At 40.9% G+C, this 105005-nt stretch overlaps 2 protein-coding genes, 1 long non-coding RNA gene and 1 pseudogene across 5 annotated transcripts; 2 read left to right on the top strand and 2 right to left on the bottom strand.

The window, feature by feature from the left end:
- Positions 1-5884: 5884 nt before the first annotated feature.
- On the top strand, positions 5885-38306 carry LOC106822972 (small ribosomal subunit protein uS2B-like; annotated as a pseudogene).
- On the top strand, positions 37686-54192 carry LOC106823027 (putative F-box/LRR-repeat protein 21). 3 transcript variants are annotated; one of them, XM_014828471.3, is made up of 5 exons: positions 37686-37892; positions 43891-44257; positions 44714-44836; positions 48547-48718; positions 49066-54192. In XM_014828471.3, exons 2-5 carry the CDS (start codon positions 43892-43894, stop codon positions 49707-49709), a joined length of 1305 nt encoding a protein of 434 aa, XP_014683957.1. In that variant the 5' UTR covers positions 37686-37892; position 43891; the 3' UTR covers positions 49710-54192. The 3 variants fall into 3 exon arrangements, with proteins under 3 accessions (XP_014683957.1, XP_070373433.1, XP_070373434.1); XM_070517332.1 differs by having other exon boundaries at positions 37700-37892; positions 44714-44857; XM_070517333.1 differs by lacking the exon at positions 44714-44836 and having other exon boundaries at positions 37700-37892.
- LOC139046172 (uncharacterized) lies at positions 44111-49484 on the bottom strand. Its single transcript, XR_011505813.1, has 3 exons — positions 49359-49484; positions 46412-48002; positions 44111-44250 (listed from the first exon to the last, which is right to left on the bottom strand). It is a non-coding gene; the product is annotated as an uncharacterized lncRNA (long non-coding RNA).
- Positions 54193-54827: 635 nt separating the features above from the next.
- On the bottom strand, positions 54828-62821 carry LECT2 (leukocyte cell derived chemotaxin 2). The gene is made up of 4 exons (XM_014828473.3): positions 62542-62821; positions 60944-61040; positions 59365-59507; positions 54828-55280 (listed from the first exon to the last, which is right to left on the bottom strand). Exons 1-4 carry the CDS (start codon positions 62585-62587, stop codon positions 55114-55116), a joined length of 453 nt encoding a protein of 150 aa, XP_014683959.1. The 5' UTR covers positions 62588-62821; the 3' UTR covers positions 54828-55113.
- Between the last annotated feature and the right edge of the window lie 42184 nt (positions 62822-105005).

Raw genomic sequence — 105005 nt, 5'->3', positions numbered from 1 at the left:
TCTGTCTGTCAGAGTTTTTGCAACGTCAGTCTTTGCAAGCTCAGTCAGTCACTGCAACCTCAATCTTCCTGTACTTTATTTCCCAGTCTTAACAATGTCTTTCATGCCTGGGCCAGATTCTCCATGTCATACAAATGCATCTTTGTGCAAGTATTCCTTTGAACAGGTGTCCGAAGGAGGGACTCTTCAATTGTAAGCACAAGAATGCAGCAATAGCCCGGTAAAAATGGCCTCAAGGGTTCATTAACATTCTTAGGGAACTTACATAGAACTGTGCAACATCAAGTAAAAACTCAGTGATTGAGATAGGATAATAGCTAACATTTATTGAGCATCTGCTACACACCAGTCACAATTCAAAGCACTTTATGAGAATTAAACCATGTAATACGTACTACCACCAAATGAGGTAGGTACTAATTTGTCATGCCCATTTTTTACCTTTTAAAATACCGTCTGTATCTTAGCTTCCCGGCCCTTTGATGGGTCTGTTCTTATCACTGTGAACCAGAAAGCAGTCTCATGTAGCCCTCTGAGGTAAGTACTGTGATTTTCCTCATTATTTTACAGATGAGGAAACTGAGGCACAGAGGGGCAAGTGATTTGGCCAAAGCCACACTGCCGGGAAGAAACAAAATTTGTATTCAAACCCAGAAGTCTGGCTGCTGGGTCCAGCTCCTAATCTTCCTGCTCTTCTGCTTCTCTGTGCTTTTTGTCTGCCTCTCCTACCGGGATACACGCCCCGGGGGCCTTGTGGGTCTAGTTTTTCCCTATATCCCCAGGGCTTGGGAAGGTGCCTGGGGAAAAGGGGGCTATCACTAAACGCATGTTGAATTAAAACATTAATTTGAAAAGTAGTTTTTATAGTAAGAAAGGTGCTCATAAACCGAGATTTTATAAGGTTTCAAATCTGGTTTCTAGAGTACACATTTGGAGGTGGGTGCACTTAAGAAGATATATCTTCTGTTCACTAGAAACTGAAAAGGGGGGGGCGGTTCTTCTGCTCAGCATTTTGAGCCATAGCAGCCAACAGGGACAATGCTGTAAGACTTTCCCACTACTGCTGCAAGAGTGTGTGGCAATGTTGGTGTTCCCAGTGCATGTTGCTCCTTAGGAGTGATGATGGGTCCTCGCTGTTTGGCTGCTCTAAGGGGAAGGGGAGCATCTTGGTGGCAAACAAGGTAAAAAGGAATCGGCTTTTTGCTAAAGTCCCCGAATTCCCCTGCAATTCTGACTTCATGCCTGTCCCTTGCAGGCCCTAAGGAGAAAGTTCGAAGGCCCCCCAGCCCACGGCAAACACTTTTATTATGGGGTCCAGTATCTATGCCCTTTTCTTGTTGATAGAACCCTAATTAGTTCAGGGCAGCACGGTGCCCAGTCAAACACCCACTTTTTCAGCCTGTCTTGCTGCTACAGGTGGCCATCTGATGTGTTCTGACCAATGCAATGTCTGTAGAGTTCCTTTGCTTTCCTGGTAATAGGAGACAAAGGTAGCTGAAACCTGCTCTTTCACCTTATTTCAATTTGGGCATAGGTGTGATAGCAGGAGCTTCAGCAGCAATCTTACAACTACGAAGGAATAGACAAGAGAATTGCAGCAATAGCGACACCAACACTTTGCATAAATAGAAAATAATCATAAAAGCAATAAAAATAAAGCTACGAAAGCAACAATAGAAAGTAACAATAAAAATACAATAGCGGTACTAAATTCTAGCTAGCTATTACTGTCTACTGAAGAGTCTGAGCCTTGAAGCTCAGGAAAAATGGAAAGCTCTGATAAAATGGAAATTAGCATGTGCTGGAGAGGTGTGAAAGATATGCTAGCATCAGACTGAACCTTTTCCCCTGACATCATTGGGAGACTTAAAAGAGACCTGAAAAGGCCATCATCTTCTCACGATGTGAGTCAATGTTAGTTAATGCTGTGTGAACCACGGAAAGCATTTCACGTACCACCAGGCATGCCTCCCCGACTGAGCGAAACATGATGCCACCCCTCTGACTGTCCAGAGGGGTCTCTACCCAGAAAGAGAACGGACCTGTTCAAAGCCATGTCTCTAGTCACTAGTGGGAGGTAGTATAGCGTAGTGGGTAAGACCAGTGACCCTGGAATCAGGCTGCCTGGGTTCAAATCTTGCTTCTATCACTTGTTAGCCACATGGCCTTGGGCGCCTTGCTCTCCCTACCCAAGCTTCAATGTCCAGACTGTAAGATAAGGATAAGGATGTGGAAAACGGGGAGAGGGGCGAGGTTGTGGTACAGGCCTCCCTCAGAGGTTTCTTGTAAAGATTAAAAGAAGTGTTTACTCAGTGCTTAAGTAGCCTCAATTTGAAGGGCGTCAGCGTAACGTCTAGTTTAGGGGTCAACAAACTATAAGCTACTTGGCCAGATCCAGTGTAAGGCCTACAAGCTAAGTACAGTTTTTAACCTTTTTGAAGTGTTGTTAAAAAAATAGTTAACAAAGAAAAATGTGTGACAGAGACTGCACGTAGCTGGTAAAGCCCAAATTATTTACAGTCTGGCCCTTTACAGAAAAAGTTTGCCACCCCGGTGTAGCTCACACACTGCATTCCTCATTTTCAGAAGACACCATCAACTATCTTCCCCTGTTGGGAAGGGTAGAACTAGGAGTTGGTGGCCCAAGTGTCTCTTCTCCCATTACCCTTCTGGCTATTCAGCGCAGGCCTCTGTACAGAGGGGTGGGGAATGGGGACCTGGAATCATCAGCTGCCAGGTTCTCTGAAGTGCTGGAGGCCCATCCTCTCTCCTGTGGCTGTCTGTGGAGTGAGCTTGATGGCCCCAGGAGCCAAAGGTCTTCTCTTGGTATAGCCAGGTGCCCGCCATAAACCATATCTCTGGTAGACCCTGCTTTACCAGGAAGAGCCCTATGTATTGAAGTCAGGAGAAAAGTGGGTGAATTAACATTCCTTTCTCCCTGGGCCAACTCCCGGCCTGACCAACTGGCCTTGGGTCACCCACCTGCCTACCCACCCCAAGAGTTGGTGCAGGGAAAGGTGACCAGTGGACACTGGTGCTCCGTGGGCTGGTTACCTAGCCTTTACAAGCATCAATGTACCATCAACACTCGCCCATACAGGAATCTGGGGCAGATCACCCAGTTTTATGTCATGGAAGCATAGGAGTGTTCCATTTGGGATGCTTCCTCAGGAATGAACCACATTCCCATTTGAAATGTGGCCTGTTCTGGTCCAGATTCCACTCATGCTCTGCTCTCCACCTTACCTACCACCCTGTAGTCACGTTGGTTTCTTTCTATTTCTAGCCTCCAGGCCTTTCCTTTTGCTAAACTCTGCCTGGAATATTCTTCCTCAGCTCTTCCATGTATGACCCATTCTCATCCTTCAGGCCTTAACGCAAATGCCACTTCCTCCAGGAGGCCCTCCCTGACCACAGTAATCATTGCAATCTGGATGACTCTGTCAGTGTCTATTCCTCCTAGTGGGATGTAAGTTTCGTGAGAACCAATATGACGACTGACTCTTGTTCACTCTTGTATTCCCAGGGCATGGTCTATATTAAGTGCTCAAGAATTACTGGTTAAATGAATGAATGATGAGTAAACCTAATTTTTAAAAAATTTATTAAATTTATATTATTTGGGAAATAACCAGTATTTGTTCCCAGTGAGTCATTACAAATACAGAGCAGATATAACTTTTAAAAACCTGAACCAGGAAAGCACTCGAAGAGTGATTAAGCAATGAAAGAAACCAACCCTCCTGTTCTATAGCCCCTTGAGAATTTGAAGTGCTTTTCAATCTCTTCTCACCTTCAATTCTCATAGTGACTGCATGGGGAAGGCGTGTCAGGTGTGGGAACTCCAGCTTTGTAAAGGATGAAAGAGAGAGAGAGAGGTGACTATTTTTTACAATTCTTTCCCATCTCCCCAACCACTCAGTTACAAAAAAAGAAAGACTTAAGAGTATTTAAATGGTAGCTCTGCAGTTCAAAACACTGTTTAAACAGCAGATGTTTATCTAGGCAAAGTCTACAGCTTTTGAGGGTTAGCTTCTAGGATTTCTTTCAGTATCGAAAGCTAAGTATGCAAATGATCTCCTACAGAGGAAATACACCAAGCTCAGAAATTAATTACTCACCTATTTTAAAAATTAAGAAGTTAGACAGTGGGACGCTTATCAAGATTTAGCATAGATAGTATATTTACAACGAATGATAAATGACAATACTCAACCATTTATTTTGTTCCAAAGAAAAAGTTTGACATTTTTATTTTGTGATAAAAACCCATGTGTCACAGATTATTTCTCTAGTAATAAAGCAAAATGATTATTTATTCTAGGAAACCACAGTGCCAAATGACATACCCCTAAAAAGGCACTAAATTTCTAAGTAAAACCCATTATGCCTTTTTTTCTAAACAGCCAAGAGATAACTAGTCATGAGAATCTTCATGCACTAATTTCTTAATCAAATAGTTACTTCTAGGTTAGTATTTCCCAACCAAGTGTGAGGGGCCAAGCCCTACTGAATGTGCTGTCATCCCTATAACGGCTTCCCCCCAGGGAGAGTGATTTCCAGCTGGGTGCCCTGCACCTCTCCCCTCGCATCCCTCCTAAACAAATTCTGGGTCCCATGAGCACAAGACTTCCTGCTCCCATGCAGCTTCCAGAGCTCCAGGACTTAGGATCCATTTCTCTCCACTCGCCCCTTCTACTCCTCCTCACCGCTGGTGAATCACAATCCATGTTATCCTTATAAATGGAATTTTACTTCCTCCCATCGACGCAGCCCATCGTTACCTGAAACCTGCCCCTATATTTGTTAGAGACTGTGGGACCCCCTTTGCTGGAGCCAATTTAGTAGTGTCCATCTAATTAAGAAAGGATGAGAATGCCTGTCCTGGATCACATCGGGGAAGGCACTAGAACTTGTTGAGCCCTTACTACACACAAGGTAACATATTACGCACTTTATGTACATTATCCGACTCAGCCCTCTCAGCAGTCTTTATTATCCTCATTATATAGATGTGGAAATGGAAGCTCAGAGAGGCTGCAAGTCACCTTGGTCACACAGCCGGCAACTTGAACTGGATTTATTGGACCCCAGAGCCTGTGCTCTTGTCTGCTATGTCATATGTCAATGCCCATTTCGGCCGACCCAACTATATAGCCCCAATCCTAAGTCTGCTTGATGCAAAGTGTGGTTCTGGGGCTGGGGGAGGTAGAACTAGCGATCAGCTGTATTGTTGTCCTAGGGCTGCCATAACAAAGTACCATGAACTGGGTGACTCAAGGCAGCAGAAATTCATTCTCTCAGAGTTCTGGAGGCCAGAAGTCTGAAATCAAGGTGTTGGCAGAGCTGGAATCAGCCTGACCGCTGCAGTCAGCTGGCTGTCGAGAAGAGCTGCCTCTTCCCAACTGGCTGAATAAGGCTCCCAGGATAAGCCTGGGAGGTTGGAAAGGTAGAGGACAGCCCTACGTCACCAAGGATGCTTTGGCCACAAATTGCAGAAACCCCAGCTAACGCTGGCTTAAACATTGCGGAAATTTACCATCTCACAAGATGCTGAATCTGTGGATGGAGTGGGCCCCAGGTAGGGGGACCAGGACTCGGGCATCTCTGTCTCTCTGGGGGTTGGCTTTGCCCTCAGGGTGCCTCCCCTCATGCCCAGAGGAGCCAATAGGCACAGAGCTCCATAGGCACAGCTCCCAAGGCACCTGCATTCAGGGGAGCCCAAGGCTGTGAGTCCCCATGAGGAAGTTATAGTTCACTCAGAGTCCTCCCAGTCCAGATAACCTTGCCAATCAAGCCTAGTTGATATTTTACATCATCTAGTTTTCAGGGCAACAGAACTAAAAAATTAATGGAAAGGCCAAATTCTCTTTCAGAAGGAGAAATGGTTGTGTTAACATACTACCTACCTCATAGACATCCGTAAGTGAGTTCATTCTTAATTTTCCCTTTTTTGTGCTTTTTTTTTTTCAAGTTTTGCTCAGGGTTATGCTATCCTCATCAAGCGCTTTAGGACACTTTCCATCCTTGTCCTTTGGAAGAGTTTAAATAGTATGAGAATTTTCAGTGTGCCCTCTCTCCTCCAGGGAAAACATGGGATTTTTCTTGTTCATTTCCACAAACCCAGTGACAAAACAGTGTCCAGGACACAACAGTTAGAATATTTGCTGTCTTTTCCATGCTACCCAGAGAGTGGTCCACGGCAATGCTCTGGGTTCCTCTCATAACTTAAAGGGAAACTTTCACAACGTCCGGGTCCCTTGATGTCCCATAAATGAAGGAGGAGGATGTCTTCAAATTCCTTGCAGCAAGAACCCACTTAGGTGGCACCCACCTTGACTTCCACGTGAAATACTACATTTACAAAAGGAAAAGTGACAGCATCTGCATCGTAAATCTGAAGAGAACCTGGGAGAAGCTTCTGCTGGCAGCTTGTGCCATTGTTGCCTTTGAAAATCTGGCTGATGTCAGTGTCATATCCTCCATGAAAACCTGCCAGCGGGCTATGCTGAAGTTTGCTGCTGCCGCTGGAGCCAGTCCGATAGCTGGCCACTTCACTCCTGGAGCCTTCACTAACCAGCTCCAGGCAGCCTTCTGGGAGCCAAAGCTTCCAGTGGTTACAGATCCCAGGGTCAACTACCTAGCCTCTCAGAAAGGTGTGTTATGTTAACCTGCTTACCATTGCTCTGTGTCACACAGACTCTCTGCACCACCTGGATGTTACCATCCATGCAGCAACAAGGGAGCTCGCCCAGTGGGTCTGATCTGCTGGATGCTGGCCTGGGAAGTTCTGCACATGCGTGGCACCGTCACCTGTCAACACCCACAGGAGGTCACCCCAGACGTTTACTTCTACAGTGACCCTGAAGAGATTGAAAAGGATGGGCAGGCCACTGCTGAAAAGGCGTTGACCCGAGGGGAACTTCAGGGCGGATGGATTGCTCCAGCTCCTGAATTACTGCTACTCACCCGGGGGTCGTGCACAGACTGGTCCAAAGGCATGCAGGTGCCCTCTGTGCCTGTGCAGTAGTTCTCTGCCAAAGACAGGAGCCCTCAGGCCGCCACTGAGGACTGGTCTGCAGCTAGCAGGTAGGAGCAACCACTCAGTGGCCTTAAGCTGTTCTTCTGGAGACTCTTAAACAGAAAATGGAGATAAGGTTGACAGAAAATAAACTGTCAGTTTCAAGAAAAGAAAATATTTGCTGAATGAAGTTCCGACAGAACTTGTCCATAAAATCTGGGTCAGATGACTTTTGGAGGTTAATTCTTTGTGATTTTCTGTTTTTTCTCTTTTTAGTGCTATATTATGTTTTCTACTTTTTAATTTCTTTTTTCCTAAGGAAGATTCGCCCTGAGCTAACACCCACTTCCAACCTTCCTCTTTTTTGTATGTGAGCTGCTGCCACAGCATGGCCACTGACAGACAAGTGGTGTAGGTCGACGACCGGGAACTGAACCTGGGCTGCCCAAGCAGAGTTTGCCTAACTTAACCACTAGGCAACTGAGGCTGGCCCTCTACTTTTTAATTTTTTATGTGAATTTTCCTAGAAAAAGATCTCAGATTTGTGCTATCAAAGTGGTGATATTGTGCATTCTGCCCACATTTTCTCTTTGATGAAATTTGTACGAAATTTGTATATTTGATTCTTTTTAGTGATTCAAGTTACACTTTCATTTATCAATTTTGTGTACAATTTTTCTTATCTTTTAATTTAGCACTTTATGCTTTTGCCTGTATTCTTTCTTCTTACTTGATTTGGATTCATCTTATTGTTCCTCTTCTAGCTCCTTGAGTTGTGTTTGCTTCATATTTGACACAAATAGTAGCTCCAATTGTTGAGCACACTAGATGGCAGGCCCAGCGCTCCGTATTCTGCTTGCATTGTCTCACCAAATCCTCACAACGCTCCAGAGGCTTCATAAGAAGGCTTTATAACATAGTGGTTATGAGTGCAGACCGGAGACAGTCGCTGCTGCTTATAACTTTGTGACCTCGTGCAAGTGACTTCTCCATGCTTTGGCTTCCTCATCTGTAAAATGGGCTAATCCTATAATCTACATCATAAGGCTATTGTAGAGGATAAATTAGTTCATACACATAAAGCTCTAGAACAGTGCCTGGCATACAATTGGCACCATGGAAGTAGCTGATATTATTATTTAAAGATAAGGGGCTGGCGCTGTGGCCGAGTGGTTAAGTTCACACGCTCTGCTTTGGTGGCCCAGGGTTTCATGGGTTCGGATCCTGGGTGCGGACCTAGCACCGCTCATCAAGCCATGCTGAGATGGCATCCCACATAGCAAAACTAGAAGGATCTACATAGAATATATAACCACGTAGTGGGGGGCTTTGGGGAGAGGAAGAAAGCAAAAAGATTGGCAACAGATGTTAGCTCAGGGCCAATCTTTAAAAAAAGAACTCAGAAGACAGCTTAATTTACAACATTATATTAAAAAAAAAAGTAAAGTAACTTGCCCAGAATCACACAGCAGTTGCTAGATAAGGAGCCGTCTCCTTTTGAACACAGCCTGGACAGCATCACATGGATTTTAGTACGCAGTTTGCTCAATCTCATTAATTTCTTAATAGTCTATAATTTCAATTTTGGTTTCTTCTTTGATGAAGTTCCTCTGTTTTTTTCCTCTATAGGAAACTTTTTTGTTTCTTCCCATCTCCATGATCTTCATCCTTGGAACTCAGAAATTTCAGCAGGATGTATTAAGTTGTGGCTATTTTTTAATTATTCCTGACTGGCACATAGTCCGTTTGATCTTAAGATCATAATCTTTCTCCAGTAAAATTATTTTCTATTAGTTCTTTGATCTACAATCTTTTTTCTCCTTTTATAATTCCTATTATACATATATTGAAATCTCCTAAACTTTTTTTCATATCTTTTTTTTCCCCTGAAATTTCTTATCAGTATTTTTAGTTCTGATTCCTGGGGAATCTTCTGGATGAGGTCTTTTAATTCTCCATTCAAATATCTGCAGAATCCAATCTGCTTTTTAACTGCTCTGTTGACATGTTTTTTCCACCAATGAATATATTAATTTTAATATTTTAAAATTTCAGTATGCATTCCAAAAACTGTGTTAACAAGCTCATGAAGCCAACCTGCCACCATCTTTATAAAAATGAGGAAGAAATGAAAAGCAAGAGACAAAACCACATAAAATGGCCTTTAAATTTTCCACTAAAATTAAATTGATTAAAAATTCCACTAAAACTTTCATTTCCACTAGTGTTCGTCCTTGGATACAGCCATCCAACTTCTCTTTCTCCAAAATCTGATGCCCACTGCCAGACTCTAAAAGCAGTTTTTTAGTTTCAGCCTACTCTCCCCCAAACCTTACCTCAGCCTCTTTCCATCTTCTTTTTTGATCTTTCGTAAAGTTTTCATTTTAGAACGGTTTAAGATTTACGAAACAATTGTAAATGTACTAGAGAAGGTTCTCATATACTCCGCATCTAGTTTCCCTTATTATTAACATCTTACGTTTGTTACAAAAGTACATGGTACATTTGTTACAATTAATGAACCAATATTGATACATTATTATTAACTAAAGTCTATACTTTATTCAGATTTCCTTAGTTTTTACTTAATGTTCTTTTTCTGTCCTGGGATTCCCCCCAGGACACCGCATTACATTTAGTCATTATGTCTCTTTAGGCTCCTGTTGGCTGCGACAATTTCTCGCACTTTCCTTGTTTTGATGACCTTGACCGTTTTGAGGAGTACTGGTCAGGCATTTTGCAAAATGTTCTTCAACTGGAATTTGCCATGTTTTTCTCGTGATTAGACTGGAGTTAAGTGTTTGGGGAGGAAGACTGCACAAGTAAGGTGATGTTTTCCTCACAAAATGTCAAAGATACATGTATCGACATGACTTATCCCTGTTGATGTTGACTCGATCATCTGCCTGAGGTGGTGTGTGTCGAGTTTCTCCACTGTAACATTACTCTTCTCCCCCCTTCCATCCTGCACTCTTTGGAAGAGTCACCCTACACAGCCCACACATAAGGAGTGGGCAGTTGTGTTCCATTTCCTCGAGGGCTGAGTATCTACACAAATTAATTTGAATTTTTCTGTATGGGGGGATTTGCCTCCTCATTTATTTATTTATTTATATCAATATGGACTCACGGATATTTATTTTACACTTTGGGTGACAATCGAATACTGCTTTATTTATTTTCTTGCTCACATTGTTCCAGCTTTAGCCATTTGGGAGCTGTTTCAGTTGTCTCCTGTGCCTCCTTTGACCCCATCATTGTGGCTATTTTTGTTTTTTGAGCATTGTATTATTTTCTGGCACTACAAGATGCTCCCAGCTCATCTTGTCTATTTCCGGCCCTAGTCCTAGACTCAGCAATTTCTCCAAAGAGTGCTAGTCCCTTTTATTGGAGAATGGCATCGGAAAGCAAGATGGAAGCTGGCTGTGTTCATTGCTGCTGGGGTTCTATTATTTTGTCAGTTGTGCAATTATATTTTTTATCTTCAAGAATTATTAAATATTGCTTCCTTTCCCTAACAGCCTGCTCTTACTTTATCGATGCAATGTAAGAACAAGAATTATAAAAAAATATATACACAGGAAACAGGGGAGGGAGAAGCTTTTTGTTAAGTGCTTTTTCACTCAGGGTTATTTACTCTGAATGCTCCATTTAAACTGCTGAGTGTTTTTATATATCTGGTAATTTTTTGCTCCGTTGATGCATATGAATAGTGGTTTAGAAAGATAATCAAAATTGGTGGCTGAGATGGGTCTCAACAGAGACTGTGTGAGCCAATGTAATTTCTTCCAGTCCTTAACAAAAATAGAAGACAAATTTAGATGTTTACCTTTTTTATTTTAGAAGCTTAGAGATCTAATGGTTTGCTGAGCACAGGGATGGTGCTGTAAACATACAGAGAGCTACTTGGATGGAATTTCCCCTTAGCTCAAGAGCAAAGTATCCGTCTTGTCTCGGAAACTGGACATCAGCTGACATAGAGTCTCTCTCTAGGGGACATCTCAGCCACTGCTGACCTCACAGGGTCTTCCTCTACCCAGAAGACTGGCACTGCCCTATGCAGCCTCAAGGATGCAGATTCTAAGCAAGGTTACTGCTTGCTTCCACTCCCCTCAGTCTCTGGAAACTGCTCTAGGTACTTTAGGAGGAAGACTTCAACAAAGCTGAGCTCGTCTCTGCTCACTCCTTTTCTTGTAACCTGCTCTATCTCTGGTTCCCTGGAGGGGATACAGCGCGGATCCCTTCAGTTACCCCAGGTGAACTCCCTCTCATGATATGGTGGCTGAACAGCCCTCCCCTCCTCTGCTCCTGTCTGAGCCACTCCAGACTGAAACCTCCTAAAATGACAAGGTTGGTTTATTAGTTATTTATTGCTGAGTAACAAATTACTCCAAAATGTAGCAGCTTAAAGCAACACATATTTATTATCTCATGGTTTCTGTCTGTCAGAAAACTTAGCTGGGTCCTCTGCTTCAAGGTCTCTTACAAGGCTGCAGCTGGGATGCCAACAAAGGGTGTGTGGTCTCATCTGAAGGCTCATTTGGGGGAAGGATTGGCTTCTAAGCCCACATAGTTTTGGCAGGACAGTTCCTCATGTTGGACTGTTGGACTGAGGACCTTGGCTCCTTCCAGGCTGGAGGCTACTGTCAGTTCCTCGTCACATGGGTCTCTCCAATATGGCAGCTGGCTTCATCGAAGTGTGCAGACTGAGAAGCCAACAGACAGCATCTGCTAACAAAACAGAAGTCACAGTCTTTTATAACCTAGTCAGAGAAATGACATTATATAACTAGGTCCAGCTCATACTCAAGGGAAAAGGATTATGCTAGAACATGAATACCAGATGGGCATCTTTAGGGGCCATATTAGAAGCTGGCCTGCCACAAGCAAGGATAAGACTCTATTCCAGTCCCCAGTTGGGATACATAATTTTTCATCTGGTATTGGTTGGGTTGTTTCTGTGGGATATTGGGAAAGAATGCACATAAAACCAGTAGGCTTAAAACACTATCTTAGTCCTGGATACCATGAACTTGATTTTTAATATACTGAGTTTGAAATTATGGAAAGAGCTTTAGGTTAAAACGTTCAGTCAGTTGTTGCTCAATAATAATTATTTTAACATTTTTTATGAGCCAGCTCTTGAGTTAGAGATTTCATATGTGTTATCTCATTTTAAACCTCACACCAATTCTATGAGGAAAGCATTATTACCTGAGAGGTTTGGATGAGGAAGTTGAGCTATAGGAAGTGAGGTAACTTTCCAATGTCTGAGCATCCTGGTTCCCTAAGCAGCTCTCTCACATCCCCAGGACTGCTTGACTCATCCAGTTGCAGTCACCATCTCGAAGGGGACAGGGCTGTATGAATCAGCACTTTGGGACGGTAGTAGGATCCACTTCCTACGCTCTCCCTCAGACCTGCTAACTCTGTCTAGTTGACCCCAAATACAAACTACTGACCTCTGTCTTAGTTTCCACCTCTGTATCTTGCTCCCTCGGATGGAATGCATCATAATGACTCTCTCCTTGAGTCCTGACACCAGTCTTTCTCTCCATAACCATGGCAAGCCCTGCTCTTCTTCCATGACTAGTGACAGGTCCTAGAAGACCAGCCCAACTTGGAGGGCAGATTTCTCATCCCCGCCTCGCCCCCCCCCCCCCACCAAATTACTTAGACCTCTGAGGTCCCTCAGTTAGTGAGAGGCAGAGTCAGAATTCAACCCATGCTCTTTGTATTATCTCATTCTACCTCCCAGGTTGACCATTAAAGTAAACAAATACTTCCACTCAAACACTATTTTGGGATTATTCTTTCCCTAGTCCAGATAGTACCAATTTGATTAAATAGGTAAAATGGAAAAGAAGAAATGGGTAAAATTCCTACTATGGCCACAGTCACAGCTGCGAGTGAAGGTCAGGGTAGGGGTGGTAGGCACATGAAATTAAAGCGATGGTGGGGAGAGGCAGCAGGACACAAGCATGATGCACATTCCCAGGGTTTATTTCATGGTTCCTTTAGGTGAAAAAGGAGGCTGCATCTCTGGTTGCATGTCTACCATCTCCAGAACACCTGGGGCACCAAGCATAGGACCCAGCGGAGGCCTCAGCCACAAAACCGTGCGCTTTAGTGTCTGCCTGAAAGAATGAAAGTCTAATGTGATTTCTTCATTGATTTCAGAAAAAGATAAGCAAAGAAAAGAAAGGAACAGTCACCCAGCTCCTCATGGTACTTCATAAGAGGCAGACTGGCAGACCCTGTGGAATGCCTCTAAAGTTCTCAGTAACGGTGGGGATCTCCCGCGGCCAGTGTTCATTACTTCAGTCATGCCCATGGGGTTTCAGTTTGGCTCAGAGTACAGCATTCACCGAATAGGGTATTGATTTTAAGAAGTTTTATTACTAATGGATCTTTTAGATAAGGTATTGTTTTATTCATTCCAATTCATCCTCATCATCCTGCTAAGGAAGAACCGAGGGTCTGGGTCAGGGTCAGGGTCAGAGCGTGGGTAGGATCCTTTTACAAGCTTGACCTCCCGAACCTTTGATTGAGTTGGACACTCCTTTCCTCTAGAAATGTGCTCTTCTCATGGCCGCAGTGACACCACATGCTCTTAACTTTCTTCCTATCTCATCCACTCCCTCTCAGCATCCTGTGCAGGCTCCTTCCCCCCTTTCCAGCTTCTCCATACTGGCTTGTCACAGTACTCAGTTCTCTGCTCTCCATTCTTCTCTGCCACGACTTAGATGTTCTCATTCAGTCCTGGCCTTACTCCATCCACGTGCTGAAGGCTCTCAATTATGCCTCCAGCACTGACAGCTTCGCTGAGCTACAAACTCATGTTACAAGCGTAATGTGTTTAAATATGTCCAGATTTTGTTTCCCCTTGGAATAATTATATCACTATTCCCTACACTCTTTCAGCCATCAAGGTGTAGCAGTGAGACTGGAAAGAATTTTTATATCCTTCAATATATTAGGATTCAATATATAAAGGAAAGATTGCCTCTTGACCCTGGTGGCTGGGCTGTGATGCTTGCTGCACCAGGTCAGGAGAAGAATGGACCAGGAGGAGTAGAAGTTGGAAGCCCACCTCTTCTGGCACCAAGGGATTATAGGGGACAAAAGGTGGGGTAGAAGAGGCAGCAGGAGACACGTGGGTGCTTACCTTCCATCTCAGTACTTCTGTCCAGGCAGTGGCAGGTGTGTCATAGCTCTTGAAGGCAATGCTGAGAGTGTTTGCCCACTTTACCTTGGAGGCTGTGAATGGAGTACATCACCCAGCTGGCCCTTATATCAGCCTTGGTAGTGGGGAGCAGTTGGTGGGCGAACGAATCAGAGTACAATCAGTGGTACGGCGAGGTCAGGCAGAGACAGCGCTGGATGGTAGCTCTCTAAAGCTCTCCCCAGTCCCCATGTGGTGAGGATGGAACTCATAAATGTGTTCGCAAAGTGGATCTTGGCTGCGTAGAGAGCTAGTCAACATCCACGTGGCCAAGGTGGGCGTTTGGGCCAGGAGCTGGGTGAGAATATGGCAGAGGCTGTGTGAATAGGGTGCATTGCTGTAGTGCCCAGAGAAGGTAGAGGACACAAAAAGGCACAAAGAGTCCTTCCAGGCTGGGAGGGTACCATGGGCTCCCACCATCCTGGGGGAGAGAAGAGTGATAGGGTGGGAAGATGAGGGACTGAACCTATTTAAATTCTTCCCTCTGATGAAGAATACCAGACTGGACTAACTGTGGTTCCCTCCCTCCACCTGCTCCCATCCCCCAGTGGGTCAGGAATGGTGGGGGAGATCTGAGAAGAGGCTCTGATTTCTTTGCCCTTCTGAGTTATACTTAACGGAATCAGATTTCCTCAACTCGTGACTGATTATTTGACATCTAACACGTTATCTTAGACTAAAACTAGCCCAAATTGAATTCTTGACCTCCAACCTAAAAACACCCTAGTCCACTCCCCATTTTCCCTGTATCAGTCAGCGACAACACCATAACCCATGGGTTTAAGGCTCACCGTTGACTTCTCCTTTCCCCTCACCCCTCACATCTAATCCATCAGTAAGTCTTGCCAGCTCTACCTCCACACATGTCCTAAACTCACTTCTCTCTCCACCATGAATATTATCCTCGCAAAGCTTATTGCGATATCCTCCCCTCTGTTCTCGTTCCTGAGGCTGCTTCCTGCCCATATGGCGCATTGTGTATGAAAGAAAAAGATACCCCTTTCCACAGGTGAATGTAGCCCCATGTTGGACACGGGGCCTGGTGAGTGGCACAAAGGCTGGGTTTCAACACCCGCTCACCTGCTCTGCCTGTCCCCCTCGTGTAGGATCCAGCCTGCAAAAACACAAACAGCAGCCTTCCCGCTGACGCTTCCCCCTATGATCCATTATCTACCAGCAGCGGAGTGATCTTTTCAAAACATGAATCAGATATCGCTGCTCTGCTTGAAGACCCTTAATGTCTTCCCCAAACCCTGAGAACAGTTTCCTGCATGCAGGGACCCTGCTTCCTTCTTCAGCCTTGTCACGCTCGCTTACAGTCACTTTTTCTCTTTTCTTCTCCACAACGCCAGGCCATTCTTTGTGTTCCTGCTGTTCTCTCAGACTGGAAAATGTGGGCTGGCTCCTTCTTGTCTTCCAGGTTTGGGCTCAAATGTCACCTCTTCAGTAAGGATTTTCCTAAACGACTTTATTCATATTGCCCTCCTCCCACACCCTCTATCATATTACCTGTTTTGTTTTCTTGATGACATTTATCAACCTCTAAAATCTTATTTTTCATTTATTTGCTTATTTGTTCCTTATCTCCTCTCTCTCTCTCACAAGAATAAAAGTCCCCAGAGCAGGGAACATTTCTGTCTGGTCCACTTCTACTTTCAGAGTCTTGAACGGTGAATGGCACCTATTTGTTGAATGAACACGTGAACTAAAGAGTCAATGGGGAAAATTGCATGTGGTGCTATTGTAGGCGTTTCACAAAAAGACTGTAAATGTCTGACCGGAAGAGCCGAGACTTTAGAATTCCTCCAAAAGACAGTGACATGGCCCTAGAGACGCACAGATAGAAGAATAACACGGGAAACCAAGGAACAATTTGCCAGACAGTGAACCACGTAGCTGTGTTATAAATGTTTCAATAATAAATGGCATCACAAGTTGACGTCAGGGCCATCAGTGAATCTTAACAAAATTCATACTCAAGTAAAGTTTTATAAATATTTCAAAAGTTCAAAAATAGTTACTATAATGTATTCTACTTGGAATATAAAACTACTGATGGAAACATCAATAAAACCCATTTATAACAGAAACCAGGGCTCCTAGATTACCGTATGAGTTAGGCCGAAGATTTCTTACCTAAAGAAAACCTTATTTTAATAAATAATTCACATAGTAGACTCTATTTTGCTAATTTGATGAGGGTGATAGTGAAATATCTCCCCCTTTCCTTTCTAGAATGTCTAAATTTTAACGAGACATAGCATGGTAAAAGATGCCCTTCCATTGTGTGATTATGGTATGAAGGAATCTCGTGGAGTGTTGCCTTTCATTACTGAATTTAAAACTAGAAGAGAGCAAGTTTTGAAGTGGTTGAGTACTTTTACAAAGCCATGCAAAACAAAGTCTTCTGATGACCATCTTATTTTCTGACTATGAAATTTTTTTCACCATTTGTCTACATCCTGTTTGCGGTTTAAAAATTCTGATCACAAAGAATGATATAACACATGCTAAACAATAATTCACCTAGGATAATCTTAGCATCTATTCATCATCGAGAGTTCAAGTTTTCTATAACATCACCCATTGTGTTTCTAAATCCAGGAACTGCCTGCTTTCACATGGTTTATTCTGATCCCCAGCCCTTGTAAATGAATATACTGATCATGACTGAGCACCGTTGTAACCAGTTCACAGAACTACTACAATTAAGGCATTTATCAAGTGTCATCATCTTCTCTTACCTCCTTTGCTCCTAATCTTTAGTCCTACCAAGACGCGTTTGTGGTCGGAGGCTCCAGCTCGAGGTTTCTCTTCTCACAGTTTCTTTTGTTCAGTTTAAGAAAAGCAGTAAGGGCATAGCAGACTAGGTTTCGTGAACATTTTGTGAGATCATGATGAGATACTAGTTATTAAATATAAGCTCTGTTGAACAGTAGAAAATGCAATTTTTACTTGAAACCCACTCTACTTTTCTTCTCCTCTCTTTGTCTGCTTTCTTGTCTTCCTTCCTTATTTCAAATAGCTATTGAGTTTCAATTATGCATGAAGCCCAGAGTTGGGCAACAACACATGAACGTGTTTATGAAAGACCCTATTGCTGTGCCTAGAACATAGTAGCTTGTTCCATTTGGGCAAAAAAAATAAATAAATAAATAAAATCAAGCTCACGGTTTCTACCTTTGATCTTGACATGATTGAATCTTTTATTTGAACTTACCTCGACACAAATCAATTCGTCTAAGTTCTCTTCTCATATCATAGAATTCTTAACAAATGATTTTTCATCTTTTGTTTAAATGAATGAATAGATTTTGCCACGATGCAGTATGGTATGGAAAAAGACCTGTACCATCATTCAGAAAATGTTGAATAATTCACAAGATAGAATATATAAAACCTAGTGTAGTAGAAAATGCCTTGGAATGGAAATCAGGAGCTCTGATTTCAAATCCAAATTTTATCCCCAACATGCTATGTAACCATGGGTCAGTCACTCCCTCCTTATGAGCTTCATTTTCCTCATTTGAAAAATTAGAAGATTTGTTACTCAGGATTCTTTCAGTCAAAAATGATGGAAATCCAGCTAAAACAAGTTCAGGCAAAAAGGAGAACTTTTTTGACCCAAACATCTTCAGGCATGGCTGGATCCAGGAATCAGATAGCATCACTGGAAAATTGTTTTCTCTCAGCTCTGCTTATCTCTGTGTTGGTCCTATCTCCCCTCCTGTAAATGGGCTTCCACTATGGGCCCAAGGGAAGCAGCTATTGTAACTTTAAGCTTGCATCATCCCAGCTTATTGACTCTAAAGAAAAGGACTTGTATTTCCCAAGACCTATATACCAATCTGAGGGAAGAACTTAGATTGGGTCTGCTTTGGTCAAATATCTAACATTTGGACTGATTTCTGTTGCTAGGGGAGTAGGTACTATCATTGGCCAAGTATGGATCACATGTCTACCACTGAAATTGGGTTGGGAGAGAGATCTTCTTGGTTCCTGCCCTGGGGTTCATTCTCTGGCCATAGAAAGGAGCTAGAAAGACTTGGGAAAGACAAGCGTGGTCTTAGCCTTTCCAGACAATCTGTTTCCCCAAGACGCTGCTAGGAGATTAGGAGACACTGAACCAGAGAGGCATTTCACCTTTAAAGCAAAACTATTGCCCATTTGTGCTGCTCATCTGTCTGCCTGTCCCAGTGGATGATAATAAGTTTGGTTACTTACTAGAAGGGTTTCTATTTCCACCAAGAGATGAAGTACTTGCCCAACGTGAAATGGCTAGATTGTGATGAAGTCTGGGCTAAAACTCACACCTACCTTCTCCCATCCAGTGTTCTCTCCACACTACCATGTTTTCCTTTGGTCAACAGGCAATACTGATTTGCCACCTCAGGCCTGCAGTCATGGGGACTCTCTTGTTTAGAGGCAGACGACAAGTTAGTTCCTCTTGGGCCCAACTTGAAAAGTTCCTTATTAGTTTATATGATTTGTATTCCTAGATCATGGGCATTTTTAGAGCATCCTGGTTGACAAGCTCAGTAAAATATCACTGCGAGACTACGAGGATGTGCAGAATGACTGTGCAGAAATGCAGTCCAGTCATTTCCAAGCTCAAAAGCAAGATATGGAATGTGCACCAAGGAGCTCACAGACCAGCAGTTGACTTTTTGGAACCTCAATTTCCTCATCTATACAATGAGAGAGTTAGTCTAAATCAACTCAAAGGTGTCCTCCAGAGTCTGTGAATATATGCTTTAAGACCTTTCAGAGTTTCTTTCAGACTGTAGACCCATGCGGCATAGTTTATTTTATTTACTTATTTATGTTTTTGGTGAGAAAGATTGGCCCTGAGCTAACATCTGTCGCTATCTCTCTCTTTTCTCTTGAAGAAGATTATCACTGAGCTAACATCTCTGCCAATCTTCCTCTATTTTGTACGTGAGACACCTCCACAGCATGGCTTGATTAACAGTGTAGCTCCACGCCTGGGATCTGAATCTGCGAACCCCAGGCCACAGAAGAGGAGCACACAAACTTAACCTCTACACCATGGGGCCGGCTCCCAGAGTTTATTTTAATAAGTAGTGCAGTTATGAGCTTGGGGTGCAGGAGTTATGATGAATGTCTGTCCTACTCAACTTTATCTCCAGGGCAGTGGCAGATTACAGAGGCTGGACCTGGCTTGATTCGGAAACTTCACCGTTGGCACTTCATTCGTTTTGCTTCTGGGTTTGATCTCTCCAAAAGGACATATAACAGCTTGGGCAGAGGCAGATTGTTTAAGCTGTGATCCGAGGCTTTCCTGTGTGCTAGTTTTGAAAGGAAGAAGAGCGAGGGTTCTAGGCATCTGAAGGTGCTAGAAGACCAGGGCACCAAAGCCACACCCCAAACATCTGACAACTTTGTAGGGGCTCAGCCTCACAAAGAACACTTGTCTTTTCATTGTAAGCGTGGTCAACACACAGTACGTGTCGCTCACACTCTGACCTCAGGAAAACACTTTTGGTTAACCGCCGAGAGTGAGCCCCACTTCCTGCTTTGAGCCTTCCCTGACTAAGCTGTTCAACCATGATACGCCGACGTAGACAGGAAGAACCCAGTGAGGTAACCTGAGGTAACCGACTGGCCCGAGGTCACCATGGCACTCTGTTGATGGTCTACAAGTCAGCTCACTTTTTTCTTAGGCTAATCAGCCAGACAATAATAGACTTTGTAAAGCTTAAGTGACAGATTGTAAGTGTCGAACTCCTACTTGGGCTCGTCTTATGTTTTCTGTTCCAGTACAAAGATGTCAAAAGCCAGTGAGATCTTGAAGCCATTAAGCCTTCTGCTGCTACCCGATGTACGATAATGATGTAGAAGTACATGTAATTATGGTACCCTTTTTTTGGTAACACATTTTAAGATGTTCAAATGAAAGGTATTACATAATAGTTAATTTCTGACAAATATAAAATGTGTAATGATTATATGCTGTCCTTAGCCTAAAATGGGAGATTTTCATCTAATTCTGTGTTAGTACTTGTGCTGCTTTTCCTCGAGGGGGCACGGGGAGTGGTAGTGACAGGTTATACCAACCTATCCACAGGCTTGCCCTGCCTGTCTGTCTGTCTGTCTATCTATCTATCTATCCATCCATCCATCTACCTTCTGTCTACTGGAACAATTCTGTGAGATAACAAGACATTCATTTATTCATCCCCTGTACAATTATGCATCAAGTACCCACTGTGTGCCAGGCACTATTCTAAGTAGTGAGGATACAACAGTGAACAAAACAGACAAAAATCCCTGCCTACCTGGAGCTCACATTCTAGTGGGAGTGATAAATAAGCAAAACATATTATCTAGCGGTTAGTGCTAAGGATAAAATAAAGCAGGTGACACTTGAGTAAAGCCCTGAAGGAGAAGAGGGAGTTAGCCTTGTGGATATCTAGGAAAGAGCATCCTAGGTAGAGGGAAGAATGAGTACCAAGCCCTCAAGGCAGGAGAGTATCCAGAGGGTTTGAGGAGCCGGAGGAAGAGGCCCTGGTGACTGGAGCAGAGGGAGGGAGGAGGAGGTAGTAGAAGAGGAAGTCAAGGAGATGTGGTGGGAGGTTTCATAAGTCCTTATAAGGATTAGCTTTTACTCTGAGTTCAGGACACCACTGGAGCAGAAGACTGGCATGAGCTGACGCTGTAGCAGGACTACTCTGGCTAGTGCATTAAGACTGCATTGTAGAAGTAAGAAGTGGAGTGGAGGCGGGGAGGCCACCACACACGCCAGGTGAGAAATGATGGTGGCTTGGACCAGGATGGTGGTAATTGGGGTGGTGAGAAGTATTCAGATTCTGGACATGTTTTGAAGGTAGAGTTGAGAGAATTTGCTGACAAATGGTATGTAGAATGAGGAAGAAAATCAAGGAGTGAAGGATGATTCCAAAGTTTTGGGTCTGAGCAACTGAAAACATGATATGGCTATTTACTGAGATAGGAAAACAGCAAGTAAAGCAGATTTTGAAAAAGAAGATCTGGAAGTCAGAACTGGAGATAAATATTTGGGAGTCAATAACGTATAGATTGAGATAACGCCATGAGAAAAGATGACATCACAAAGAGAATCAGCATAGAGAGGAGAAAAGCTCCGAGAACTGAGCCGTGGGCACTCTAGTATTGAGAGGTTGAGGAGATGAGGGGGAACCAGCCAAGGAGAGGAGTGGTCAGAGCAACTGGGGAAAAACTAGAGACTGCATTCATAGTCTTTGCCATGGAATAGGACATAATGAAATAGTGTACTCGAAAAATCATTTTACGTTATTGTCCTAGGTTAGAAAAATGTCTGTGATTTGGGCTGGGAGTTGGACAAACCAAAGCTAGAAGAATAGGATAATACGATGTCATCTGGTCAAAAAAGTCTAATTGGGGATGCCTTCCTGTTATTTTTCCTACTTTACAAGAGACTGCACACCAAAGTTTAAAATTTGAAGCATTTTATTTTAAAACTATTTGGGGATGTTCTTCTGCATAATTCAGTATTATAGTCATTACATTATCAACATATTTCTATGGAATAATAGCAAAAAAAATCTAAATTAAAGTTTGTGAAAAAGACATTTTGCTCAAATCCATTACCTTAATGGTTGGATAATATTCTAACTCTATACTGAGAACAATTAGGAAAAATGCTAGGGATGCTATGAATGTTGTATAAGAAATGCTGTGATTTATTAATGAAAATTCTTAGCACAATTTTCTAGGGGGTTAATTCAAGGAGATGCAATTAAATTAGACTCAGGAGTCAATGAAGCAGTTGCACGTAATCACCACCACTCGTTAAAGGCAACCTATATGTGTCATTCTACAAGTTTAATATTAGTGAATTTTTCAGGAGTGAAAATGGAAACTCTGTTCCAAAGGGAAATACATCAATCTAATAAGAGTTTGACTGGGTTCTCTTCCGAAGCGCCCTTATAATTATCCTGCTAAAAGTAACGACTCAATTTCAGGATATGACTCAACAGTAATTTGCTCTTAATGAAACACACTTCATTCAATAGTAGATGGTATCATGATTTCCTTTCAAAGATTTGAAAAGTTCCCTAAAGGTGAGAAGGTGTGATCAATGTTGATAAAGCAAAATGAGTAACAAAATTTTCTCTGAAGGGAAAACCTCTAATCATAAGATCAAAAATGCTGCACAAGGATTTGGGGATCTAAAATACGCTGTTCTACTATGATTCAACCCAAACAGAATACACATGCTGGGAACCATCACTGTGGGAAGAAAACAGCTCCAACTCGCACACATGAGATCTGCTCCCTCCGCCTGGAGGAAAATCATTCCCCCTAAACCCAGAGCATTGCGCATTCTCAAAAGACTGGACTTTTCCTCAAGGTCCATCTCAGAGCCCACACCATGCCGAGTGCTGGTTGTGCATGTCAGGAAAGTGGTTTCACTTAGATTTTTATTTCTACGTGTTTTCATACCACAACCCATTTTTGTAAGGCTTAAATAAGAATACTTACGTGAAAGATTTGGAGGCGTAACTCTCCCTATAAATGTTGAGCTTTATAATTTTACTTGACACAGGGAGTCCATACAGGGAAATGTAAAAATCAGACATGCTGTGCTCTGTTTTAATTTCTACTGCTGTAATAACTTTAATTAACACCACCATCTAGGACCTCACAGCAGGTGTGTGTGCATTCAGCGTCAACGTGAGTAGTAGTGACCATTACTGTTGTGAGTACCTCGCTGTGCTGCACAGATGACAGTGTGGCTCAAGTTTGTTCTTCTGCACTGTTCTCTGTTCTGGACTGTATACCATCATCATTGATTGGCAAACCTTGTGCATGTTTGTGAGCCGGCTTTTTCAGTGTTTCCTTAATAACTTGGTAACAGAGCTGCCCTATTTCTGTTTGGGTACTTAGTTGGTGTGTTTGCTGGCAGTTGACTGCTATGCTGTGGCATTTTAAACATGACTTCCATGAAGTATCATAGCATTTTTTTCTGTTTCCTCTGACAATTGTTCTGCTTTATGATCTCAATGTAATCAACTGGCAATATAGTACATTCCTTATGTTAATGAGTAATAATCATTAAAAAAACCCTCACTTTAGAGGCCAGCCCAGTGGCATAGTGGTTAAGTTCGCATGCTGTGCTTTGGTGGCCTGGGGTTCGTGGGTTTAGATCCTGGGCACAGACCTACATACCACTTGTCAAGCCATGCTGTGGTGGTGACCCACATATAAAATAGAGGAAGACTGGCACAGATGCTAGCTCAGGGACAATCTTCCTCACCAAAAAAAACAAAAAACAAAAAACATCCACATTGGAGCATTGTCTTTATAAAACCAGTAAGTCAAATTAAACTACAGTGTACTTAATTTTCAATCTTAACATATGTCATTTTTCAAAGATTTTGAATTAACATAGGAAAACTTGCCATAAACAAGGCAATCCTAAATTTCATCCCATAAGCAAGGATTAAATTTAGTACCTTGAAAGAGTTTACTGTTCTTTATAAGGAAACTATGTCAGTGTTAAAATTTTCCTTTTGTTCAAAAAAAAGAAGAAATTTTCATTTTTGTTAATGACTATACTTTGAAATGCCCTTAAAAATGGCAGATCACCAGAATATCTGTAAAACATGACCTACTAACCTACTTTTATTAGATGATTTGGAATGACTGACCCTGTTTCTCTCAATAATCCTAGATTTGTGCTGACAATCAAAATAATAATACAAGTTTTCCCTTTTGTAAATACAATGATTGCAGAAAATTATACCCAGATTAACAATATATTTCTATGAAATGTTTAGCTCAACATGGCAATAAATTCACTTGTTTCTCTTTAAAACAAAGTGCATTTGCAGAATTTTTTACTTGAGTTACAGCTTTTCAAACCGGGTAATCTACAAAGCAGGAAAATATAATTGAATGTTAGATTTTATTCTAAAGGCTTTGCATTGTAAAGGCTTGACTTAGAAAAGCATTTGTGAAAAGCAACAGGTTAAAAACCATTTTTGTTCTCTGTTTTAGGAAATGATAAGTTCAGATCCATGAGATGGTACAAGACAAGGCCACGTTACATCAGCTGGAACACGGCATTAATGAAATCTTGAGCTCCATGCAATCCTCTTGATTTTACTCACTCTTCAAAACAGGGTAATGGTTGTGAACCAATGTTGTCAGTGATGACTAATCCTGACCCATTTAGAAATGCCTGTTTCATAATTCCCCTTGTTTACGGGGGCTTCATACTGTGTTTGAATACAGTGCAAACAGCAACAAGTTCTTCCACATTTAGAGGCACACTAGCTGGCATGTCTGATTTTAAGATGAATAGCCTTAATTTTTTAGTAAAGTTAAATAGTTCCTTTACTAATCTCTTTTGGGGAAAGTTTAACCTAAATGAATATGAAATGAAAGCTGAAGCTTAGGCAAAACATTTTAACCTATTTAGAAAATAGATTATATATCTTTTTAAATATTAAAAACCAAATTGTTAAAAGGAAGGCAGGGTAGATCTTCAGAGTGTAATTAAATTCATTGTAGGTTTCAGTTGGGACAAACTATAACAAAAGCAAATCTTAGAGTGTCTTTTTTTGTATGTAATGTGCTTGGCAATGTGCAAGTGGAAAAAAGTGGGAAATGTACCTGAATTTTTCTTTGGGAAGTGGACAGTTTATATATTGAGGCAAATATGATATTGTTTTTTTCCTATCATACTGCCAAAAATAAAGACTTATTAGGTAGCAAATATTACTGACACAATTCAAATATAATTTTCTTTCCAATAGGATACATAGACAATTTCATTGTAGAGTTCTGAAATGATGTTGAATCAAATATGATTTAACCCCTGTATAGTGAAGAATTATCCTTACCCAGAGAGAGGTCCGGTCTTTGCCCTCAGATCCTTTGATACAGTTTCTAAGTTCTTGAAATGTTCCACCTGATAAGAGTGTCTTTCTTTATCTGGGGCTTTGGGCCACACCAAACAGCCACCAATGTGATTTATGGTGAGGGCTTTGGGCCATGCAGTATTATCTCAGCCTCTGGAAGGGCTGGAGACTAAAGATCAGCCACACAGGCAGTCAACTACATCTATGTGAACAGGCCCTAATAAAAAATCTGGACATCAAAGCTCGGGTGAGTTTCCCTGGTTGGCAATACTCCATGCATACTGTTATGCATTGTTCCTAGGAGAATTTAGTGCTGTCTATGACTCCACTGGGAGATGACAACTGGTAGCCCATGTGAACTCTCTTGGACTCTGCCCCACACATCTCTTCCCTTGGCTGACTTTACTCTGTATCATTTCACTGAAATAAATCATAACTGTGAGTATAACAGCTTTCAGTGAGCTCTGTGAGTCCTTATAGTGAATTATCAATCTGAGGATGGCCTTGAGAACCCCCAAACTTACAATTGGTGTCAGAAGCGGGGTAGTCTTGGGGATTCTTGATATCTGTTGTTGGTGTCAGAAGTGATCCCGGTCTTGGGAACTACCTCTCCCCAAACTTTATAATCCCAAAAAGTGAGACATCATGCTTGAAAATATTTTTGGTGAAATTTTGGTTGCACAGTTTTACCAATGTGACAGTCATAATGGCTGTTCCCAAAAATTCCAGGATTTTCTTTCCAAGCATGGGATAGGATTGCATTTTCTCACTCACTTAAATTTGGGTGTGGCCATTGACTAGCATTGGGCAATGAAATGAGAATGGAGTTGACATGTGGTGAGAAGCATAAGATACAATATATGCACCATGCTGTCTCTTTCCCTCTATCACAGACTGACAACTTTCTAGATAGTAGCTGTTCCGTCATCCTTAGTCCCAGAATGAAGACAACAGGGACCAGAGCTCTCAGCTGAATTGTGAGAGAAATGTAGCATGACTAAGAAGTAAACCTTTGTTGTGCTAAATCACTGTGATTTTCAGTTGTTTGTTACTGCAGCATAACCTAGACTATGCTGATTCAAGCAAATAGAATCACTATTTGCTCAAAGCATGACAATGACACTTCCTGCAAAAGGGCTATACAGAGATACTCTTTTTAAAAATTATTGTTGGAGGCTGGCCTGGTGGTGTAGTGGTTAAGTTCATGTGCTCTGCTTCCATGGCCTGGGGTTTGCAGGTTCGGATGCTGGGAGTAGACCTAGCACTGCTCGTCAAGCCGTGCCGTGGTGGCATCCCACATAAAATAGAGGAAGATTGGCACAGATGTTAGCTCAGCAACAATCTTCCTCACTAAATAAATAAATAAATGAAAACAAAAATTATTATTGGCATAATTCTATGCTCCTTAGTTTGAAATGAAGTATATCCAAATTATCTGACCAACATTATTTTAAATATGGCCATATCTACCAAAACCTAAACTATCTGAATCAGTAATTCCATTTCTAGGAATAATGTTCAGTAAAATTCACAGAGGTGCACCAAGAAATATAATCTTCACAGCATACTTCATAGCAGTAAAAACTAAATGTCCAGCAATAAGAGACTAGCTAAAGGACTTGTGGTGTTTCCACATAAGGGGAACTTCTCATTCAGCCATTGCAAAGTATGAAGAGGAGACATCTCATTCCAACCAAGGCAGAGAAACAGGGACTGGATTTACCTTTTGTGGAAACAAACAAAGAAAAAAGGTGGCAAAATATAAGCAACAACAGCTTTCAAGATATGAAACATCAGAAGCCCTAAGAGTGCCCTGTTTTATTGCCTTGAGAGAGTTTCTAGGCTGCTATACAGGAAGGGGGAACTCAGGCTGAGTTTAGTGGCCTCTCTAAATTTAGGGACTGGTGACAGGCCACTAAAGCAGTACTAAGGGGGCTATTTATAGGACTAAATGCCTGTATTAGAATGTAAGAAAGGTCTCAAATCAATGAACTCCACTTCCACCTAAAGAAACAAGAAAAAGAATATTGAATTAAATACAAAGTAGACAAAAGAAAGGAAACAAAGATCAGAGCAGAAATCAATGAAATATAAAACAGAAGAACAATTCAGAAACTCAATTAAACCAAAAGCTGGTTCTTGGACAAGGTCAATTAAGTCGATAATCTTTTAACCAGATGGAACTAGTATAAAAATGCATAGACACAAATTATCAATATCAGGAATGAGAGAGGTGACATCATAACAGATACTACAGACTTTAAAAGGAAAATAAGAAAATATTATGAATAATATTATGCCAATCAATTTAACAACTTAGATGAAATGGACAAATTTCTTGTGAAAGACACAAACTTCCAAAGCTCATTTAAGACAAAATAGTCTGAGTAGCCCTATATCTACTAAAGTAATTGAATTTGTAGATAAAAACCTTCCCACAAAATAAACTTCAGGCCCAGACGGTTTCATTGGTGAACTCTACCAAATATTTAATGAATAAATAATCCATTGTTACACAAACTTTCCCAGAATATGGAAGAGGAAGAAGTACGTCTTAACTTGTTCTATGAGGCCAGCATTACTTGATATCAAAATTCAACAAACATATTATAAGAAAAGAAAATTGCAAACCAATATCTCCCATGAACATAGATGCAGAAATTCTAAAATTCTAAATTTTAGCAAATTGAATTTAATAATAGGGAAAAAGATAATAAGGTGGGTGACATCAGCAACATGGTGGAGTGAGCTGTTCCCTTTGTCTCTCCTGCTTTGAACCACAACTAAGTGGATATTCATTGATCAACGGAGGATACCCACACAGCACATCAGGACACCTGAGAGACCTGCGCAGCTATACATCTGAAGGTGGATGGGCTACCCTCTGGGGAGGTGGTGGAGATAGGTGAGCACTCTCCAGCCCTCAGGCAGCCCAGTACATACGTGCGACTGCTCTCCTGGCTGGAGTGCTTGTAGCACCGCTGCAGCCCCGAGGGTGAGAGTGTGCCTCGGTGTGACTGTGGAAACAAGTGATGGCATCCCCGAGACCCCACGTGATCTCTTTCCTGTCTGATGGGAGAGTCCAAGGGTGGCACAGCCCACCCTCAGATCCAATGGGGAGGCCCCGCGCATCAAGCACTACAGCTGGTGCAACCTAGGAGCAGACAGTGGTGTATCTGTGGCCCAGGTGAATGAGCCCCTGGTTGCCACAAATGTCCATAGTCCTGCTACAGCCCCAAAGGGGGGAGTGTGACCCAGCAAGACTGTGGGAGCAGGCAGCAGCTCTAAGCCCACATGTGATCACTCTCTTGTCCAGTGGGAGAGTCCACAGTCCCACCATGGTCCCAGTGAGTGGCTCTGGAACAGACCCAGTGGGGAGGCCCTGCCCAAACAAGCATAACAGCTAGTGTGAGCCAGGAGCAGATGGCGGCAGAGCTGCGAGTCTAGGTGAATAATCTTCTGACTGCTGTGAGTGCCCACAGTACTGCTGCAGCCCCAAAGTGGGGAGCATGTCTCGGTGGGACTATGGGAGCAGGTGGCAGCAGCCCTGAACTCCCGCATGATTGCTTTCCCATTTGGTGGGAGACCCCACAGGGCCACTGCAATTCCAAGGAGTTGCCCAGGCTTAGACAGCCATAGCTGACAGAGATTGTGATGGGCTCGGATTACACAGTCCCTACCCCCCCAGTGGCAGCAGGTGGAACCTGAGAGCAGATACTATCACTATATGACAGCACAAATCTGGTCCATCAAATGGTATGAAGAAATATATTAATACTCCAGACCAGAAGGAAAAAGACAAACAACCAGAAATCAATCCTGAAGGCGCAGAAATCTACAATCTAAATGACAGAGAATTCAAAACAGCCATCATAAAAAAAACTCAATGAGTTACAAGAGAGTTCAGAAAGATAGTTCAATGAAATCAGGAACCAAATTAACAGAGGAAATTCTTCACAAAAGAGATCGAAACTGTAAATAAAACCCAATGAGAAATGTTGGAGATGAAAACCACAATGGATGAGATAAGAAAAGTCTGGAGTCCTTAAATAACAGAGGTGATATTATGGAGGATAGAATTAGCAATCTGGAGGATAGGAATACAGAAATGCTTCAGATGGAGGAGAGAGAAATAAGACTAAAAAGAAATGAAGAAATTCTCTGAGAAATAGCTGATTCAATTAGAAAATGCAACATAAGGATTATAGGTATTCAAGAGGGAGAAGAGGGGAACAAAGGAGCAGAGAGCTGTTCAAAGAAATAATAGCTGAGAACTTCCCAAACCTGGAGAAGGAGCTGGAATTACACGTAAATGAAGCCAATAGAACTCCTAATTACATCAATGCAAAAAGACCTTCTCCAAGGCATATATTAGTAAAGCTGATGAAAGTCAATGACAAAGAAAAAATATTAAGGGCAGCAAGGCAGAAGAAAATAACCAAAGGAACCTCTATCAGGCTTTCAGCAGATTTCTCAGCAGAAAAGTTACAGGCTAGGAAAGAGTGGAATGACATATTCAAAATTCTGAAAGATAAAATCTTTCAGCCATGAATGCTATATCCAGTGAAAATATCCTTCAGATATGATAGAGAAATAAAAGCTTTCCCAGATAAACAAAAGCTGAGGGAGTTCATCGCTACAAACCACCTCCCCAAAAGATTTGATCAAGAAGGCCCTCATACCTGAAAAAAAAAAAGAAGAAAGGGTTTACAAAGCCTTGAGGAAGGAGATAAATAGGCAGACAAAACCAGAAAATTGCAACTGTCTATCAGAACAGATTAGCAAACACTTAATTATAACTCTAAAGATAAAGGGAAGGAAAACATCAAAAATAAATATAATTACTTCATTTTAATCACAAATTTACAACACATACTGGAATAAGTTGTGACACCAACAACTTAGAAGGGGAAGAGGAAAGAGATGAAAACTGCTTAGAGTAAGGGGATAAGAGGCTATCAGAGAATGAACTATCTCATCTATGAGATCTTTTATACAAACCTCACAGTAGCAACTAAACAAAAAATCAGAACAGGGACACACATGATAAATAAAGAGAAAACTGAGAAAACCATCATAGAGAACCACCAAACTGAATTGGCAGTACAAAATACAAGAAAAAAGGGAAATACAAAACAACTGGAAAACAAGCAATAAAATGGTAGCATTAAGCCCTGATATGTCAAAAATCACTCTAAATGTAAATGGATTGAATGCCCGAATCAAAAGACACAGAGTGGGGCTGGCCTGGTGGTGTAGTGGTTAAGTTCGCACATTCCACTTTGGTGGCCTGGGTTCCACAGTTTTGGATACCGGGCATGGACCTAGACACCACTCATCAAGCCATGCTGTGGCAGTGTCCCACATACAAAATAGAGGAAGATTGGCACAGATGTTAGCTCAGCGACCATCTTCCTCAAGCAAAAAGAGGAAGATTGGCACAGATGTTAGCTCAGGACCAATCTTCCTCACCAAAAAAAAAGGACACAGAGTGGCTGGATGGATTAAGAAACAAGACCTAACAATTTGCTGCCTCCAGGAAACACATCTCAGCTCTAAAGACAAACACAGGCTTAGAGTGAAGGGATGGAAGATTATACTCCAAGCTAATGGCAAACAAAAGAAAACAGGTGTTGCTATACTTATATTAGACAAAGTAGACTTCAAGATAAAAAAGACAATGAGAAACAAAGAGGGGCAGTATATAATGACAAAAGGAATACTCCATCAAGAGGACACAACTCTTATAAATATATATGCATCTAATACAGGAGCACCAAATTACATAAAGCAACTATTAATTGACCTAAAAGAAGACATTGACAGCAGCACAATAATAGTAGGAGACCACACTGTCATCAATGGATAGATCAACCAGACAGAAAGTCAACAAGGAAATAGTGGAACTAAGCAAAAAACTAGACCAGATGGACTTCATAGATATATATATAGAACACTCCATCCCAAATCAGCAGAATATACATTCTTCTCAAGTGCAAATGGAACATTCTCAAAGGTAGACTCTATGTTGGGAAACAAGGCAAGCCTCAATAAATTTAAGAAGATTGAAATCACATCAAGCATCTTTTCTGACCATAATGCTATGAAACTAGAAATCAACTACAAGAAAAAAAGCTGAGAAAGTGACAAACACGTGGAGACTAAACAACATGCTACTGAACAACTGGATCATGCTACTGGATCATTTAAAAAAATTAAAGGAGAAATCAAAGAATATGTGGAGACAAATGAAAATGAAAATACACCATACCAACTCATATGGGATGCAGTAAAAGTGGTCCAAAGAGGGAAATTCATAGCAATACAGGCCCACTTTAACAAACAAGAAAAAATCTCAAATAAGCACTCTTAAACTACAACTAATAGAACTAGAAAGAGAAGAAAAAACAAAGCCCAAAGTCAGCAGAAGGAGGAAATAATAAAAATTATTTCCAGACATAAATGAAATTGAAACAAACAAACAAAAACAATAGTAGAAAGGATCAATGAAACTAAGAGCCGGTTCTTTGAGAAGATGAACAAAAATTGACAAACCCTTAGCCAGACTCACTAAGAAAAAAGAGAGAAGGCTCAAATAAATAAAATTAGAGATGAAAGGGGAGAAATTACAATAGATACCACAGAAATACAAAAGATTATAAGATAATACTATGAAAGATGATATACCAACAAATTGGACAATCTAGAAGAAATGGATAAATTCTTAGACTCGTACAACCTCCCAAAATTGGACCAAGAAGAAACAGAGAATCTGTATAGACTAATTACAAGTAAAGAGATTGAAATAATCAAAAAACCCCCAAAAAATAAAAGTCCAGGACCAGATGGCTTCTCTGGAGAATTCTACCAAACATTCAAAGAAGATTTAGTACCTATCTTTCTCAAACTATTCCAAAAAATTGAAGAAGATGGAACACTTCCTAACACGGTTTATGAGGCCAACATCACCCTGATCTCAAAGCCAGACAAGGACAATACAAAGAAGGAGAACCACAGGCCAATATCACTGATGAACACAGATGCAAAAAATCCTCAAAAAAATATTGTCAAACCAAATACAGAAATACATCAAATGGATCATAAAACATGATCACGTGGGATTTATACCAGGGACACACGGATGGTTCAACATCCACAAATCAGACAATGTGATATACCATATTAACAAAATGAGGAAGAAAAACCACATGACCATCTCAATAAATGCTGAGAAAGCATTTCACAAGATCCAATGTCCATTTATGATTAAAACTCTCAATAAAATGGGTATAGAAGGAAAGTACCTCAACATATTAAAGGCCATATATAACAAACCCACAGCCAACATCATACTCAGTGAGGAAAAACTGAAAGCCATCCCTCTGACAACAGGAACAAGAAAAGTGTGCCCACTCTCACAACTCTTATTCAACACAGTACTGGAGGTTTTGGGCAGAGCAATTAGGCAAGAAAAGGACATAAAAGGTATCCAAATTGGCAAAGAGGAAGTGAAACTCTCTCTGTTTGCAGATGATATGCTTTTATATATAGAAAACCCTAAAGAATCCATTGGAAAACAATCAACAACTTCAGCAAAGTTGCAGGATATAAAATCAACTTAAAAAATTAGCTGCATTTCCATATTCTAATAACAAACTAACAGAAAGAGAACTCAAGAATACAATCCCATTTACAATTGCAACAAAAAGAATAAAATATCCAGGAAAAAATTTAACCAAGGAGGTCAAAGACCTATACAATGAAAATTGTAAGACATTATTGAAATAAATCTATGATGACATAAAGAAATGGAAAAATATTCCATGCACATGGATTGGAAGAATAAATATAGTTAAAATGTCCATACTACCTAAAGCATCTACAGATTCCTTGCAATCCCAATCAGAATCCCAATGACATTCTTCACAGAAATAGAACAAAGAATCCTAAAATTTTTATGTGGCAACAAAGGAGCCCAAATAGCTAATGCAATGTTGACGAAAAAAGAACAAAGTTGGAGGCATCACAACCCCTGACTTCAAAATATACTACAAAGTTATAGTAATCAAAACAGCATGGTACTGGTACAAAAACAGACAGACAGATCAACGGAACAGAACTGAAAGCCCAGAAATAAAACCACATATCTATGGACAGCTAATCTGCGACAAAGGAGTCAAGAACATACAACGGAGAAAGGAAAGCCTGTTCAATAAATGGTGTTGGGAAAACTGGACAGCCACATATAAAAGAATGAAGGTAGACCATTATCTTTCACCATACACAAAAATTAACTCAAAGTGGGTTAAAGACTTGAAGGTAAGATGTGAAACCATAAAACTAGAAGAAAATATAGGCGGTGCTCTCTTTGATATTGGTCTTAGAAGCATCTTTCTTAAATACCATGTCTACTAGGGCAAGGGAAACAAAAGAAAAAATAAACAAATGGGACTTCATCAGACTAAAGAGTTCTTCAAGGCAAAGGAAACCATGAACAAAATGAAAAGACAACCCACCAACTGGGAGACAATATTTGCAAATCACATATCTGACAAGGGGTTAATCTCCAAAATTTATAAAGAACTCATACAACTCAACAATGAAAAAACAAACAACCCGATCAAAAAATGGGCAGAGGATATGAACATTTTTCCAAAGAAGATATATGGATGGCCAACAGGCACATGAAAAGATGTTCAACATCACTAATCATCAGGGAAATTCAAATCAAAACTACAATGAGATAGCATCTTACACCTGTTGGAATGACTATAATTACCAAGACAAAAAATAACAAATGTTGGAGAGGATGTGGAGTAAAGGGAACCCTCATATACTGCTGGTGGGAATGCAAACTGGTGCAGCCACTGTGGAAAACAGTATGGAGATTTCTCAAAAAATTAAAAATTGAAATACCATACAATCCAGCTATTCCACTACTGGGTATTTATCGAAAGAATTTGAGACCAACAATTCAAAGAGACTTATGCACCCCTATGTTCAATACAGCATTATTCGCAATAGCCAAGACATAGAAGCAATCCAAGTGCCCATCGACTGATGATTGGATAAAGAAGATGTGGTATATACATATATATACACACACAATGGAATACTACTCAGCCATAAAAAAGACAAAATTGTCCTATTTGAAACAATGTGGTTGGAACTTGAGGGTATTATGTTAAGTGAGATAAGCCAGACAGAGAAAGACAAACGCCATATGATTTCACTCATATGTGTAAGATAAACAAAATACATGGACAAAGAGAACAGATTAGTGGTTACCAGAGGGGAAGGGGGCTGGGGGTGGGCATAAGGGATAAAGGAGCACATATATATGGTGACTGACAAATTATAATGTACAACTGAAATTTCACAATGTTATAAACTATTATGATATCAATAAAAAAACAATTAATTTCAAAAAGAGAATATGCAACCTTCAAAAAAAAAGATAAATTATGACAAAGTCAGGTTTATCCTAGGAATGCAAAGTTGGTTTAACATTTGAAAAGCAGTGTACTTTACCATTTAACAAACTAAAAAAGAAAACCATAAGACCATCTCAATAGGATACAGAAAAAGCATTTGACAAAATCTAAAGTCCTCTACTCATTAAAAAAAAAAAAGCCTCAGCAAAGTCAGAATAGAAAGGAGCTTCTACAACCTGATGAAGGACATCTCTGAAAAGCCTGTAGGTGACAACATACCTACTCATTAAAGATTGAATGCTTTCTCCCTAAGATCAGGAACAAGCCTAGGATGTTTGCTCTCATCAGTATTATTCAACATTGTACTGCAGGTACAGTGCAATCAGGCAAGGAAAAGAAATAAAAAGCATTTATACTGGAAAGGAAGAAGTAAAACTGTCTTTATTCACAGACAACATGATTATCTATGTAGAAAATCCAATGGAATGCACTAGATTCTGATGGAGGCTCATAAAATTAAAAAGTGATTTTAGCAAGGTTGCAAGATACAAGATTAATATACAAAAATCAATTGTATTTCTATATACTGGCAACAAACAATTAGAAATTAAAATTTAAAAGTGATATTATTTATAATAGCATTAAAAAACTATGAAATATGTAGGGAATATCTCTGACAAAATGTATGCAAGACCTATATGAAAATTACAAACATGGCTGAGAGATATTAAAGACCCAAATAAATGGAGAGATATATTGTGTTCACGGGTTTGAAGACTCAAATATTTTTAAGATATCAGTTCTCCCCAAATTGATCTCTAGATTCAAGGCAATCTCTAGCAAAATCCCAGAAAGAGTTTTTTTGGTAGATATTGATAAGAAGATTATAAAATTAATATGGAAATGCAAAGAATATAGAATAGCCAGAACAACTTTGAAAAATAGCAAGTTTGGAGGGCTAAAACTGATTTCAATAATTATTATAAAGTTACAGAAATCAAGACAGTGTGATATTGGCAAAAAGATGGCCAAATGTATTAATCGAACAGAATAGAGTCTGAAAATAGACACACACATACATGGACAAGTGATTTTCCACAAAAGTTAAAAGGCAATTCAGTGGAGAAGAATAATAGTCCCTTCAGCCAGTAATAGAATAATTGAATATACATATACAAAAAAGTGAAATTTGATTCATATCTTACACCATATACGAAAGTTAACTCAAATGAATCACACACCTAAATGTAAAATCTAAAATTATAAAACTTATAGAAGAAAACCTTTATGAACTTGGCTTAGGCAAAGATCCCTTATATTTGACATCACAACCCATAAAAGAACAAATTGATAAACTGAACTTCATCAAAACAAAAATTTCTGCTCTTCAAAAGGAGGGTATAAGGTCAAGCCATACACTGATAAAAAAAAAAAGTTATGTCATATATCTAATCAAGGATTTGTATCCAGAAAATATAAAGAATTCTCCAAACTCAATAATGAGAAAACAAACCACCCAATTAAAATTTGTCAAAAGATTTTAATAGACATTTCACCAAAAAAGATGTACAGATGGTAAATAAGCACATGAAAAATGCTCAACATCATTATTCATTAGAGAAATGTCTATTAAAACTGAAATATGAGGGGCTGGCTCCGTGGCTGAGTGGTTAAGTTCACGCGCTCCGCTGCAGGTGGCCCAGTGTTTCATTGGTTCGAATCTTGGGCGCGGACATGGCACTGCTCATCAAGCCACGCTGAGGCAGCGTCCCACATGCCACAGCTAGAAGGACCCACAACAAAGAATATACAACTATGTACCAGGGGGCTTTGCGGAGAAAAAGGAAAAAAATAAAATCTTAAAAAAAAAAACTGAAATATGATACCCCTAGACACCTATTAGATTAAAAAGTTTGGGTGAGGAGGAAATGGAGCTCTAACACACTGCTGGTGGTGATGTAGAATAGCTTCTTTGGAACACATTGGCAGTCTTTTTTCAGAAATTAAACATACACCTATTATAGAATGCAGTTATTCCATTCCTAGGTAGTTACCCAAAAGAAATGAAAGCATATGTCCATATAAAGATGTAGACAGTAATGTTCACAGCAGCTTTATTTATAATGGTCAAAAACTAGAAATAACCCAAATGTCCATCATCAGGTGGATGTATAAAAAAGCTGTGGTGTATCGCTATCCATACAATGAATACTCTTTAGTAATAAAAAGAAATGAACTATGATACATGCAACAACACAGACGAATCTCAAAACAACTATGCTGAGTGCCAACAGCCAAAGAAGAGGACATACAAAGAAGAGTATGATTCAATTCATATAAAATTCAAGAAAATGCAAACTAATCTAGCGTCAGAAAGCAGATAGGGGAAGAGTAAAGGAGGGAAAACAGAGGGGCATACAGAAACTTTTGGGAGATATGTATATGTTCACCATCTTGATTGCAGTGCTGGCTTCAAGGGTGTCGAAACTTATCAAATGGTACATTTTAAGCATGTGCATTTTATTTTGTCAATTATCCTCCAACGAAGCTCTTTGTAAAAAAAAAAAAGCATGAGGGGGATCTATGCGTGTCGATATGGAACTATGTCCACGATGTAGTAAGTAAAAGAGGAAGTTCCAGAACATTAGTATAGTTTGATCTGAGATTTTAAAAAACTAACAAAAAAGTAATAAAATCCTTTTCTCTCACTGTACACTTTTTGGCATACGTATTGAAGTTCTGGTACTTTACACGACGAACTATTGCAGTGGGTATCCCCAGGTAATGAGATGTGGCACAGGACAGGTAGGTGATTTATACACATTTAACATGGAGCTGTTATCATTTTTGATATTTCAAAAGTTTCAAGTATTTGCATATTAATAAAGGGGTGCACTTTCTGGGAGGTTAAGTTCTACAAACCGGGACTGTTAACTCACCGCCATTTGGTGAGGTTGGCTGTCAGTTTTAAGGCCCAGGCGGTCACAGCCATTCCGTCGAAGACCCTCAGGCAGAAAACCTCCCGCTCACCACCTAAGGGGGCGTGCCCTGGACCCCGCAGCGGGCGTGAGCGGGCGCACGCGGACCTCCTGCGGGAGGCGGTGCTGAGCGCATGCGCGGCGGCCTGGGGGCGGGGCCGGCCCAGGCGAGGCGAACCTGTGGGACGCCCTGGGGATGAGGGGTCTTCGCCCCCGGCCGGCCGAGCTCAGTCGCCTCCAGGACTGTGCCCCGTGCGCCTTCGTGGCCGCCCAGGTCCCGCCGCCGCAGCCCGGCCCGCGAACGCCGGGGTCCGCGCAGAGACACGCGCAGTTGCATGTTTAAAGGTAGCCGGTCCTTCTGGGGGGCGCAGTGGTCGCTCAGCGCCTTCGAGGGGGCGGCGGGCCGCAGCCCGGTCCCGCCTCAGGCGCGTGGTGACTCGGGGACAGGGAGGCACCCGAGGTCCTCGCGCTCTCCCAGGCAAGGAAAGGCGTGACTGGCATCCTCAGCCGGCCGCCTGGGGCGGGGTGGGGGACCCTAAGCAAAGAGCCTACCCCCGGCCGAGACCCCCCGCCGCGCCGCCCCGCCCAGGCTCTGCCCCGGTCGGCCGCCTGGCTGGTGTCCAGCTTGCGTCGGTCGAGTCACCGCGCTTGGTTTCCGCAGGGGGTGAGTTTCGGCGGGGTCAGACCCCTCCCAGCCCTCCCTGCCGCGGGCGCCCGGTGGCGTTCCCAGCACGTGGAGCTGCTGGAAATGCTCAGTGATGGCTGGTACGCGGGCGCGCTTTTGCACGGCCACTGGAAGGGTCGTCGTTTACAGGAGGGTAGTGCCAGAGAGGGTATACTTGGCACGAAGAAATGTCCGCGAACGTGGCCTCCGGCCTCTCCTGGGAGTGGGAAGCCTCTGTCCTCTTTAAGTGGACTGGTTTTGTCTTTAGCACGTGTGCCCAGAAACTTCTCCCAAAACATGAAGTTGAATAAATTATGATGATTTTCTCCTAGAAAAATGTTGCAGAATGCCGTCTCGAATCCTTTGTATTAACTGACAGCTCCCTTAGTGTGTCTAACACGCAGGCGGGACTCTCCCCATTTCGCAAGGCTTCCCTGGGGAGGCCTGGCTTTCCTCTCCCAAAGTCGGGGAGGAGAGCAGGGGGGCGAGGACAGGAAGCAGATGCCTGAAGTGCCCCCCATTTAGGGACCAAAAAAGATTGCTCAATTCTAGTTCTGTGTAACCCTCTCCTTGCATCTCAAAAGGTGTTTTGCATCCACATGTATTTTGAAAACTTCCGTTTTCATATGAGTCATTTAAAAACAAACATACCTATTCTGAAATTAGAAACTTTTTGGGGAAAAAAAATGTATCTTAATACTGCAGCGAGACTTTCGAGAGTGTGGAAAATTGCTAAATCAATGATAAAATGTGAGAACACCAAAAAGCTGGCAATCACTGCTTTAGGAAAGATGCATTTGACATAACTACTTCTTATCTATTGTCCTGTTGAAACCTTGATGATACTGTAATTTGATTTTCATGCTTTTAAAAAAATTATAGATTTTAGATTTAGAAGGGAATTTAGAGGTCATGTGGGCTACAATGAGCATAAATATTTTTGACAACGTGCCTAAAAAATTATAGTGTCCTCTGCTTGAGTTAGATTTAGTGGAGGAGGTATGGCCCCTTAGCACAATTCACTCTTTTATTAGAAAGTTATGTGCTTTAAAGCTGTATTTTGGAACAAATCTTCAGCTGTCCTGTCCAGGCCACACCTCCCTTGTCATTGCACAGATGGATGACTGGAACTTCAGACGCCTTATCAGAGGCCATCGGCCTGTGGTGGCAACAATCTGATTTCTCAGTGCCACCTTAGAAAGTTGCTTAAATAAAGGACATTTGCTAATTATTTCTGTTCGTTTTCATCTTGCTGCTGCCAGCAAATTTGTCTAGCCGTTTAGTTTTGAATCTTTGTTCTGTTATCTGGAGTGTTTACACAATATTTCTGGTGTTGTGACGATTGCAAACTTGAAACTTTTAAAAGTACTTTCTGTGTGTTCATTTAACCAATCTGGAAGAAGCTAGTGATGGTGCGGAAGATAGTTGCTTCCATTGCTGCCGCAAGGTTGGCTTGGGATGTTCAGTCTTTTGTCTAATCCGACTTGCTTGATCTTTCCCTCAAGAATACTGTGGGAGATTTCTTAGAATAGTTTTAGACGGTCCGATTCATACGGTCACCTGGTGCACCTGATAAATTAATAAACATATCAAAAGAGGAAATTGGGTTAGGCTGGTTAGTAAAGCCACTAAGTGGACTTTGAGTCATCATTACATTCTTTCCTAAATGCTAATACACCTGTTTTGTACTCTAGAATTGTGCTGAAAATCAGTGCCAAGCTTGCTTAATTCTCCCTTTATGGAAGTATGGCTTATCACTTGATGGGGCCGTGTATTCTGGTGTTGTCTTCTGCCAGCCCGCACCGTTCCAGAGAGTGACTCTGAAACAGTAGTCGAGTTCCTTCAGCAACCAGGGAAGTAATTCATCTGATCCTGAAGACTCCTGTGACCTGATCTGCGATGGGTACTTGCCCACCGTCTTCTTATGGGTCTTAGGTAGTGATCCCCTATTTATAGACCCTTACCAGATTACTTCAGTGTTCTCTAGCATAAAGAATGGCCTGCAAACACAGAATTAGCCATGTTGATAACTCAGTAGAAAAGTTTCTGCAGTAAAAAACTGTGCAGTAAAAAATTCTGATTAGGGGAATACAATAGCCACTTGACTTATCTGTCTTTTATTTGTGGTGTTCCTCCGAAAGTGTGCCTGATAGCTCTTTGCTACCTACTTCTGGAGTGGAATGTGACGGAGAGAGCGCCAGCCTTGCCGTTTTCTGGAAAATGGTGGTTTGAATAGTAGAACAGGTGGCAGTGGGGGAATCAAATTGTAGATGTTTGCTGTAATACTGTCTTCTTGTTTGTCCTCCAAAGCTCTATTTTAGGAGTAAGATTCAGAGAGAAAGTGAGAGCTGGCAGGTGGCAGGCACTAGAGGTTTAAGAGAAGTTTTTAGTGGATTAATAGGTTGCCGCCTCCACTTCCTGTGTGTAGTTGAGTTTGGCTTATAAAAGTAATAGAATGTATTTATTTCTTTATTTTTACTTTATGAAATTTATTTATGATGCCAAAACAACAAGTGTTATCCTGGTGTGGACCTGTTATTATTGCCTTTTGCACCGGTAGACTGCTTCTAACTGGCAAGTCACTGTGCTAAAATTGGTCACCTCAAAGAAAATATGAATGAATCAATTGAATGGGAATGAATCAATTTATCTATCAATATAAGTGAAAAATTTTAAAACCGCAGAAGCATATATTCTGTAAACAGCAGACTAATCAAGCTATATTCATATGGAAATGATAAATAATAAAAGCTATATGTCTGCTTATTTAATTATTATAAGTGTAGTGGTATTGTATGCTGCCACAAACTGGAAATGAAAGATTTACACAACCTATAAACACATAAATGTAATCATGGACTATCTTAAATTTTTTGTAAAATCTTCCCATGTGTTCATTAAAATGAGAATTTTCAGAGCCCTTTGACTCCTTGATACAAAGTCTTCTATTTTAAGTGCAATTCCTGGCAAGTGTTGCAGTATTTCCAATAACCGGGCTAGTTCTTTTTTATGGACAGGATTCCTTCTGGGTAGAAAAACAGTTTGGGAATCAATAATTTCCTAACAAAAACTCTCAACATGTACAATGATAAATATCCTAAGCATAAAAATTATTGGATTTTTACTTATACATTCTGATGAATGTGGTGTTTTTGTGGTATTCTGCCAAACTAGAAAGTGAAATCAGATGGATGTTGGTGAGTACCTCGTGGCAGCAGTTACTTCATTTCATTCCTTCAGAGTGAACTGAAGCTTGGAAGCTTTCTTTAGGGGAGAAAGTTGGTAGTTTGAAAAAGAAATGATCAGTGTTTAAAAATGATCTTAATATGTTTGGGCTGAAATTTTTATGTTAAGGTTTCCAAGCTACTGAAGATCAATTTGTCTTGCGTTCTAAAATATAGTTTACTGGTGCTCATTGCTGTAGAATTATTTTATACAAAATTTATGATTTGTGGATGAGTTGTATGCTTTGAAAATTAATGCACACAAGGAAAAAGGAAATTAAAATGTTGTTTTCATAGAATTATTGGTACATAATATCCTTTATTTATGGCGATTGTATCAGTGAATTGGCAATTTAACGATTTTACTAAATACACAGTTTTAACAGTCAATCCATGTTACATACAGTCAGATTTAAGAGAGCACCATCGCTTTGTTTAGAACTGCAAGGCAATTTTCTAACCTGGTATTTGGATGAAGTCTTTGTTTCATTTTTTGGCTTCACTACTTTTCTGGTGAAGGATTATTAGGGATAACTTTTTTTGTGATACCTTACTGAAATTTTAACTGTCCATCCTGTAGGCTACCCAATAAAACAGTTACAAACAAAATGTCAGTAAGTGTGCTCCACATCAGAGTTTAGAATCGAGTGTCCATTCCTTTACCTTCCCTGGGCCATTATTGGGATTAAAGAGGAGATCAGCTCTTTCAAGATAACATCTGCTTTGAATTCCTGATGTCAGCAGTTTCGTATATTCTGCGTTGCATTGCTGGGCCAGTTCTCAGCTACGCAAGTCACTGGTTTAGGCAGATTAAAATGTGTGTAGTAGCCCTTTTGCCTGATGCTTTGCAACTATTTTTGCTTTCCATTTCAGTTTCCAAACCCAAAGGCGACCTTTCATTTTGTTCTGTGATTTTATGTCAGTCTTCGTTCTGGGATCCACTCTCTTCTGTGGTTAAGAAGTGTTTCCCATCAGACAGAGTGACTCACAAGACAGAGAGATTTTCATATTAAATAAGTATTTTATTAGATTTGAAGGTATCTTTCAGTTGTGGCACTGAATCTTCCGTATATACATTCCCAACATTCAAGGGTGAAAAGGGGGTTAAATACTCAAGCAAAGTTAAATAAAGTTCAGAACTGCTCTTACCATTATTTTACCTCTGAAATAATTGTACACTTTGGATTCTTATAAAATACATAAGATAAGCCTATATACCTGGGTTTATCCGGACCTGAAATTTGTGGGAACTTACTTGTGTCTCAGGCTGACTAATACCTGGAGATTCGTGTTTCCTTTGTTGGGGAAGAATGCTCATTCCTTTGCTATTTTTCATTGGCTGGTGAGGGTCAAGTGTGCGGCCTGCACAGACTCCGTCCCTCCATATCCACCTTCTCTAGAGCTCCTGCATCTTGAGTGTCACCCGACAATTGTCACAGATTGTTTGACTTTTTGTTAGAATTGTGCTTCGACTTAAGTAATGAAATTTGTTCAGAAAAATGCATTGGACAAGTTAACAACAACTGCCTCGTTTATTGAGCCCTTACTATGTGTTGGCACTTAAGGTACTTTAATCCTCACAGCAACCTTATGAGACAGGAACAGCTGTTCTCCCTGCTTTTCAGATGAGGAAACTGAGGCCTAGATTAATTTGCTCAGACAAGATCACATGGTTAGTAAACGGCAGAGCTGGGACTTATCCAGCCCTGTGCTTTTTATTATAATGTGCTATCTCTCAGACCCCCGACTTCTTAGCACGATTACTTTGTGATGCTTCCTTCTCTGTAGGAGAAAGTAAGAAGACAGTAATTAGTCAAAAACAAACCTGGGACGTACGCTGCTTCCTTCGACGTTTCCTCTTGGAAGCCTCTTCACCATCCTCTCCTACATACAAACTCAAATATGTGCCACTGCCTTATTCTTCCATTGCAGTTGTCCCAATTTCAGTGACGGCATTTATCGTGGTGCTTCACCATTTGACAATAGATCTTTGAGAACAGATTTCCTCTTATTTATCTCTATATCTGCAGCACATAGCAGTACTTGTCAATGCACGAAAGGGAAAGATTACTATTAAAATTGTCTTGAGCTGGGGCTGGCCTGGTGGCGTACTGGTTAAGTTCACGTGCTCTGTTTCAGTGGCTCAGGGTTCACCAGTTTGGATCCTAGGTGTCGACCTACACGCTGCTCATCCAGCTGTGCTGAGGCAGCCTCCCACGTAGAAGAACTAGAAGGATGTACAACAGGATATATAACTATGTACTGGGGTTTCGGGGAGAAAAAAAAAAGAGGAAGATTGGCAACAGATGTTGGCTCAGGGCCAATCTTCCTCACCCCAAAAAAAATTGTCTTAGACTGTTTTTCATTTTCTGATGTTGTCATTCTATAGTTAGACCACAAATATATGGTGGGAATCTGGAAAAAATTATCACTTAACATTTTTTAATGTTTACAGAATGAAGAGGAAGAGTTTATCTGTTGTGAATAAAGTTGTCCAATCTTCACCAGCAATGAAACAGCCAAAACTTGGGTTCTACTCTTCTCTCAACCAAACTCACACGTACACTGTTCTTCTAGACTGGAGGAGTTTGCCTCACCATGTAGTGTTACGCATTTTTCAGTATCTTCCTTTAATAGATCGGGCCCAGGCATCTTCTGTATGTAGGAGATGGAATGAAGTTTTTCATATCCCTGACCTTTGGAGAAAGTTTGAATTTGAACTGAACCAGTCAGCAACTTCGTCTTTTAAATCCTCTCATCCTGATCTCGTTCAGCAGATTGTTAAAAGGCATGCTGCCCATCTCCGGTATGTCAGCTTTAAGGTAAGAAAAATAAGCTTTAAATAGAAACAGTAACTTACATTTTGTTAACAACATTTTGGTATATCTAGATCCTTATATTGAAACAATGAATTTTGGAGAATTTTTATCCCAAACGATTTCCTGTTTTCCCTTAGTTATTTGCATGGATTAAGAGGTAGACCTTGAATTATCAGTGAATAACCTAAGCTTCAGTTTCCTTCATCTGGATGTTATCATTAGAGTTCAGGTGGTTGTAGAAGATTTGAAAGTATGAAGTGCTTAGAAAGTTGATTTGTCATCATCTCTATTCCTCACTTTTTATCTGAGACATTTTTAATAAAGAAAAAATACTAATTTATTTTCTAACTTAAAGGGATCAATACAATTTTGCAACTGAATTCTGTTAAACAATTATGTTCCCAGTAACTTTCTGATAAGTTACCTTCAGGAAATTAAGATTTAAAATTGTCTTTATAGGTTGATAGCAGTACTGAATCAGCAGAGGCTGCCTGTGATATACTTTCTCAGCTGGTAAATTGTTCTCTCCAGACCTTGGACTTGATTTCAATGGCCAACCCAAGTTTTATGAATGTGTCAAAGGTAAAGATGCCAGGCTTTTTTGTAAGATATACTAAAATTCTTAAATATTGTCAAACTAGGCAAAAAAGATTCTGTTGACTAGCACTTATATTTGCTAAAATAGCTAATGCAAGGTTTCATTCTTTAGATATATTTTCTGATTTTAGTAATTATTTCCACAATAGATGTCATTAATATAAAATCTGGATGTTATACTTACGGTTTCCAAGTTTACTTAGTTTCTTTGAATATAGAGAGTGTAGGGCCCATAGTGGATGTCTTTCCTGTAATTCTGTAGTCTCTCAATTGGAGGTGGGACGTAATATTTAATTAAATGAACTATTAGTTACGATCGTATTTGAGTCGATATACTAGAAATTCCAAAACAATGGCTTAAAAAACATGACTAAAGTTTATTTCTCTTACATTAAACAAATCCATAGGTGAGACAGTTTATAACTGATATGAAATTATTAGGAGCCCAGACCCCTCCAGCCACTCCATTCTCACCAAGGTGTTTTTTCATTTTTATTGTCCAAGATGGCTTTCTGAGCTCTAGCCATCAAGTCCCTTGTTCTAGACAGCTGGGTGGAAGAAATGGGGGAAGAAGGGCAGGCCCTCATTTCAAGGAGACTAGCCCTAAGTACCACATAATGTTTCTGTTTATGTCTCATTGGCCAAAACTTAGCTCAGTAGCCACAGCAGATTTCTTGAGGCTAGGAGAGTCTTTTAGCTGCGTGGCAATGTGCCAAGCTAAAAATTGGGACTAGATTACCAAAGGAAAAAAGATGAATGGTTGTTAGGAAGCAACTAGCAGTCTGTGCCACAGAAACTAATAAGTCTTCTCTTCATTCAGGCTTCAACTTGAATGCCGTCTCCTCAGGGAGGGCTTCCGTGACCACCTTTGCTAAAACACACCCACTCCTCCACTTCCCTCTCTACTATTACAATATTTTATTTTCTTTCTCTCATTCATCAATACTTGAAATTACCTTATTGATTTAGCATGTTTATTCTCTTCTCCCCAGACCAAAACATAAACTCCTTGTTCATTTACCATTTTAAACACAGAATTAGAATAGTGGCCAATATACAATAAGCAGTAAATTATGGTTGTCAGTAAAATTGGCTAATGGAAATCTTCCTATAGAAGAGGATGGGGAGCCAGCCCTCATGGCCTAGCAGTTAAAGTTTGGCATGCTCCACTTCAGTGGCCCAGGTTCGGTTCCCCAGGCGTGGAAACCACACCACTCATCTGTCAGCAGCCATGCTGTGGCAGTGGCTCACGTAGAAGGACTAGAAGGACCTACAACTAGAATATACAACTATGCACTGGGGCATTGGGGAGGGGAAAAAAAAGGGAATATTGACAACACATGTTAGCTCAGGGCAAATCTTTCCTAGCCAGAAAAAAAAAAAATCTAAAAAACAAAGAAGAGGATGGAGTAATAGTAGCATCTTCTTTCTCATAAACTGGGTCATGGCTGTCTTTCGCCAAGCATTTCTGCCAGGCTGTTTATCTTTTTAAGAGATATGCTGAAAAAAAATAGGTCATTTAGGGATTAGAGTAATATAAGTAATCAGATGAAAACTTACTCCCTCTAAAGAGTTATCTCCTTGTTTATGAACTGTGGAATCAGATGAGCCTGAAATTCTTAGATTCTAGGCTGTCTCTAACGCTGCACTTCAGCTGCCAGGGCCAACTTCTAGGTTAGCAGATGCAGTCACCAGAGTGAGGCTCCAGCAATCAGCAGGCTTCCTTCCAAGCTCTGCCTCCACAGTAAGAGGAGCTCTGTGACTTCTGGCAAAGTTGCGGGTCCCTCTGAGCCTCAGTTTTTTCATTTGTAAACTGAAGAAAAATAAGATAAAAGTACAGCATTTTGCTAGGTGTGAAAAGTGCTAAACAAACATATTGTTACTATAAGGAAATTTGTACTCTAATGCTGAAATGTGTCCTTCAGGACTAAAAGAGCCCATTGAGAGTTGATTAAAAGGAAAATAAACCTTATATTTCTTAAGGAAAAAGAGTGATATATTTATGTTTCTCTAAAAATTTTTGGTACTATGAAATTTAGTAAAGTGTTCTAGCCATCTACCATTTAAAAGTTTGTGCAAATCAGTTTACAATTAGTGTAAACCAATAAGTTTTATAAATAAATTAAGATTTATAATCAATTTGGTCATTCTACTAGGGACAATAGAACCTTTGGGAGACTCCAAATTGATTTTGAAAGAGGACAAATGGTCATGCATGGTATTGGTTTCTAGACTTTGTATCTTTATTAAAAAGTACTGGATCTTGTGGCTGGCCTGCTGGCGTCGTGGTTAAGTTCGTGTGCTCCACTTTGGCAGCCTGGGGTTCATTGGTTTAGACCTACATACCACTCACCAAGGCATGCTGTGGTGGCATCCCACATATAAAATGGAAGAGGATTGGCACAGATGTTAGCTCGGGGCCAATCTTCCTCAAGCAAAAAGAGGCAGATTGGCAACAAATGTTAGCTCAGGGCCAATCTTCCTCATCAAAAGAAAACAAAAACAAAAAAACTGGATCTGAAAACTTGTGAAATTCTACTCATTTTTAAGTCAAACTATAAATAAGCTTTAGTCCGTCAATCTTCAAAACAGAAAGTTTTCAAAACATATCTTTGTTTAGATAATTTACTAGCAAAAAGCATGTCACTGAAGAATATGACATCATTTATTCATTTATTCATCAACAAATATTTATTGACCTTCTACTGTGTGCCAGATACTATTGTAGATGCTGGATTATATGAGTGAATAAAATAGATAAAAATTCTATTCCTTCTAGGGCAGGGGTTGAAAAGGTCCAGATAGTACATATTTTAGGCTTTGTGGGACATACAGTTCTGCTGCAGTTCTTTTGTTGCAGTGCCACTCAGCCCTAGCAGTGTAGTGAGAAAGCAGACATAGACAATACATAAATGGAGCAGCATGGCTATGTTACAAACAGACTTTAATTATGGACACTGAAAGAGTTGCATATAATTTTCACATGGCACAAAATGTTATTCTTTAAAAATTTTTTTCAACCATTTAAAAATGTGAAAACTGGGACTGGCCTGTTGATGTAGTGGTTAAGTTCATGCACTCTGCTTCGGTGGCTCAGGGTTCGCGGGTTCAGATCCCAGGCAGGGGCCTACACACCACTCATCAAGCCATGCTGTGGCAGCATCCCACATGCAAGATAGAGAAAGATTGGCACAGATGTTAGCTCAGTGACAGCCTTCCTTAAGCAAAAAGAGGAAGATTAGCAACAGATGTTAGCTCAGGGCCAATCTTCCTCACCAGAAAAAACAAAGTAAAACACATTTTAACTCATGAACCATACAATAACAGAGTGTGGACTGGATTTGGCTGGCAGACCATAATTTGCCCCACCCCTATTCTAGGAAATAAATGTAATTATATCCTTTTAATATTGAAAACCAAATCCTTAACATTGAAAATAATTAGAAGACATTTACAAAATCTTTGAAACTTCTTCTTTTCTCACCATTCCGTTTATCAAGTGTGAAAGTATGAAACTATATTGTGTTATAAAAATGTCTTCTACTGGCTAATGATACTTGGAAAAACAGTAATATGTTGATTGCTTTTACTATGTTGTTGTAAGCATATGTTGATCTGGTTTTAATAAGATATTTGATTGAAGCTGTAGGTTTGTGAATAATGTTTTCATAATTTTTTTCTTATTGCCGTCCAAGTCTCATTTTGTGTCAGCGCTTACACTTGTGTTTGTCAACTCAAAATCATTATCGTCAATCAAAATTGAAGACACACCAGTGGATGACCCTTCACTGAAGATTTTGGTGGCCAATAATAGTGACACTCTAACACTCCTAAAAATGAGCAGCTGTCCTTACGTTTCATCTGATGGTAGGTTGTATTTTTTTAAGCTTGCATGATGTTTTTTATTATAGTAATAGTAACAATGCAATTTCTTATTGAAAACTACATGCTTATGAAACATAATTCATTAATCTTTTTTCAGAAGAGTCTTAATCTGCAAGCTAGATATAGTTTAAATTGCTTCTCTTAGGAGTATCTTAGTATATATATATTTTATTATATGTATAATTATGTATCTTGACATCTCCTCAGAAATCGTTAGATGGCTATTTTAGCAAATGATGAATAACTAATATCAAATTTAAATTTACAAAATGTTATATTAGTGTCAGTATGATTCTTTGTTCTTAAGAATTTTTCCCCATTTCCCGCAGGAATCCTTTGTGTAGCTGATCACTGTCAAGGCCTTAGAGAACTGGCCTTGAATTATTCCATTCTAAGTGATGAACTTCTCCTGGCCCTTTCAAGTGAGACTCATGTTAACCTTGAACATCTTCGAATTGATGTTGTGAGTGAAAATCCTGGACAAATTAAATTTCATTCCATTAAAAAACAAAGTTGGGATGCACTTATTAAACACTCCCCTGGAGTTAATGTTGTTATGTACTTCTTTTTATACGAAGAGGAATTTGAGACATTCTTCACGGAAGAATCCCCTGTCACTCACCTTTATTTCGGTCGGTCAGTAAGCAAAGTGGTCCTAGGACGGATAGGTCCTAACTGCCCACGCCTAGTTGAGTTAGTGGTGTGTGCAAACGGTCTTCAGACTCTTGATAATGAGCTGATCTGTATTGCTCAACACTGTAAAAACTTAACAGCCTTGGGCCTCAGTGCATGTGAAGTTCGCTGCAGTGCCTTGGTTGAGTTTGTGAGGCTGTGTGGGAGGAGGCTCGCGCAGCTCTCTGTGATGGAGGAGATTCTGACCCCCGATGGGGATTACGGCCTGGATAAAATTCACACTGAGGTCTCCAAATACCTGGGAAGAACGTGGTTCCCGGACGTCATGCCTGTCTGGTAGCTGGCTACCAGAGATTCTTCACTTTTTTTGTCAGTAAGATTAGCTTCTTTCTGTCTATGCAGACATAAATTTTAAGATGTATTGCTGAAATATTTTAGATAAAATATTTTATTTGCAAATTGTCTTAATGGATTGCAGCAGAAACATTTGAAAAAATAGGAGAAATTTGAAAAGCCAGAAATTTCCGTAAATAGAGTACAGACGCTATATTGTGGATTAGTTCATAGGCTAAAGACTACAGATGGTTTCTAGGTAAGCTCCTCAGCCTTCCTTGAAGTCATATTTTACCTTGCTATATAAATTTTACCTTGCTAAATAAATTTATAATATTGAGCTTTGGATCCTTTAAATTATGCATTTACAGCTTTATATTACTTTACTTGTTTTTGTTTCATCTTGGTATTAATATATTTTACAAAATATTTAGTATTAAAAACAAGAGTAAAATCAAAATATAGATATAGAGATTGGCTTAATTGTACTTCATTTTTAGCACTATATAAGATGATATTGTGATTCAATAGACAGCTTCTAATTTGCAATGCACTTTGAATTCTATTTTATTATATTAACTTGGGAGAAAATGCGCATTAGATTAAAATTAAATAACGCTAGTTCATTTTATAAAGGTACTGTGATTCTGAATTGATGAAATACACTACTGAGATAAAAAAGTAACTCTTGCAGAGTGTGTTTGGGGGGGAATCAGTATTTACTCATCTGCTTCTGTGTATCTGGAACTATGCCAGATCCTTTGCAGAAGTGATCTTATTATTTAGTCAGTAACACGGCTAAAACTCTTTAATGGCTGTGTATTGCCTTTAGAATGAAGGTATATCCTTAAAATGATGCACCAGACCCTACAAGGTCTGGCTCCTCCCTGCCTCTTTGCCCTCATTTTCTTCCTACAGCTGCCCCTTGCCCTTCTGCTCCCGTTCTCCTTCAGTTCCTTAGGACTGCCATGCACGCTCTAGTCAGAGGGCATTTGTGCGTATTCTTCTTTCTACTTTGATTACCCTATTTGCTCCCTCAGATCTTTCCGTTAGATGTCATTTCCTGAGGGGATCCTCCGGGACTCCCAGCACTCTGTGACCTCCCTTTGTGGCGCTTATCACTATTGTAATTTGCCAATACTTGTGCAATTATTACCTGCTTATTCCATTGCACTGTGAACTCCATCAGTGGAAGAGCACTGTTAGGTTTTACTCAGTATTGTGTCTGGCATGATATTTAGCGCGCAGCAGGCGCTCAGTAAATTTTAAGCACTTTCTTTTTCAAACTTGCTCCCCTAAGTCCTCCTCCCATCTTAAATTTTTCTACAAAATCAGCTAAACTAAAAATAATTAGAAATATGTTCGTTATTTTTCAGTTTCAAATATTTTTTAATTAGGAAAAAGTTTTTAAATATTCTCACCTATTAAGAAGTTAGAATACACTGTGATTTGTAAGTGGTGATTTAAAAAAATAGCTCATTTTATATCGCTTCATGTAGAGACTGTACTTGTGCACACATTGTCACCACTCTACCAAATTCTTTGTCGCTGTGAGCTCTGTAAGAGCAGGCATCTCACCTCATTTACCTTCATGTTTGAAACTCTCAGAACAGTCTGTAGCACATTAAATGCTAGTGGAGCTGATGTTGCTGGTTAAAAAGTAAAACCAGTTTCTTAAAGACAGTTATTACTATTGCAGATCATATCAGCTATAGCTTAAGATTTCAGGAGAGTGCAGAAGCAGCCTGTAATAGGGAACTTAAAGTCTGATGAGAGTAACAGGACAAACAAACAGAAAGGAAAGGGATAACTGAGATGGAGGGCTCGGGCTAGTTGGAGATTAGAGTGATGGTGGAAATACTGAAGCCATAAACCTCCCGTCTCACCTGGTGTTACTTTAAGTATATATACCTTAATGGTAAGGTGATCGAAGGCCAGTGTTGTTTGCCCTAGAAGGATAACGAAGCAAAACCCAGGGGGCCTAGAGAAGGGAGGTCAAGGGGGAGTTTCTCCTCTTAGCCCACTAGCATAGAGAAAAAGTGAGTACCAATGGCCTCTTTTACATCCAATGAGAAGCTGCTGCTCTAAATGGTGGTCTCTAGGGGCCCGGTAGTCAAAGGTAGTGAATTAAGTACTGTAATGACTCTTAGAGCAAAACTCAGAGTAAAATTGTTGAGCTCGATTAAATGACCCTGGTTGTTCTGGCTTATTGGGTTGGTAAATTGAAGAGCAAACGTTTTTAGGACAACCAAAACCAAGACAAGGAAATAGAATTTTTGATGCTTCGTCTAATGAAAATGTCTCTATTTACTTTGGAAATCTATGAAAAGTTGTAAGATTAAAGGATTCTAGATGAATGAGTTTGATATTACATGAATTTCAAGCATTAGGCTTTGAAAAATATTTTAGTTCTGTAAGAAAACTTGTTCATGTTAAAAATATTTCTGTGTATGTGTTAGAGAGTTCTGGAAAAGTTGAGACAATTTTGTGGGCAAAATGTAAAAAGAATGGGAGAAAAGGTTCTCTTGTAGGTGGTATTGAAGAGATGCAAAAATAAGATTCTCATATTTTTGTTTTTCCTCCCTTTTAAGCCTTGCAGACCTCATTTGTATTATACTAAATACTGAGGAGATGGGTAGATTTTAAAGTTGCATGTATTGCCGTTAATATGATAAATGTTGTCATGAGGATGTAAGAATTCTTCCCTCTCTAGGTCTGGCTTCTTAAATTGGCCACTTATCTTGTTCTCCCATTAAATTGCTTTCCTCCAGGAAACTCAAAATATTTTCTAAATAAAAATTGCTTTTGTTCCTATTCGTTCATATTTGGTCATTGAACCTAGTAGCTGACGCCACAGTTCTTTCAGTACATATTATACTCACTTTCACTGAGGAAAAATAAGTTACTCAGTGCTATTGCTTCTCTGTCATTTGAACCTTTACAGTACTTTAATCTAAGCTCCACATTTTGACAGTCAAACCTAAAAGAAAAGGAAATTAAAAAACAAACCCAAAACAAAAAACCCTCTGCTATGAGGCACCAGAGGGCGCTGTGTTCCAAGAAAGAAGTCCTTTAGTGTAAGGGTTGCGTTTCCCTTCAACAGATGAGAGTGCTTGGCCAATGCTAGGTGGAAGGCAGTGTTCTGGCTCTACTGTGGGGAAGCTCTCCAATCCAGGTAGTGAATCTGGTTTTTAAAACAATCACTTCAGAAAGTTGATTACTTAGATGGCTAAGCCTATATTTCATTGTTCACACATTTTAGAGCTTCTTTAAAAATTGCCTTTAAGGTCTGTGTGCTATTTCCTTTTTTGTGTTCTCAATGGGAGCACAGCCTTTGTCCTTTGAAAACAAATGTAATTTCTGGAAACAACCTAAAGTTATTTGGCACTAGGGAGATAAATAAGGTAGATGGCTAAACCAGACTGTGCTGGTTATAGTTTTCTTTCTGTTCTTTTTTTTTTTGTTTGTTTGTGGAAGATTAGCCCTGAGCTAACATCTGCTGCCAATCCTCCTCTTTTTGTGGAGGAAGACTGGCCCTGAGCTGATATCTGTACCCATCTCTCTCTACTTTATATGTGGGATGCCTACCACAGCATGGCAGGCCAAGCGGTGCCAAATCTGCACCTGGGATCCAAACTGGTGAACCCTGGGCCGCCGAAGCAGAATCTGCAAACTTATCTGCTGGGCCATGGGGCCAGCCCCAGTTTTCTTTTTTTTTAACAAAAAGTTAAATTCTTAATTCGCTAGCATTGTATAAGATGTTATGACACAGTAGAGAGTAGTATCTAACTGGATATGAGAAATTACCAATTGTGTTGTATAGTCTCCTAATATGTAAGAGTTGTCATTAACTCTTTTGTCTTCCTAGCCACCAACCTTTAGGTCCTGTTACCTCTATAAGGTATTATTCATAATAATAAGTACTCATGAAATCACCTTCAGCAGTGATAATAACTTAAATTTTTCCATGTGGTCCTTCCCTATCCAGTCCTGAAGTAACTTGTGTTCATTATTTGCTTGATTTCCTTTTTATATATTTTATCACATATATATGTGTTCCTAAAAATTGTGTTTTGGTTTTAATTGTTTTGAGTTTATAAAAAGAGTATCATGCTATATGCGATCTTTTGGACTCTTTCTGTTTTACTCAAAATTGTATTGCTATGATTCATCCATTTTGTTATGTTTAGCTGAGGTTCATTTATTGCGATTGCTGTATAATATTCCATTCTATAACTAAGCCACAGTTTATTTGTTTGTGTCACTGTGATGGGCGTTTCAGTTGGTCAGGTTTTGCTATGACTAAGAGTGATATCGTAAACATTCTTATACATAAATCCTAGTATAAAAATGCAGCCACTCCTCTCCAGTAATAAAGTTAAGTTAATTACATCTTCCTCTAACATAGCTACACTAAGAATGCAATCATTCTGCTGAAGTTTTCTACATTCCACAGGATTTAAGCAAAAATTCATAAAGAAAGTTTGCAGAATGAGGAATTCAACTTACTCGTTTCTTAATGAGTGACTCAAATCTAGGGAACCGTAGCTGTTTCTGGTCCTTTGAACTTTTGCATGGTCTTGTTTCCCGTTAGTACCTATTGTCAACATAACCAGGAAAGAATAGTATAGACACACAATGATGTGTAGAAACAAGGAGCTATGATATGCATATGGTTAGATAAGGCTGACTGACTGGGTTCCATGAGATACTTCAGGTTAGGATGGACCTCTTTCTCTTTCTAGTGCTCCTGTCATGCAGTCTTACTGAAATCTAGACTATTACATGTTTTCTTGGATCACCGTCATTCATTGCCCAAAGGATCTACCACTTGTATAGAGTGTGGGAATGTGTGGATGTAAAGACCAGCACATTCTGTTATATTCATGCAGGCAGCTCGCCCTCCAACCAGTTTGACAAACCTAAGGATATTGTTGAAGTTCTTCACTACCTTAACTCAAAAGAAGCCTCTGGGGTTTTTTTCAGTTAATATTTATTAAGTATGAGTGTGTGTCTAGCATTGTACAACACTCTATTCTTGTCCCATAAAAGCAGCTTCAGGCTTTTCCTTATTTTCAAGCAGAAAGTTAGTCTTAAAATTATCAACAATGCAGTGTGGACCAGCTTGAACTCATATGTTTATTTATTCCATGTATTCAGGACTGAGAAATATTAAAAAAAAAAAAAAACCCAAAACCAGATCCCATAGGTTACAGAAAGACTAGGGAGCCCTGAGAAATTAGTTACACTCAAAAACATCAAAGCGGCAGTGAGTTGAAATCAAAATGCTATTTCCTTTCTTGCATTCATCATGTTTCTGTTTGAACACAAATTTCTTGAAAAGCAAGATATGCATCCAGGTTTTAAGAACACTGCTTTCTAGTCAGAAGATCTGGTCCCCTGTCTTCCACTTATAGGTACGCTGTAGGATCACTCGAGTCACAGTTTTCAATATGCACATGGGATTGTATGCCAGGATAAACTTTCTGCAAGGGCAGTACAGTTCCCAGTTTTTCTCCCTTCTTGATGGAACCTTTATGTTTAATTGGCTTAACGTGTAACATTTTAATACAGAAACCTAAAAGAAAAGTAAAATTATTCATTATCTGGATTTTAGTAACCTTGAATCAGAAATTCAAAAACATAAGAACAGAAATGGGAAAAAAGACAAAAAGAAAGGAGAGTTGATTGAACTCAATGAGCGAATGGAAGTACACTGCAAAATCATCAGAAACGAAGACTAAAATTACAAGGTGCCTGAGGAAGAATGGATTCAAATTAAAATTTAGTAACGCCATTGAAGAATAGCAGAAAAACACTAGTAGCTGATAAAATTGACCCAGAACAATGTCAACTCCAAGACATATTCTAATGAAACTGTTAGACTTTAAAGAAAAAAAAAATTGAAATAACTGGCAGAAGAATACAAGTCTACCTAAATACTAAAAGAAAAACTTTTTAAAAACAGAGACCCACCAAATAGAGAAATAGAGAGTTAACAGAATACCATAATTATAACATAAAACAACATGACCATGTTGGGACCAAATATTTGAGTTATATTTATATATGTTAACTCATGTATTAAAAAGGTTTTCATATTGGCTTGAAAAACAAAACCCAATTCTATGCTGTGTACGATAAAACACAGTAATTGAAAGGCTAAAAATTAAGGCATGGGCAAAGGTTTGCCAAACAAATGGAAGCAAAAAGGAAAGCAAGAGTTATGATCCCGTTACCGGAGGGTGGAATTCAGGCCAAAAAGCATTGAAACAAGACAAGTAACACAGAGACATATATACAAAGCATCTATACAAAGCAGAGACTACAGGAGATACAAGGAGAAATAGATAGGAACCTACTAGTACTAAAGACTTTAACACATTTATGTCAATGAAAGCAGGTCAAAGGACAGGAAACATAAGTAAGGGTGTAGAAGGGTGTTGTCCAGTGTGGTAGCCACCTGCCATGTGTGGCTAGGCAGCACTTGAAATGTAGCTAACCTGAATTAGATGTGCTTTAAGTATAAGATACACACTGGATTTTGAAGACAATACCAAAAAAAGGTAAAATAATGATTTTTATATTAATTGCATTTTGAAATATTTTGAGATAGAGTTAATTAAAATATTAAGATTAATTTTACCAGTTTCGTTTTACTTCCTTAATGTGATTACTGGACACTTTAAAATTACATATGTGGCTTTTATTATATGTCTGTTGGGCAGCACTGCTGGAGAAGATCTAAACAAAATCAATAAGGTGTGTCTTATGTACATATGTTAAACAGAATATGTGCAAGACCTCTATCCTGAAAATTAATACAACAACTACATATAAGAAAGCAAGAAGACCTAAATAAATAGAAAATATAACATGGTTATTTATTGGAGGACTCATTACTTTTAAGATATCAGTTCTCAGTTTGATCTGTATAATCAATGCAAACCTGATCAAAGTTGCAGCAGGATTTTTGGTGGAAATTAACAAACTGATTTTGTAATTTATTTGGAAATGCAAGTGACCAAGAATTGCCAAGGCAATCTAAAAGAAGAACAAAGTTGCAAGACTTACTCTGTCAAATATCAAGATGTATTTTAAATTTATAGTAATTAAAACTGTATTACTCGTAGAAGATTGACAAGCTGACTGATGGAACACAGTAGAAAGACTGGAAACAGACCTACATATATTCAGACTGATTTATGACACACAATACTGTGATGCAGTAGGAGAAAAAATGGTCTTGTCAAGTGAGTGGTACTGAGTCAATTAGATATCAATATAGGGAAAAAAATCTCTATTTCATTCCTTGCACAAAAACCAATTCCAGATGGATTCTAAATCTAAAGATGAAAGGTGAAGCAATAATGCTTGTGGATGAAAACATAGGGAGAATGTCTTTATGACTTCAGGGTAGGCAAAGGTGTCTTAAACAGGTAAAAAAAAAGTGTTAACAGTAAATGAAAATATTACTAAATTGGATTCCATTAAAAATAAAGAATTTTTGCTTATTAAAAGACAACATTAAGAATGCGAAAAGGCAACCCATAAAGTGGGAGAAGATATTTACAATACGTGTATCTGACAAAGGGCTCTTAGGCAAAATATACAAAAAGCACCTACATACCAGTAAGAAAAAGACAGGAGAAAAAGGGCAGAATACGTGAATAGGCACTTTGCAAAAGACAATATCCATGTTATCGATAAGTATGAAAAGGTGCTCAATTTCATTAGCCATCAGAGAAATGCAAATTAAAGCCAAATGAGAGACCACTACCTATTCATTAGAATGACTGAAATGAAAATGTCTAGATAGATAACACCAAGTATTGTGTATGGAGCAAGTGGAACTTTCATCCACTCTTGGTAGGAGTGTAAATTAGTACACCTACTTTGGGAAACTGTGTGGCAGTATCTACTAAAACTGAAGATACACATAGACCAGTTAACCCAGCAATTCCTCTCCTGTAGCTTTCTGCCAATTGCTGAATATGTTGATTCCAGTTATACATTCTGGAACTGGGGAAATTACTACAGGGTGGATTTGTGGACATGCTGGGCTCACTGTAAGATGGACCCTAGTGAAAAACTGCGTTGATCACCTGACCCTGGAAGTCCCTAGTCTGGCTGGTGGACCACATCGACCTTTGGGGCTCAAGGAATTAGTGTCATCCCTTTGGGGGTGGCTAGAAGTAAGGTTTACAGTATAAATTCTTGGCTGTGTGACAGAGCTCTTCCTCAAAAGGACTCAGCCTCCCTTTCACTCAGGAGCTGTGGGACTGTAAACTGACTCAAGTCTGAGAGTAGGTTGGCAAGAGGGGGAAAATTTTGTGACCCATTATTGTGATGATTGAAGTCAGAATTTTGTTCATCAGACTTAGAGCATTTCCATTTATACAGATTAAATAAGGCTTTAGTAAGCTGCCCGTCTATTCAGTTCTGGAGTCACCATGATTAACTAGACAATGCTACAGACCTCTGTGCTTCAGATGACTCTGATTACTGCTTCAGCTCTCCCGCCTGTGAGGTAACCATGCCAACCCTGGCATTGGCTACTAAGTGGACCCCATGCAATGGCAGCAGTTTCTCTTATCAGTTCAGATCTACAGAGGATAGCTACCATATAGCTCCTCAAGGGTTTGGGCTTTCTCACAAAGTTTCTCACAGCCTTAGTGAGGGAGTGTCCTCCGGACCCACTCCCAAAAGGAATGCATATTTATGTTCGTTAAAAGAAATGTTCAAGAAAGTTCAGAGCAGCATTTTCATAATCACCTGAAACTGGATGCTACCCAAATGTCCATCTAGAGAAGAATGATTAAAAAGATGAAGATATATGCATATAATGGAGTACTATGCATCAATAAGAATGAAGGAACTAAAAGTACATGCAAAAACATGGATGAATCTCACAAACATGAGGTGGAGTGAAGGAAGCCCCACAAGATACTGCATGCTGCTTAATTTTATGTATTTCGTTTTCAAAAATGGGCAAAACTAAGATGTGGTGGGTTAGTGATTACCCTTGGTGGGAGTAATGACTAAAAGGTAGCACAAGGGGTTTCTAGGGTGCTGCCCATGTTCTTTTTCTTGATCTGGGTGCTGGTTACACAGGTATGTTCACTTTGTGAAAATTCATGGAGCTGTACACTTATGCTTTGTGCACTTGTCTGTGTGTGTGTTATACCTCAGTAGAATTAAAGCAAACAAACAGCAAGCCCAGTAGGAGTACCAGGAGACTCAGCTCAACCTAGAACATTGAGGCCTTTGGAAATATTTCACAGTCAACTCTCACAGAAATGCCAACACTTTTGAATTGCAGGATTTTGGTAAATGAAAGTATTTAGTCATTATAGTTGATAGTGCTGAAAGTGATTTTATTTATAGATTGTGAAGCAAAGCCACATTGGCCCCAGAAGGAAAGCCCTTCAGTCAGCTATAGAGTTAGGGGGAGTGTGTTCATAAAGAAGACGATTTCAGGGAAAGGGGTGGAACATCTTTGAAAATGCATTAGCTGTCTTAGTTTGGTACCCTAGGCCCTTTATGTTCTAGGTTTTATAATTTTCGAGGAAGTCTGAAACTTCTATGTATGGAATATTCATTAAATAAATAAGCACCAAACACGTCCAGTCTGTGCCCCAGGTATATACACCACCTCTTACCTCTTCCAGATAGCCGAACACCATTATTGATGGCATTTTTGTCTTTATACGGTTTCTCCTGGGCCACAATCATTCCGGTGAAAGGTGCATACACGGTAGATCCATCAGAGCACAAGACATCCACGCCCTGGTGAGGCCTGTGACTTTTAGGGTGTAAATAAGAATGAACAGACTGAGGAACTGCCCTGGGAACTCCATTGCCCAAGAACATGGTGTCAGCCCACTGTTCCCAGACTAGGGCATCAAAAATTGAAGCTGCTAGGACATGTTGAGACATCCTGGGTTTCCTCACTCTGTTTAACCCTCCCTCCCTGCAGGTAGTAATAACCATGTTGTAAAGATTAAAGCATTTAAGATTGTATTTGATACACAGGAAGCCTTTAAAAAATAATAGCTATTATTATTATATGGCATTTTGGGGAAATGAGGCAATCCATGTAAGTAAATGTTATAGATATCTGAATCTTGACACCTTCAAGACCACTTAGAAAGAGTTGTCTCTTTATGGGAACCTACCGTAAAGAATCATAGGTTACCTTAGTCTTATTTTTCTCTCGGTGATCCAGAAGTCATGATAAACATCATTTCCTGTATACAGTATTTTAATACAGTGAGTGATACATCCTGACTCTATTAAAGTATGTGGAGCACAAACACAGAATGACCCCAGATTATGAGATTTCTTGAGGCTGTTGTCACTGTGCCCACTCTTCTCCCTTCTAATAGGCTACTCCCTGAAAAGTCAGATTCACCAGGATTGTTAGAATGAGTGTAAAGCAACACTGGGCAGGTTGCAGGGGAAGAGCCAGTAAGTGACTGTATAAGTCAAGTGCATAAACTTTAGGGCGTGCACTACTTTAGTCTTAATTTTGGCAATTCGGAGGCCATTTTTCAGATTTCCCATCTCAGCCCTGTTCTGGGTATTTGAGTTTGCTTTGTAAGTAGTATCTGTGTAAGTGAGAGTTCCACTATAATTAAGATGGAAATAATGATGCAGTTGGACACACGGCTATTTCATCAGAAAGTGGCACTCCCACGGTGGTACTGTGTGTTGTGAAAATTGACATGTGCCCCTGACTGTCTAGAAGAAATTGCCTGCTTAGGGCCAGCCTCTGGTGCTCAGCTCCCAGAGCTGGGTCAGTAACGCCACGGTTTGAGGGGAAGAGCATCCAAAAGCCTGAAGCCTCGGCCAGCCTTCACTACCTCCAGCTGTGGTTAGCACATCCCTTAACCCCTTGGTACCTCGGTTCAAGTTGCTCATCTGTAAAATGGGATGGTAATGCTTGATTTTCTCCTCGGAAAAACCAGGTGAGATCAGTCAACGTGTGAAAACATTGAGGGAAAACACTGTGTTTGCTCCCCTCTCTTTATTCAGTGCTCTGTTCCCAACTCAGAGCCCAGACTTGAAGCAGAGTTCTTGGAAGTTGCTCCAAAGACAGTAATGTAAATTGTTTCATCTCTGAGTTTTGCCACTGTCAGAGGGAGATGATTGTGAGCACCTGGGGACATGTAGGGCAAGGACACTAAGCAAAGAGGTTAAGAGCCAGAGGAGTGTATGGTTATTTGTGAAACCCCATACCTTTGAGCAGTGTACCGGCCACAGCCATGGCTGTCACACGTCCTGATCTCATTGGAAGACTTGCCAGCACATATATTAGCCCATGGTCCAGCCAGTGCTAAAATGGAAAAACATGAGAGGCAGAATTCCTGACCTCACATATTTCTAATCTCCATTTGCCTTATGTCTCCCAGTGGGCTCAAAAATTATGTTTCCGCTATAGTTTTTTCCTAACTTTCTGTAGTTTATGGGGAGGTCTTCCTCTAACTCCTGATTCAGATATAAAAGTGGCTTTTTCCCTGGCCACAGAATTCTGTTTTATGACATATAGAGTATTCATAAACGTGTTTACTTAGAAGCAGTAAACGCCATCATTATAGTTTGTTTCCAATTATGCACTAATAAATGGTGTAAATTGTGCTTTTCAAATTTTCCTTACTCATAGCTTGGCATGGGGACCACCATGTATAGGTTAAACAAAATAATTAAATATCGTGGCTCAAAGAAATAATTTTAGAAACTCTAAAGTAACTTTGAAATGTTCCTTTATTGTTAGTCCTGTTACTCAAAACCAAGAAAATGTTTAAATTAAAGGAGAAACAAACTCTGAACTATCAGGGTTTATTTAACACTAAATAAATCTCTTTCATATTTGCAAACATGGAAGAGGGAGAGTCTTAGAAACAAGAACATGTCCAACTAATTTAGCCTAGAATGGAGTCAGGGGAGGGGGAAGGGAGGACAAACGATATGAAAAGAAGTGATATGAAAAGTTATGAAGCAGTAAAACACGCAGGAGGGGCTGGCGCTCTCAGTGTATTTTGTGTGAACTTTGCTTTAAGTGCAACTTCTCTTTAATATAGTAAGCACTTGATAAATATTCAATTGAATTAAATTTCCTAGATTTCCATTGTTAACATTCACAGAGAGACACAATTAGCAAACTCATCCTTTCACTGCAAAACTAACAAAAATAGAAGCAAAAACGAGGAACTGATAATTTGTTGATTTTCTTTAACAATATTTTACTATTCATTAATATATGTGCTATGAAGACAAGCTACAGAATATGGCCGTTAAGCATATTCTTTAAATACTTTTAAGAGATGGATTTCAAAATTCTTATACCTTGGAGCCAAGCCTCAAGTCAACACCTTGATCAAGATATAATACCATCACTTTGGCAACAAATATTTGTCCTTGGCAATTGAGGCATGTACTACACGATTTATTAATTTGTTCATTTTTCTCTCCTGCTGTGACTATTAAGGGAGTGTTCCCCTTGTCTTAATCCACACCAATCTCTGTATCAGGAATTTTCTAAATCAAATTCTTACACAAACTTTTTTGTCTAATTTTGTTCCAATTAAGTCCTAGGCCAAGATAGAAAAACTTATCTTAAAGTCCTTCCATTCCAAAGTTTTTGGTTCCCTCCCTAAAGACCTAGAATATTCAGCTGGAAATCATTGAGAACCCCCCCCATGTATGCTCTCTATTCCATTTTTAATAACCAAATCTATAAGTTTCTGTTGTGACTATGCTATTAATAACTTTAAATCTATCCTTTACATCAGTTTTTAAAGATTAGCCAAGATTCTAAAATTGTATTTTTGACTTACCAGTCGAAATCAAAACAGCCAAAAAGATGACTCCTGTGGAAAACATTTGGCTTTTATTTCACTTATGACGTTTCTTCCTCTGGTACTTATAATTGCCCCCACACTCTCTTTGAAGAATATTCAAGTTTGAATTAGTATTTTCTAACTATTTAGCCTTACAACTCTGCAGCTCTCATTTCTTTAATTTGGTGTGAGAGAGAAAAAAATCTGAGACTGGAGCAAGTCAAAGTCTAATATTCCATGGGTAGCTATTTGGTTCACCTGTAGGACTTATGTAAAAGCTTTTGATCTGAAGAAGCAGCTAATTTTATTGGAAATGCTGACTAAATATTAACAGGAAGTGATAAGGCTAGGTGAAGAGTGACTGTCCTTGAGGCTGTGGCTTCATGAATAGCTGCATTTAGAGTAAAAATACAAAGATTTGCACAGACTATAGGATAACAATTACCTCTGAGGAGGGAAGGAAATAGAATTGTGGAGGGGTACACAGTATGCTTAAACTCTAAAATACTTTGTGTATAAAAAAGAAAAATTCCAGAAGCAAATATGTAAAAATATTCATTTGTTAATTATTGGAGGTAGATACATGAGCATTTGTTTTATGATTCTCTGTACTTTTCCATATATTTCAAACATGTACCAGCACTTCCTTCTTTTTATGCTTAATGGTAGATGAGCCCTTCATGTGAGATGAATTTTCTATGGAAACGTCTCCATTTAAGTAATTTGTCACTGGCTGTGGGAGACTGAGATTTTGGCCCAATTCCTCCCCCCTCCCTGCATCCGCACCCTTGCCATGTCTCATCGGGGGCAGAGGGGCTTCCCCAACCATTCATTTGTGGTTCAGCTGTATGACTTGCTCTGACCAATAAAATGAGACAGAGGTGACAATGCATCAGAGGAGCCTGAACCCTATGGGTTCCCTGTGTATTTCCATTCACTTTCTTGTGTTCTGCCATTGCCTCGAGGACAGCATTCCCAGGCTAACCTACTGGCCCCAGGAAGAGAATGACAGTCACATGGAGCAGAGTCACCCTAGCCAAGCCATCCCAGCTGAAGCTGCCCTAGCATACTCCTTAATTCACATTAGAAAATCACCAGCTCTCAGAATTATTGAACACGATAATTACACTCCAGTGTTTTTAAGAAAATTTTAAGGGAAGTGGTTGTAAGCAACGTTCAGATGTTTGCTACATGTTAGAGATCTTTTGATTAGAAACAATGATCTGCTAATAGACAGCTTTGAATGAGATATTTATCCTCTCTGAGCTGTACGTCCTCATAAAGAAATATATGTAGAAGTCTGGTTACTTGTTGGGCTACAATTACGGAAGGGCACTTAACTTTTGCCAGATGTAGTCAACTGTCAGCATTATAAGTTGACCTCTCATTTCTTCCCCATGCCTCATGCCTCATGCCTTGACCATTTTATTTTTCTTAGCACTTTTGCCAAAGATAGAGAGGGCCAGGAGGAGGAGGAGGAGGAGAAATTCAAACTGGCTGTAATTCAAGTTTGAAGGCAGTGGTGATAAAAAGCATTTTTCCTGTATTGAGACTAACTAAGGGTACCTGCCTCTTTCAGCACAGTGTTCTCATCTCTAGAAAAGCTTGAGATGAAATAGTGTGAGAGTTCACCCAATGCAAGTCTCAGTTGATCCTGTCTCGTCCCTGCTTCTCTGTAACTACGTCTTCCGCTTCCTATGAAGTAGGTAGTGAGCTCATGTTGAAATAGCGAAGTGAGGGGACTGGCCATATTCCAGGAGTTTATGAACAAATCGATTCTGATAAAAACCACTGAATCGTACACTTCTCTCTGCTGAGCCAGAGAAAATAATTGGTTTTCTTCTCTTAAGGCTAATTGTGTCCTTTTGTGGATAATTTATTTATTGATTTTTAAGAAGTAGCCGTATTTATTGTTCTGATTATATAAGTAATACATTCTTACTGCAAAAATTACCCCCCAATTCCAAAAAAGTACAAAATATTCCCCAATAACGTTTTGGGTGTAAGTGTTTCTCTTTTTACTTTTATCTAATCTCTCATCAGGAAAATCTTGTTTTATTCAATAGGTACCATCTTCACCTGAGCCTAGCACTAAAAGTGAAATGCAAGAAAAGACTAAAGATTGTAATAGAACACTAAATAACAGAAGAGTTAAAGTGTTGGATATGTCTGAGTGCTTCCATCTGGGCAAAATTTATGTGAAATCTTTTTGGTTTTCCTTAGCTGTGGGAATAATGGGTGAGAGGGTGTGGAAATCATTTCTTCAGTGTCTTTCATCTTCAATTTGATCTACAGTTTGGAGGCCTTTGTGAAAGGGATGAGGCCACTGTGCTTTGCAAAGGGTCGTTGGCCTGGGTGACCTGACTAAACACACTGGCTGCCGCCCTCTCTCCTCCTCTGTGCTTCACTGGAATGAGCCCACTTAGAAACAGCACGCTGTGTTAAGGTACTGATTTATTAACCAAATGCATTCAGAAACCTGAAATATGTCCAGAACCGTTCTACTAAAGTCCACTTAGTTGTGACTGGAGTGAAGAAGGCACTAAATACATACAATTTGGCTTGTGGAAGCCTTAGCATAATGAGCTCCCACTTGGTTTCTTCCATCGCTGACTTGAAAATGCTAAGTAAACGTTTAAATCATTCATTCCACCCGCCCCGACCCTCCTCCCACAAATCCTCTGTGCTGATAGAGAGAATGGAAATAATTACAAGTATGAGACATTAGTCACCACGGCTTTGGGAGGTGAAATAAGCAAGGGAACCGGATTTAGTTACAAAAATAATTTTAATGTGAAGAATTGTTTCTAAGTTTTCTATTCTATGGGTTGGTTGACTTATCCTAAAAGACAGGAACCCAAAGAAGCATTTTCTAATAAGCCATTTCCTTTTTCATTGATGGAATAATGGAGGGGACAGATTGTGATTCTTACAATGGAGTATTAGGTTTGATTTGCTTTAAATTAAGTTGTAAATTATTGAAGGTGAAAAGCTCCCTTTATGAAACGTGAACACACAATACAACTTTGTGTCACGTCTAATGCAATACTTCAGGATTAGAGGGATGTGGCCAGGAGGTTTTCTGGCTAGAGGCCCCTGAGGGAGCATTATCTAAGACACAGTGGCAGTATATATACGTAGTTCTCCCTTAGCAGCGGTTTCACTTTCTATGGTTTTGGTTACCCGTGGTCAACTATTGTCCCAAAATATTAAATGGAAAATTCCAGAAATAATTCATACATTTTAAATTTCATGCTATTCTGAGTAGTGTGATGAAATCTCTTGCTGTCCTGCTCCGTCCCATCTGGGACATGAATCATCCCTTTGTTGGATCCCCAACCGTCGACGTCATCTGTTCCTGACATCCAAACATAGACATTGTCATGGCTTAATGATCCACCTTCTAAGGTATCGTCACTAGGTCAATAGTAGCCTAATGCTACATTACAATGCCTACGTCACTGACCTTACTTCATCTCATCACATAGGCGTTGTATCATGTCACATCGTCACATCAAGGAGGAGAGTACAGTACAGTGAGTACAGTACAGTAAGATATTTCGAGAGAGAGACCACATTCATGTAGCTCTTATTACATTGTTATAATTGTTCTATTTTATTATTAGTTATTGTCATTCATCTCTTACTGTGCCTAATTTATAAATTAAACTTTATCATAGGTATATATAGGAAAAAACAGTGTATACAGTGTTCGGTACTATCCACAGTTTCAGGCATCCACGGGGCGTCTTAGAATGTATCCCCCATGGATAAGGGGGACTACTGTACCATTACTTTCCTGGCTATGACCAAGGCAGACATTACTAATCAAGCATGATAGTCTGTCAAACTACACTCAGACATGTCCTCATGATCTTGCTTATCACAAAATCTTTCCCAACTATTAGTGTGTTGAAGTTAACATATGGACTAAACTCTACTTGTCATTCTTGATTGAGGTGAATTTACCTTAATCTAGAGTGTGGCCCTTAGTTTTTTCAGTGTCTCAGACTCAGACTCAGGGAAAGTGATTCAAGTTCATTAAGTTACCGGAAGCCAAATAAATGAACACAGAGACAGGTAGATGATAGATAGATAAATGGAGGTGATTATCAAAGGAGATGATTCCTCTCTACTGGTGGGATGTGCTCCCTTCTTGCTGTTAGAATCCTTGGGAAAGTGGTTTGATGAATGTGGAATGGAAGCTAAAAGAGATGAAGAATTTTAAGGGCTTTTCCAAGCAACTGTGTGGTCCAATCTGAAATCTCTTTCCTTTCCCCTGATAAATGGACTAGAAAATATTTCTCCCTTGGGTGACACCAAATGGGCCCATGAACTTCTGGCATCTTAATCCCTTTCTGGCTCCCTAGGCCCATGTTTTTCAAGTGGGAGTACCCAGAGGTGGGTCAGGTAACAGAAGAAGCCAGAGGATAAACATGGTGACAGAGTGTCAGTTTTTCTTTAGGATTAGGAATGGGGCAAGAGGAAAAAGAATAATCACTATATATAGTAAATGTGTGTGTTTTTTTATATCTGCTAGTATATTAAATCTTTTTTTAATTGAGACTGAATTCAAATAACATAAAATTCACCCTTTTAAAGTAGTCTATTCAGTGTATTTTAGTATATCCACAGAATCGTGCAGTCTTTACTACTATCTAATTCCAGAAAACTTTCATCACCCCAAAATGGAAAACCACACATATTAGCAATCACTCCCCATTCCCTACTATCTCCAGCTCCTGGCAGCTATTAATACACTTTTTCTCTCTGTGGATTTGCCTATTCTGGACATTTCATATGAATGAAATCATACAATATGTGGCCTTTTCTGTCTCGCTTCTTTCACTAAGTATAATGTTTTCAAGGTTCATCCAAGTTATAACATGTATCAGTACTTTATTCCTTTGTATGACTAGATAAAAGTCCATCAAATGAATATACTATATTTTGTTTATCCATTCATTAGTCGATGGACATTTGGATTGTCTCCATTTGGGGCTATTATGAATAATGCTGCTATGAACATTCATGTACAAGTTTTTGTGTGGACCTGTGTTTTCAGTTCTCTTAGGTATACACCTCGCAGTGGAATTGTTGGGTCATGTGGTAACTCTGCATTTAACTTTTTGAGGAACTAGTTAACTAATTTCCAAACTGAGTGCATCAATTTACATTCCCACCAGTAATGTATGAAAGTTCCAGTTTCTCTACATCCTCATCCTCACCAACACTTGCTGTTATCTGTCTTTTTAATTATAGCTCTCCTATAATTGGTGGGTGTGAAGTAATATCTCATTTTACTTTTGATTTGAATTTCTCTCATAACCAATGAGGTTGAACATCTTTTCATGTGCTTATTGCCCATTTGTATATCTTCTTTGGACAAAAGTCTATTTAAGTCCTTTGCCCAGTTTTTTTTTTTTTTTTTTTTTGAGGAAGATCATCCCTTAGCTAACTACTGCCAATCCTTCTCTTTTTGCTGAGGAAGATTGGCTCTGAGCTAACATCGGTGCCCATCTTCCTCTACTTTATATGTGGGACGCCTACCACAGCATGGTGTGCCAAGCGGTGCCATGTCCGCACCTGGGATCCGAACCTGCGAGCCCCGGGCCGCCGAGAAGTGATACGTGCACACTTAACTGCTGTGCCACTGGGCTGGCCCCTGCCCAGTTTTTAATTGGATTGTTTATCTTTTTATTGTTGAATTGTAAGAGTTTTTAAAATATATTCTGGATATTAGATCTTTGTTAGATATATGGTTTGCAGATATTTTGTCTCATTATATAAGTTGTCTTTTCACTCTCTTGATAGTGTCCTCTGAAGTACAGAAGTTTTTAATTTTAATGAAATTTAAGTATCTATTTTCCATTGGCTGCTTGTGCTTTAGATGTCATATCTAAAAAAACATCACCTAATCCAAGGTCATGACGATTTATGCCTATGTTTTATTCTAAGAATGTTATAACTTCCTCTCTTGCATTTAGACGTTTGATCCATTTTGAGTAATTTAGCATATGGTGTGAAGTAGAGGGTCCAAATGCGTTTTTTTGTATGTAGATATCCAGTTCTCCCAGTACCATTTGTTAAAAAGACTTATTATTTCCCCTATTTAGTTCTTTTGACCCCCTTGTTGGAATTCAATTGTCCACTTTGGACTCGATTCTATTTCATTGATCTATACGTCTATCCTATGCCAGTACCACACAGACTTGATTACTGTAGCTTTATAGTAAATTGTGAAATCAGGAAGTTCGAGTCTCTTCCAACTTTTTCTTCTTTTTCAAAATTGTTTTGGTTATTCTGGTTCCCTTGCATTTCTGTATGATTTTTAGAATGTCAGTTTCTGGAAAAAACTGAAAGGCAGCTGAAGTTTTGATAGAGACTGAGTTAAATCTGCAGGTCAATTTGTTAAATGTCTTACTAAGTATTTTATCCTTTTTGATGCTATTGTAAATGGAATTGTTTTCTTAATTTCTTAATTAATTCTTAATTTCATTTTCAGATTGTTCATTCCTAGTGTAAAGAAACACAACTGCTTTTTGTATATATATATATATATATCTTGTATCCTGCAATCTTGCTGAATGTTTATTAGCTCCAACGCTTTTTATTTTTTGATGGATTCCTTAGAATTTTTTATATAACAAGGTCGTGTCGTCTGCAAATACACTTTTTTATTTCTCTATCACTGCTTTCTTTTGTAGTCAATAGATATTTTCTAGTGTACCCTTTAATTTCCTTGTCATTTCTTTTACTATATATTTTTAGTTATTTCCTTAGTGGTTACCTTGTTGATTATAACTTAACTTATAACCATCTGGTTCAGATTAATACCACCTTAATTTCAGTAGAACACAAAAACTTTGCCCCTAAATAGCTCCATTCTTTCCCTCCTCTTTTGTGCTTTGTCATACAAACTACACCTTTATACATTGTGCGCCCATCGACATGCAGATTTCTAATTCTTGCTTTATTTACTTATGTAGTTACTTTACCAGTGTTCTTATTTTTTCACATGGATTCAAGTTCCAAGTGTAGCGTCCTTTCATTTCACCCTGAAGGACTCGGTTAGCATTTCCTGTAGAGCAGATCTGTTAGCAAAAATTCTCTGAGTTTTTGATTATCTGGGATTGTCTTAACTTCTCCTTCATTTTTGAAGGATAATTTTGCCATATCCAGAATTCTTAGTTAGCAGGTTGTTTTCTTTCAGTACTTTTCTTTAGGTACTATGTCATCCCGCTGCCTTCTGGGCTCCATGATTTCTGGCGGCCAATCAACTGTTAACCTCATGAGAGTTCCTTGTATGTGAAGAAGTCCCTCCCTCTCATTGCTTTCAAGATTCTGTTTTTGTCCTTGTCTTTTGATAGTTTGATGCTGATGTGTCTAGTCTGTGAGTTTTAGTGTGTCTTACCTGGATTTTGCTGAGCTTCTTGATTGTATAGATTAATCTTTTTCATCAAATTTGAGAAGGTTTTAGTCATTATTTCTTTAAATATTCTTTCTGCCCCTTTCTCTCTCTCTCCTGTCCTTCTGAGACTCCTATCATACATATATTGGTGTTCTTGAGGATACCTCACAGGTCTCTGTTTCTGTTCGTTTTTCTTCTTTCTTTTTGTTCCTGAAACTGGATAATCTCAATTGACGTATCTTCAAGGTTGCTGATTCTTTTCTCTGCCTGCTCAAATCTGATGTTGAGCCCCTCTAGAGAATTTTTTATGTCAGTTATTGTGTTTTCCAACTCTGGAATTCTTACTTTTTAAAATATATAAATATGTGTCTATATATAATTTCTATCTCTTTATTGAAATTCTCTGTTTGGTGAGATAGTGTTCTCATACTTTCCTTTAGTTCTTTATACTTGATTTCCTTTAGTTCTCTGAAGATATTTAAAGTGGCTGATTTATAGTCTTTGTCTAGTGTGTTCAACATCTGGTTTTCCTAATGACAGCATCTGTTGGCTCTTCTCTGTGCTCAGTCCTTACATGAAGTTGTCTGGCTGTATCTGGCTACCAGAGCCATGACCCCATGGAGAGTGCTTGTACTTATGCAGAACATAAATATTCTCACTTTTTCTACCCACTGTTGCTAACGGCAGAGGATCAGAAATGAGGAGGCTCCTCCCTGCATCTCATTAAATTACAGTATCTGCCTTCACAGCTGACAAGCACTAATATTTTACCTAAGGTTGCTTTCAAGAACTCTTGTGAACTGATTGACTCTCTGTCTCTGGCATACCTTTGTAGCTAAAAGACATTGGTGGTTGTCTACACAAAATAAAATAAGATCACTCTAGATTGTGAGATTTAAATTAGACATGAACTTTCCCCAGTGAAGGTTTTCTTTATCCCATTGGGTACAAATATGCAACCAAGGAAGACTCTATACCTTCTCATTATTTAAATCCATTCTTTTCAAATGAGGGTCTTTTAGTTTTAAAATCCTGCCTGAGAATTTTGACTAAGGACTGACCATTTGATTATAAGATTTCAGAATGTACTAAGCCTCAGTCAATAGACAACTCTCACTCTATCAAATGCTTACAGGTCCACAGTGGGCATATTTCCTCACCCAGTTTCACCATCTGCTAGTACTTTGACCAACAGAAAGCAAACAGCCCAGGGCCACCTAGGGAAACACAGACTTAGATCACCCCAAACCATGGTAAACAGATGTGATTAGCCCACTGAGCTTTGAACCCTGAAATTGCACCACACACAGACATGGTCAGAGCATTGCCAGAGGTTACAACACACACATTCTTGGCACCATTGTTCTGATTGACTCAGACCAGCTGACCATATTAAACTGAGTGGTAAATGAATTATCACAATGGAAGAAATGATGCTTTCCTATTCAGGGATTAAAATGTCTCTCTAGGGGCTGGCCTGGTAGTGCAGTGGTTAAGTTCACACGTTCCGCTTCAGCAGCCTGAGGTTCACTGGTTTGGATCCTGGATATGGACCTACGCACCGCTTATCAAGCCATGCTGCAGCAGGCATCCCACATATAAAGTAGAGGAAGATGGGCACAGATGTTAGCTCAGGGCCAATCTTCCTCAAAAAAAAAAAAAAAAGTCTTTCCAGCTATTGATACTTCCTAAAAAAGAAACTGTCGACATAAATGACTTTTAAAGTTACAGTACTACTTTGCTGTTCAACAACTCAAGCCATCACACACTCAGTGAGCAGTGTGTGCAAGGCACTGAATTGCTGTGAGAACATGAAGATGAGTAGGGAGGCAAGCAGGCCAGGAAACACTGACAACCTTGGACAGGGGAATGAGGGTGAGTGTGGGCCAGGAGGAGTGAAACAGGTTGACGGAGTGTTGCTTGTCCTGTAGCTGCCTGAGCCCATGAAGCACTTCAGAGGGCCTTGTAAATCAAGCCTAATCCCCCAGTTTGCTTGTTTCCAGCAATAAAGATGGAATTTTTGAATTTCATTTGACTCTAGGGAGATCTGGAACTGCTCCAGGAATATTTGTGTTGGATGCTATGAGAGGGGATAGGGAAGTAATTATTGGATATTTAAGTACGTGTGTGCAAGGACTAGATACATTTGTGTTTTTATCTGTTTTCAAAATTTACTTAAAAATTGTTTTATGAGAACGTATATCAGAGATATAAAACAATTTTTTCTGTTATTGCTAAATAGGAACTATCAAGAAAAGGACCTTGGTTGGATTTGTTGGACATGAAAGACAGACTGTGACCTTCAGAGTCGATCACTCTAGCAAAACTGAACCTTAGTCCGACAGCAGGGTAAACAGAGGTTTTCAGGGGAAATGCAACAGTCATAGCCTGGAAATATCTTTTGTACTTCCAAATTCTGATAATTTCTTTCTGCTGGAGATGTTTTCTCTCTGCATTTAACAAAAGGATACCCATCTGTATTAGTCAGGGTTCTCCAGAGAAACAGAACCAAAAGGCTGTGTGTGTATATAAAATAGCAATGTATTTTTTCTATATACAGAATATATATATGCACAAAATAACCCTCTCTATATTATACAATAAAGAGAGAGAGTTATTTTGAGGAATTGGCTCATGAGATTGTGGAAGCTGGGAAGTCTAAAATCTCCAGGGCATGCGGGCAGGATGAAGACCCAGAAAAGAGTTGATGTTGGAGTCCAAAGGCAGTCCGGAGGAAGAATTCCCTCTTCCTTGAGGGGCCCCCATCTTTTTTCCCTTAAGACCTTCAGCTGATTGAATGAGGCCCACTCACACTACGGAGAGTAATTTGCTTTACTCAAAGTCTACTGATTTAAATGTTAATCTAAAAAATACCTTCACAGAGACATTTAAACTAGTGTTTGACCAAATTATCTGGGTACCGTGGCCTAGCCAAGTTGATACACAAAATCAACCATCACACCATCCTAGCACCTTTGCTCCAGGACTAAGAATGTAACTGCGTGCTTTGACTTCAAGAGCTGAACTAGAACAGAAGCAAAGCTTGGCGTGTTATGGGAGCCTTCGCTGCACTTCAGGAAATTTCATTTTGTTGGTTTAATTTATGGAAGCTTTATATACCTAATTACATCTCGCTGAAAACTTGCCTTATGATCTGTCCAATTTAAAACTTTTGATGAGGAGTTAGAGGGCAAGTAGGACATAATGAAAGTGATTGAGCCAGGCACGCATCCTTAATTCTCACGTTTCATTAGCATGTTTTGCATCTTTGTGAGCACTCTGCACATCTCTTTGCATTTTACCTGTGCCAAACTATATAGACCAGAAAGGCGAGCAGAGCAGAGCGAGGAGCGGGTGGTGTGCTAGAGCAGACAGAACCCCATGAGGGAATATGAGTTCAGGTTAGCCCAAGGCCCCCACATTTTCAATAGCAAATGGCACAGGCTGTTCGTCTTATCATTTAAAAGCAATGTTAGTTGGAAGAGGGATTTCTGGCCCATGGTTTTTGAAACAAAAATCACCTACTTTGTGGCTTAGTGTTTTTATTGATCATTATTAAATATTTTGAAACATATTTTCATTATCAAAAGTTACAGTTTATCCTTTTCTTCCCAAAACCTTGTGAAAAAATTGAAAATGTTGCTTTGCCAAAATTAGAAGGGTTACACGTGAATCCTCCATTTAACAGTTCAGGGGACTTCGTTCCTTGGTGTGTTTCTTTTAGAGAGAACAAATCACCTTTTTCGTTTTGCGTTTGCTACCTCATTTGTTTCTGCTCTTCGTTTGTACCCAAACTGAAGCTCACACAGTTTAAGTGATGACTGTCTGGTTGTGACTCCTGGGAAGCTCTCTTCTACCTCTGTTGTCCTGTCTCCAAGGATGGTCTCTCTGAGATAACTACTAACTCCTGGCCTTCAGAACCACAGGAGCTCCAGGTCTGAATATGGAGGATAGAGATTTTCCTTTGGTTTTTATTTTATTTTATTTTTTAAAATTTTTTTATTTATTTATTTTTTTAATTTTTATTTTTTTCGGATGTACATCATATTTGAAATTCTGGATACATTACATCCTGTTCACCACCCGAACACTAATTATAGTGCATCCTTTCACATGTGACCCTAATCACCCCTTTTGCCCTCCCCCCTCCCTCCTTCCCCAATGGTAACCACCAGTCCAATCTCCAATGCTATGTGTTTTTTTTTTTTTGTCGTTTTTATCTTCTACTTATGAGTGAGATCATATCGTATTTGACTTTCTCCCTCTGACTTATTTCACTCAGCGTAATACCCTCAAGGTCCATCCATGTTGTCACAAATGGCTGGATTTCGTCATTTCTTATGGCTGAGTAGTAGTCCATCGTGTATAAATACCACATCTTCTTTATCCATTCGTCCCTTGATGGGCACCTAGGTTGCTTCCAAGTCTTGGCTATTGTGTATAATGCCGCAGTGAACATAGGGGTGCAAGTATCTTTATGCCTTTGTGTTTTCAAGTTCTTTGGATAAATACCCAGCAGTGGAATAGCTGGATCGTATGGTAGATCTATCCTTAATTTTCTGAGGATACTCCAAACTGCCTTCCACAGTGGCTGCACCAGTTTGCACTGCCACCAGCAGTGAACAAGGGTTCCCTTCTCTCCACACCCTCTCCAACATTTGTTGTTTCCTGTCTTGTTAATTATAGCCATTCTGACGGGAGTGAGGTGAGACCTCATTGTAGTTTTGATTTGCATTTCCCTGATAGCTAATGATGTTGAGCATCTTTTCATATGCCTGTTGGCCATCTGTATTTCTTCTTTGGAGAAATCTCTGTTCAGATCTTTTGCCCATTTTCTAATTGGATTGTTGGTTTTTTTGTTGTTGAGCTGTATGAGTTCTTTGTATATTTTGGATATTAACCCCTTATCTGATATGTGGTTTGCAAATATCTTCTCCCAATTGTTAGGTTGTGTTTTCATTTTGTTGATGGTTTCCTTTGCTGTGCAGAAACTTTTTAGTTTGATGTAGTCCCATTTGTTCATTTTTTCTTTTGTTTCCCTTGCCCGGTCAGACATGGGACTTGAAAATATGCTGCTCAGACCAATGTCATAGAGCGTACTGCCTATGTTTTCTTCTAGAAGTCTCATGGTTTCGGGTCTTACATTCAAGTCTTTAATGCATTTTGAGTTGATTTTTGTGCATGGTGTAAGGGAATGGTCTACTTTCATTCTTTTGCATGTGGCTGTCCAGTTTTCCCAACACCATTTATTGAAGAGACTCTCCTGTCTCCATCGTATGCTCTTGGCTCCCTTGTTGAATATTAGCTGTCCATAAATGTGTGGGTTTACTTCTGGGCTCTCAATTTTGTTCCGTTGATCTGTGTGTCTGTTTTTGTGCCAGTACCACGCTGTTTTGGTTACTATGGCTTTGTAGTATAATTTGGAATCGGGGAGTGTGATACCTCCAGCTTTGTTCTTTTTTCTCAGGAATCCTTTGGCTATTCAGGGTCTTTTGTTGTTCCATATAAATTTTAGGATTCTTTGTTCTATTTCTGTAAAAAATGTTGTTGGAACTTTGATAGGGATTGCGTTGAATCTATAGATTGCTTTAGGAAGTATGGACATTTTAACAATGTTAATTCTTCCAATCCAAGAGCATGGAATATCTTTCTATTTCTTTGTGCCTTCTTCGATTTCTTTCAACAATGTCTTATAGTTTTTGGTGTACAGATCTTTCACCTCTTTCGTTAAGTTTATTCCTAGGTATTTTATTCTTTTTGTTGCAATTGCAAATGGGATTGTATTCTTAATTTCTCTTTCTGCTACTTCATAGTTAGTGTATAGAAACGCAACAGATTTTTGTACATTGATTTTGTATCCCGCAACTTGACTGTATTCCTTTATTATTTCTAAAAGATTTTAGTGGACTCTTTAGGGTTTTCTAGATATAAAGTCATGTTGTCTGCAAGGAGTGACAGTTTCACGTCTTCTTTTCCAATGTGGATCCCTTTTATTTCTTTTTCTTGCCTGATTGCTCTTGCTAGGACTTTCAATACCATGTTAAATAAGAGTGGTGACAGTGGGCATCCTTGTCTGGTTCCTGTTCTTAGAGGGATAGCTTTCAGTTTTTCTCCATTGAGAATGATATTTGCTGTGGGTTTGTCATATATGGCCTTTATTATGTTGAGGTATTTTCCTTCTATACCCAATTTATTCAGAGTCTTTATCATAAATGGATGCTGTATCTTGTCAAATGCTTTCTCTGCATCTATTGAGATGATCATGTGATTTTTATTCTTCATTTTGTTAATGTGGTGTATCACGTTGATAGATTTGCGGATGTTGAACCATCCCTGCATCCCCATAATGAAACCCACTTGATCATGATGTATTATCTTTTTAATGTATTGTTGTATTCGATTTGCTAGTATTTTGTTGAGGATTTTTGCATCGATGTTCATCTGTGATATTGGCCTGTAATTTTCTTTTTTTGTGTTGCCCTTGTCTGGTTTTGGTATCAGGATAATGTTTGCCTCGTAGAAGGAGTTAGGAAGCCTCCCTTCCTCTTCAATTTTTTGGAAGAGTTTGACAAGGAGGGGTATTAAGTCTTCTTTGAATGTTTGGTAGAGATTTTCCTTTGTATGCCTCATATTCGCTTAAAGCACAGAATGCCCAAAAGCAAAGATAGTGCTCTCTTCTGCGAGAGACTGAAAACATAAGTCTTACCTGAGGACGTGATGTGTGAAGGTGAGGGGTCTAGAACATGCATGGAGAATAAGTGACAATAAAGAAACATTTTAAAGTGGAGACAAGGTGTGTTGGAGGGCTCATGTAAAAGGGTCTCAGCCTTCTGAGATGGGATAAGTAGAAAATATGATGGTGGTGAGGAAATGACCAAGAGCTTGAGATTAAGCACAGTTTGGACTGGCTACTATAGCTGAGACATGGGAAATGAAGAAAAGGATTGCCAAGCAGCTGGGGCCCGGAAAGCCAGGCTCTGAGACTCTCCAGCAGTCATAATGCAGTGCCCAGGAGTGGGAGCAGATGACATGACAAGCAGAGGGAGGTCACAAGGTAGCTAAAGCCCAGGGTTGACAGGCTTGATTGGAAGAGATGACCTTGAGTTCTAGGCTAGACAGAGAGGCAAGAAAGGAGCCAGATGGGTAGGTGGGAGAGGTTTGAGAAGCTAAAGTCATCATGAGCTGCGCCGTGGCAGGACCACTCTGAATACTCTCTTTCTCTCCATGGAGCTCTTCCTGCGTCAGCCTCCACCATGCATCCTTCTGAGTCTGCCTTCTCTGAATATTTCTTTTCATTTCCCTCCACTCAAATGCCCTTCCCATCCTTCAGGTTCAGGTCAAGTCCTACTTACTCCATGAAGTTCTCCTAGCTGTTTCTAGATTTGTCAGCACCTCTTCTAGAAACTCCCCCAGAACTTTTTTCTGGGACACAAATTATTTCAGCATTAGAGTCATATATTGTATCCATTGTATATATCTCATTGTCTTGTGAAGATGTGCAACCTCTCCAGGGATAAGAACTGAGTCATGTGCTGCTTTTATTTCCCTAATGTGGTTAAACACCATTTGAACACAAATATACTCAATTAAAAAAAGTGTTGGATGGAGCTGACCCCGTGGCCAAGTGGTTAAGTTGGCGCACTCTACTTCGGGGGCCGGGGTTTCGCTGGTTCAGATCCTGGGTGCAGATATGGCACCGCTCATCAGGCCACATTGAGGCAGCGTCCCACATGCCACAACTAGAAGGACCCACAAGTAAAAAGAAAACATATACAACTATGTACTGGGGGGGTTGGGGGGAGAAAAAGCAGAAAAAAAAAATAAGATGGGCAACAGTTAGCTCAGGTGCCAATCTTTAAAAATAAAAAAAAGCCAAAAGTGTTGGTTGATTATCCAATAAATGGCATTACTCCCATACTCTTATTTTGAGACTATTTGGTGGATTTTTGTCAGATTTATGATATTTGAGAATTTGCAATATGTTGTCCTAGTCACTCATGAGAAGATCAAAATATATGTCAAATAATTATTATCTCTAATGTTATTTATCTCTATGAACCATTTGATTCCAATAAAATCTTTATGGGAGAAGGGATCCCAAGCATTTATTTGCAGAGTTATTAAATTATGATAGAATGGAAAGAACTAAGACTCTCTCCAGACACTTTATATTTTCTTGGCTTAAATATAGAGCAAGTTTGTACTTCCTATTAATATAATGACCTGCACCTAACAACAGATAAATAATAAATTATAAGTTACGATGAAGGAGAAAAATTAGTGTATTGTACAGAAGAAGATAACTTCTCTGTATGGACCAAAATGGCTGCCAACAGGGCAACTCTCCTCTAACGAGCTGGTGGCCTTGGACGAGGCACTTGCTCTTTCTTCACCAGTTTCCCCGTCCACGAGCTGCACGAGGGGACTTTTGGTTAACTTAAGCAGCGTAGAGCTGTTGGAACCCCTGCGACCAGCAAGTCTGCAAGGCCGCACGGTGGCCTTCCACTAGTGGGCGCCATTGAGCAGACGTCAGAGCCTCAGCCTCTGCCCCCTGGAGCAGCCTGCGTGCATTTCCCGTCCTGACTGACGCATTTGAGTCTGAAATGGCGCCGGGTTATGAAAGTCGTTGGCAGAATTCGATTCCATCAGCTCTTCCAGAGGTCTTCCCTGGCCCTCTGGTTTTGAGTCATGCCCGCGCTGGAAGCTTGCAGTTTTGCCACCACAGCCTGTTGCCATCGAAACGGTGTTCGTCCTTTGTGGAAAATGCTGATCCTTACAGTGCACTGCTGTCTTTCTTAATAGGGCAGTTGATCTCTTTCTATATGCTAAAGGCAGGTATCCACCTCCCTGGGCTCCTGGGCAAATTTTCACAGACAAAATCTTAGAGATGACTTAAGTTGTAGAAGTTCAGAGCAGAGGGAAAGCTTAGGAATGACTCTAGCCAAATCCTCTTGTTTCCAGAAGAAAGTCAGGTCCAGAGAGGAGAAGTGACTGGTCCAAAGCCACTGGTCCGAGCCCCTCCGGGAGTGAGCCTGGCCTGGAACCCAGGGATAATTGTGAGGCGCACGTAGAACCAGAAAGGGACCCACAACCACGTGGTTCCCATTACCTTTGGTTACCTAACTGTCCTCTCCCACACAACACGCCGGGGAAGTGGAAGGCACGCCACTTGCAGCTTGCATTAGTCTGTTTTTGTGCAAACATCCTTCATTTGCCTCTTTGGCAGCTCATTATGCGCTAAGCACTGGGCTAAACTCCCATAGCACATTATGTCTCATTTAACCCCAGGCTGTGCGATCCAGGCTTAGAGGAAGGCTCTGGAGCCAGCGCCCTGGGCTCAAGTCCCAGCTCCACTTCTCAAGAGGCCCCCGGGCTGGAGCCAGTGGCGTAGCCTCTCTGTACCTCACTTTCCTCTGCCAAATCTCCGGATAATAATACAACCTCCTTCTATTCCATGAGATAAAGCATACAAGCTACTTAGCACAGGACCTGGCCCGTAGGAAACACCCCAGAAATGTTAGCTGTTGTTTGTATGTTTTAAGGTTAGCTTTCTTCATATTGAGATTCAACGTGAGAACCATCTGACTGTTTTATTTCACATTTATAATGAGAATCAAATATTAAAAGTATATATAGCTATCGATGTGTTAATACCTATATTGTTTTTGTGCCACTGGACAAATAATGTTTTTGTGAAATGAATGCGTAAAACCCAAATGGTATAATTATTCTAAAAAGAAATCTATGCCATTCTTCAAAAACAGCTTATTTTCTCATGATGCCTCTCTTCAGCCTCACATTTAAAAAGATCAAAACAAAAACAAAGAAATACTTCAGATAAAAGGCATCATCACACTTCTTGATAGTCTCTCTCTCTTTTTTTTCTTTAAATGATTGGCATTCTGTTTATGGCTTTGGCTTTGGGATTATGCACTTTTTAATCTGTAGGAGATAATTAATTGTGGTTAAGTTTTTTCTTCCCAGAAGAGGACCGCAAAGACTAGTTCCCCAGGCTGGTTAAGGTGGAGGTGTTGTCTGCTGTAGAGCCCCATAACCATATCCAACGTTTACAAGTTGCGTAAGTTACAAGTTACATAAGTTCTTGCGTTTTTGACAGCCATCAAAGTTAACAGATCGCAGCGCAAGGATTTCTGCTTGAATTCTCTGTGACACGCTCAGTACTCAAAGCAGTAGCTGCAGTTTGGTGCATTTTAAACCCGAAAGCAGGGGTTCTAGATATAAATAGTATGCACAGCTGGACAACGGCATTATCGTCGGGGTGAGATCACTTCCAGGAAAACACTGCAGTGTAGCAATGGGAATAACATCTGGCCTTTCCACAGTTGCATTTGATTTAGACTTGGACATCCTACATGAAAAAGAGGCTGTGTTTATTAATGACTTCAGTTTCCATGCAATTCACTCGTTTTAACTTGAAAAATGAGACCTCTACAGCCTACTCGTTAAACCTACTATGTTTAGGGTATGGATGCAAAGCTCACTTGACTTAGTAATTGCTTGCTTGCAAAAATTGCCTGTTCCTCCCTGGCCCATCCATTTCCACCTCATTCCACACTAAAGGAATATAGGCAAAGAGGACCCTAGGGAGCAAAGTTTGTCTTTTTTGTTGTTGTTGGTGGTGGTGATAGGCTGGGGGTGGAGAAAATGTCCATTAAATAAGATAAGATCAAAATATGAATGTTTTTCTTCCTCTCTTTTTGTTTCAGTATCTGGATTTCATTTTAGTTTTCCCTGTATGGCAATGAAACCCTCAGTTTTTTTGCTGGGTACATGGCCAACCAAAATAAAGACTCCATTCTCAGCCTTCTGTGGAAAGTAACTAAATTCTGGCGAATGGGATTTAAGCAGAAATAGTACTTGCAAATTCTAGAAAATGTTTTTACAGAGAGGTTGTAAAATTCCTCTTCTTATCTTCTCCTTCTTGTGTTTGGAATGTGGCTCCAATGACTGGAGTTTCAGCAGCCTCTGGTACCAGGGCGGCCTTCAAAATGGAAGAGATGTATGGTGAAACACGGAGGTAGAAAGAGCCTCAGTATGACACCATGGAGGGTCTTGATAATCCTGGACAGGGAACCTCCAGGTTAGTATGGAAAAACAGTAATGTGAATAAAATAAAAATGAACAGTTCAATGACTTATCAAAAAAGGAAGGCTCATGTAACTACTACTTGGTCAATTTTTGTAAATGTTCTGTGTACACTTGAGGGAAAATGTATCTTTTGCAGTTTGAAGTGTAGAAAATGTGTCCATTCTGTCAGTTTGCTAATCGTGGTGTTCACCTTTTCTCTATTTCTGCTTGCTTTTTGTCTGTTCTTTCGGTTATGGAAATAGGTGTGCAACAGCCTCCCGTCGTGATTGCACATTTCTATTTCTCTAGCGTTTGAAACTTGATTTGTGAATTAATATTTTGAGACTCTTTTATTAGACGCATACAGTTTTAGAATAGTTCTATCATCCTCTGAATTGAACTATTTCTTTTTAAAAAGTGCTTGTCTCTGGTAATGCACCTTACCTTAAAGTCTATTTTATCTTGGGATGTTAATAGAGCAAAACCAAATATATTTAGTGATTTCCACGTTATCTTCAATCCTTTACTTTCCACTTTTTTGTATCCCTATGTTGGAGATACATCTCTTGTGAATAGTATAGTATGTAGTTGGGTTTTATATTTTTAAATCAGCTCTCATAACCTTGTTTCTTAAAACAGAAGGTGTAGACTGTTGTAGCCACCCTGAAGAAGCAGGATAGACCGCCATCTAAAATTTGGTTGGATGTTGAGGCTGATGACACCGTACATGCACACCAAGAGGATATGAAAAGGTTTGTTGCTTACATAACTGAGGCCGTCTGAGAAAACAGGCCAGACTTCTCAAGCGGGCCCGAAACGGCGTGAGAGAGCAAGAACAGGAGACTGTGGTTAGGGGACTGGGTTGGGGTGAGGATTTCCTCACACAGGAAGGGGCTTGTGTGGTTTGACTTTCCCACTGGTGCCAAAGGAGGGAGAACCCAGGGTTTCTTACCAGCTGTCCCAGATGTGGGGCAGAAGGCAAGAAGGAGGGGCAAGACTTAAGGACCATTAGCAGTCAAACATCTCAAAATGGAATCAGACTCTTTATCAGCTAGACCTATTCCTTTAATGTAAAAACTGATTTCATTTAAATCCACCATCTTACTCAGTGCTTTCTATTTTTCTTGCTTGTTCTATATTCCCTTTTCTCCCCATTCTTGCCTTGCTTGTGACTAATTATTTATATTTACATTCATACCTCTATTAACTTGAGAGTTTTATGATTTTTAAATTTTTTTTCCTTACGAAGATTTGCCCTGACATAACATCTGTGCCAATCTTCTGCTATTTTTTAGTATGTGGGCCACCAGCACAGCATGGCTGCTAACAGAGCAATAAAGATCTGTGCCCCGGAACTGAACCCGGGCCACTGAAGCAGAGCTTGCTGAACTTAACCACTAGGCCGCCAGGGCTGGCCCTTTGATCCTTCTTTTCATATTTATTCTAGAGATTGTAGCATGCGTGCATTTCAACTTACCAACATCCAGTATTAATTGGTGTTTCTCTTTCTTTCTGGACAATGCAGTGATTTTATTTAATACTTTAACTCTCTGCCATTGTTTGTATTTTAATTTTTATCTGTCTTTTAAAGCCACAATACATTGTTATTATTTTATGTAGTTGAAAGTAGTTTAGATTTACCCTCATATTTTCCATCTTCATTGTTTTTTTCTTTCTGCATCTCCAGACTTCCATCTGGAATCATTTTCCTTCTTCCTGAAAGATACTTTTTGATATCTAAAAAAGGTGCAGCCTATTAGAGAAAACTTCTCTCATTTTCTACTTGTCTGCATTCCTCACGTCACCATTTCTAAAGCATATTTTTTGTGCATCTAGAATTCCAGGCTGACAGCTGCCTTTGTCAGCACTCTGGAGATCTACTGCAGTGTCTTTTGGCTCCACTCTTTCTGGGGAGAAGTCAGCTCTAAGTCCAATAGTTCTACTTTCAAGGAAACCTGGTTTTGTTTGTTTGTTTTTGTCTTTAGTTTTCAACAGACTTACCATGATGTGCCTGAGCGTGGATTTCCTTTTATTCCTGTTTAAGGTTCCTAGAGCTTCTGGACTCTGTGGCTTGATCCCTTTTATCCATTTGGAAGGCTCTCAGCCACTCTCTTAAAATACTGCTTCTGAACCATTCTCTGTCACGTGCTTTGGAGACTGCAATTATACTTACATAAGACCAGCATCTCTTTGTCTTCCCTCTCCCTCTTCCTTTCTCTTCTACATTTTTCCTTATTTTTTTCTCCCCATGCTTCATTCTGAAAAATTTCCTTTTTCCATTTTCCAACACTTTGCAAATTTTAGTATCTTTAACATCACCTGAAGGGCTTATTAAAATATAGATTCTGATTCACTAGGTCTGTAGTAGGGCCAAAGATCCTACATTTCTAAAAAGTTCCCAGACATAAAAAGGATATTAAGTAAAACTAAGGAAGTATGAATAAAGCATGGGCTTAGTTAATAATAATGTATCAATATTGGTTCATTAATTGTGACAAATATACTGTATTAATGTAAGATGTCAATAATATGGAAATGGGTATGGGTTATATGAGTACTATCTTTGCAACTTTTCTGTAAATCTAAAACTATTCTAAAAGAAAAAATCTATTAAAAAAAAAACACTCCCAGATTATGTCAGTGCGTCTGGTCTACAAATCACAGTTCAAGTACAATATTTTAACCTATTTTACCACTTTTCTCTTCAGTTGTATCTAATCTACTATTAAACCCATCCATTGAGTTCTTAATTTCAGTTATTGTAATTTTAATTTCCAAATCTTTCATTTGATTCTTTTTTATAACTCTTAGTTCTCTGACAAAAATTCTCAAGCTTATCCTTTAGCTCTTTGCATATAAATAGCAGTTATTTTAAAGTCTGTATGGTAACTCGAACATCTGAAGCTCTTGTGGGTCTGTTTCTTTTCTCTATTGCTTTTCTTGTTTTTCTCTCATATTGTCTTATCTTTGAGCGGCTCTGGTTATTTTTAATCTTGTGTTGGACAGTGTATTTACAAAATTTTTTGTAGAAATAACTAGAGGACTAAGATGAGTTTATAATTCCAGAGAGGAATTATGTTTACTTTTGCCATATCCCTAAGCATCCCAATGAGCCAGAATGAGCTCAGAAGAACTTCCAAGATTGAGATGAGCTATAGTCCTTGCAAAGACCTGTCTACTTCTATTTTCCCTGCTCCTGGGGTGCAGCTCTTCAGTGTCTCGGATCCAAAGCCAGGGAAATCACCTCTTTCTTCCTTCAGGTGACAGGCCCTGGGTTCCACTGCTTGATCCCCTAGGCTGTAAAAAGTCTGTTCCAGCTCTAAGCAGTGGGTTAGATCAGTTCCCCCAGAAGCCACTGAGAGAAATGCCCTTCCCTCATTCAAAATGATTCCTCTAATTTTAGCAATACCCTCCTTCTATCCCAAGTCCTAATGTAGAAGTCCTCTCACTTACCCCAAGTACCAGTGACTTCAAAGGGGAGATTCAAGAAGACCATGGACTTTATTCTTCATCTGTCTTTCTCCCTATCCTAAAAAGGTACAAATTCAATGTGAAGAATAAAATTGGAAAAGACATGAGCTTTCAAGGCAAAAATTTAAGTCTGGCTATGTGGTTCTCAAATGTCAGCGCACATCAGAATCCTTGGCAAGGCTGTTGAACACGATTATGTCTGGGTCCCATCGCCAGGGGTTTCTGAGTCAGAGTGTTTCCCACAAACTTTCTGGAGTGGTTTTGATGCAGGTATCCCCCTTGTAAAACCCTTTTGTAATCGTGGACTGAACAAAAGGACCCTGAACTGGCTGTTGTCGGTGATCAGAGTGAGTTCTCTGGCTTCATTCTGCCGCTGACTTGCTCTGAGAACTTGGACAATTCACTGCATGTCTCTGAGTTTCCAAATTAATTAATCGAAAGATGGGTTCCTGACTCATCCCCACTTCTCCAGATGTTCTGTGAATGAATCTATGAAGTCACTAACATTCACTGTAACCAATTCTAGCACAGAAATACTTGTTCTTTTAATGTGCTTACCTGCTAGGCAGGTTCTAAGCTAAGATCCTCTGGGATTCCTCCTCCTGCATTAATATCAATTAGGGCCGTTTACAGTAATATTCTTCGTGGCCAAGTATGACTTTAAGCCTTAAGGTCACTTACCATTATTAGGAGGATCTGTGTTGTCCCAGCACCACAACTCCTGAGAAGTGGCTTCCAGAGGAGCAGCACTCAGGACCCGTTGGCTTGAACTTGGTTTGAGTTGTGTGAACACCTCTGGCTGTCCAGGCAGTGAGGACAGTCAGCTCTGGGTGGTTTTACTGGAAGAAGGAGCTTAGCTGACTAGGTTCTGGTTTCTGACCTGGGCCCATTTTGAATTTCCTATGATCTGGTCCTGTCAAGGGGTCTCAGCCTGCCAACAGAACAGTTAGGAGCTGGCCAGAAATTGTCAATTCAGGATGGCAAATAGGGATAAAGAAAGAAAACCATGTTACTTCTTCCTATTCTATGTTCTAAGCGTGATTTATCATTAAAGAAAGTCATCTCTAAAAGAGAGCATTTATCTTAGTTTTTTACTAAGTCAGCTCTTCAGGGGTGAAATGTGAAAGGAGAAAGAAAAGGCTGGCAAAGGTAGAAGTCATCTGCTCATCACTTCTGGTTTCGGGGAGGGAAGTTGGTGTATGGCTTGGCTAGTGGGCATGAGTTGAGATAATACAAATGTTTATCAAGCACCTGCTGAGTGCCAGGCCCTGACCTGGGAGCCAAGGGTGAGGTGGTGAATCGAAAGCAGTTCCTGCCTTTATGGAGCTTATATTCCAGAGGAGGAGCCAGAGCCTCAGCAGTGTGGTTGTTTGCTTCATGTCTCATTCCAAACTTTAGGAAGTGCCATGAAAGAAAAGAGCACAATTCTATTACAGTGAATAACAGAGGGGCTGGCCTAGACTGAGGGTCAGGGCAGGCTCCTCTGAGGACATAATGCCTGAGCCAAGATCTGAAAGAAGAGCGGGGACAGGAGGTGGCTGGTGCTGGGGCGATGCCAAGGGAGAGAAGAGAGGAGGGCACTCAGGGGCAGGGTGGAGCACGTGCCATGGCCCTGCATGAAGACTGACCAGTGTGTCCTGAAGGAGGAAGGGAGGGGGAAATGTGGTGTGAGGGGAGGCCACGGGTCAGTGGCGGTGAGGAGTGGAGAAGCCCAGTGCGTAGACTTCACAGACCACGTGAGAGACGTCGGATGCTGTCTTAGGATACAACCGGAAACCACTGCAGGTGTTTAAGCCAAGTAAAGCTGTGACCATATGTGTGTTTTGAGAAGACGGCTCTGGCTGCAGTGAGGAGAATAGATGGAAGAATGGTGAAGAAGGACCGAGAAGGGCAGCGAGGAGGACGTCGCAGGGTTAGTGGCTGGGCCTGCGCTGGCAGAGGAGGTGGACAGAAGTGGGCAGGTTTCAGAGACATTTAGGAGGGAGCACAGGCAGCAAAGTGACAGTCACACTTATCTTTATTGTGCTGTGCTCATTTGCAATCTCTTTGTCACAGCCCAGCAGAAAGTATTTGGATGGATGTCAATAGTCCTGATGGCCTCTCTGATTAGCCCAACGTGTAATCCCAGCCAGGCGCCCCAACATGCCTGCAGGAAAGATATTTCCATTCGACACAGATCAGGTGTGTGAGGAAGCCGAAAGCTGAGCACAGGCCCTCTGCATGTGGCACCTTGGGCTAACAAGGGGCTGCTGGCTCTCAGCTCCCACATCCACGTGTGGAGAGAAAGCTCTCTCCCATCTTCTCTGTGAGCCACAGCTCTCCTCCCTCCCTGCCCACTGTGGTCAGCTATCTCAGTTAAACGTGTCGCTTCCCCTATTCTGTCCCTTCACACAGAGAGTGGTTTTGGTTAGCCAACCATGGGGGCTGCGTGAGCTAGGAGAGGGTTAAGTCACCCCACTACATTGTCTGAGTTAAGTTGTGGGTCTCCACCCCTCTGATTCTCCTCTATTTTATGTTTCCTCCCTCTTCATCAAATTTTTTATGCAGCTTTTTCTCCAAATGTCCCATCCATGCTGAGAACAAATGACATGCTAATGTGTTCAATTGGTCTCATATGTGGTAGCTTTGAGAGAAAGTGCCAGAATGTGTAAGGGAAGTTATAGGGCAGTGGAAAGTATCCATGGCAATGTTACCCTGTTTAGGAAACATATTAAGAACATTTGTGCTGAGATAATCAAAGCACAACCTGGAGGTACACTTTGGCAGGTCCAAATTCAAAACTGGGATTTTCCACTGGTTGACTGCAAAGCAAAAATAATATTCATACACTTCGTGCCTTGAACTTTATAGCAATAGTGAGGCAGGCTCTCTCAGATCACGGATAATTATCAAAGTGTCATGTGACGTTGGGGTGTACTCATGACTCACACTGACATCAAATTTCATTTAGATCAAGTCTATACACTTTTTCCCTGCAGTACGATGACCTTCAGTCATCCTTAATTCGCCAGATATTTCATCGTTGTTATTTTTCTTGAAAATTCTGCAAACATGTTAAGATAGAAACATTTACATGAAATCCAAAAATGCTCACTCAATGCAATCAGTATTTATAAGGAGTTAATTCCTTGGCCGTTACTCACTGGTGGTACATCCCCAGCGCTACTCATCCGAGTCCTCAGTGTTCTAGCAGCTGGTCTCTCTGCTCACCTCGGTGCATCCAGAATTACCTAGTGTTTATGTCTCCTGTCTACACTTGACCTAGGAAAAAAAGATTAAATTCAATAGTGTGATGCTGTTTTCTGGTGGAAAATAGAAGGCCTGGTTTTCGTGTTAGCTTTGAAATTGACGTAAATTCCATTTTCTTACACATAAAACATGTCAAAACAAATTAGGTGTTGACATCTGGGTTCTCTGGGACTTGAACCAAACTTGTCCACCTAGGAACTATGTACTAAAAAGCTATGAAGAAATCTAGGAGGATCTAAGTATGGGGGCTTCCTAAGTAGAAATTTAGATCTGCCAGCTGCCAATGGCAAATGTGGTAAGTGACCAGTCGGTAAAGCTTTGTGTAGTTACGGTAACAAATAACATGCTGCCCTTGCTAATTGTAGATGATTCATTCTTGGGAGGACTTTTTCCTGGTGGCCTGAGTTAGACATATGCTGGGTAGTGGTATATATATTTTTAAAATGCTGTATAAACATAAAATTGCCCATTATCCAATTCCCCAGAGAGCCATGGCTAATAGTTTGTTGTTTGTTCTTATAGTCTGTGTGTCTTTTTATGGTTCAAACTCCTTTTTTTATCTAGCGATATCTTATGAATAATACACTGTGCTGATGAAAACAACACGAACTCTGCTTAGTGGGGTTGTTGTGCGACCACTGAGCTTGGTACACAGCAAGTACATAGTGCTTAGAACATAGTCAGCACTCAACAAATATTTGAAACAATAAAATGACAAGGGCGGTGTGTATAGCTTTGGCACTGGATCTTAATAGGCAGGCACCAGTCTCTCGAAACAGATTCTTACATCTACTCTGTTTTTGCTGATCTTTGTAATTACCTCAACCACAAAAGTCATTTTCAGATTTATGGCATTCTTGTCATTCTCCTTTGTCTATCGTTTACACCGCCAGACTGAACCCGGGCTACTCTGAGGTGGTGCAGGCCAGGTGCTGGGTGTGTGGCTGCCTTTCTAATCCCAGGGATTTCCTGTAGAAACACGCTAATGGTGGGGCCTTCTGCGTCCGGGGTGCTTAGTGCCGGGGAAGACACATGCTCAGCATGCCCCGTCCTCAAACCCCAGCATGAGCTCGGGGCGCTTGGTAAAGTCCTGTGCTCAGCCACTCCAGCTCTCCCCTGAAATCACAGGTAGATGCCCAACTGCAGATGGTGTTTTCAGTTATTCAGGACCCCTAACCTAATTGGAAATGAGCAGAGTTCAACAACCTTATTCTGTGTCGGAAAATCTAATTGACTCATTGTTTGGGTTAAGTCGTTTTCCAATCCAGTTATCCGCCAGACCTCCCACGTTGAACATTGTAGCTTTACCTCGTCATTTTCCAAGTTACAAAAAAGGAGGGAGAAGAAAATCTAGACTTCAAATCTGTGATGCTCCACTCAATAATATGAAAGGGAGGAATAAAAGCAGGGGATCAGAGGCCGCGCAAAGCAGAACATCACCTACTTTATCTGTGAGGAAGCACAGGCGTTTGTCTCCAGAAGGACATTCTGCCTCCCTAGAAAGTCACGCCTGCAAAATTATTCCAAACAAGGTTCAAAACAAAGACTTCAGATGAAACAGACTCAAACGAGTAAACACAGCAAAACAGAGGATTTCAAAAATCTTTGACATGTACGTACCACAGAGCCGTTTTCTATAATTGGTGGGGTTTGAGGTTTAGCTCACATTCACCACTTCCCTCTCGAAGGAAAATTTCTGAGGCTGCAAGCCCACGGAGGCTGCTGTGAGCAGGCCCTGGGAGAGATCTCCATCACCCGGTAAGAGGAGAGAGCACAAGACGCCCCTGACAGAGAGGGTACTGTCAAGGCTCCTCCTGGGGCCCACTCCCCTCCAGCTCGGAGATGCCTGCACACGCCACTGTCTGACTCATCCCAGACTAGACAATTAGCAATCACATTTGTTGATTAAAAATCAGCCTATCTGGAATATAAATATTCCTTTCAAGCAGCTATATTACCCTATCTGTGAAGCATGTAGGAAGTCTGCTCTGTGTTGTTTTTCCATTAAAATGTAGTCCTAACAGAATTCCAGCTACCCGATAACATCTGCTCCAAATTTTCACATGATTTATATGACCATGTGGCCAACTCCATGTACAAATATAGATAGATTCTGAAAGGGATCTTGTTCTAAGTACAAATAAAAGCGGGAAGATAGGTATTTAGTTACATCATCAAATTTGTATTTGATCTTAGAACATCATATTGTCAACCAGATGTCGATATAGCCACATGTATTGTTTCATGTCAGCAAAACATGAGCGCTTTAGATGTATATGTTCCTTGTAATTAGTTCTGAATATTTTTCCTAAGTTATTTCCATCACAACTGCGGGCAGAAAGAAGGAGCAGATTCTATCCACTCTGCCCTATGGCTGGGGAAACTCAGCGGTCACACAACACGTGAGGTAACCAGCACCCCATTCTTTTGACTCTCAGCTTACTTTTTGGTTGACAGTCTCATCTCAAGGTTATAAAAAAAAATTTAATAAAATAAAAAGAAGGAAATATATAGCCATATTTGATTGAGGGCAAAGGGGAGCAATGATGCCACTCAAATGTCAGGAAGTTCCCCTGTCCCAGTGGCTGTCTTCTTTGGCTGGGAATTTTGTGTCGGCTCGCTCTGGCTGCAGGTGGGGAATGGGCTGTCGGGGTGCAAGCGTGAGAGTGAGGAGGCTGTGCCGCTGTCCAGGTAAGAGACTGTAATAGCTGGGACTTGGGTGCTTGGCTGTTGGCGACACAAACGAAGAGCAGGAGGCTAGTTCAAAAGAGATGAAAAAGGCAAATCAAATGGACTCACTGATGTATTGCTTATGGAAGATGAAGGAGATGCAGGTAAGAAGGACGGCTCTCATGTTCCTGAGTGGATGGTCCAACCGTTCATTAAAATAGAAAATTCAGGAAAAGGCAGGGGTCAGACTGAGAGGTCAGTTTTAAGCAAACTGATGTGATGTCAAGACTTCAAGTGGAGATGTCATCTAGAAAAGCAGGCCGAGTGCTGGCCCTCCCTCGCCACTCGCACAGAGTCAGCCCTGCTGTTATCTGTGTGATAGGTCAGGTAAACAGTTTTTAGAGAAAATAGTCTATGACTACAAAAAATATTGAAAAACACTGCTGTAAGCGATAGGGAGTCACTGGGGATTTTAATCAGGGAGATGAGTTGAGTATTTAAGTCCCCTTGGGAGCAGTAGAGAGGAGATGGAAGGAGGTTTGAATTGGGGCTGGCCCCTTATTGGCTGTTTAGATTCGGCAAATTAACTACACCCTCTGAGCCCAAGTTCTTTGTCAGCAAAATGGTGATAACACTGCCTTTCTCGTAGGGTTGTTATGATAATTGTAATTAAAATATCCAGGGTAATAAATACTTAATGCACACTGGCTCCCTTCTCCTGTAGATGCAGTTCAGCAAGTGGGGCAGCCGGGGGCTGATTCCAGCAGTGTCCCTGGGAAGGGGTGGGCCAACCCTGACCTCTGGCAGAGGAGAGCAGACTCTCAACTGCTGGGTTATGGGCAGTGGGTCAGGGCAGTGCTGACGAACGAGTATGGGGCTCGGGCTCCGATGAAAGGTGTTACAGTTGATCGTGTTCAGGAATTCAAGGGGAAAGAAGAGCATTTGGGGTTTGGTCAGGTGGAGGGGCTGCCTGACAGCCATTTATATAAAGGGGCCGTGTCCGCACCAGACCGCAGAGCACTTCTCCCCTTGCCTTATCCTCCCTAGTGCTCTCTCTTCCCCTTTCAGTCTCTGCTGCTGCTGGGCCACAGCTGAGCTTCCTGACTCCTCCTGCCTCATTGCTCACTAGCTCCCACACCACACCTCTCCTCTCTGCTTTGCACACAGCACTAACCCTGGGGCATACTCTCTTTCTTTTCCTCCCTCAGAACTTGGTGTCTGCCTCTTTCCAGCCAGGGGTGCTAATGCTCAGGTACTCTCTCTTTCTTACCAAAGAAGGGAATGTTTTCTTTCATCTGGCTCCCTCCAGTTCTGGAGCCCTGCTGTTTTCTCCTTGCATTCCAGCTGCTGCCCTGGCTGAGCCTCCTCCTTCAGGCAGTGTCCTGAGTGACAGCAGGAAGAAGGGGTCATGGCTGGCTACCCAGAGGCCACACAGGCAGCATGACCTGGGCAGTGGCCCTCTGGCACTTAATCTAGACCAGGATGCCTTTCATTGGTGGGGTGTACCCCATGACCCCTTTTCAGGACCTGGCTCCCTTGGAAATCTGACTATAACCTGGTGGTCGGGACATGTGGATTCAGAGCAAGGTGGGGTGGCTGGTCCCAAAAGCTCTTCTTTGGGCTATGGTGAGTTCTCTGCAAGAGCCCCACCTCACCAAATGGCACGGGGAGAGCCCGTGGATGGTCAGCACATCTTTGACCTTCCAAATCCAGGCCTCTCTTCCTGAGTGCGCAGCCCCTCGTGCCCTCCTCTCTCTCCTTTTTCTGGGCGTCTGCTGCCGGGCAATTCCTCTTTGTCAGTTAACTCACCCTTCAGGCTGCTTCTTTGCTCTCACCTGGGAGCTCATCCGTCTGGGAGAAAGGTTCTACCAGCCTTCTGGGGGCTGGCTGCCTCAACATGAGTCTGTAGACGTTTTCCTGGGATCACCTTTACAAGTCATGTGCTGATCTCCATTTCAGAAAGGTATGTCCTATGACATTTCCGGCAAAGAGTCAACTGAGACTCATAACATACAGACTTTTCACTGTTTAAGTGAACGTTATTGAGGCAAAATTTACATATAAAAATGCATCCATTGTAAGTATGCAGCTTGATGAGTTTTGACAAATAGATACATCCATGTAGCCACCACCACAATTAAGATATGGGACATTTCCATCACCCCCCAAAAGTCCCCTTGTGCCCTTTGCAGTCATCCCCCTGGCCCCCAGCCTCAGGCAACCGCTTATCCACTTTCTGTCAATATGCATTAGTTTTGCTTTTTCTAGATTTTTTATGTCAATGAATCATACAGTTTGTACATTTTTTGGCTTATGCTCAGCATAATGTTTTTGAGATTCATTCATGTGGTAGCATGTTATTTAATTTAATAACATAGCATATTAATTTATTCTTTTTTTTCAGCTGAGCAGTATTCCATTGTATGGAAATAACACAATTTATTTATCTCTTCACCTAACAATAGACATTTGGGTTGTTTCCATTTTGAGGGTATTATGAGTACAATGTCTTTTCTGATTCTGGGTGGAGTCCGTGGAGTAACCATGGCTGTTGCCCTTAGAAAGCCTGAAATCTTGTCAGGAGGAGGAGATTTAAACGGAAGTTTACTATTGGCTATAATCAACTGTAGGAATGCTTCGTGGCTGTGCAGGTGCTATTGAACAGTCAGAGCGTGAGAGGGGACAGTGGGTGGGAGTCACTGCAGGGGATTTTATGTTATTGGGGGATGGCGTGTTAAAGCCCCCATCAGATGACCAGGGACGAGGGGGCAGGGGGCAGTGCCCCTGGGAGCTCGCTGGGGAAGGGCACAGAAGGGGAGCAGGTGAGAGGGGCCACACAGACACCATCAGACCTGGAATAGACAGTTTGTGTTCAGAAGAAGGTGGAGAAAGGGCTGGAAGGCCTTGAACACTGGGATTAGAAGCCCAGAATTGCTGTCCCGGCAAGAGGGAGTCGCTGTAGGTTTTTGAGTGGGGGGAGGGCATGGGTGAAAGTAGTGTTTTTGAGAGATTCCTCTGTATTGGTGTGTGAGATGGTTTGAATGGAGCAAAAAACTCAAGAAAAGAGAGAATGGGGGTGTTTATTTGAGCTGTTTTCCTGATGGCTCCAAGGGTGAAGTCTGGTTGCCCTCCCCAGCTGCAGAGGCGTGCCCAGTGGTGGAATTCAGCAGACAAGCCTGGGGGCTGCAAGTGGCAGAACCTGCCACCATGGTGTATTCGGTTTCTATTGCCGTGTAACAAATTCCCTCAAACGTAGTGGCTGAAACAACACGATTTTTTTCCCTCTCTCTCAGTTTCTGTGGGTCAGGAGTCGGCATAAGTTATCTGGATCCTCAGTTCAGAGTCTCTCCAGGCTGAAATCAAGGTGTTGGCTCAGAGCAGTGTTGTCATTTGAGCTCGGTCCTCTTCCAGGCTCGTTCAGGTCATTGGCAGAATTCTGGTCCTGCAGCTGTAGGGCTGAGGTCCCGTTTTCTTGCTGAACTAGAGGCTGCCCTCAGTCCTGGCCGTGGTGACCCCATCCATAGGCCGTTCACAGCATGGCAGTTTGCTTTCTCCCAGGCCAGCAGGAGAGTGTCTGCGGCTGCTGCTTGTCTCTTTTAAGGGCTTACCAGATTAAGTCAAGCCCACCCAGGATAATCTCTTTGGTTAACCCAAGGGATCACACCTGCAATTAATTAATTCATGCAAATTAATTGCATCTGCAAAATCCACTCTGCCATGTGAGGGGACATAATCACTGGAGTGATATCCCATCATTTTTACAGTCCCTCTCATGCTCAAGGGGAGGAGATCACACAGGATGTACACTGAGGGACAGGAATCCTGGCGGCTGTCTTAGAATTCTGCCTACGACACGTGGTTGTCCTTTGACCCCCTATTTCTCCACTTGTAAATAGAAGGGTTCTGGGCTAGGTCCTCTCAGGGGGTCTGCTCTGCACTAATATTCTGAGTTGTGTTTTCCCTCATATTGTGATTATGGAGTCAAGTTGGAAGCACTGTTAGTTACCAATCATCTCATCCAAAATGTGACTTTGAGATTGCTGTGAGGGAGAGGCAGAGCAAAGCCCTGGCCAACCCACAGTGGACATGGGTGCAAAGGAGAAATAAACCTTTTGTTTGAAGCCCCTGAGATTTGGGGTTGTTTGTTACTGTAACATAACCTAACCTCTGCAGGCTGATGCAAGGACAGTATCCCTGTTAGTCTTGCTGCCACCTTCTCTTTTTCTCTAGGAGCTCTCATCTTAGCCAGGCCCCTGATCCAGTTACTTCTGTGAGATATAGCTGTGGGACCCAATCCAAAACTCTTCGTGAAAAGTGATTGTGTTGCTGTATAGTCATGTATTTTCTGTCATTCAAACACAACTACCCACCTGCTCACTGAGAGAAGATGCTGTCTCACACCCTAGGACCTCAGCTCCCATGACAAATAAGCTATTTCTGTTTGAGAACAAATAAGTGTAATTAGCACATTCAGGGAAAGCTGCCAGTCAAAGGCACCCTCACCTGATTTAGACGTGCCTTGATGCAGTGGACTTGTCATCTCTTTCTGAAAATCTCAATTATCGTGCAATCTGTACAGAATCCTCACTCTTTTCTTTCCCTACACCTATAATTTGTTTGTCCATCATGTAGGTATCTTTCTGATTCTTGTTTTTCCAGACTTTCATGTTGATGATATCTTTCTTTTCTGCCACCACCTCCAGAAGGCCACTGAACTGTTTCTCTTTCCTGAGCATTTTGAAACTCTGTCCCTTCTCTGATGTCTTCTCGAGTTGCAGCCACCTTCATACCTGTTCAAATGCTCCCCCTTTGCTCCCCTTCCTCTGGAGTCCTCTCCACCGATTCCTTCATTCCACCATCTACAAGCTATTCTCTGGCTCTCAAGACTGTTGTCCTTGCTACACGACAGCCTGATGGGGAAAAACGTGGGGCTGTGCTAGGCTGTCACACAGTGATCACATACAGCGATCTGGACTCATCCCAAAGACAACATAGATCGTTGGTGACTGCAGGTGGGGACCCACATGCCGTACACAGGCAGAGACCAGCCTGGAGCAAAGACTGAAAACAGTCTCTGCGATGAGAAGAAATTATGCACGAGAGCATGCCATGGTGTAAATGATGCCATGGTGTGAAGAGGAGGGAAATAAGACAGGGAGAATCTGGCAGTTATAAAAATGATAATAGCTAGGCACTGTATAGGCAGTTCCCGTGCATTACCTGCTGCAGTGGTCGTATTTCCTATGAGGTAATGTGCTCATCTGTCTGATGAGGGAGCGGAGTTTAAGCAGCTCACCTAAGGTCACGCAGCCAGTAAGCAGAGAGCTGGGATAAGATCCTGGACAGGACAGGGGCTCTAGAGCCCTGGCTTCTACCCAGAAAAGGATAGCGCCTCGAGGCACGGGGAGGGAGGGGCCCCACAGGCAGGATAGCTCCCTGCCTGGTGCCAGTGTTGATGTTTCCTTGGCCGCACGGTCTGAGGCCTGCCGCTCCTGGCCGCTGCATGGTATTTCTCCGGCTCCTGTACACAATGTGAACTGAAGAAGCCCCAGTTTGAACTCTTCCCGCACTGGTCCTAGGAGCCTGGCACTTTGAGGTCGAGGACATGGGTTCCGGGGTTGGCTTGCCTCCGCCGGAGGTTGTACGAGGTGAGCTTGGGTTTACTGCCGGTGCTGCAAGCATCCTGCGGGGTTAGGCTGCTTTGTTTTCAGAGTAGGGAAGAGTTTAATGATTCTTGCATCAACTCCCCCAACACCCTGAAAACTATGGCCTCCCTCCTTCCTCTGTGGCTTTCTTCTGCCTATAAAATGAAAAGCAGATTGCCTCGCCGGTGGCTGGAAGCAGGCCTTGCTTCTGAGGTGTGTGAGGGGAAGCTCATCGTGTGCACGGTGTCGTGGCCATCTGCTTCTCGTTGACTCCAGTGGAGCCTGGGGAAGACAATGGGGCAGTGTGCAGCCCCCACCAGGAGCAGCTGCTGCGGTGACCTCAGGCCTGCTGCCTGGCAGGCTGGGGAGTGGCCCTTCTCTGCCCCACAGGCCCAGAAGCTGGGAGCTTGTTTCCTAGAGTGTGGGGGTGGTTCCCCCTCATTTGGCCATTTCTTCTTTCTTTTCTTCCTAGAAAAAATGGGTTTCAGCTGTTTCCTTCAGACTCCTAGTAACCTCTTTGTAAAGCGACACTTATTGTGTTTTTTAGCATTATAAATGTAATCTACATTCGATGCAGAAAACCTAGATGAGTAAAAAGAAGCAAAAACTAGTGACAGCTCCACTACCAAGGATTTTAGTGTGTGTCCTGCTTGTGTATTTTCCATGAATATTTTTCTTTGCATTATTTTTAAAAACGGTAATAACCTAATGTGCATTTCTGAGTTAGTGTACTAAATGCTTAGCCTGGACCATCTCAGGCTGTGTATAGGACAACCCTAGAAGGTAAGTACTTTTATGAACACCATTTTTACAAATGAAGACGCTGCAATTTAGAAGGGACAGGAAATCTGCCCAGGATGACCCTGGGAGGTGGGTGGGGCCGGGACTCAGTGGCAGGCTGGGTACTCCAGCTTCCACAGCTCGAAACCACCCCACGACACACATTTGCACGGAATGCAAGCGAGGTTGTGTCCTGTATATCACTAAGCAGTAGATCAAGACTACTTTCCCTTCCATCCATGGTCCCCTACACGGGATTTTTACAGCTGCACATACGCCATGGTACAGACTTACCTGAACTTATTTAGCCAATCCCCTGATTTCTGATTGTTCCAAATTTTGCCATTATAATCTTGAGATGATCACTCGATACAGATATGTTTAAGCCCATCTCCCATGATTTGGGAGTAGTGGAATCTCTGTGTGAATGAATGGGCATACGCAGTTGAAAGAGTTTTGAAAGATGTGGCAAACTGCCTTTAAGAAAAGTTATACTTGCAACACTGGGTATTATAATCTTTCATCTATCAAATTGGCAAGGAGTTTTAAATTTATGACTCACTTTTTAAACTTTTAACTCACTTTTCTAGTGATCATACAGTAAACTTTCTCATTCATTCAGTTTCAATTTTAGTTTATTCTTTTGTAAATTTAATGCTTATGCTCTTTACCCAGTATTTTCTATTGTGTAATTCATTTATCAGGTGATTTGCAAAAGCTTATTACTTTAAGGATATTGATCCTTTCATGCCTATGCTGCAAATACATATCTTGGTTTGTCATTTGCCTTGTCTTGCTTATGATGTTTTTTATTTCCATCAGAGAGATTTAAAAATATTACACAGCTGATCTATCAGTCCTTTTTTTGTACTTTCTTCCTTTACTATTTTATTTTTTCAAACCTCCTTCTGTCTACCCAACAATATTATATAAACATTAGTATGAAATATAGACTTTTATCCTGTGTTTAAAATTGAACTTGTGGTGACATGAACTGAAGATCCGAGATGTCAAAATGGGTAACTCAGTGATGGAAAAGGATGAAATGAAGAAACCATTTCAGCTGATTGCCCAGGAAAACAAAACTGAGAAACCCGTTGACAGTGAAACCAAGATGTAGACTAAAGTAGTTACGTGATTTTATAGCAGAAGTATAAGATGAAGAAATTTTTTACGTTCGTTTTTTATCTGATTTTTCAAACTCATAAGGAAGGCCTCATTTCTTTTCTGATTAATGAGATTCATAAATGTTTTCTTTAAATAGCAGGAAGTGTTGCTTGATTTTCCTCATAATTATTATAAAGCGAGCATTCCGTCACTTTGACCATTTTTAGCATAGAACTGCACCCAGTCTCTGCATGTTCAAGTTAAGATATAATCTATATTCTGCCACAGAATTCAGAATCAAAGGTGCCATCCTGACCTCAGCCTCCAGTCCTCAGCCCTGGACCCCTCGCTGCTTTCTCAATTTCTTCCCCAGGGGAAGGGATACAAATACTACAGGTGAATAAGTTTTGGGTGGATTCAGATTTGTGTGACCTTTAGAGATGATGTGATTTACTTACATACATGGGAAAGAATATCCAAAAGCAGCGAAGAGAGCAGCAACATGTACATGAGTGACCCACTATACTGCTGAGACATAACAAGATGTGCCAATGTTATTCAAATGTTACATTTCTGGGCCCAGCCTGGTGGCTGAATGATTAAAGATGAGCGTGCTGTGTTCAGCAGTCCAGGTTCATGGATTCGGATGCTGGGCACGGACCTACTCTGCTCACCAGCCATGCTGTGGAGGTGTCCCACAAATAAAAAAGTAGAGGAAGATTGCATAGATGTTAGCTCAGGGCTAATCTTCCTCAAGCAAAAAGAAGAGGAGGATTGGCAGCAGATGTTAGCTCAGGGCAATCTTGCTCAGCAAAAAAAAGATTTACACTTCTCTGGCCTCTTTCCTTCCTCCCTCTGATCTCTTCCAGATACCGCTATTGGCCAAAACCAACCAGAAGCCAGAGGGCAAGAGAGCCTGGGCGATGTGGCCTATAAGATTACAGATCCTGGGTCACAGAGCAAGGTAGAGCAAAGTGGAGAATGGATCTGACAGTGAGCAGAGGTGCAAACAGAGAATAGCCAGGATAAATAATAGAAGGAATTAAAAATCACTCAAAAATCCACCACCCAGAGGTAACCTCGATTAACGCTTTGGTAGATTTCTTCAATGACTTTTTAATATGTTATTTTTATCCAGTTGAGATCATACTACATAATTACTTTTTAAAGCATAGCTAACCAAGGAGCAGTGAGAGGTCCAAATCAAAAACTATTTTGATACTATTGATGACAGATAGTAATTGCATTTGAGTGATTTATTGACTTTCCCAGTGCATTAAAACATGCACACGTGATGACTCAAGTCACTCAATAGAAGTAATTTTTTTTCCAATATGAATTTTTTAAATGCAGAAAATTACTACTCAAGCTTCTTGAAATGTAAATGGTCTTTTTTCTTGTACTATACAGTTATTCTTTTGTGGAAAAAATTGAGACTCTTTTCTGTTTATTAATTTTTAAAACACAATATCTGAGTATGTGATCAGGGATGATAAATGAGTGGCACATGTACTGCCATGTTCCATTTTTTCCTCCAGGCCAGGCATCACTCATTGATGCCCTCACTCTTTCCCATGGAGCTCTGATGTGGCTCAGAATCCTACTCAAAACAACAATCCTCAATATAATAACTCTTACAAATTGAGACCTATTGCTATGCTTTACGTTAAGCAACCATTAAGAATAGAACTATAGTAGTCCCCCCTTTTTCATGGGGGATACATTCTAAGACCCCCAGTGGATGCCTGAAACCACAGATGGTACCAAACCCTATATATGCTATGTTTTTTCTTATACATTTGTATTTGAGGTGCGACTGCTAAACCAACACAAATTTCTTTTCCCTTCTTCCCAATTTTTTGCGTATCTAAGAATGTCTGTCTGTTGCCTTTACTCTGAAGACTGCAAAATTGTTGCCTCCCAACTTTCTCCCTTCAAAGCCCTCTAAAGGCTGCTCCATATAGGATGGTGAAGGAGAAGTCTGAAGTCAACCAATTTTAATCTTCTTAGTAAGAAGTTGTTTTTTCTTCCTTGATGCTTATAATATAAAAGTAAATTATTCTTATAATTCAAGTATTTTGCTAACGTGTTTTAAGTGAAGCCCATGTATCAAGGGTCCCCAAAGCCATCACTATGTTTGAAATTCACCAAAATGACTCATAAAACTCTCTGTAAAGTGTACTCATGGCTAAGATTTGTTACGGCAATGTAGTGAGGACATACAACCAGCTTATACAGGGGAAAAGCACAAGCGGAGTCTGGAGGAACACAGGCACAGATTTCCTATGCTCTCTCCCTCCCGTTAGGGGTCACACAGAGCTCACTCTTCCCCCAGCAAGGAAAACGCAGCAGCACATGTGCGTGTCTGCCCAGGGAAGCCCATTAGAGACTCAGTACGCCAGTGTTTTTATTGGGGTCTGATCATATAGGCAGTCTGTGTAGAGTGTGCCAAAATTCCAGACTCCCAGAAGGAAAGCAGGTGTTCAGCATAAACCACAGTGCTTGTAAAAACAGTGTGGGCACAGTGAGCTGCTGTTACTTACCATTTAGGCAGTTTTATGTCAGTGGAGGAAACTATTTACCAGCCAAGTTCCCAGACACCAGCAAGCAGACTCCTCTCAGAAGAACACTTTCAGGCCTGCCTTGTTAACTCTCATCTGCACAGCCCCCTCTAAAGGTATTTTCACTTAGAGTACTATGAGCCCTTTCAATGTGCACACTAGCTAAAGTTTTCTTTAATTATATCTTTCATTATTGCTTTTGTTCCAATTGTATGAGTTTCTTCCTTAAGAAGTTCTATAATTCTTGGATTGGTAGGACAGAGAGTGAGGACGCAACCTATTCTTTTCTTCCTCGTTGTTTTCGTCACTTTGCCCTTTGCATTCTCTCCGAGTCTCATGCTTGTCCTCCACGTTACTAATTCATTTTTCTGTGGTGTCAGCTCTGCTTCTTGTGGACCTAATGCAGGGTTGTTGTGTTGTTTTTTTCCTGGTATTGCATTAAAAACTTTCAAATTGCAAACCTGAATGCAGTTTTTTAGATGTTCTGTGATCATTTTCTTCTTGTCGTTATTGTTTTTCCCCCTCTCCTCATCTCAAACAGGGGAAGATCTATCTAGATTGCTTAATTTCCAGAAGAGGGGTTGTGGGCCTTATGCTTGTTGCTGCCTCTGTCACTAGGAGTGTCTGTAAAAGTGCTGTTCAGTAGTTGAGTTGTAGATTGTGGTACAATTTTCTGGCCTTGTTCCTAGTGACCAGCAGGTTTGTACTTACTGAACATCTGCTAACTGGAATCCTTCTTTTACACCAGTGTATAGCTCTCTGACACATTGAAGAAATGGAGTACGTAGAAAGAATGGTGCCCCAGCGTGCCTGCCTCCAGGCTCTGCCATCCGTAGGCTGTGGCTAGTGCCATCTGAGGGGGGGACTCCCCTCCTGGACTGTTGCAGAGCCTGGTTCCTCTACATCCACACCTCCCAGGACACGAGGAGAGTGGTGCCCGTGGAGGCAGAGAGCGCTCTGGACAGTGGCCCAGTATTTTGGATAGCTCAGCCCTTGTGTTCCTGGTTTTAGGGCTGGTTCCCTGGTACGTAGAGTGGGTCATCCTGAAATGGCATTTTTAATCCAGTTTCTTACCTGGCATTTGGTTGAATATTGATCCTAATTCACAGAATGAGGTTTTTACTTTTTTCAGTGTTGCCTTAGGTGATTTCATGAGCAGTTGGGAGCAGCTCAGTAGGGAGCTATTAACTAAGCATCATTTTAAAACTAAAGTCCTAAGGAACCTTCTAATTAAGGGACTATTGGGGATGACAGAGAATAAAGCACTGTAAGTAACCAGTGGAGATTAGAGCCTCCTTAGGGAGCTAGGACAGATACACGTGGAAAGTAACTCACCACTCTGCACAGTGTGTTATGACGGGCATGCTGGGAGTGCAGTGGGCTGAGGTTCAGGAACTCTGGCTTCTTTTTCCTGACTCCAGCATGGACTTGCCGTGTGACCTCAGACAAGGCAGTGTTCCTTTCTGGAATTCTCTTGCCTTGTTTACGAATGAGGAGATTGGTCTAGAGAGTTTCCAATATGCCTCCAGCTCCAACATGCATCCTCTTTTTGGTTGCTGTGATTCAGGGGTATACTGTAGAAAGGAGGGATAAGCTGACCTTTGGCTGATCGATAACCTTGAGGGGCCAAAGAAACAGAAACTGCGGATGCCTCCCAGTGTCCAGCCTCAGTGCCAGGGAGTACCCTGTGTCCCACCAGGGGCCTGCCCTCTCGTATGTCTGCTAGATTTCCTTAGACAAGATGGCTTCTAAATTGCATGAGTTTGCAGTTTACAATGGTCTTGTCTATTTGAATCATCCCCCTTGTGTGTATGTGTGTGTTTTATGTAGCAGAAAATGGATTTCAGGCTTCCTTTTAAAGGTGAGAAGACTGTTCTCCCTTTGATGACTGATTCATAATTTAACCATAAGGGGTAGGACGTTGCTTCATTCTGACAATGATCCATGATCCTTTCATTAGGCCAAGTTTAGACAAGGGGTCTAAGGCACAGGTGAGTAACTTCTGATACATCAGGGTGTGCAAAGACCTTGGGACCTGGCCTGGAGCCTTCTGTGCTCCAGGTGCATTTTCTTCTTGCATTCAGAATTCTCTATTCCATCTGACAGGTGGAAGTGAGTCAGTGCCCATGGTGAAGAGCAGGGTGGTACCCTGCTGTCTGATGAGGCTAGCCTCAGCTGTGAACCCCCTTGGGGCAATGGGATGGAGACTTGGGATTCAGGGACTCCTGTGCTCTGTTCTCCCCATGGGGACACTGCTCCCTGGCTGTCCTCATGAGCACTCAACAGGCAGGAAGCCCTGCTACTCTCTACTCCGTGTCATGTGATATCTCCTTACCCCAAGCCAGGATAGGAGGGGCAGTTAGCTAATTTGGTAGATTATAAGACACCACCACAACCAGATATTCAGGTTAATGCAAAATCCATTTGAAGGGCAAAAATAATTTAATTGGCTGTTGACCTGCAAACAGGATAGATAATCCCAATCTCTCCCAGTGGTGTTCCAGCTCTCCCTTCTTTGAGGACAAACTGCTCACACCTGTGCCTCTTGCATAGACCTACACTTTAGGGAGACAGAGAGTAGAGAGTTGCTTTTATAATTCATATCTGTGAGATGTCGTAAGAGGGAAAATGTACAGATACCAGAGGATCTTTCTCTGTGGCTTTCCCTGACTTCACTACCTGAATGTCTTGTGCCCAACAGAAAGCTCGTGCTCTCCTCTTTTTCTCCCAAGTTGATCACAGTGTTTCCCACAGTGTCTTGTACTTGTGTCTGTGTCTGTCTCCCCGATCAATCTGCACTCCTGGGGGTTAAGAACTATGTCTAGTTAGTACTCAGATGGAGCCTATGCAGAGTGCATGCTCAGCAATGATTTGTTAAGCCAAACAAGTCAGCTCTAGACTTAGCTAAAGAGCTGAGAGGATAACATTCCGGAAGACACGCTGGATCTGTCAACCAGTGGAGCCTGTGTGCATTCAGTTTATGTAATTAATAAATATTTATTGAGTACCTGCTACTGTGCCAGGCGTTCTTCCAGGTACTGGGGATATACTGTGAACAAGACAAATAAGATTCCACCCACAGGGAACTTAAACATAGTGGGGAGACAGATAGTAAACAACCCACAAAACAAATCAAATAGCAGCAGTTGTTATTAAAGGAATGAAAACAAGATAATAGAGACAATCAATAGAGAGTAATTTGGGTCAGGGAAGACCTGTCTGCTTAACTGTGAGATCTGAGGACAAAAGGAAACGAGACAGAGGAAAGAGCATTCAGATGGAGGAGACAGCTAGGGCAAAGACCCTGAGACAGAACTAAATTTGATGTGTTAAAGAAACAAGAAGTTTCTGGTAACTGAAGAGCACTGAGAGGGAGTGAGGAGTGGACAGCAGGAGACGGAAGAAGCAGGTAGGCGCAGATCACACAGATTACTCTAAATGCATTGTGAAGCCACTACAGGCTTCAAGCAGAGTGGAGAAGGTGGGACTAATCTGTTCTTGGAGGCGTTTTGAGAAGACCTCATGATAAACCTGGGTCCTGACCATCTATGGGGATGACCCTTCACACCCTCAGGCTGTTTTTTAGGGAGGGAGATAACTTTTGCTACAACCTTACTTGCTCAGCCCCTCTGGGGCATGCTCAGACCTGTAGAGGAGGGGGATGTCCTTGGCCTTGGGACTGGGAGGAAGGGAATGGCTCCCATGAGGATGGAAACCACAACTTTGGTCTTGCTGTCACTGAACAACTCTGCATTGGCCAGGGCTCTTTTAGTTGCAGCTGACAGAGACACCATGCAAACTAGCTAGAGTCAGAAAGAATTTGTTGGCTGTCAAAACTGATAATTCTAGGAGTAGAAATGGTCTCAAGGGCTCAGTGTCAGTGGGACTATCTCTGTCACTTGGTTTTCCTGACTCTGTTTCTCTCTTTTTATTGACTGTATTCTCTTTTACTTTAGCAAAGCTTCTTCCCAAATGCCCTTAGATCTGGAAAGTGGGGTTGCTGCCTTGGGCTCCATGCCTCAAGAGGGCCCATGCTTTGAAATAACTTCCTAGAAATTTTCTAGGTCCCCTCTGATGCCTGGGTCCAGCTGGAGCCATCAGTCCCCTCCATATGAGCTCTGGTCCTCATTGTTCCTATTTAGGATACTCTCTGACCCTCTTTCACCTATGTGGGGTCGACCAGATGCTCTGAGGCATTATCACATCCATGCATGGGGTTATCCTGGGGCTCTGTGCACAGGCCCCAGTTCCAGAAAGATGGTCTAGTGAGCAGATCACTCTCAGAGGGCAGCATGGTATTTTGTTCACAGGATTTCACAAGCATGGGCCGCCAGAATGATGCTGACATGCTGATTTGGGGTGACTCTTACTCCCATCCGGCACAGGATGAGTTCAGAGCTCTGGGTGACCCTGACTGTTGGGCTTGAGCTGCACGTGAAGGCCCAAGTGTCAGTCTCTCCTGTCCATGTTCTGATTGTG

The sequence above is a fragment of the Equus asinus genome, chromosome 9, assembly GCF_041296235.1.
Source record: "Equus asinus isolate D_3611 breed Donkey chromosome 9, EquAss-T2T_v2, whole genome shotgun sequence".
Lineage (NCBI taxonomy): Eukaryota > Metazoa > Chordata > Mammalia > Perissodactyla > Equidae > Equus > Equus asinus.
The sequence above is the reverse complement of the archived record's forward strand: the minus strand, read 5'-3'. Positions and strand labels throughout refer to the sequence as shown.

Coding starts and splice junctions, on each gene's coding strand:
- LOC106823027 (XM_070517332.1), top strand. CDS start 43,892: ATGAAGAGGAAGAGTTTATCTGTTGTGAATAAAGTTGTCCAATCTTCA. Junction 44,258..44,713: donor TCCGGTATGTCAGCTTTAAG/GTAAGAAAAATA, acceptor TTGTCTTTATAG/GTTGATAGCAGTACTGAATC. Junction 48,719..49,065: donor TCCTTACGTTTCATCTGATG/GTAGGTTGTATT, acceptor CATTTCCCGCAG/GAATCCTTTGTGTAGCTGAT.
- LECT2 (XM_014828473.3), bottom strand. CDS start 62,587: ATGTTTTCCACAGGAGTCATCTTTTTGGCTGTTTTGATTTCGACTG. Junction 59,508..60,943: donor GGCCGGTACACTGCTCAAAG/GTATGGGGTTTC, acceptor ACACCCTAAAAG/TCACAGGCCTCACCAGGGCG. Junction 55,281..59,364: donor TGTTCGGCTATCTGGAAGAG/GTAAGAGGTGGT, acceptor CTTTTCTTTTAG/GTTTCTGTATTAAAATGTTA.